This window comes from Magnolia sinica, chromosome 1, assembly GCF_029962835.1.
Source record: "Magnolia sinica isolate HGM2019 chromosome 1, MsV1, whole genome shotgun sequence".
NCBI lineage: Eukaryota > Viridiplantae > Streptophyta > Magnoliopsida > Magnoliales > Magnoliaceae > Magnolia > Magnolia sinica.
In genome coordinates this window covers 30,169,228-30,313,406 of record NC_080573.1, presented here as the reverse complement: position 1 = coordinate 30,313,406, position 144,179 = coordinate 30,169,228, and the positions used below count along the sequence as shown (strand labels likewise).

Sequence of the window (144,179 nt, the reverse complement as noted above, 5' to 3'; positions counted from 1 at the left end):
TTTGTTCACTTCATCTGGGCCTGTATGACCTAATTAAACATATTGGATTTCAAATAAACAGTACAATGGGCTTTAGGAGGATTTTAATGGTAGATATCCAATCACTATTGTTTTCTTGTGGTGTGGTCCACCTGAGATTTATTCCCTCTCATTTTTGAAATCAAGCCCTAAAATGATCTGTAAAAATGGATGAACCGAATGGATGAAAGACATACATCATGGAGGGGCCCACAGAGAACCGACCATCAGCCTAGACGTCCATTCACAGGACTCTTACCTATTGAATGTGGACCACAACTTACTTTCTTCTTCTAGTGTCCGTTTATCATCATCTGACTGGATGATTAAGACCATCCGATCAGTGCATCCTTGATCCATTGACCCCCTATGATACGGGCCCACCTGATGAACTGTCCTGATCAAGTTCAACTTGCGCCACGTGTATGTTTTTAGATCATGGTCAGAATTTCATGCGTGGTGAAGGATCCCTTTACTAAGGAAGCGTATAGGTGCGCCCCGGCCCCAACCATGACGGTCCCAGGAAGTTTTTAATGGAAAGGTGTTCAATCACCGGGCACGGGTTGTGTCCTACCCCGCCTATCTCCAACTGGGAACGGGCAGGATATTTGAGTGGCCAACATGATGTATGTGTCTTATCCACACCGTCCATCCATGTTTTTTCGTATCATTTTAGGGTAGATCCTAAAAAATGAGACAGATCCAAGGCTCAAGTGGACCACACCACAGGAAGCAACGGAGATTATCACCGTTGAAACTTTAATAAGGCACACCATGATGTTTATTTGCCATCCAACGTATTCATAGTGTTAGATAGACATGAATGAAGAGAAAATACAAATATCAGCTCTATCCATATCTTCCGTGGCCCCCGAGAAGTTTTCAATGGTAAGAGTTTAATTGCCTATGTGTAGTCCACTTGAGCCTTGGATCTATGCTAATGCCCTAAAATGATAGGAAAAAAATGGATAGGTGGTGTGGATAAGACCCACACATCACAGTGGCCACTCAAAGCTCCTATCCATTCACAGCTGGAGACGAGCGGGGTAGGATGCAATCCGCGTCCTCAATCACATGGCCCACCTGAGAATTGGATGTGATTCATTGTTGGGTCATCTAGCAAAAAGGATGAACGGCATGGATGTTGAATACATACAGCAAAGTGGCCCCACGGTGAGGCCACACCTAATCCCCCATCCTTTATTAAAGGAGTTGTGGGCCCCACCTAACTACTACTTGTCTGCCTTATAAAAAAAAGTAATATGCATGATTGCTACTTCATTAACGTGGGTCACATGGAGTACAACGAAAAGAAAATGGCCCAAGCACTCACCTTTGTTGGGACTCTTATAAAATGGTAGAAATCCAATAACACTATCTTTTTCAGCAAAAAGTGTATGTACAATTAGACATTGGACATTGAAGATGGGAAATGTTCCAGTGCTCTCCAAGGCCTATAAATTATAATGCTCCTATTTGCATTATCTTTTCTCCCCTCTTGGATAGTCCATTTGAATGATCTGAACTGTCCATTAAGTCCAGGGCACATTTCATGGACTACCTTGCAAAACTCGCGCTGATGTTCTATGACTATAGATTTTGAATACCATGGATGGTATGTTTACAATTTCTCAACAAAAGTCATTTTTTAAGAATCATAAGCGATACATGACAGACCTGTAAAAGATAGATTGAATGAAGTATTGATGGGACCTATTTTCGTGTAAATGTCCTTGACCATCCATGTTTAAAACCATCCATCAAATGGTTCATATATGTCATAATGGCATGATGTTTGCATGGTAGCCCATCATATGTTCGTTGAACCTAATGAACGGTCTAGATCAATGGATTGGACTGGTTAAGTGTCCTAATTCAACTAGGAGCACTAGAAGTTATATGCTCTAAAATCTGTATTGAATGTTTCCCCAAGGGGATTGCTAGTACATGTGGTAAGCATGTGGTGATCAGGACCGTCGTTCTGATGGTCCACCATTTGGATAGGCCATGTCCCACAAGCCAATGGGGCTGGACTACGTTGGCCATCGGGTCTTGGCCCATCAAAAAATGGTCAGGGAGAAGCAAGTTGATGATAAGAGGAGTCTAATTAGTGTTACTTTTGACTTGCTTGCCATTAGCTTTAGCTTGTAGCCCTTTGGAGCTCAAGCTTGGTGGTTGAGCTTCATTGCATCATATCCCACTACATCCAAAAAGACCTACTTTCTATGACGATGACAAATTCCGTACCAGGAAATTTCTCATATTAAACCGTAACGAGGTAAACTTAGGAGCTACCTGTTTAGGTCTATTCGGCTATGGAGGCGGAAAACATTGCCGACCCAAAGCTATGGGGGTCCATTTGAAGTATGCGTCTTGTCCCGTCCATATGTTCCGCCAGCTCATTTTAGATTATAGGTCAACAAATGAGGTTAGCCCAAAGCCCAGGTGCGCCACATGCCACGTAGTAAACAGTGAGATTAAACACTTACGGTTGAAAACTTCTTGTGGGCTACAGAAGTTTTGAACGAAGTTGATGTTGTGTTTTTTAAATTAAATTATTTTATTTTGAAAACTTATGAAAGAGAATTTAGAAAAAATATTGTAGCTTTTGGTAATTATTAGTGAACATTTATTTGTGAATGGTGATACTTCTTGGTAAATTAAGCATCCTTTGAATTCAAAATTGTTACGAAAAGATTTCAGTAATGGTAGAGGGATGGCATTATTGAAAAAATACAATAGAAGAAGATGTCTTTATATGGAAAGAATCTTAAAGCATCTCTTATGACTCTATATAAACTCATTTTTGAGTCAATCTGACAATAACAATTCCAATAATCTCCTTTCTATCTTTTTCTTCTTCTTCTCTATTTTTGGTTTTGAATATTTAAAAAAAAAGTTATAGTTTTCATGCGCTAAATTGCAAACAGTTTTTCATGCTTAAAATTGCAAATAATTTTTAGGGTTTAAATTAAAACAAAATAAAGTCAGGGGTGTATGCTGTAAAAGTGTGTTCGTGGTACAGTTTTTTAGTTTTCCAAGCCAAAGCCCACATTTTTCCGGTCTTGGAGAAAAGGCATATTGTATCCTAAATGTAGATTTGATGTAACCCTCTTGTAAATTAGTTTAATCATCAGTAGGGTGCAAATATTGCCTTAAATATAGCGACATCGTAACGCGCCTTAAGCTTTTTTTTAAGTGATTAATTTTTCTATCTTTCCGTCTCAACCCTAACAATTTTAAGGCGATATTATATGGGTAATATTGACTTTATTCAAATTACACCGTTTTGACGGCTCAATTTTTCTTCGATGGTAATCAAGAGTGCATTTCTTTCTCACATCACTCAAGTTGGATCATATGCTCACTCAAGATCCACATTCACCACCATTTAGCAATGATACGACGAAACAAATTCAAAAGTGACAAGATTGGGAGCATAACGAAGCGACATACAGAGATTATATTTTCAACGCTCTTAATAATTCGTTGTATGATGTTTACCGCCAAAAGAAAACCGCTAAAGATTTGTGGTAGACCTTGGTCACCAAATACACATCAGAAGATGAATGAAACAAAAAATTCATTATAAGTCAGTTTTTAGAATTCAAAATATTGGATGAAAAACCTGTCCTTGATCAAGTATATAAGTTACAGGTCATCATCTAACAGATTATTATCGATGACAGTAATCTCGACAAATCCTTCCAAGTATCCATTATTATAGTTAAACTTCCACCTAAATGGAAGGATACTAGAAAATCTTTGAAATAGAAAAAAAAAAAAAAACAAAATGTCCTTAGAAAATCTCCTAATTTTTCTTCGAATAGAAGAAGAAGCTGGAATCCATGACAAAAAGGGAGAACAATAAGAGGCCCTAAATAATGCTAATATAGTTGAGAATAGTGTGAATCGGGAATCAGAGAAGCTACCTTTCAAGAAAGATGATTGACTCAAACTTAATAATTAGAGGTTCAAAAAAGACACATCCAAGAAGGGTCCATGCTTCTTTTACAAAATTCTCGGCCACTTTAAGAAAGACTACCGAAAATACAACCTAGTTTTGTATGGTAACTACTTGGTGATGGTGTTATAACAATATGGTATGTGTGATCTATCTGATCTATCCAGAATCTAGCGAACCTGTTTACAAAGGGACATACAAGGGATGTTGTCAGTAGAACATTAAGAAGAATGAGACTTAAGCTAATTTGACAGATACCAAATGAGAGAAACCAAACCTAAGTTAATAGGTTCAATGGGCAAAGTACCTCGTAGGAAGTGTCTGAAGCAACACTGTACGTTTTCTATCTATCTCATTCTTGGATGTATATATAGTGCTGGGTACCTGTAATGATTAAAAGGAGTATGAGCCTCTGCTCTTAATGAGTCCTTTCAAGGGTGCTATTGTTAAAGGAGCATTCATAAGGACTCGCCTATATGAGTATTGAAAGTGTGGCTGCTTCCTGATATTCGAGAGTTTTGTTTACTTTCTTGAACTCATGAATCTAAGACAGAGCATAAGGCCGTTAATACGTTATAATTTTAGAACACATGAAAATTGAAATATATGTTTGTGTGACATGTCTAGTTGTATCATATAGAATAGTTTCAAGACTATAGTTGTTATGGGTAAAAATAAACCGACCAAGGAGAAGAGGTCAGCTCGGACATCCGTGCTCGTCGCGTTGTCCGCTAGTGTCGAGCATGACCAAGGAGCTCATTAATGACAAGAAATGGTATTCTATTATACTTTATTGTACGACGCTGAGCTCAAGACCGAGCTCATCCATGGCCCCGGCACCGTACGATAAAATGAAGAGGATGGTCATCCCCGATTTTGTCCGTATTCTACTAAGGAAGGGAGCTTGGTCTCAGTGCCTCGATACGACGTCCAAGGGTAGGTCGGTGATCTGCTCAACGATAAGGAAAAACTCAACCATGACTTACTAGAGAATCCAGGTCGGCAAACTTCCCATTGGGGTGGTTATGTAGGCTTCCTCGGATGCTCGACCTCGACCTATTACTTCACGTTCTTTCTGATTTTGACCTCTTAATATCTTATCAAAAAGATCTATCCGAGATGTTTGCCCAATATCTCGGAAGATAATCGCGACACGCTCGGGATACGATTCCTTCTACAATACGCACTTACTAAATATGGAGATTGTCATCTATGCTACCACCTATTTCAACTATAAATAAGAGCATCTCTATTGGTGAAAGGTATGCACAAATCTCACCTAAAAACCCTATGTTTTAGTAGACCTATCTTGCCTGTTTAACTTTGGCATCGGAGGGTCCCCTATAGCAGCCAAAGTCTCTATCTCTATTTTCTCTTGCAGGCACCAAGTGGTCTAAGGAGGACGTCCAGATTTCTGCATAAAAAATAGTCACTAGGGATTTTGATACAATTTTGATTTGTTTACACCGAGTGAAATTCAAGTTTATAAGACGCCTTCTCTTATACACATATTTTCCTTGCACACCCTGACCTTTTTATTTTGAAAAATAGTAGGGGATTGTTGGGTTTCTTCAACATAAAAAAAAAGATTTTTTTTTTATAAAATACTTATAAAAGAGAATTTAGAAAAATGGTTGTGGCTTTTAGTGATTATTGGTGACCATTCATTTGTGAATGGTAGTGTCTCTTGGTAAATGGAGCATCATTTGAATTTGAAATGGTGATGAAAATATGCCATTAATAATGGAGGGTGCCATTATTGAAAAGACACCATGGAAGAAGATGTCTTTCCATGAAAGGATCTTAAAACATCTCTTGTGACTCTATATAAACCCATCTTTGGGTCAATTCGAAAATAACAATTCCAACATTCTCATCTCCATCTTCTTCTTCTCTATTTTCAGTTCTGAATGTTTTTTGAAAAGTTGAAATTTTCAGGTGTTAAATTGCTAATAGTTTTTCAGGCAGTAAATTGCAAACAACTTTCAGGGATTAAACTATAACAACACAGAATCAAGGGTATATGCTGTAAAAGTGTATTTGGGGTGCGGTTTTTTTTTTTGTTTTTCAAGCCAAAGCCCACATTTCTTCGGTCTTGGAGAAGAGTCTTATTGTATCTTGAATGCGAATTTGCTGTAATCCTTTTACAAATTGGCTTAATCACCAATAGGGTGCGAATATCACCTTAAAATTAGAGACATCGTAACATAGTTTTTTTTTATCTTTTTGCCTCAACCGCGACAGCTGATATCTTAGTTTTACCTTTATTCATGTTTATATGACCTTATGAACATATTGGATGAGAAATAAACACCACTGATGGGCCCTGTGAAGGTTTTAGGTTTCAATGGTAGACCTTAGTGGGACCACTATTTCCTTTGTCATGGTCCACTTGAGCTTTGGATTGGCCTCATTTTTTTTTTGGCTCATACTCTAAAATAAGTTAGGAAAATGGATATACAGACTGAATAAGATACATACATCATGGTGGCACCTACAGATTTTACTCTTTAATCAAGCACGCTGAACTCACAACATGCACACAAAAATCATGGAGGTGAAATTTGTTAAAGTCCCTTGATATATATTGATACACCATTGTTAATGGCTTTAGTTTTTAGAGCAAGTGGTTGTTCGGCATGATATTAGAGGAAAGAAGGTGCTTCTCTAATATATTCTCCTACGAGGGTTGTTTATATTGTGAATGTCCCTTCACCCCCTTGCCTAGTATGTTCCCATGCGGACAACTCGAACTTTTAGGGTAAGTGGTTGTTTGATAAAATTACTCCGTTTTTATTTCGATTCAGCCATTATTAAACTTTTACATTTATTTCGGTGTATTTACTAAAAATCAAACACCCCCTTACTGATTTCTTAAAAATTGTGAAATTAGCCTTGGTGTGGGGCCATCAGCTTTGGACGCTAAGTAGTGAGGTGACTACTGTACAATGCTATGTGTTGAGATTTTGGTTTAAAAAATAAATATGTTTTGAAAATTCATTTCCTACCAAAACTAATTTGAAAAAACAAAAGAAAAAGTTATTTTTTGTTTAGTCCCACATCAGATAGAGTGGGAGAAAAGTTTTGATTTATAAGTCTTTGACTGTACAATATTCTTAGTGTAGAGTATTGAACCATTGATGACCAACTAGCAATAGTCCATACTTTAGATAGCAATAGTCCATACTTTAGATGCTACATAAACTAGACCCTTCGGGTCTAGAATCATCTAAGTCCAAAAAAATTCAATTTGATCTAATCTCTCTAAACTATTTTCTCTTTTAAAATTACTCAGAATTATCTGAGTGACTCAAACTTTATTTGAGTCAATAAGTTGGATCACTCAACAAATTTGCTAGAGATCTAAACTGCGTTAATCGAGTCCCTGTGTAGGTCTATTCGTGATTGCTACACACAGGTCCTTAAAAAAAGGCATGTCTTATCTTGAAAACAATTCACATGGGTTTCAATAGGAGAAGGGGGTGAATTAAGCTTTAAGAACAACATATTGCATACGTGATTGGTGATAATTTTATTTTTATTTTATCTTTCGGTTTCCAATATTATTTGTATTTTCCAACACTCTATGGGCCCCACCATAATGTATGTGTTTTATCTATGGTGTCAATATCTTTTTTCATATCACTTTAGGGCATTATCCAAAAAAATGAGGCAAATCCAAATCTCAAGTGAAGCACACCACAAGAAAAAAGTGGTGATTGACTGCATGCTCACCATTAAAAACTTCCTAAGGCACCCTGAAATGCTTCTTTGCTGTCGAACCTGTTGATTAGGTCACATAAACATGGATGAAGGGAAAACACAATTATCAACTTCATCCAAAACTTTTAGGCCCCTAAAAAGTTTTTAATGGTTGGCATTCAATTACCACTATTTCCTATGCCGTGGTCCACATGAGATTTTGTTCTGCCTCATTTTTGGACTCGTACCCTAAAATGATATGGAAAAATGGATGGGCAAAGTAGAAAAAATACATACATAATGATCGGCCCATAGAACACCCTCCACTAGCTACTGACTACCGATTGTGTAGTAGACTATGCTTTGATCTACTCAAGGTCAGGCCTAATATTGTAGTCCTTTAGCCCCGGTGTGGCTCATGCCTAAGCCTCATTGTCTTAACACTTTTTAACTCAAATCCACTCATCTAGTCTAGATTTGATTCTGGACCATAGTCTTAAAATTCATACTGACTCACTTGTCCAATTTAACCGTTTTTAAACTAAAAAAAAATAAAAATGAAAGTGATGGTTGGGGATTCAAATTCATGATCTCAAGCATAAGTGGCAACAATGTCTATCAAACAGCCAAGCAACACCACTATTATTAAGTTTGCTCATTTTATGCTCATAATTATCTAGGTATATTATATTAGGGCTCATTTGGATGCCCCTAAAATCTTTAATTTGTAAATGGATTGAAGATAATTATGTTGCATGAGGCTCTTTGGACTCCATTATATCTTTTATATGTAATAGTAAACATGGTAAAAAGCCATGTTTCATATTATAGATAGTCTTTTTAGCTAAGAAGACATTATACATAATAAAACACTATAGTTGATACATACTCAATATGTGGGGCCTACCATGATTTATATGGTGTATCCAATTTATCCATAATAACTGCATCTAGGGGTCACTGTGATGGGTGGAGAACATTCAATTTGTCTAGTGTGTGCATTTACTCTCCTAGGCTTTTAAAAAATAAAAATAAATAATCACATCACTTCTTTGCATAGTTTGTAGATTTTGGTGGAATTTTTTGTCCTCTATGGTGTGAATAACTACTGTATGCATTATGGGCCAATTTAATCCACGGGATTAAATGGTATGGAACTGCATTATATAGGATTAACACCATTATTCCACAATGACTACATGCCAAGAAATATCATGGTATTTTGACCATCCAATTCTCATGTTTGGGATCAGATTCTTCCTCAGGGGCAAAAACACTGGATTAAGTAAAACTCCTATTTGGTGGACTATGAAATTGTAATTATCGGACTAGATTCAAAACTGATGTCGGTCACTCGTAGAATCCACTGGATGCATATTGAATGTCACATGTAAAGGATGCATATTGATGGACGACATAGATAAAACACATGCCTTAATGTGGGGCCCACTGATTAGTTGATTTCAAAATCCACTGGAAGTTTCGCATGGAACCAAATGCAATTCCATTCTACCTAACCCCATTCCTTCCCATGGTCACCAAACATAGGATGGAATTTGCACTTAACTAAATGCAATTCCATCCCACTTAGTCCCTCTTAGGCCCACTTATCAAACATGCCCTATAAGTACTTCACAAGTTAGTCAGACACATAATATGTTTATCTTAGACAGATTATCACTAAAAAGCTAAACAAAACAACATGCAAATAAATTACATTCGAGACTCTTTTTAGGTATAAAATGTTTACAACTTAAAACTTTTCAGGCATCCAAACAACCCCTTACTGAAATATTACTCCTAATTTAATTGTTATGGGTAAAAATGGATTGACCAAGACAACCGGAATGAGTGAGAACAAAAAGTACAAGGGAGGTCGGATAAGAGCATGGCCTCGACAACTGAGCGTGACCTCCACTAGCATCTCGAGTACCAGCCCCTAGCGGTTGCTTCGACTCTGGTTAATGTCCTACTATCAAGACCGACAAACAACTATAAGTATCGACCCGACCTACCTCGAAGAAAGGCTCCGACCACAATTGACAGTTCTGCCTGGTCTATAAGACCTCGGCTAATCCGACTTGGATGTCGGCCTCAACCACCTATTGCGATATCCTTGGAAGCCGATGACCGAAAAATCTTCTATGAATATGGAGAGGATCAATCCCCCGAGATCTTCGTCGAGATCCTCACCGTGGATAACACATTGGGGTCTGAAGAAGATCTCTTCTATGATACGCAACTGAATGACAAATTCATTGCCATATACGTAACTAGCACCAAACGATCATATACGTTACTAGCACCAAGCCTAGTTGTAAGACAAGTCACATCAGACTCATCCAGGTCTTAAAACCAAGCTTTAAGGCCATCAAAGGGTCTACACAGCCCATTTACATTTTTGGATAAGATAATCTGAGATTGTCCTATAGCTAGTCCATCTCCGGGTATAAGCAAACTCATACTCGGGCCCATGCTGGTCCCCAAATGGATAAAAGCGGGGTTAAATCTAAGCTAAGCCACCACCTTACTTTTTTGGGCTAAGAAATTTGACCCAATCCCACTCGAGCCTGGACCCAGGAATCCAGTGGACCAACCCTGCCCAACAATAGCCTTACAAATATTAGGTCATGATCAAATACCGTTGTGAGGATTGATGCCCCACCATATAATGTAAGACCCGCATCCTAGCCCGTAATGTTCCATAGGCCTCCGTGGTCCTCCCGGTCAAATTCTGGCGACCTGCGATCTGTTATCGGCGTTAGTGCACGATCCTGAGTCGTGTCTCATATTCCAGAGTCGGCTCAACCCAAGACTTGTACCCTTGCGAACCCGCCGTCGCCGCGGTTCCGACGCCGCGTCTCACTTGCCGAGGCGATACCCGTGCCAGGACATGTGGGCCCGTTTTTAGTTTGAGAAAAATACCGCACATTGCAATTCTGAGAGAATATCTACAAAACGTCACATCAATCAATCAAATCAAGTGCAAGCAACCATCCCTAAGTACAACCACCTCTCTCATAAAGTTAATTCTCTCCTTACACAAGTACACCTATCACCTTTCACCCATCACTCCCGATCACACCCATCTCCCTCTCTCTCTTACATCCCATTCTCTCTCTCTCCCTCATTTCTTCATTTTTCAAGCAAACCATGAGACTCCAACGTCCAAGTCTCCACATGAGAAGCCATATGTGGCCCACTTCCCACCTCCTATCTCCACCATCCTAAGACATCTTGACCATTGAAATCGTCCCCTTGGAGCTCTAGATCATGTTGGCGGTGGAAGGAAGAGTCCATGATCAAAGGTGGGTGCTTCTCTCTCTCTCTCCCTCTCTCCTTCATTTTGTGGCCCATTCAGTGAGTGTAGGTGGTGTCCAAACCGTCCATTAAATGGACCCCACCAAACCACTTTGCTACCCCTATTAGAGGGTCTGAATGATGGGAAAACACGCATATCGAGTTGACCCAATCAAGTGAGCCACGTCCATGTGGGACCCACCTTGATAAAACGTATTCACCGTCCGTCCAGCATCCCTGGACGCTGGACGTGGACCAGTGAAGTATGCATAGATAGTGGAGTGTATAAAGCACGCCTGGACATGCTCTGTGAAAAGCAAAAAAATAAAATAAAATATTGGTTTGATCCCAAACTTTGGGTGGGCCGCTTATGCAGGCCCCACCTTGATGTATAAATTCAATCCACTCCATCCATCCTATTTCTCAAATTATTTTAGGCGTTGAGCCAAAAAATGAAGCCAATCCGACTATCTGGCAGGTCATAGCATAGAAATAGTGTTGTTACCATTGAAATCTACCCTAATGTTTCTATACACCGAAACATGCTCAATATTGGGCTTGTTGGATCTGTTATGGGCTGTAAAATCAAATGGCTAGGGTGGATTTTGCTGAAGTAGGCCCCACGTGTGAAAAACCTCAGATAAACCAAAATTTTTAAAAAAAATAGGCAGCAGCGGCTGCTGTTGCCACTGACGCCAGGGACACAGCAGCATCTTGCGCTGTGGCCACATGAATGGGTAGGGACCATTGGGTCCCAGCCGTGGGCCCCACCATGATGTGTACCACACATCGACATAGTGCATTTTGATGGGGCCCCTTAGGGCTGTGATCCCCCCAAAAATCAGCCCTATACTCAGCTCAGGTGGCTCACACGGCATGGAACAGTGGGACTGAGCGTCTGCCATTGAGACCCTATGTGGCTCCAAGAAATTTTGGATCATTGTGAAATTTGTTCTTCCTTTTCATCTAGGTCCGTGTGACCTTATCAATAGATTAGATGGGAAATAAACATTATGGTGGGCCCCACGTGGGACCCACCTCTTTGAAGAGGACTGGCTGGCGGACGGCAGCTATACAGCTACTGTATTGACGTCCCCAAGTTTTGTGGGTCTATAACCCACCCTGGTGTATGATCCACTTGGTCCGGCGGTGGGACCCACATGATTTATGTATGGTATCCTCACTGTCCAATCTAACAAAGGATGGTGGGACACCACCTGATATATGTATTTTACCCCAGCCGTCCATCAACTGGACGTGGGACACCACGTGATGTACAGTGGGGCTCACCTTAGTGTGTATGTTTTATCTTAGCCGACTATTACGTGGATTCCATGATATAGTGTTGTATCCACCATCCATCTGTATGGACCACACATGATGTGATATATAAGGCCCATTGATGAGGCCCCACCCTTGATGTCTGTGTTATATCCAAATCGTCCATCCAGACGGTGTGTATGCACACTATCCATTTAATTGGTGGGCCACGTGTGTGGACCCTACCATGATGCATGTGTTGCATCCAAGCCGTCCAACCATTTTGAAAGTGCATTTTAGGGCTTGAGACTAAGAATGAGTCAGATCTAAGGTTCAAGTGGACCCCACTATTGAAAATAGTGGAGACAGTGACATCCACCGTTCAAACTTCTTAGGAGCCACATTAGCTTCCAATTAAGCTTACATTTTTCTTTCACTTCATCTAGCTCTATGTTAACTTATGAATTGGTTGGATCTCAAACACATCACGGCGGGCCACTCTGTGATATGATCATCCATTAAGGCCCACCTTGATGTATTTTTATGGCCCATTCGTTAGGCCCACTTTGACGTATTTTGTGGCCTATGTGCTGCTGCCCACTTTCATAAACTTGTGGCGCATCTGTGAGGTCCACCTTGATGTATTTTTATGGCCCATTTGTCAGGCCCACTTTGACGTATTTTGTGGCCTATCTGATGCGGCCCACTTTAATATACTTGTGGCTCATCTGTGAGGCCCACCTTGATATATTTGTAGCCCATCTATGAAGCCCATTAGTGTGGCCATTGATGCAGCTCACTTGATGTGTATGAGGCCCATTAGTGTAGCCCATTGATGCAGCTCACCTGATGTGTATGAGGCCCATTAGTGTGGCCCATTGATGCGGCTCACTTGATGTGTATAAGGCCCATTAGTGTGGCCCATTGATGCAGCCCACGTAATGTGTATGAGGCCCATGTGCAGGGCCCACCTGTGATGTATATTAGGCCTATGTGTAGGGCCCACCTATTATGTATTTGAAGCCCATGGGTTGTGACCGTTGTGATGTATTCGAGGCCCATATACAAGGCGTGATGTGATGTGTTTATGGCCCATATGATGAGGCCCATTGAGATGTATTTCCAGCCCATTCGACTAGGCTCATTGATTCGGCCCATTTGATTCGGTCCATTTGATTACGCCCGATATGATATATATATTGGCCCATGAGTGAGGCCTAATATAATGCGTATATGCCCCATAAGCGAGGCCCATGATGATGTATGTTAAGTCCTTGTATGTGGCCATGGGCCCATTATACGTATAGCTCTATGTGGACCACTCGTTGGGAGCAATGTTGGTTAAAGGTCCACATTAATGGGTAATGATGGTTAAACGTTCATATTGTGACCTTCCTATAGGTCGATCACCTAGGCCAATTCTGATTTGTCGAGGCCGCGTATTGAGGCCGATTCTGATTATCATGGCCATTTGTCGATTAGCAATTGAGGCCAATTATCTTGACCGATTGCAGATTCTGATTTGTCGTGGCCGATAGCCGATTAGCGATCGAGGCCGATTACCGTGACTGATTGCTGATCCTGATTGTCGTGGACGTTCACCGATTACCAATCGTGGGCAATTATTGTGATCGATTGCCGATTCTGATTGTCGTGGCCAATTGCCAATTTGTGATTGTAGCCGATTATCGTGACCGATTGCTGATCCTGATTGTCGTGGCCGATTGCCGATTACTAATCGTGGCCAATTATCGTGACCGATTACCGATTTTGATTGTCGTGGCCGATTGCCGATTAGCGATCGTGGCTGATTAACGGGACCGATTGCCGATTCCGATTGGCGTAGCCGATTATCGATCGAGGCTTTTGAGTGAGGCACATGGCATTGTATATTTGGTCCTTATGTGAGGCTATGGGTCCACTATGTGTTAGGCTCTAGGCCCATGGCGTTGTATATTTGGCCCTTGTGTGGGGCCATGGGTCCACTATATGTTAGGCTCTATGTGGGTCATTCCTTGGGGGCAATGTTGGTTAAATGTCCACATTGTCGAGGTCGATTATCGATGCCGGTTATTGATACCAATTATGAGTATGTGACGACATAACATCATGATACATGCCCATACGCATCATCTGCATGTTTGTTATGAGATGTGATTGACTATTGCATATATCATTAGGCAGGTTGTTATGAGACTCCCTGATAGGTGGAGGTTATCTCACATGAGTGCACGGTATGCACAGGATTGATGCATGACTGGATTGTATGACTCATGCATCTTGCATTATGATTACTGTACGCCCTAGCGACATCAGGGCCGTAGCCTCTATAGGCATATCGTGGATGACCAGACGGGACACCGAAAATTTGTTCTAGCATCGGGCTGCCATAGATGGCCCTTGGTAAAATCTCTAAACCCTCTTGGTACTAGATGATGCCTCAACGTCGAGACCAAGTGGATACATGAGCGCCCGAGTACCGAATACCAGGAGGCTATGTCTCCCACTGTGTCGTGGTCGGTTGGGAGGGGGTGTGGTCTTACCCACTCGAGGGTAGGGGGTATTACTAGGCTTAGTTTGACTAGCTCGTGAATGGGTTCGCTATCGACATACCGGATAGGTATTGACAGACTATTGGCCAGGCGGATAGTAAGGTTTCTTACGCTCACTTGGATTATACTGCTAGGAGAGGGGCAATGCCATTTGGAGTGTACTAAACCCCGGTGATGATCCCAGAGATGATCAGTACTGATATGTGGACTTACTGAGCAGGAGTTACATATTCATTCATTCATTCATTCACTATCCACTCGGGTTGGTGGTACGTAATTATTTGTTATGTGTACCTTTGCAATGGCCAGGATTTCGATTGGGGCGCGCAACTAACCTAAGATCAGGAGTTTACTACATTGAGTCTGACTATCCAAATTTAGGTATGCGACTGATTTGGATAGAAGTCCCTTGTGATGGACACTATAGCCTACGATACTACGTACTATCATCTCGACTTCACACTCCAGCATGGTCATTCCATTCGCACAACATATTGTATTACATTTGTGGCATATGACATTTTGAGTTATTGTGTTTCTGCATTTATATGGTCTAGATACGGTTGACGGTATTCGTGAACTCATCAGGAATTGTATATTGCATTGCATCTTCAGCATATGATATTTAGCCCTTTATGACTCCTCATTTGCATAGTTGTTCTATATTGCGTATTTTGATATTGATTGACTCATGGACTTGTCAGCATTCCCGCTTACTTTGTTATCGTATGATTTATGATCTTGTCAATATTTCTACTTACTCTGATAATTCATGATCTTGTCAGTATTTCTACTTATTCCAATATTATACGATTTATGGATTACCAGTATTTTCGGTATTGTATGATTTTGGCATTGTATTGAACACTTGGCACTTACCTTGTGCACATACTTACACCACCCTCTAAGCTTCTATAAACTTATGCATAATAGATGCATGCAGATGATGTTAGGTTGCAGCAGTGTTGAGCTTGGAGTGTGCAACGGTCTTTTGAAGCTTGATTCTCGATTTATGTATTTCCCTTTCAGCATTGTACTCAAATGAATATATGATGATGATATTGCCTTTGTGAATTGGGTAATCTTGTGGTTACGCTTATTACGAGTTAAATGTACAAAAAAAATCCTCCTTGTAGGATCTCAGGATTGGAATATGGCGTATGTACGCTAGGAGCCGAGAATGGGGTACTATGGAGGCCGTCGGCACCGGATTCGGCGATCGGAATTCCTGTGAATCCGATTTTTGAGTTTGGGGCGTGACACATGTGGCCCACCTCAACTTTGTATGAAGCTGATATTTATGTTATCTCTTCATCTGGGCTTGTCTAGACGGACGGGCAGCAATCCTGTCCATTGGACAATCCAGCAAGGTAGGCTTAATGCATGGACGGTATGGATCAAGTCGGGTCGAGTGCAACGGGTATCCATGGGCTGAAATCACAACTCAAAACCTACGTGCACCTATCAGAATTGCAGCCTCTTCATCAACTACATGACATCACATATCTGAAACATCAAATCGGGGGTTTTGGATCGAGTCGAGTCAGTACCAAGTTGGAATTCAGGTTCAATTGAGTTACTGAATGACCCAGACTCGACTCGGTTTGAGTTCGGATTGGATGAAGTTTACTCGATTGGGATCGACTCACCCACTCGGTTCGGGTTGAGCCAGGTCTAAACGAGTGGGACGTGACGAGTATGCCGAGTTGAGTCGTTCTGTGCCCAGCTCTAAACACACATGAGCTTGCCTATCGTGCATGCGGCCGGAATATGGCATCGCCGGAACTGTCCGGGTCACTTTTTTTTTTTGTTAGCTAGTCGGCCACTTAGGATGTTGTACAACCCAAAATCTTGACCGTTCGATTAGTGGTTATAAGCTTACTATCATTCACTTGATTTGAAGAGATTATGATACTTGATTTTTAGTAGCCATTTAATTTCCTTATGCGTCCTGAGACACCGGCATAAAAGTCCGACAAGCAAATCATCAATCTGATGGACGGCCTGAATTTTGGGTTGAGTGGTGCCACCACTTGGAAGGCTTGGATTGGGATTGTGTACGCCACGTTATAAATTTGCAGGCCATACCCAAAAACGAAATGACTTAATGACCCCGTTGATACAAGTGGGTCCAAGGATACGTGATCGAGACCGTTGAGCTAATGTACTACAAGATGTTTGGTGGATGCTCGTAGCCGTCCAATATCTGCCCCCTTTTCATTGTCTTCTATATATACATTCCTAGGCTGCTGATCACAGGGTTGGAATTGGCATCCCCAATCAACAACGGGCCCATCATTTCAACGGTTTCGATCGCCCAAACATGGCCTCACACGCACATACTGGCGCATCAGGAATCTGTTCACGTTCAATGAATCAAGACCTCATGATCTGTGGATGCTACTTTCCAAGATGTAGTGTCCCAACTTTACATAGTGGTAAGATGACGGATCAACCAACAAAAAGGGCCACAGGGTTCTTGTTTTGCTTACGATACACGGAACTTGTACTCTCTCTCTTCTTTTCTTTTAGAAAGTAAAGTTAATTGAAGCAAATCCAGACCAAGTACATTTCATTTTCGGGCAGACCAAAATACAAGCGATTACGCTTTTCTCTTCGATTGATCCAATTGATCAGGTGGCCCGGCACGGAAGAGACTGTTTGGGACCCACAGAGATGTCCGTGAAAAATCCATTCCGTCCATCTGTTTTGAAAGACCACCAAAAGAGATGATTCTAAAAATCAGGCAGATTCAGAACTCATGTGGGCCATACCACACCAAACAGTGGGGAATGAACGCCTGGGGTGACAGAAGTTTTGTATCAGGATGATATTTGTTCCTACAGTTTTTCTGAATGACAATAACCCTATAAACGGTTTGGATGGCATATAAAGATCATGATCAGCTCCAAAAAGGTTTTAACAGTGGATGTTTTTGTTCCCACTGTTTGGTTGGTGTGGCCCACCTTTTTTAAGAATCCTATCTTATTATGGTCTTTAAGTCGCTGTGGTTCCACACAACCCCGGGAACAGTTATATCTCTGTGCCGAGGTCACGGACAATCCACTTCCGGAGGCGGATGGTCTGTGATCAGGCACAGGAAGTTAATGTAGTTGGAATATGTGCGGGGCTCAAAGAGATAACCGTGACAAATTCACTCCGTCCATCAGTTTTTCAACAGTAAGATAGTAGAAGAATTTAAAAATCAGGTCGATCGAAAACTCATGTGGGCCACACTACATGAAAAAGTAAGAACACCAAAGTCAACCTTTGAAACCATCCATGAGCTGGCCATGATGTTTTTATGCTATCCAAACCGTTCATATGGTTATTACCACTCACATAAAATGTAGGCACAAATATCATTCTGAATCCTGATACAAAACTTCCATGCCCCCACAAAGCTTCTAATGGTGGTCATTCACTCCCTTCTTTTCCTATGGTGTGGCCCATATGAGTATTTGATTTTCCTGATTTTTAGAATCCTCTATATTATGGTCTTGCAAAACTTATGGACAGAGTGGATTTGTCACAGGCATCTCTGTGGGCCCCAGTCAGCTTTCGACTACAGGAACTCTTCCTGTGCTCCAGACAGCGTACCGCAACATGAGCTTCACGCACTGCAGCGACCTTTTTTCCACCAACGTGTCGAGTGTCTGGAAAATCCAATCCGTTAAAAATGTAGCTAATGTCAAGAAGATTGCCTTCGGTGAAAATCAAATTGTTTTAATCATCAGGTGAGCCAGGCCACTAAAATCAGTGGATGACAACGATCTGACAAAACACACAAGATTAACTTAAGGGTGGAGATGGGTCAAGATGACTGGACCGAATTCATCTACAACAAGCGATAGCCAGCTCGAGGAATAACTCAAATGGGCCACACCATTAGAAACAATGTAAATTAATGGCTAAAACATCTAAGTGGAGTGGGTGTGGCCCATAGTTTAAAAACTCGATAAGTTGAGTCGAAGAATGGGATGAGTCTTTATTTGACACGACTCAGTATTTAACAATTACAGTAAATATTATTTATAAATATTTGAAAAGTAATATATCTATAACAAATAAAAATAATGTAAGTAAATGCAACTGACAATTTAAATAGTTCCTTGTTGTGGAAGCGGATTGGCTGGTGTACCGCACACCGAACCATACAGCTGCCGTAGGTATGTGTCGTGGGAAGACGAGAAATCGGATTGCCAGTACGCTTTTATCGTGCTGAGTAAACTCAGTGGGACCACTGTTAATGTGGTTTATCCACACCGTCCATCCATTTTTACTGATAATTTAAGTAGTTGATACCAAAATTGAAGTGAATCCAAAGCTCAAGTGGACCATTACACACGAAACAGTGTGGAATAATGATTTCCACCGTTGAAACCTTCCTAGGGTCCAAATTAATTTTTATTTGTCATCAAACCTGTTCATAAGATCACAAAGACATGGATGAAGAGAAACCACAAACATCAGCTTGATCCAAAACTTCTTTGGCCTCCAAAAAATTTTCAATGGTAGAGGTCCAATCAAACTGTTTCCTGTAGTGTGGTTCACTTGAGATTTTAATTTGCATCATCTTTGGAATCTATTACTAAAATTATCTGTTAACATGGATTAACGGAGTGGATAAAATAAATAAATAACATTGGACCCCACACAGTTTACTCAGTACGCTAAGGGCGTGCTTGGGCGCGTGAGTTAGGGCGGATTACATGGGATGGAATTACATCCATCCATGCATTTATGACACATAAGGGATTGTCGGGAGATTGTGGTGTAAATCTGTATCCCATGCGCCGCTGGGACACTGTTTGGGTTTTGTGGGATTGCAACCGTCCCATGGGATTTCGAAGTAGCTATTGTTTGGATACCCGATGGGATTAAACTGGATATTGGATACGGACGCCTCTCCAACTTACTTTACCCACTGTACGGCGATATGCGTGTGAGACCAACGGTGAGAGAGGTGTTCAATCCGTACCGTCCATCCATTTTAGTAAATACAAATACGTGTTCAACCAAAAGTTGTAGCAGATGTAACATGGTTCAAAAGTCATGGCAATTCGCTAAGCGGTTGGGCCATGTATTCACGAGAAAAGTGTGTGGTCCACATAATGAGCGGACCAGCTAGAGTTTTGAGCCAGGCAGGGCATGTTCATGTCAGCCCCACCTGATGAATGTCCTCGATCGGTCTCACACGATCATGAGAGTTTACATAAACATCTCACACTAATTCATCATGCGTGTCTGCGTGTGTCGGAGTGCCTAACGTGTGCATGTATGTCTACGTGGGTAGATGTAAAGAGTGACTGGTATGAATGTTAGTTATGCGTCATTTCAAAAAGAGATTTCATAGAAGAACCGGTTGGACCACAAGTCTCTGGCGTATAAAGGTCTGGCATGCTCTTGTTATAATATACATTCATTCCTAGCCATTTCACTTCACTCGGGGCCCTAGTTCAGGGAATGAGATTATACATGGAGAGATAGACGTAAATTTAATGTCTGCCCCACTGTCACCGCTAATTTGATATACAACATATTAATCAAGCCCAGAGTCATAGATTCACAGAAATCAACTACAGGAAGATAAAAACCTGTGTATGTGGCCCATCTAAATAGTTGTAACCACCAACACTCATTTGAGTTGGTTTCCTGTGACGTGGTCCACTTCAAAATCTGACATTTTCATAGATTGGTCTCATACCATGAAACCATCAAAATTTAAAATAAAAAATAAAAAAAATCATGGCATGGATAGAAGCTATACATCATGGTCGAGTCTACCACACCGACCAGCAGCCATTGCCTACATTGGGTGGATCACTGCCTTGGAAATACCGGTTAACATGTGTCCAAAAACACCGAATATACTGCATTCATTATAGAGACGCTACCACTGAAAGTCATAAGCCACAGTCAACGATTTAGATACATGCAACAAACACAAAACCTCACAATAAACATCACCCACATATCTTCGGTTCTTCTGTCATGTTCCTCCAATCTCCTTTACATGACGACCACAATGTCTATGTAATGTGATAGATCGGAAAGATGGAGGCACCTTATGGATCGTGAACCAGAGACATGTATGATGAAATCCTATCTCATTTTCATGCACCTTATAATCATCTGTAAGAAAAAAAGATTGATGTACACATGTACCTGATATAAATCTACCGGTCCATTCGCTAAAACTCACAAATGCCGAGAGAATCAAGACCTTGACTGGGATGCAGGCTTGCCTGGTTGTATGTTGCATGACCTTACTGTGGAAGGATGTAGAATCAAGGCAATCAATCCCAAATTGTTTACTCAATTAAATTGCGCACAAATTATGAATACATAGATATTTGGTAGAAATCATGTCAAACCTGAGGACGATAATATATGGTTTAACATTAAAATTATCCTATATTGACCTAGTAAACTGCTTCATATGTTTCTACCAGATTATGTGTACTACCTATTAAAGACGGGATATGTTAGTATGTGATGATTTGTATTGAGAGAAGGAAAAAATTAAACATACCAATTTAACACACGATCCTCCATTGATCCAGTAGTCATTCTCATGCAATTGATCGACTCATATATCTACAAATGCGTGCACATATTATATATACTTATAATATAATCGATTGGATTTCGGAACATCATACCTGGTCCTTGGAAAATTGTCTTCTCACAACTGGTCCAATCACGAAGAGATAGACACCATCCAAACACGCGTCCGCCCGTCTTCTCTGGGATTAGCGGATCCCATCCACCCTAAGGGTACTGAGTTAGTACACAGTCCACTTTCGGAAGACGAGCACTGACGCTCCTCGAGCTCCGAGTTCTGCAAATGGTTCAAAGGAGATCAAGGTTACATGGTCACACAGTGATATATTTATCATATCTATACCATTCATCTATTTTTAGAGATCATTTTAGATAATTATCCAAAAAATGAATCATATCCAAAGATCATCTGGACCACACCACAAATAGCAGAGGAGATAATGCTTTTCACTGTTAAAAAATTCATAGGGCACACCGTGATGTTTATTTTACATCCAATCTGTTCATAAGGTCACAGAGACCTTAGTGACGAGGAAAAACAAATTTCATATTGATCCAAAACTTCTATGACCTTGAAAAGGGTTTCAATGGTAGATGTTCAATCCCCATTGCTTTTTGTAGTGTGGTCCACTTGATATTTATATTTGTCTTATTTTTCATCTCAAACCTTGAGACGAGCTCGCCAAATGAATGGACAAATTGGATATAACACATGCATCGTGATCAAACCTATATAGCTGGTATATTGACGTAAGCAAGTTCTGTGGATCTGATCAAGAGATATGTGTTATATCCAAATCGTCCATCCATTTGGCGAGCTCGTTGTAAGGCTTGAGACAAAAAATAAGATAGATCTAACGATCAAGTGGACCACATTGCAAAAATCAATAGAAAATTGAATGTCTACTATTGAAAATCTTTTGGGGGTCACATAAGTTTTGGATCAATGTGAAATTTTCTTTTCCTCTTCTTTCATGTCTTTTAGACCTTATGAACGGATGAACAGATTGGATGCAAAATAAATATTATGGTGAGCCCTATGAATGTTTTAACGTGAAAACCGTTATAACCGCTGCTATTTGTGGTGTGGTCCAGTTGAAATTTGGATACGATGCATTTTATTTTGCTCATGCTCTAAATAGATATCGAAAAATTCATGAACGGCATGAATATAATAAATACATCATTTTGAAGGCCATGTAACTTTGATATCATGAACCGTTCCTACAACTCGGAGGAGCGTCAGCGCTCGTCTTCACATTACACGTACTCACTTGTTTGATCGGCTGGTGTACCACACACGCTACACGAGCGCTGACACTCCTCAAGCTCCGAGTTATATGAACGGTTCAAAGGAGATCAAAGTTACATGGCTCCACAATGATGTATTTACTATATCCACACCGTTCATATATTCTTTGAGATCATTTTAGAGTACTGTCCAAAAATATGAATCAAATCTAATGATTTTTACCGTTAAAAATTTCTTAGGGCCCACCGTAATGTTTATTTTCCATCCAATCTGTTCACAAGGTCACAAAGACCTAGATGAAGAGGAAAAACAAATTTCATATTGATCCAAAACTTATGGGAACCCCAACAGGGTTTCGATGGCAGATGTTCAATTCCCCACTTCTTTTTTCAGTCTGCTTCACTCGAACGTTATATCTTTTTTATTTTTCGTTTTAAGCCTTACGACTAGCTCATAAAATGGATGGACGGTTTGGATATAACACATACCTCATGATGGGCCTGCAGAACTTGCTGATGTCAATATATCAGCATATAGCTGGTGTGTGGTGCACCAGCCAATCCCTTCCGAAATAAACCGGCCATGGTGGGCCCACAGAGCTTTATTACTTCACCATGTTGTGTCAAACAAGTGTTGTGGAGGATTCGGATCCAGGATGACCTGATGTGCTAACCTGACCTGACATTAAATGGGTCTGGACCAGCATTTGAGTTCATTATAGTTGATCTAGGTTAAGAAAAACCAACCTGGGCCCTTGCTGTATGGGCCGATCTGGAACATCTCAAAATCAACCTCCCCCACTCCAATGGCCAGATTTGTACCAATCTTAAATGGACCTTACTTGATATCGGTCGCCCAGGTGAGCTGTGCGCGCTCACAAATGTAAAGTGCTCATATATATGGTTAAGTCTCTCGGGTCGGGTGGATCCCCCCTGATGGGTCAGCTCATGTTAGGCCCATGACCCAAAAATCAGCCACGTACATGATTCAGGTGTGCTACAACAAGGGAAACAATTAGTAGGGGATGCACAATCTTTATATATATATATATATATATATATATATATATATATATATATATATATATATATATATATATATATATACACACACACACACACACACACTATTGCCACCGTGATGTGCATACACAATCTACTCTGACCAACAAATGAGTCATCTACTGTTAAGGTGTAACACCCAAAAATCAAGCTAGTTGGTGATTCAGGAGGGCCACACCAAAGGAAATAATTGGGAGAGAGATATACATCATTGATTTTTTACGAGGCTCACCATGATGATTATGTGAAGTCCACGTGAACCATTTGATGTCATACAAAAATTTTAGCCATAGGACAAAAAACAGGTACATCCATCATTCAGGTGGGCCACACTAAGAAAAATAGTTTTGAAGGTGGGCAATGTCTTGTCTACTATTTTCAATCATTCAGTCGACTTGAATTTTGAGCTCATGGATTAAAACTGGATAATATATTTAATGGTAGGAATTGTAGACAGCCCACCCAAGGCTATCAGGTTTATGAAATTGGATGGTCTTGATAGATGGAGAAACCAAAACCTTGATTCAAATCCTAAACCTACACCTTAAACCTAAATCTTTAACCAAATCCTAAAACAAATCCTAGGACTTCCAAAACTTGGTTCAAACAGAAATTGGATTGTGTACTGAGTAACTCAGCACGCTCTTATCACACTGAGTAAACTCAATTGGGCCCACCTTGAATGTATGTGGTCTATCCACACCGTCCATCCATTTTTTCATCTAATTTAAGGGGTTGAGCCCAAAATTGAAGCATATCCAAACATCAAGTAGATCACACCACAGGAAACAGTGCGGATAATGATTTCCTTTCTAGGCACCACGATGATGTTTATTTGTCATCCAACCTTTTCATAAGATCATACAGACATGGATGAAAGGAAAACAAAAATATAAGCTTGATCCAAAACATCTGTGGCCCCCAAAAAATTTTCAACGGCAGACGTTCAATTTAACTATTTCTTGTGGTGTGGTCCATTTGAACATTATATATGCTTCATTTTTTGGTTCAAGTTCTAAATTTATCCGGTAAAATGGATGGACGGAGCGGATACAATACATAAATCATGGTAGACCTCATAGAGTTTACTCAATATGCTAAGTTTAGTGAGTTACTATGCAATCCGCCTCTGTTTGAACAAAGTTAATCCCAAGTCAACTCATTGAGTTATTCCGACTTAACTTACTAACCCAAAGCCCAACCAACTCACCTAGTCAACCCAAGCCTTAGCGAAGCCTAAAGTCCAAGCCCATAAGCCCAATAGAAATTCATAGCTCAGCCTACAGATGAACATTGCGGTAAAAAGAGGTCCTCGGCACCTGTAGGAGCTCCCCTGCCAAAACAGGAGGAAAGTTGTGCCTTGAGCGGTGGTTTCACCACCGCGTGCCACATGGCAATGCATAATTATCTCATTGTCCCTTGTTTGAACCCAAAATCACATTTTTATCGGGCCATCTAACCATCCAGATCGTGCCACATGGCGATATGGAATCTCAGCTATTCCCCCTTGATTAAACCCTATACTTGTCAGGAATTATTGGAAAATCGGATTGGGAGGCTATATAAATATTCCATTCTTTTCCCATTTCAACAGCAACAATCATCCAAAAAGCCTATAGCTTCTAAAGCCTTAGTCATTCCATCCCTCCACCAAGAAGAGGGAAAGTAAGGAAGAGAGCCTATTCTTAGCCCAATCATAATCCTAGCCTCTCAAGCTAACCAAATCCATTCTAATCCTTGCGACAATTCCGTCCATCCAATCATCCAAATTCTAAGAAGTTTCGTTCAATCCTAACAATAGCATTGTGCAACATATACCCTCTTCTCTACTCTCTTGCTTAGCATAATCATCAACTTTGTATTACTTTGTCGATTATTGTATATGTTTTGTGGCTTGCCGAAATAAATGGATCTTGCCCATCAGAAACCCTAGTCAAATAGTTGTTTAATGCATATGTTTTGTGGCTTGCTAATATAATTGAATCATGTACATCAGAAACCCGTCTGATAGTTGTTACATCATAAGTATTACACCACATATATATCCTCATACCCAATTGGTACAAATGTATATATACTTTGTGGTTTGCCAACATAATTGGATCTGCTCATGTGTAGTTGAATTTTGTGAAGTGGAGACCATACATTCGTATGGGCAGAGTCGATGCTTAACACCTTTCATCGCTATAACCAGAGTCTTTACCTTGAGTCTCTCAACGTAAATCAAAGATTCATTCTAGGGTGAAGTCTCTTTGGATCCTTTCCACCCTAACATTTGTATAGGGTTTAGGCAACTCTAGAGATGGAGAAACTAGCTAATCCCCCTCAAATACTTAAACCCCTAAGCCCTTGAGAGAGGCACTAGTGCAAGCCGCGAGTTGATTCTGTTCGGAATCCAGCATCTACGGGAATATATTTCAGAAAATTAAAAAAAAAAAACAAACATCAATTTGGGGCCACTGTCTGCCTATCCTCTTCTACCTAAGGCATTTACACCAGGTAAAGTGTAGTCCAGCTAGTGTAGCCCCAACAGTATTTTTGAAAACCTCTCCAATTTGAAAACCGGTCCAATCATCAGGTGTGTAACCAATTTTATACGTAGGGCTACAAAATCAGCCTAATCAGTGATGCAAGTGGGTCATACCAAAGGAAACAATCGTGAGAAAGATGTGCACGGTTTATTTTTTACGAGGCCCATTGTGATGATTATGTCAAATAACGCAAAATATTTAATAGTCCATAAGACCACAAGTGCACAACTCACCCCAACGATACTAAGTACCTGTGCTAAAGACCTTCAAAAGCCTGGTCAAAACATGATTTACATGCCCTTATAATGAAGAATTCAAGATGACTGATTACCTACAGGGATGGTGTAGTAACTTGTCACGTAGGCCTAAATTTTTTTGCGAACGTGCCACTTGTGTAGGACATCAGTGCCATGCAAATGGTAGGCCCCACCATGACGAAGATCTCTGATCTTAAAGTCATGCTGATCCACTCATTAAATGGACCACACATATATGTTGAGCCAACCCATTTGATGAGGCCTGATTTTTATGCCAGGCGATCTTCACTGTGGGAATTAGTATTTGGTTAGATTATTGTTGTTTTCCACGTCATCGTAACAAAAACAGTATTGTGACTGGAGTAATGACATTCATGCTTATTGTAGAGAGAGAAGGAGAGAGAGAGATCTATAAAGCATCCAAAGACTGGAATATTTTACCTTAAGATTGTCAATGCAAATTTTCCATCAAAAGATGTAGATATAACTCGGTATCTTTGGGTACCGGTGGATATCAAAATTCCAATGAGTGCTAGCCGGCAACTCACATAATATCCGTATGAAATCAAAACACAAAAACGAGCTTTGTGACATTAATATGGGATGCTCTGTTTTTTTTTTTTTTTTTTTCCAATTTTTGTTAAAGGTAACGGAACTTTATTAAGAAACCCCACCAAATCAAAAGTTAGGCTGGAGAAAGATAATTACTGGCCAAAAAAAGATAAAAGATGAGAGGCGTTTGCTGAAGATATTAGAAAAGGCTATAAACAAGGTTTCATTAAAAAATAAAAAATAGTAGGTCCTCCTACCAGTGAAGAATTATCAAACCCAAAGACTTTCCTACCCCTGCAGTAACTGTGTTCCAACAAATCAAATCGATCTATTGTCTTTTGCACAAGCACGAAAAAAGCAACGGTCATTTGGACACCAGGACATTGCAATTACACCTGGTGGACACAATAAAGGCAGTCATTGATGAAATGTTAATAATCAGCTAGTCTAGAACTAAACTACAAACAATGGTAGACACGTTCTTATAATCATAGTATAGTATGAAAGACATGTAATATCAGTAATGCTCAGTTAATTTCATATAGTACTCGGTCAATTTTATTTACTATTTGGTCAATTTAATGAAATGCTCATGAATTTCAAGAAGTGGCCGATCAATTTCAAGAAGCACTGAGTCAAATTCATGAAGTGCTCAGTCAAATTCATGAAGTGCTCGGTTAATTTCATTAATTGCTTAGTCAATTTCATGAAGTGCTCGGTTAATTTTTAAAAGTAGATTCCACGGTGGCACCATGGTCCCTATGGTGCCACCGTTCACAGGACAGAGTGCCACGATGGCACCATGTACACGACGGTGCCACCATAGACAAGATAGAGAACCACGGTGGCACTGTGGATAAGGTGCGACCGTGGCAATGTTTTGAGAAAAATCCCACAGCGGGCACCGCAGTGTCCACGGTGTCACCGTGGACAAGATAGAGAGCCACAGTGGCAAGTTATACGAAAATCCCACGATGCCAACGTGGCCAAGACAAAGTGTCATGGTGCCATCGTGGCATTTTTTGTGGAAATCCCAATTGTTGAACTATAAAGATATATTTCTGATAGCACATTGTTAAAATATATGAAAGGAATAAAAGAAAGGGTAGCATAGACCATTCTTCATTCTGTTTGCCTTTTTGTACACAATGCTTGGATACGTGGAAATTATAAGAGGCATTTTATTTCCAGCCACAAACCAGGGAGTCATTGATGTAAGCATCTAAACCAAAAGACTGTCACAAATGATTTTCCATCATATAAACATATAAATCCTAGGTATCAAGAGGTTTTGAGCAACCTAGTGCCTTCACAAATTCATCTTGTTACAATTAAACAAAAGTGGTTTAGGGGAAAAAAAATCTATGTAACAGCATGGCCTTTCTTTAGACGTAACCATGGATCCATCATGGTCTTGATCGACTTCAAAATGTACCTCTTTCCTAATTGTTTTCTTGGGCAGTTCATGTATTGATTGAGACTGTGATTGGAGAAGAAAAGTAGTATGGAGGTATAAGAAGATTGACAACATCTTTCAACTGCTAAACTATATGGTCCCAAACCATGGACTTTATGAAATTGACCATGTACTTCATTAAATTCACCGAGTATTTCATGAAATTCATTGAGTACTTCATGAAATTGACCGAGTACTTCTTGAAATTCACTGAGTACTTCATGATTTTGACCAAGTACTTCTTGAAATTCACCAAGTACTTTGTGAAATTGGCCCAACACTTCTTGAAATTGACTGAGTACTTCGAGAAAATTGACCGAGTAGGTCATGAAATTGATCAAGTACTTTGTGAAATTCACTGAGTACTTCATGACAATAACCGAGCACTTCTTCATATTGACTGAGTACTTCGTGAAATTCACCGAGTACTTCATGAAATTGACCGAGCACTTCTTGAAATTAACCAAGTGCTTTGTAAAATTGACCGAGTAATTCATGAAATTGACCGAGTATTTTGTGAAATTCACCAAAAGTACTTGATGAAATTCACCGAATACTTCATGAAATTGATCGAGCACTTCTTGAAATTGATCGAGTACTTCGTGAAATTCACCAAGTACGTTGTGAAATTGACCTAGTACTTCATCAAATTCACTCGGTACTTCTTGAAAAAAATCAAGTACTTCATGAAATTGACCAAGTACTTCGTGAAATTGACCAAGAACTTCTTGTAATGCGTGACTTCAAGAAAGAGGGAATTCAATCTTCAAGGTCAGTATCCCCATTAAATCTTTCAAAGTCTCAATTGTAGTAGTAAATACGTAATTTTCAACTCATTTTACAGACGTTTTTGAATTAAATCATTCATTATCATATTATTTTAAAACATAAAATACATTACAAAATAGATCATTCAGACACAAAATAAATTACAAAGCACATTATTCCTTGGGTATTGTAAACTTGCACCTCCTACGATTATGCTCTATTTGTTTGCATCTTTCGTACTTTACTGTTTTCTGTTCCTCTTCATGTGAAAGAATTCTTATCTTTTTCGGTCTTCCAGTTGACCTTTTTTGTCATGTGGGTTTAATTCTCGCACAATACTCCTTGAATCGGGTGATATTTTTCATTAACTATTGTCACATACTAGGTACATCCATCAGTTTTCCCCAACTCATTTTATAGTATGGGCCCAAAGAAAGAGAGATGAAGCAAATCCAAATCTCAGGTTGACGCACAACAGAAAATAGTTGGATTGGGGCACCCACAGTGGGGTTGCCTTGTGAGGCCCACCATGACGTGTGTGTTATATTCACACTGTTTATCCATGTTTCAGCCATTGTAGGGCTGTGGGCCCCATTGTGAGGCAGACCCAAGTCTTGAGTGGATCACACCATGGAGATAGTAATGACTGAACGCCATCCAAGGGCTCATTGTAATGTTCATTTGCCATCCTTTCTATAGTCACCTAGCCATGGGTTAAGGTTCCACAGGTGTGGTGTGTGGACCTCACCATGGTGTTGGTTTAACATCCCACATGTTTAGAGGGAAAGGACAAATATTGAGTTAATCCCAAACCGTTGGGTCCCCCTTGATGATGGTGCCTTCCATCATACCTCATAGGGTCATCCCCAACCTTGGGGTCCACCTTGTCATACGTGTGTTATCCAGGTTGGCCATGGGCCACCATGATGTTTGTGCATGTTCTAGTCATCCATTGGGACCATCTTAATTTTGGGCTTGATCCAAACCGTCCATGCTTTCGACCCACTTAGATGTAAATAGTACATAGTTTGTATCCATGCTATCCAGGTATGGACCCAACATGATGATTGTGTCTTATCTTATCGGTGGCTCGCCTGCTGCATGTTTTAGCTTGGCAATCTGACTGCTGCGTGGCCCACCTATGTACATGTGTTTGCCCCATGTGAATCAGATCTAAGCTTAGTGAGAATTAGAGTTGATTCCATCAAAACCATGCCCATGAGACAAAGTAAATAATATAATTAAACGAATACATAATCAATCTGAAAGATGTATGAAATTTAGGAAGGATTCCATCATCCAACCATATCCAAGGGATAATGGTGAACAACATGGCTTCTTAACTTCACAATCAAAATAATGAAAAGGAAATACTCAAAGCCATCCAGATCTATTGTAACTTCAGTCACAACAAACCATTAAAAACTGAAAGCATTCCTATTAATCAAATTATAATCAAATTAGTTCATAACATAAATCAAAGCCGTAGAGTCATTCGCATCACGCCACAAGCTTCACCTCATAGCCCTAGCTAAGAGGTTTAGCCTGACATGATTGGGCTAGATCTCTCAAAAATCATTAGAAAAATAGTAAAAAAAACAAGTAAAATTTTAAAATTCTTTCTCTCTCTCTCTCTCTCTCTCTATACGTCCAAGGCTTGAATCATTATCTCTCTCTCTTCTCTCCTTTTATAAGGACTTGGAGTCGGTTGGAGAGAGTCGCTGGAGGCGTGCGTAGCTCTTATGCACCGTGTACAACAAAAACCGCAGAGTTGCTTACGTTTGGAGTGACTTTCGGGGAAGGATTCATACACTCCGCTCATTTTGCCTCCATATAAAGGTTAAATACCCCCTTTTCCACCTTTTGGACGGACGGTGCCGATTTCCAATCACCTTCAAGACAGGGACCCACAGAGATCCGCAATCACCAACACTCGAACATAGTGCGAATCGCGCAAATAGTGTGCGGGATTTTGCGGTGTGGATGCATTTCTATCCCTGTTGATATAGATGGTGGAAAGGGCCTCGTCTGGTTGGTTTTTCATCCTGATCAAGATGGATGGACCGGATCATCTTGCAAGATCTTGTGAGTGGCCCACAAGGGTTGTCCGCAAGCTCTATTTGCCCAACAGAGCCTGCGCATCTCTCTGTGCATAACCCGTGGGGCCCACACTCCCTGATGTTTGAGAAATCCACGTTGTCCATCAGCTTAGTCTCAAAAAACCATTCTGAGATGGTCGGTTTTGTTATCAGACTACAGAATTTTCTTTCATGCCGCCCGTTAGACGCGGTGAACGATTGGGACACATCCTGGCCGGTTTAGGTGGAGTCCGAGCAAGTCCTTGTCGGCGGCATCTTCCACTCCCACTGGGACGGTCCAAATCATCTTGTTAGATGATCGTGGTGGCCCACATCGATCGTCAGCAAGTTCGTGTACAGGGAGACCCGATCTAAGTTACAGTGCATAGCTGGCATGTGCACACTTGTGCACTTGCACGTACTTCAGTGAAGTCCCTTGGGGTCCGTGTGAGAAGTCCGCTCCGTCCAGTCCTTTTCTCATCTCATTTAAGTGGTTGAGACTTGAATCGAAATATATCTAAGTGTCAGGTGGGCCTCGAATCGATGATTTATGGGTTGATCTGACCGTTGGACCACTTCCACAAGGATTCGGGGGTTAAAATTTGATGTGTACAGTTCATTTATGGTTCTCAAGCCAAATATAGAGTTTCAGGATGAACGGATGGTGGAAACCCTGTGATCTTGCATTCTGGATGCTTTTAAGGCCCGTGTAATGTGAATGACCTGATTGTTCATTTACCATCCTTTCTATAGTCACCCAGCTGTGGGTAGGGTCCCACACGTGTGGTGTACGGACCTCACCATGGTGTTGGTTTACCATCCCATCTATTTAGAGGGAAAGCACAAATATTGGGCAAATCCCAAACCGTTGGGTCCCCATTGATGATGGTGCTTTCCACCATACCTTGTAGGGTCATTCTGAACCTTAGGGTCCACCTTGTCATATGTGTGTTATCCAGGTTAGCCATGGGCCGCCATGATGTTTGTGCATGTTCTAGTTGTCCATTGGGACCATCTTGATTTTGGGCTTGATCCAAACCGTCCACGCTTTGGACCCACTTAGATGTACATAGTACATAGTTTGTATCCATGCTATCCAGGTATGGACCTAACATGATGATTGTGTCTTATCTTGCCAGGTGGCTCGCTTGCTGCGTGTTTTAGCTTGGCCATTTGACTATTGTGTGGCCCACCTAGATACATGTGCCTGCCCCATGTGAGTCAGATCCAAGCTTAGTGGACCATACCCAACAACAACCATTAAGTATCTATCATTGAAACCTTTCCGTAGGCCCTTGGTAATGTTTAAATTGCCAACTAGCCTGTTAGAACGACCCACTTTGATGTTGAGCTGGCTACCCAACCCGTTTAAAAGGTCACATATTGCATGAAAAAAGGTTGAGGAAGTCCACTTGTTGTACATAGATTCACCCTATTAACTCACCCTGTGAACTCACCTTGTTGTATACCCACTTGGCTCACCCTATGAGGTGTGTCCTACCCTTGTACCCAGTTGCTAGGACCACGGTGTCATGTATATATCATTCACACCATCCACTTACCTTTTGGGGACAAGTGTGAGGTTCATCCTTGACGTTAGTATGATGCCTAGGCCATTCACTATGTGGAGCCTATCCTGATGTATGGGTTGGATTTGTCGTCCTTCTGTGGACCCCATCATGCTGTCCATCTACCTCGAGACTACCCTATCATTCATGTCTCACCATCCGGGTCGTCTTGGAGTCCATCCGATGGTATGTGTCTTCTATCCATGTCAACCATCTTATGGAGCAATCGGGCCATAGGGTCTAGCATGATTGTGTCAAACTCGAAAACCGGCTCACAAAATTTCCGATTGTCGAATCCGACCGACAGCCTCCGTAGTACCCTTTTCTCGGCTCCCTGAGACCCATATACTAGTTTCCGATCCTGGGATCCTACAAAGAGGATTTCAACATGAAATTATTTCATAAAAAACATAACCATAAGCATAACCTACGAACAATAACAAGGAGAACTCCATCACAAAATTCACTATGATAAAAAAATTTAAGTACAATGCACATAAAGGGAAATACAAGGTAATGATAATAATAACGAAAGCTCCAATGTCTGCATGCTCCTGCTCCTACTCTCTCCAAGCGTCACTTGCACACATCAATCATGTATAAGCATAGAAAGCTTAGAGGATAGTGTAAGTGTGTGCAATATAAGCATGCTCATAGTGCAATATCAGAGTAATGCAAAATATGTTGGCAAATCCATGAATGTTATCATCAGTACCAAGGCTATGCGATACAAGTCATGAATGTTATCATCCATATCAAGGCCATGCAATGCAAGACGTGAATGATGTCGGCCATACCAAGGCCATGCGATGCAAAATGCAACTCAAGCATACCAATCCTCATCCAAATCCGCATATTAATGCAACTCATCACTAGAGCATCAAATATCGATATAGTTCTTATTCTGGATAACCAGGATCTAGTACACTCTACGCCATCTTGCGCCCCTATCCAAGTGCACAACCGGGTAAGTAGAAGAGACCTCATTATCCGCATGCCAATATTGGGCCCGGCTCAACGGTAGTGAACCCACTCACGAGTTGGTAAGACTCAACCTAGAAATTGCCCCCTCACTTAGGCGGGTAAAGTCACACCCCCTCTAACCGACCATGACACAATGGGAGACACGACCAACTAGTATACGGCCCTCATGCACTCATATATCCACTCAGTGTCGATGCTGGAGCATCCTCCTAGTACCAAAAAGGTTCCGTGACTTTCACCTAAGGACATCTTATGTGCCCACAGTACTAGAACCAAGTATTTTCGGTATCCAATTCGGCTATCCACGATGTGCCTGTGGAATCCATGGCCCTGATGTCGCTAGGGTGTACAGTAACTATATCACATAATGCAAGATGCATGAGTCATACAATCCATTCATGCATCAATCCTGTGCGTACCGTGCACTCATGAGGGATAACTTCGCCTATCAGGGAGTCCCATAAATAACTTGTTAGAAGGCATATGCAACAGGGAGTCCCATAAACAACTTATTAGAAGGCATATGCAATGGTCAACCTCATCTCATCACAAGCATGTAGATGATGTGTATAGGCATGTAGAAGTACATAAAAGGACAGCAGATCTAATCCACAACATAAGGATTGGTCCTCAACAGTGGATATACCAAACTTGACATCACAAATCCTACCATCTATGGTAATGATATACTCTCCTCATATTAAGGTTGGGCCTAGGTGGTGTACCTATATTCCTAAGGATCCGGAACGGGCTTCCTTCATCATGCTATCATATGGCCTGCTAGATGCCTTAGGGGGCCCAAATAAGTCCTAGATGGACTCTAAGATTAAAAAGAAATAATCCTACAAACAACCAATGGGGGCCTAACATTATGGGTTAACCCAATATGAACAGATAGGTCATGCAAACATCAATGAGGCCCAATGATTAGGGTCAACCCACTTAGAAAAGGATGAGAATGGGCCTAGCAAGGCCTAAGAGAAGGTCACAATTTCGGCATTTAACCATCATTGCCCATCAATGTGGACATTTAACCAACATTGCTCCCAAGGAGTAACCCACATAGAGCCAAACATATAGTGGGCCCATGGCCTCACACAAGGGCCTCATATACATCACGATGGGCCTCACTCATGGGCCACATATGCATCACATTGGGCCTTACTCATGGGCCACACATACATCACATCGGGCCTCACACATGGGCCACATATACATCACATTGAGCCTCGTCATATGGGCCACAAATACATCACATTGGGCCTCACTCATGGGCCACATATGCATCACATTGGGCCTTACTCATGGGCCACACATACATCACATCGGGCCTCACACATGGGCCACATATACATCACATCAGGACTCATTATATGGGCCATAAATACATCACATTGGGGTGGGCCATACACATTCAAAATGGGCCTCACCAGATGGATAGCTAGGATCAAACACGTACATCACATGAGGGCCACGTGAATGGACGGTGTGAATATACAACACATCAAAAGGTGGGCCCCACCTGTCCAGAAATCAGATGGGCGGCGTGGCTGGATATAAAACACATGTCACGAGGGGTCCACACGTCCCGGGGATGGATGGTGTTGATAAAACAGATCCATCATGTGGGTCCCATAAATGGACGACTAGATGAAACAATACATCAAGCTGTTAATAAGGATCTGGAAAAACTGATGGACATTGGACGGTGCGGATATAGAATACATACATCAATGTGGGCTGTAACCCACTGGGCAATGGCACGTGCAATCCTCACGTTCCTTATGTGGGGTGGGTCCCACCCGTTCAGAATCCAAATGATGGACGACGTGGATAACAAATACATCACACGCCCTAACGGGCCCCATCATGCACGATGTGATGTGTGTACAACATATCATCAAGGTAGGGGCCCATACAACCCAAAATGGATGGGATGCGGCAGCAGCGCTGCCTGCTTGTTGTTGTTTTTCTTTTTTTGAAAATGGAGCGAGGGAAGGGACGGTTGGGACATAACTCATACCTCATGATTCAGACCCCACAAAACTTGTTGATGTCAATGCAATAACTATGGTATTTTTGGTTAGATCTAGATAATGTGGTTTTCAATGGTACATACCGCTATTTCCATATGGTGATGGTCCACCGTCAGAAAATGGGCGGTGTTGATAAAACAGCTTTCATTTTTGGCTCAAGCGCCTAAACATGAGCTGCAGAATGGAATGGACGGCATGGATGGAACAGCCCCATACATCATAGGTGGAGGTCCTACCATCTAAATAGCTAATTTTTTTGTTACGGCTTTGTTAGATAAACACACTACATGCATCACGGTGCCAACCCACCGTCCAACAATCTGGATAACGGAGATAAAACACATGCGTCCGAGGTGGGGTCCACGCTCGGACTGTCCTACCAGTTTGGATACACAATTGGTATTCGTTTTCCCTTGGTCAGATGGTCACTGGATGTCCCATGCACGTGGCACACTTAGACGGTTATGGACCACCTGATATTTATATTTTCCTTCCATCCGGGCCGCTAATGGGCTGGATGGCATAGATCCAACACACATCCATTCATCTGATGTGTCCCACATGAAATATGTGATCAAGGTGGGCCATACTCACCCCTTCATCATGTGGTCATCACGCCATTCAAACCAAATTGGATTCACAAGAGGGATCTCGATCGAAAGAGAACCTCCGTAGTACCCCATTCTCGGCTTGCAGCGCCCATAGCAGGTTCCGGTCCTAGGATCCAAGGAGGATTTCTCAACGTACATTGTATGCTTCGTAACGAAGTCCCATAACCACATGTGGTACCCATATCACAAAAGCAACATTTAATAGTCGATCACATATGAATGATATGGCATATCCTGATAAATGAGCAAAATCAAGACTCCAAAATAAAATCAAAGCCTTCTCTTTTGATGGAGGTTGATGGGGTTTTGCTGGTGGATGGTGTAGATGAGAGATGAGAGGGTGGGCCAAACTTGTGGGTGCTTTGGGAAAGTGCTTGGGAAGGCTTGGACGTGTGGGTGAAAGTTGCTTGGGAGGTTTTGCGTAAGATAAGTGCCAGAGCACACAAATGGACAACTTCATAATCATACAATATGAGATGCATAAATAATAGGGATGGATGGAGTGGTGGGTGTAAGAAAAAGTGATTGACAAGTCCATAAGTCATACAATGTCGAGTTATGCAATACAAATTCAGCTATGTAAAATGAGGTATGGTCATAAAGAGTTTGAAATATTTAGATATCGAGGGATGCAATGGCAATATGAGGTGGAGAGAGAGTTGACTTTGGGGATAGAGTGTGAAGTCGAGATGATGGTACGTAGTATCACAGGATATGGGGTCCACCATAAGGGACTTCTATCCAAACCAGTCCCATACTTAAATTTGATAGTTAGAAGGCAGAATCAATGTGGTAAACTCCTTATAACGTCTCGAAAAATCCGACAAAGACCCAAGTACCACCTCGAGCACCCGGGACTAAATCCTTTAGAAATTAGAAGAAATTAACTAAGTGTTAAACTAGATTATCTATGAAATTAGCTTGAACCACTTTAAATATGATCTGTAAAATTCAAAACGTGTAGAATCTTTAACGCTACATTACCCTGAAATCTAGGATCAATCTCTAAACCCGGCTGGTCTCGGGAGCACACCGAAACTTCGTATCAGATACGAGTCGAGGGTTGCCGAAATTCGACCGAAAGGACCGTGGAAGCCAACAGTATGGATTAGGACACGGGTTTTACAGGTGGTGCACAATTAATTGATATGTGTACCTTCGCAATGGCTAAGATTTCGTTTGGGGCGCGCGATCAACTTGAGATCAGGAGTTTACCATATTAAGTTTGACTATCTAAATTAGGTATGAGACTGGTTTGGATAGAAGTCCCTTGTGATGGACCCTATAGCTTGCGATACTGCGTACTATCATCTCGACTTCACACTCCTACATGGTCATTTCATTCGCACCAAATATTGCATTGCATTCTCGGCATATGATATTTGGTTCTTCATGTCTTCGCATTGCATAATCGATCTGCATTGCATACTTCAACATTGTATGATTTATGGACCTGCATTGTATACTTAGAACTTACCTTGTGCACACACTTACACAACCCTCTAAGCTTTCTATAAGCTTATGCACGATAAATGTGTGCAGGTGCCGTTAGGTCGCAGCGGTGTTGAGCTTGAAGCATGCAGCTATCTTCTGGAGCTTTGATTATTGATATATATATTTCTCTTTCAGCACTGTATTCAACTGTTTATATTAGTGGATATATAATAATGATGTTGCTTTTGTGATTTGAGTAAACTTGTGGTTATGCTTATTATGAAATAAATGTACGTTGAAAATCCTCCTTGTAGGATCCCAAGATCGAAATCTAGTATATGGGCACCGGGAGTCGAGAATGGGGTACTACGGAGGTTGTCGACACCGGATTCGGCGATCGAAAATTTTGTGAGCCTGGTTTTCGAGTTTGGGGCGTGACAACAAGATATGTAATTTTGGTCGTAGATTCGATGGGTCATATCTCACTAATGAAGCGCTGGATTAACACACGGTTTTCGCCTTGGCGACTGCAGCAATAATGCAGTTCACATGACAAAGGTATCAAGGTCATCCAGAAAAAATCACTCGGGAGGGGTTGCTGAGTGTACTAGGGTACAGCGCATGGTCAATCAATAGTGTGGGTTGTGACACGTCATGTGATAAAGGACTGGGATCTTACAGGTTGGGCCCATCCTAGAGTTGCATCAGCAAGTGGATGGTTGGCGACATTGGCAATATATGCACTAATTGGATGGTGGAGACGGCACATGGTTTATGTTAGAATGCAATGTGCATATAATACCACTTATATAGTACCGTATCAAGTCCTCCGTGGACGCTACTTTCTTGTAAGATGGATTGTAGTAATCCCAGTAACTGGAAGATTTGTGGGGCCAAGTGGGCCACACCATAGGAAGAGGAAATGGAGCTTCCTATGTCCACAGTGATGTTTATATGCCATCCATCCCATTGATAATGTCACATTCCTACCACGATGAAGCCAAATACAAATATCAGCCTGATCTGAAACATCTTGGACCCAAGAAGGTTTCAATAATATGGGCATCCAGTCACCATTGTTTCTTGTGGTGTGACCCACTTTAATTTTTTAGAACATGACAAGTTTTGCTTCAGAAAAGTGGCTCGATAGTCAAGAAAAGCCCACCATGGGATCTCATGATCATGGCCCACTCGTCGGATTGGTTTTATGTTTTAAGTTTTGTTTATTGTTATTATTTAGAACATCGTGAACGCTTTAGATTTTCTTGTTTGGTTTTTATTTTAGTTTACTTCATACCAAGTACACATGGTGCGAGTTTTTGGTATAGGGTTCTCCTATAAATAGGCACCCCTTGTAGTTCTTTTCATTCATTTAAGTTGTGAAGCCTAATTGGGTGCGAAGCCCTCCCTTCATCGAAGGGTTAACTAAAGCCACATGTATCCCAATTCACCCCAACCATCGATTTTGAATCAATTAGCGCAGATCCAGAATCTAACCCTCAAGTGGCACCACGCACAAACCGAACATCGGATCGAGTTAAGATTTGGGAGTTTTGGAGTCCATCCTAGCCAACCAGGCCAAGGTGGCCTTTTTCTGAATAATGGGCCCCACACAGCGTGATCACACACACCGTTTGGGCCATGTCCACGCGTGCACTTCTCTGGTTGACTCCGTTTATATGCCATCCATCCCATTGATAATGTCACATTCTTGTTCAGTCCATAATTTTTATTGATCCAGCTAGGCCTGCATAGATTCCCCTTAATTGAATGTTTGGACTTTGATGTGGGATATGTAATTTGTGTTATTGTTTCTGAACTAACGTGATCTTAACAAATATCAGCCTGATCTGAAACATCTTGGACCCAAGAAGGTTTCAATAATATGGGCATCCAGTCACCATTGTTTCTTGTGGTGTGACCCACTTTAATTTTTTAGAACACATCCTAACATGGACCAGCGCAATCGATGGACGGAATGGATATAGCACAGACATCATGGTGGGTCCTATGGAGCTTAGGCTTATAGGGAATTATGGTAGTGGACACAAGCGATGGTGTGTGATGTGTCGGGCACTGTAGCATTCACCGTGATGATATCTTAGTTATCCATATGTTTTTCTAGTTCATTTTATGGCATGAATTTAATAATGTAGCAATTCTAAAGTTCTAGTGTACCACACCACAGAAAACTGTGGTCATTGAACACTCACCATTAAAAACTTCTTAAGGGCCACAAATGTTTTGGATCAAGCTGATTTTTTGTTTTCCCTTCACTCTAGTGTGACCTCATTAGTAAGTTGGATGGAAAATAAACATTATGGTGGGCTCAAGATGTTTTTAATGGTGGGCGTTAAGTGACCATTGTTTCCTTCGGCATGCTCCACCTATATGATTCCTATGGTTTAAACTAAGATGGATGACTATAATCTGGTTCTTACAACTGTTGAATGGATGGGATCCACCGTGGATGGAAATCCCCAATTTCTTTTTTTCGTTGAAGATTATAGTCATTTGATCGTTTGGATGTATTTACAATGACTGTCAATAATTACTTTACTCTTTGCTTATAGTCCACTGTTAAAGGTTGCATATATTCGATCATAGAAGATTTCTGTGAATTACCCAATCTAAGGTATGACCCATCAGGCTAATGATTTCGATCACTTGATCATTTTCCCAGTTGTATGGAATTTTTTGTGCCAGTAGGCTGTAACAAATTTTAACTATGCTACTGAGGCGGACCATAGGATAATACTTCCTCGTGAGAAGAGTTTTAGGCGACATTCCCCCATGCATCTCGTGGCAACCAGACATTCTGTTTACTGACCCCACGATTCCGTCGCATGTAGAAAGAGTATAGAAATAAAATAAGAGTACGTTTTGATTGGAGAAACAAAGTTACTGGATATTTCAAAAAAACCACTTGAAGTAATGAATGTTATTCGAATTTTGAGATGGCATGTTCATGATCCAAATCATTTATACGATGGGCCTATCACTTGACATGGAGACTAAAAAAACTTCCCACATTGGACTACTTGGACTCATTTATTGTTGACCAATTTTCTTGTTTATCATGGACTACTTCAATCAGGATAGAAACTCCCAATGTTGAAGTTTTTTTGAGTCTGCCCCCAATCAATGGTTTAGATCACCGAAACATGGCTCAACATCCAAATTTATTGAGAAGAAATGACCGTAAAGTGAATTTCATACATAGGTTGTAAGGATCAAGTGCCACAATTGACATTCACTCCATCCGTTGGTTGTCCCAACATAAGTTGTAAAGTGAATTTCATACATAAGTTGCAAGGATCAAGACCACATGATTGGAATGTGCACCATTGAAACCTTGCTGGATGGCTTTTGATATTTGTGATTTTCCCTTATTCAGGCGGAACTCATCTTATGAATGTGTTTGATGATGGTGGGTCCAAGGAGTCTTGGATGGTAGGTGTCTCATATCCACACACGCATGGTTTAGTGTTATAGGAATCCCATGTGACACATGACCTAATAAAAAAGGTTCATTTATGAAACATGACCTAATAATAGTAATAATAACAAACATTGTTTATGATTGTTAGATGTGTGTACAATAAAAAGAAGACATTCCTTTAGGAAAATTCAGGTCCATACCCTTTGGTTATGTATTGTGGCCCACTTGAGTTTTGTATCTACCTAAATTTTTGAATCTACCTAATTTATTAATTTTTTCTGATCTACCTAATTTTTTGAATCTACCTAAATTTTTTGAAGCGAATTGCATCCGACCTAGCAAGGCCTGACCAGATCTGTGTGGGGGCGTACCATGATGTATTTGTTTATCCATATTGCCATCCATTTTCCCAGATTATGTTAAGGTAGGGGCCCAAAAAAGAGGCAGATCCAATGCTCTTATGGACCACACCAGAGATGACTCTTGCATTTAATGCAACCCAAACTTACTAATTAGTGTGTTCAACTAGATCGTTGGATTGCCTTAGTTTTGGGCACATACCTTAACATGATCTTTTAAAAAAGTATGGACCAGTGGGCCCCACACAGATATGGACGGACGCACTCTGCTTCCCTAAATTTTCACCTAGCTACCTAACTTGATCGCAATAATATCATGGTGGCTGCACATGACCTCCGTAGCATGGCTCCCTACAACCAATGTAAATTCACATCCAATACCATCTTATTTGATTTTATTTTTATTTTTTTCATTAAATTTAAACCATTTGGTATTTTACCTTTGACCATCAATTTGATGTGCATGATTTGGACGGCTAGGATTGCTTGATGCATATGATTTTAGTGATATGCTCCATCCTCAATGTTCACTGTCATTGGTATGATTTAAAAAAACAACAGTCGTGCATCACAGGAGTCAGATCAAACCAATTTCCTTTAACTAGCGTCCATAGCTCACCTGTAAGAATTAGAAAATATGGAAATGATATTCTATATAAACCAAACCAACCCCTCAAACAAGAACACATTCTCTTCTTCTCCCCTTCAAAGTAAAAGATCGAAAACTTTAGCAGTTATTTTCCAGTCTCACAACCCAAACAGAAGATGGAGAAATCTGCAAATCAAGAACACATTCAAAAGGCCTTTGGTTGGGCAGCCAGGGATAACTCAGGAATCCTCTCACCCTTCAAATTCTCTAGAAGGTATTCAAAAAGGCCTTTCAGTGTATATAGTTATTCATTATTAGTTAATCAAGATATTCCTGACTTTCAGTGTATATAGTTATTCATTATTAGTTAATCAAGATATTCTTTCTTTAGATGCATCTATTGAAATGTTTTGGTTGTATTATAGAAATGAGTTGATGTTTCCAGGGCCAATGGGGAGGATGATGTCACCATAAAGATACTCTACTGTGGAATCTGCCACACGGATCTTCACAACGTTAAGAATGATTTCGGGATTTCTTCGTACCCGCTCATCCCCGGGTACATTTATCTTATAATACCCATAGTTTTTACCTTATGAGTAGGCCCTACTATGTATGAGGCCCGGATTCAAAAGCACTCCTCATTGGAAGATTTTAACCATCTGATTGGTGGATGTCACGTGGACAGTTAAGAGAAAAATGGCTAGAAATCCAAAGTCATTTTGTCAAGATCATTTTATCAGGAAAAGGTCCAACCAACAATTTTTATGCATTTGTTTGTTGAGGCCCAAAACGGATTGCTTTCATGAGGATTAGACTTATCTATATGAGGCGTTGGGATCTAAGTTTTGCCCATGATGAATGATCTTGATCAAACAGGCGGTAGGATTCACCCAGACACACATTCAATTTCCAAACAAGGTTTTAAGACTCGGTGTGACTCATCCCACTTGAATTGGACTCAGTCAAACACAATCCAATTCGACACCAGACGATTCCCCACCAAATGGTCCTAGCCCCAACTCATCTGCGTACCCAATGAGTCATACGAGTCTTATAACCATGCATCCAAATAACCCAAGTGTACTTCATATTGAAAAGAAGAGAAATATCCTAACTCTTGTTTGATCTCTCACCGTAGGCACGAGATTGTGGGAATTTTGACCCAGGTGGGCCACAACGTAACAAAGTTCAAAATTGGAGACAAGGTGGGTGTAGGGTGCTTGATCGACTCATGCCGTGCATGCAATCTGTGCGACCAGGATCTTGAGAACTATTGCCGAAAAGTGATACCTACCTATGGTGGTACTTACCATGATGGGACGGCCACATACGGTGGATACTCTAATATGGTTGTCGTCAATGAGCACTTCGTGGTCCACTTGCCCGACAACCTACCCCTAGATGGCACAGCACCACTACTATGTTGTGGGATTACGGTGTATAGCCCGATGAAGTATTTTGAACTTTGCAAGCCTGGCATGAGTTTGGGTGTGGTTGGGCTTGGTGGGCTGGGCCATGTCGCGGTGAAGTTTGCAAAGGCTTTTGGAATGAAGGTCACGGTGATAAGCACATCCCCAAACAAAGAGAAGGAAGCGATCGAGCAACTTGGTGCTGACTCATTTTTGGTTAGCAATGACTCTGAGAAAATGAAGGTTAGATCCATTTTTATTTTGGTTAAGGAGAATAATGATTTTCTTGAATCAACCATCTTCTTGGTAAAGAGGAATGAAATCCTATGTGGAGTGGCGACAAAAAGGCATGACCACAAGAAGATATTGGTTAGGTAGGGGCCCACCATATTCTAGGTTGGAAGTATCAAGGATTGACCACTGGACTAAGTCAGGCACTCATTGTCTGAGTCAACTCAGACCTGGTTCAGCAACATGGGTCCACATTTAAAATATTTTGGGCTCAAGCAAGTCACGCCTCAACTACGCTGATTCATGACTAAACTCAGGACTAAATGAGTCGTACAAGCTTCTGAGTCTTCAATCCATTTGATAATCACCTGATCATGATCCAAGGGTTGTATTTCCAATAATCGGTTATTATTTTTTCCATTTTTTGTTGTTTCGGAAATGGTTACGATTCGGCCCACCTTTCATGGGATGGTTCCCCTTAATCGTCCCTATCGGGTTATCCCAGTGGTAGCTCTAGCTTGGCCAGTTATAGCCAATGGTATGCATTAAACAAAGCTTAACCAGATGGTTCGGATCATCTAATTGCCTATCTTATGGACAGTTTCGATCACCAGAAGGTAGGCCTTAGATGTAAAGTTTGCTGGGACAAGTTAGAGTAATAAAAAATGGTGGATTGCCACTATTGCTAATGTTATTTTTCTGTTTGTTGTTGTGTTGTAGGCGGCCATGGAAACTTTGGATGGTATCATTGATACAGCCCCTAGCCCTCACTCACTGCAGCCATTGATTAATCTACTGAAGCCCAATGGAAAGTTAGTTGTGGTGGGGGTCAACATGAAGCCATTCGAGCTTCCCATAATTCCTTTAATCATGGGTGAGTAATCATCATTATTGGGAATGAAATTTTAGGATCCAATGGTTTGGATTGCCAACTATGGATCACATGTAATTTGGCTAGGGAAAAAAAGGATTAGCAGTCCAGATCACTAAATGATGGGTAAAAAAGATCGCGTTTGTAGGAAGTGTCGGACCCACATTGAAAGCTAGCGTTTCGGCCTTGGACTACATGGACCCATGTATTATAAAACCCAATGGACCATCTGGCCCACCTCGAACACAATGCAACAAATAACTATGCTTTCTACCAAAATTTAGGCTCACTATATTTAAGGAGCATCCAAACGTGCTATTAATTAATTGTAATTTGATCTTAATAGGGAGGAAGATCGTGGCCGGAAGTGGAATTGGAGGTATGAAAGAAACACAAGAAATGTTAGATTACGCTGGCAAGCACAACATAACGGCTGATGTTGAGGTAATCTCCATGGATTATGTAAACACAGCCATGGAGCGGCTCGCGAGAGGAGACGTGAGATACCGATTTGTCATTGACGTTGCAAACACATTGAATGTTGCCCCATAATCTCTTGAGCTCGGCATTGATGTGGCCACCGCACTTCTTTGGCCATTGATTTGTGTTGTGTGTCCCATGATGTATGGTTATTGTGCAAGAAGCTCTTCTTTGTTAACGTGTATGATCGCTGAAATATGGAGTTTGGTATTTTTATTTTTATTTTTAAAATAAAAATTGAAATGGGGATCAAGTGGGCCACCTTGAAGATGGACCGTTATACAAAAATTCGCATCAATGGTTCTCATTAATAGCTTCATATATACAGTTAATATAATAAAGACAACACGATTGCTTTTGAACCTCACATCTAGCTTCGCATGCATGCATAAGATCTGATCCATTTAGTGCGTGGCTCTTAACAACAACATTTGTTGTAAAACGTGGGCTGGTCCACTTATCATGTGTGCCACACGTGTATGTTGAATATGTGCCACTGCCACTGTCAATATTCTAAGTCTTCTTTCCTCATGTGATCATGGCCCACCTAATTAATGTATTGAACTTATTTATTGGCTAGAGTTCATGATTAGTCCTACCTATGGATTTGTTATTGCCCTGGAATTCTTTAATTAAATATTTAGGATCATTTTCTATGTCCAATTTTAGGCCATGGCCATCCACGTTAGGCACTATGATGAATCATTTCAATCATTGTTCCAATTGGACGGTCAAGATTGGGCTAGGCCACTGATTTCATGTCTATCCAATGGCTCTTTGTGAAGCGTCCAGATGGAAAATAATCCTACCATAGTAGAAGTACACTGTGGATGAATCTAATAATCACCATCCAAATAAGAATTGACATGGATGAGAAGTAGGTCTCAATCCAACCACCTTAAAGTTGGATCAAGTGGGACTCACTTTTCATTGTAGCCCGATTTGACCAAATTCCAATGGTTAAGGGGTCCTAAAAAGAATTTCAGGGAAAATAAATTTGTCCAATATACACGTAGGAGATTCTCCAATCTCCACGGTTGAAACACCAATAGAAAAAGTTTGTTATAGCTAGATAAGTCTTATCCTAATCTGATCAAGATTGAGTAATGAGTGAGCACCACTTGATCCAACCCCTAAAATGTCGAAAGAGCCTAGGGTCCATCCATCTCAATCTGATCAAATTCGTTACTCATAGCATGTATCTATCACTCATAAGGCGGGGCCCAAAATGAACATGTCCTAGCCCATTGACTCATCTGTAGGATATGCCATGCATGTCAAATATGTATTATTTTTAATTTACTTTTTATAATTATCAAGTTCTCTCTCATAATTATAAGTTTTAACTCAAATGATGAGTGGGCTAATCTAATTTATTTAGCCAAGGAAACTGACCTGATGAGTGGAATGGATCTCGAACATATGGGGCCATAAAGCCCAACATAAATTATGAAATGGACTTGCCTACAACCAACTTGTTTTTTTTTGCAATTTTTATATCGATACCAACCTTCCTAATGTGCGTGATGTTAGAATTTTAAAAACGCAACAAAATTAATAAATAAATAAATCAGATCTAATAACTTTGTTTTCGGGATCATCGTGTAGATATTATCAGGTTTTTAAACATATAAAATTGAAACTCTAAAATAAAACCACTTCTTTGATCAATGCCACTAAGTTAAATGATTATTGATGTCGATCCTCCAGAATTAGGTCTTTTCATAATCTATCTTACATGGAGGAGAAGGATGAGAGCCTACGAGTGCATTGATTACAGCAGGTCTGAGGAGATGCGTGAGGCTATCCAGGGTGGAGCCCACACATTGAGACGTGGATATGTTAAGGGGGGATGCTCACTCCTATATGTGTGCGTGTGCATGCATATATATGGAAAAGGCATTTTGAGATCAAGATTTGTGGCCCCATTGTGATGTCTGTCAGGCATCCACCCCAACAAGTGCAACCTTCCACGGTGGCCCATGGGCCTTAAAATCTGGCTAATCCTTGACTAGGTGGGTCCCACCACAAACAATATTTGAGAGTTGACACCCACCCATTGAAACCTTCCAGATCTTCAACTCATCCATTGTATATGTCCCACTGGGATGAGGGGTCTCACTAAATTTCAGGCCATTCCAAAACTGAAGTGGGCCTCATTTAATGTTGTTAAATGGTTTATGTATAATCTCACATGGTTTTATATGGTGTGTGGCCTGCATATTTTTAGATACAGTTTAATTTTAAGACTCGTAACCCAGATGGGACCCACTAAACGGACAATGTGGATGTCTGGTACGCATTACTAGAACATCACGGTGGGGCCCATAGAGCTTAACCTCATAATACTTTTTCCATGTGTGTGTACATGTACGTTTGTATTTTATTATTACTTTATTATTATTTTATATTATTATTATTATTATTATTATTATTATTATTTTGTTGCATGTGTGTGTACATAGACACATACATACACATATGTAAATATATTTCTATTTTTTTTGTGATTATTTATTCATAAATCCTTTATATTTTATTACCGAGGGAGGTCATGTGTGTATGCACACGTATACATACACACGTATATATATTTCTTTTTTTTTATTATGACTATTTATTCATGAATCCATTATAATTTAGTATGATCTTAACATTTTTATGCTCATAATTAATTATTGTTAATGCAAATGATAGACTGTTGGGCTACCATTTCGATTCTAAACAACGGTAGGATAGCAACCTAATAATCTAACATTTGCCATCTAGTTATTGAAAGGTTAGGATGTCACATTGGAGAGATTTTAAGGCTTAAATTTATATGTTGTACTTTTATTACATTTCTATTTACAATCTACCTAATCTATTTATAATATACCTATTCTAATTTTAGATAATGCAAGGATAGCAACCTAATAATCTAGTATTTGTAATCTGCCTATTGAAAGGTTAGGATGGTTCGATTGGAATGATTTTTAGGCTTGATCCATATATTGTACTTTTATTAGCTTTCTCGATCGTTGGAAATTGAGAGGCCGATATGTTGATTGTAGGAATCTTTGTAGCTCGACCAGGAAAGATTGTAGCTGGTCAAGAGTGTTCTTCTTCCAATGCTTCTGTTTTGTCTAAAGGAACCATCATGTGTTCATTGGTCAAAGGATTGTATTTGATCGGTTGGTTTTGTGGATGGAGTAGGCCAAATGAAAGATAAGGTTGTTTGTGTAACCGATTTAACAACACCCCGATCTTGATCAAGTGCGAATGATGAAGTTATATATTGTAAAAGGAGACTAAAGGATTCCACATGCTAGTATATGATTACCTCCTTTTGATTTAACCTTCTGTCTGATATTCTGATCGACGAATGTTGCTTATTGTCTCTTCCGAGTTAGACACTTCAAGTCTTTCTGCAGAATGCTGAGCAGCATTGACTAAAGTTTCTGGAATAAATATTTCAGATTGAGAAGATGCTGCAAAGACTAGTTTTTCAGATCCTAAGAGTTCTCTAGTTACTGTGAAAAAGAAGGAATAGAGTAAGACAGAAGGATTGCAAAATAGGTATATAGGAAAAGAAAAAATATAGAAACAACATCCACTTAAACCTGATTGAACGACAACTAGAGGTGGGCATAATGGACCCGATCCGGTGGATCCGACCCAATCCTACCCGATTCGAACAAAACCGACGGCTTGGATCGGGTAGGTTCGAGTAGGATCAAGCAAATCCGACCGTTAATCGGATCGGATTCGGGTCAATAGCAAATCCAACTGGACCGATCCAAAATCTGATCTGTTTGGAACTGATCTGATCAGAATCGAATAGAACCGGGTGTAGTTAGTAACATGTAATTATAAATTTACCACTTACCTATATATATATATATATATATATATATATATATATATATATATATATATATATATATATATATATATATATATATATCTTCTACCATTAATCAGGTGTGTTTGTTTTTTCAAGCAGTGGTGAACTCACTGTGAAATCTGTCATTATGATGGTTTCCTCATTTGATAAATCGGCTAGGGCGGCGTTAGCGTGCAGAGGCAATTGGGAAATAAAGCCTCGTTAGAGAGATTTCAGTGGAAATCTCCGGCGATTCGGCGGATTCCCAGATCTGTCATTGATATGCTTATAGTAATCTCCATGTGTAGGTGTATATAACATGCGTACTCCACCAATGATATGCTTATACTATAGTTTTGGATGATCAAAAACATCGATTTCTCTGGTGTTATCCATGATGGAACACGGTAAAAAATTTATGCTAAATGGATGAATTTTACCACTACTATTTCTAGAGAAATCGGAATGCTGAAAGGAAACTTTTGGGGCATATTTGATTTTCCAAAGCTTTGGTAAATACATTTGAAATGGGTAATAATTACTTCACTGTGTAATTACATTGTTGTTATCAATGCTGGATTTGACACTTACTTGTTCAAGCTTTACAACCGATGACATTGTGAAATATATGTGGGGCCCATCGTTATGTCTGTGTCTTATCCACACCGTCCATCTGTTGTAATTGAATTTAAGGCTTGACAAAAAAAATGAGGCTGATATAAAGCTCTAGTGGACCACACCACAAGATTTATGGAATTGAAACCGTTAAAAACACATCAGTGTCACTGTTTCTTTTAGTGTGGGTCACTTGAGTGCTGAATAAGGCTCATTTTTTGGCCCATCTCTCAAAATGTTACGCTAAAACTGATGGATGGCGCAGATATATCATATATATCATGGTGGGGTCCAAAAATTTAAACCAGTCGTTTTAACTCGGTTTTCCATACAGAAATGCAATTGCATTTCCAGGATTAGTATGTTAGTTTTTGTATCGCCATCCACAATAGTACCCATAGGATGGATGGTACAGGTTATCCAATTATCTTTGCATGGCCCATGGAACAAAAGGCTATGGTGATCCTGAGCAGAGTAGCAACACATGAAACACGATCACATTAGAAAGGTACGTCTCTCTCTCGTATACACCGAAAATTGAAACCGAGATCTTTTTAGCTGTGTATTCACGGCAATCGAAAGAAAGACTCGCATTTTCAGTATGTCTCGGTGTATCATCTTCTTTTCCCTTTGCTGGTGCAGGTGGAAAAGCAATGCCCCTGAAACAACCCAAGGCAGAAAAGAAAGACTATGACGAGGTATTATACCTTTTTATTATTATTATTATAAATCTCTATGAATTGTATGGTATTTGAATATAGGATCGGCCTATCGGCTCACCAAATCCAGTACAATTGTATGGTATTTCCGACATGATGGATGGTACAAATCGATGTTTTAGACTCACTAAATCCAGTACAATGATTTGCACCTTAAGACTGCGAATGTAAGCTGGACCAAATGATCATTTGAACCACAACTGATCCGGACCTAGCCAAATCCGATTCGACTCGGGTTTCCTGACCAATCGGACTCGGATCGGTTCAACCCAACATGGTTAGGATCGGATCGAGTCAGATGACCCAGACTCGGTCCCGGATCGGACCGAGTTCGGGTCAGGCCATTCAAAACTCGGACCGAGTCGAGTTAGACCCAATCCGATTTGACTCGGTACGATGCCCAGCTCTAACGACAACGATAGTAAATCAGTTAGTCGTTGTGAGATTTTATTAGGGTCGATGACTAAAGGCAGAGCTCGATTAAAACAAGGAAAAGTAGGAAAATTAGGATGATATGGCTTGAGATATCGATCAAAATGAAAATCATTAGGATTGTTTAATCTTTCATTTTCACTTTATCATTTATTAAAAGCTATATTGAACTGAGCATCTTTGTGTCTTTTATATGCTTCTTCCATCTCCTAAGAAAATTTCGAAGGTAGAATGCCTGACTAGAATTTGATTTTTTAAAGTCTGCAATAGCTTTGGCTGAAGGAGAGATGCCTGGAGCAGATCGACCAAAAATAGCAGGAAGTATAGAACGAGGACCTGAGAGAGGCCCGAGCTCAGAAATCCTCAACATAGTTGGAATTATAGGTGTTAGGATTGAACCAATTTTTGGAACAACCTCAGTTGGACCTACGACTGTGGTCTTCTGACGCTTTAGTTTAGGTTGAGATGGCTTGACCATTTTTATTAATGTGAAAGAAGGTTCCACTGTCTTTATTGGCATTATGGATGAGACGGTTGATGTGACTGAAGTCGTCTTCTTTGATCGTGTCTTCCTCTGGACAGGATACACAACCGAATAAGGTGCATTTGATTTTTCGGTGCCTTCTTTAGATGAAGGAGAAACGTGGCCGATGATCAATTCATAGGATGAACATATCAAAGTCCCAGAATAGTTTTTTCATTAGGAGTGGAATGACTCTATCTATTGAGGATGGTTGTAAAAGAGAGGAAGCATGAAAGAAGAGCTGACAGAATCATACCCTTTGTATTGAGTCTAAAAGGTGATCATGACCGAATCATGTGTGGCCTATGTGATTGGATGCTCTATTGGCTAGAAACCCTTAGAGTTACTTTACCTAACTTAGTTTAACTAGTAAATTAGGTTAAGTTTAGCATTGTTTGTTTTTATAGGTAAATATTATTAATTGGTCCTAATCATACCCCCCCCCCCCCAAGGACTTAGCCTGCATTCTATAGCTCTGCCATACTTCAGCATTAAACACATAGTGACACTAAAAACCGTAATTTCAATTGGTATCAGAGTGGGTAGCTCCTGAAAATCTTAACCCGGAGTTGCTCCTAGGAGCTTACGAATGTTGTCTAACCAAGAGGGTCTTGCTGTCACACGACCACCCTACTTTGACGGGTCCAACTACACCTATTGGAAGGCTGAGATGAGGATATTCTTAATGTCCTTGAACCGTTCAATTTGGGATATTGTCAAAGAAGGATGAACGATTCCCATGAAAGATGTCGTGGTTGATGGTAGAACCGTGAGTGCTTCCAAACATAAATCCAAATGGTATGCCACTGAGAGAGTTGGGTATACGTATAATGCCAAAGCTCTCAATGCTATTTACTACGTGGTATCTTCTAACGAATTTAGACGCACATGCACATATACACATGGGATATACTTGAAATCACCCACAAAGGTACTAACATAGTAAAAAGATCGGAGCTTCAGCTCTTAGCGACCCATTTTGAAAACATTAGGATGTTAGAGACTAAAACCTTCATGAAATTCTAGTCAAAATTGAATGATATTTGTAATTCCACATGGGGTTTAGGAGAGAGTATTCTGAAAGGACATATTTATAAAAAAATTCATAGATCTTTGCCGGATAGGTTATCTACCAAGATAACTTCAATAGAAGAGTATAGGAATATAGATGAGATGAAGGTAGAAGTACTAATAGGTTCCCTACAAACATTTAAACTACACTTTAACCCCCCCTGTCACACCTCGAACTTGGAAACCGGGCTCATAGAGTTCCCGATCGCCGAATCCGGCGCTGACAGCCTCCGTAGTACCCCATTTTCGACTCTCAGCGCTTATACGTCAGATTTTGATCCTCGGGTCCTACAAGGAGGATTTGTAAGTGAAATTTTTTTTAGTTTTTATTTTTTACATAACCACGAGTGTACCCAATTCATAATGGCAACATCATCATCATATATCCACTAATAATAAATCGTTGATTACAATATTGAAAGGCAATACATGTATATAACAGAATCTCCACAAAGCTCGACCACACGCTACTGCTCTTGCTCAGCTACGACTGGTCAAGCGTCGCCTGCATGCATCTATCATGTATAAGCTTATGGAAAGCTTAGAGGGTGGTGTAAGTGTGTGCGCAAGATAAATGGCAAGCACACAGATATCAAAGTAAGCGAAGATACTAGCAAGTCTGTAGAAATATTACAACAATATCCAGGATATGCAATGCAAATACATAATAAGCCAATGCCATGAACTAAGAAAGTAATGTAGATCATATGATATTAGAGTATGTGATGCGGATGACCAAGCTGCAGTGTGTAAACGGGAGGATAGCGCGTAATATCGCAAGTGATGGGGGTCCATCACAAAGGACTTTTATCCAAATCAGTCCCATACCTAAATTTGGATAGCTAGACTCAATGTGGTAAACTTCTAATCTCAGGTTAGTCGCGCGCCCAACCGAAATCCTGGTTATTACAAAGACACATAATGATTTAGTTACGCATCACCGCCTCGAGTGTATGGTGAATGAATGAATAAATTGATCAAGAGCTAAGTAGGCAACCCCTACTAGCAAGCTCGCATGTGACCGCCACAGTATCCAATGTGGGACAAGGTTTTGCCTCACTGTATGCACAGTAGCCTACCAATCATTGGTAGCTCGTCCAAACCCTTAGGCCCCACCCACATCAGCGTCCGCCCACGTGTACCCACCCACATGTGTAACAGTGACGAGTCATCACAATATCTAAAACCGTACATCTCTGGGATCACTACCGAGGTCTAGTACACTACCTACTGATGTCGCTCTCTAAGCCGCACAACCTAACGAGCGTAAGAGACCTCACTACTCGCCTGTGGACAGCCAATCACCAACAAGGCTTAACGGTAGCGGACCCATTTACGAGCTAGTCAAACTCAGTCTAGCTATGCCCCCTCACTCAGGCAGGTAAGGCTACACCCCCTCCCAACCGACCACGCTACAGTGGGAGACACGGCCTAATAGTAAAGGCATTCGGGCGCTCATGTTTTTCACTCAGTCTCGGCGTTGGGGTGTCTCCTAATACCATGGAGGTTTAAGGGCTTTCACCTAAAGACATCTTAAGTGCCCTAAATGCTCAAACAACATTTTCGATATCCCAACTGGCCATCCACGACATGCCTATGGAGGCCATGGCCCTAATGTTGCTAGGGCGTACGGTGTTCATATCACAAAATGCTGAGGTATATGCGTCATATCGTCCGTCATGCAATAATTCGTCCAATGGCATGTGCTACGATACTCCTCATAACACGCATACATATAATGCGTATGGCATGAAACATGAAGCTATGCATGATTATTGAACTTAACAATGATCGATCACACAATCACAAGGGGCCTCTCACTTCACAATGGGCCTCATCTAGTCACAATAGGCCTCACACAATCACATCAAGTCTCGTGCCATAGGCCTCATACAAACACAATGGGCCTCATTCAAACACAATGGGCCCCATATAATCGCAATGAGCCTCAGATAAACACTATAGGCCTCACATAGTCATGATGGGCCTCCTACAATCACAATAGACCTCACACATCATATCGGGCCTCTCTCAAGGGCCATAAACATGATCTCACACAAGGGCCATAAACATATCATGTTGGGTCTCACACAAGGGCCATAAACATATCATGTTGGACCTTGCTCAAGGGCCTCATATGCAACACATTTAGGCCACATCCCATGGGCTTCATACAGGGTTCTCATGAAACAGCCCATGGCTCACACAAAAGATGGAAAAAATAAATAAATAGGCATTATCCACAATATTTTACACACCATGTTGGGCTCTAAGTAACGGCCGAAGGCCTAAATACAACAAATGGGCTTCATGAGGGGCAGCCCATGGCCCAAAAACATCATGGTCATGGGGAACATCCTGCTCATGCATTATGTTGAATTTTATGGGCAACCTACATGCCCCAATTAAATAGCCAAGGTGTAACCAACATCCACCAATGTGCGCTTTTCAATTCAGCCGAAAACTAGGCAAGTTGGGTGGGCGGCAAAGATTCAGTCACTTATATCATATTGGGCCCTCATGGGGCGGTCCATAAAATCCAACAAAATAGATGGGCAGCATGTGCAACACATACATCATGATAGGCCCTCATGGGGCAGCCCGTGGCCAGGGAACTGATAAATAATGTGCTTCCAATACACACAACAAGGCGGGCCTCACAATTGTACAATGGGTGGCCAATCATACAACAAATGGGGCCCCTGCACATCATAAATGGCCTCACCAAAGGTGGCCGGCATGAATATGGTACATTCAACATGGTATGACCCAATTGGAATATGGAATCTAACTCATAATGGGATCCACGGCCCATACACAACTGGTAAACAGATGGATAGCATGTACATACTTCTTATTTATCTGGCGGGCCTCACTAGGTGGCCCACTACTCCCAAATGGATCAGTAGAATGGATATAACATATTCGTCATAGTGGGCCTCATAAGGCAACCCGTGGCCCAAGAAAAAAAATGGGCAGCATGCATATACACATAACTCATGGTGGGCCTTATAAGACCATGGGGCCCACGACCCTAAGGACAAAAGAACAGTGTGTGCGACACACATACATCACGATGGGCCTGCATAAGGCAGCCCATGATTGGGCACATATGTAGGGTGGGCCTCTCAAAACAGTGGGGCCCACGGCCCTAAATATGGATGAATGGTCTACATTTATCACGTACATCATAGTGGGCTTTATAGGTCAGTCCATCGTCCAGTACATATTATGCTTACAACAAGGTAGGCTCGATGACTGGACGTCCAGCCCATCTGGGCCTACTAGACGTCCAGCAATCTAGACACCTAACTGGGCCCATATATAAGGCGGACCTATCATGGCAATGGGGGCCCACGCCCTTAGAGGTCAAAAACAATGGTTGGATATTGAGTATATAATCATATTCATCATGGTGGGCCCTGGGACTTAAAATCAAGTCAATCTGTGGCTTGTGTGGGCTACACCATGCACAACAGTTGAGAGGTTTACCCTCCATTGAAGCATTCATAATTATTTGTTGGGCCCACCAAGCCATGGTTCACAAATCCAGCCCATCAATTATGTGTGTCCCACTAGGTTAAGGGGTTAGACCAAGTTTTAGGTGCATCCAAATCTCAAATGGACCCCAGAAAGTGCTTTTATATGATTTAGCACGTCTTTAGATGATTTTTTATGGTGTGGGCCACCTGAGTTCCATGTACGGCCAATTTTTGGAGTGTCCGAATTTCTAAAGGGGACCCATCAAATACACGGTGTGGATATTTGACATACATCATGCTGGGGTCTGCTGCTAGGTCCCACGGACCCAGCCATCCCAAGCAGCTGGACGCTGCTTGCTGCAGCGTCCTCTGGTCGTGGAAGCAGCAGCGTCCGGCACCTATTATTTATTTTTATTTTTATTTTTTTCCATGGTTTTTAATAGGTGGGGCCCACATCAGACCGATCCACTCCGCCAGTTAGGTTTCAGGGCTCGGGACAAGTTCAATGATTACAATATTGGATATTTTTGAAGTATAAAAAATCACGGAGGGCCCTGACAGTTTATCACTACGGAAATGATCTTTTAATGGTGTGGCCTATCAGAGATTTTGATTAGCTCCATTTTTCGGTTCAACGCCTAAAATAAGCTGAGAAATAGGATGGACGGTGTGGATCAGACAAATACATCAAGGTGGGGTCCATGTGAGTGGCCCACCAGAATTCTTTTGGATCAAGCTGATACTTGTGTTTTCCTTTCATGCGGTCCAGCAGGTGGACGGTTCAACTGTTGCTGTGGTGCAGCCCACGAGAGCGTTGGATCTAGTCCGTTGCATATGGACGGTGTGGGTACAATACATTCCTCAAGGTGGGGTCCACGTCAGTGTGGCCCACCATGTTTGAAACAAAGCTGGTATTTGCGTTTTTCCTTGTCCAGACAGTCAGCAGGTGGACGGTACTGCTGCTGCTACTGTGCAGTCCGCAGGACGCGGATTTCCTGCAGAAGCCTTTCGCAGGAGGTTCCTGCGCTGGAAACCTGGACGGGGCCCAACGTGATGTTTTTGAGAAATCCACCCCGACCATCCGTTTTCCAGGATATTTTTAGGATAACAAGCCAAAAATTAGCCGTAAATAATACTCAAGTGGACCTAAAATGTGAGTATTGAACGTACACAGTTGAAATATTTATGGGCCACAGAAGTTTTGAATCAGGCTAATATTTGTGTTTTCAGTTCATCCAAGTAGGAATGATGTTATTAACGGTATGGATGTCATGTAAACATCACTTTCTACCCCAGAAAGTTTTCAACGGTAGGAATTTTCCTACCCACCTTTTACTCTAGTGCGCCCCACTTGAGTCTTGGATCCTTCTAATTTTTGGTCTCAAGTCCTAAAATGAGCTCAGAAAACGGATGTACGGGGTGGATTTCTTTAAAATATCACATTGGGCCCCGCCCTGTTTTCCAGCGCAGGAATTTCCTGCGAAAGGCTTTCGCAGGAAATCCGCATCCCAGTCCGCAACATGCTGAATCTGGGCCGTGCAGATGGACGGCTGAGGATATAGGACACATACATCAAGGTAGGGGCCCACCCCCACACGTGCAGCACATGTGGGTTGGTCCCACCATCAGGAAAAAGGGGACGGACAGCATGGGTATAACGCATACCACATGATCAGCCCCAGAACTTGTTGTCGTTAAAACAGCGGCACTTTGCTGCGTGGGATCCACTGTCCCAATCTGACAGACAGTGTGGATATACATTACATCAAGGTGGGCCCCACCGCCTGAAATGGATGGACGGAGAGGCTAGATCACATACATCACAGTGGGTCCCACTGTCCAGGGGTCTGGACGGTGTGGAGGGTACATGTAGGCAGGGTGGACTCCACCGTCCATAGCTGGACGGTAGATGAGATGGATGAAACGCATACTTATGGTGAGTCCACACGTGTGGACAGAACACATTCATCTGGTGGATCCCACCATCCATGGCTAGACGGTGTGGACTGCAACGCACACAGCAAGGTAGGCCCCACGGACCAAACAGATATTTGTGTTTCTATCTTCCAGGCTTGCTGGACATCCTCAGACAGACGGCCTGGATGATCTCATGGTGCATGGTGGGGTCCACGCAGGTGGGCCACCGGCTTGAACGCAAGTTGTTATTTGTATTTTTTTAAAAAAAAATTTTTACTTCGTTGGGCCGGTCCAAGCAGGCCACTGGTCGGCGTCAGCAATGGGGCCTGCTCCCTCGGCGGTGTGGATGTACATCAAGGTGGGGTCCACACGTCAGTGGGCCGACCCACCTTAAATATCAAGCTGATATTTGCATTTTTCTCATCCGTCCAGGCCTGACCAAAGCAGGCAGCCAGGAAAAACTGCTGGACGGCCAGCAAGATTGGGCCGACTGGACAATCCCACATGATGGACGGTCAGGATATAATGCGTGCATCATCAGTGGGCCACACGCCATCACAAAAAAAAAAGAGAGAGAAAAAAAAGAGAGAGAGAGAGAAAGAAGTACCACCTTTCTTTCTTCTTTCTCCTTAGTGCTCCAAAGTTCCAATGAGGCTCCTTCAATGGTGGAGATGGGCTTCTAATGGCTGGTTTGAAGGAGATCTAAGGTGAATGTGGCTGGAAATGGGAGGGGCTGAGAGAGAGAGAGAGAGAGAGAGAGAGAGAGAGAGGATGGGTTGTAAGAGAGTAATAATGATTTGTAAGAGCATAGGGAAGAGAACCTCATAATGACTTGTAAGAGAGAGTTGACTAAAGCTCTCGTGGGAAATGGTACAGCTAGGGTGGGTCCAACTAGGAAAACGTGTGCACCCCTCAAAATGGGCCCTGCATCAATCAAGGGCTCAAATATTGCAAACGATACATCTTTTGATCTACTCGTCGGATCAGCGTACGAGATGTGGCGTTGGAACCGCAGCGACAATGCGGTCGCAATGACATAGGTCTTGAGCCAAGCTGTATCGGAATTACAGGATGTGGCTTAGAGTCACGCACAAACACTGTCTACGCGTCGTAGGTCACCGGAATTTGACTGGGAGAACCGCGCCCCCCCCCCTCTCAGGATAAGAAATTTACCATCCTCAAATCATTATATAGGCATTCACACAAGTAAAAGAAACTAAATCAGAAAGTGATAGTGATAATGTGGATGAAGAGAAATTAGCTAATATACTTAAGAAATATATTCTTCAAATTTACTAGAGGGAAGAGTTGTGACAAGAAGGACAAGAAGGTGGATAAACATAAAAAAAAATCCACCAAACAATCAAAAAAGGTCCAATGTTACAACTGTGGAGATTATGGACATGTTGCCCTGAATTGCCCTTACAAAACAAAATTCAAAGACAAGGCAATGTCTGCAACATGGGATGACACGAAAGAGCCTGAATCCATTCAAAGTAACTCTTCTAGTGAGGATGACTCGAGCCACATGCATACATTATCAACTCATGTCTCACCATCCCTCCCTAGAAATGTGGGGGAGACCATAATTCCACAAGGAGGTGACCCAAGTAGGTCACTTCGGGCTGAAATGATGAATCTGAGGATTAAGCCTCTTACATGTGCCCTATTGTTGAATTTGAGGATTTCAACCTCATACTTGAACATATAGTTAAATTAGAGAATTTCAACCTCATTTTGTACCTATTGTAAAATTTGAGGATTTAGCCTCATTTATCTTGATAATCTAGGCTTTAATTTTGTTATGTTGGATATCACATGTTTAGAGCTTAGGTTATCTTAGGTCATTCCTATTTTCATAAGTATATCCTTTGAATGGCCATTTTTAGCATGCTCCATGTATTTTAAAGTTATGTATCCCTAACCCTTGTTAGTTTAGGCCTTATAATTATAAATCTTGACCTATAGAGTTAGTTCACATGTGATTTTATTGGCATATCTTGTTTGAACTAACCCTTTGTCAAATACTAACAAAAGGGGGGGGGAGATCAAATCTATGCATTCTCTTGTGTAGGGAATGTTTGTTGTGTTGCAGGTTTGATTAGGGAAGCAATTCAGGGGCAGCATTGATGCATTACATGTCTTAGTGTTTCAAGCTGTAAATTTTTATATCTGACATGTAATTTTTATTTTGTTGTTTTGGTATGTCGTTGGTATGGATCATGACATTATCTTAGGTTAAGTTTTTGTCATATAATTGACGAAGGGGGAGATTGTTAGTGCACTCATTTTTGCACCCTATTTTGTTAATCATGTGAGACATTGTGTCCGTAGTTGGTTGAGCTTTTGGAAAGTGAAGACCGAAGACACAAGCAAAGTAGAAACATCTAGGAGCATGTAAGGTAAAAGAAATGCTTTAGTAACCTAATTGTAAAACCCGTACTTTTTAGTATTCGATCGGGTGTTACCATTATAATTTAAATGAGCATAATTGTGTGAAGGTTCACACCTAGCCTATGTGGGTCACCATCATCAGTAATTCACCATTTGCCTACTTTAACCATCAATCCTTTGGTACGGATCATCACGCCCATCATTCATCAGGCGACAATCACTAAAATATGTATATTCCACACCCAATTGTCACTTAAATATATAACTAAACCATCTGATCAACTGCAAAAATCTAACTCAAACTAGACTAGGAAAACCCTACTGGTGATAATCAAGCCTTGAAGCTGTCGATATAAGGGATCACTTAACATTACCATTTAAGACCTAAATTCCGTGCAATAAGTACCCTTTAATGAATGTTAATCAAATGAGCAGCATGGAATGTGTGACATAGATCGTTAGGTCCACCTATTGTTAGGCTCACATTACCCCATGATTCTTTAAGAATTGGGATTGGTCACATTTGATAGCAATCCAACCAATAAATCATCTAATATTTTCATTTGGATGTACAAATCTTTGTTATATGGCCCATCTGGCCCACCTCGAACGCAGTGCAACAAATAACCATGCATTCTACCAAAATTTAGGCTCACTATATTTATAGAACATCCAAATGTGCCATTAACTAACTGTAATTTGATCTTAATAGGGAAGAAGATCATGGCCGGAAGTGAAATAGGAGGTATGAAAGAAACGCAAGAAATGTTAGATTACGCTGGCAAGCACAACATAACGGCTGATGTTGAGGTAACCTCCATGGATTATGTAAACACAGCCATGGAGTGGCTCGCAAGAGGAGATGTGAGATACCGATTCGTCATTGAAGTTGCAAACACATTGAATGTTGCCCCATAATCTCTTGAGCTCGGCATCGTTGTGGCCACCACACTTCCTTGGCCGTTGATTTGTGTTGTGTGTCCCATGATGTGTGGTTATTGTGCAAGAAGTTCTTCTTTGTTAACGCGTGTGATCACTGAAATATGGAGGATGGTGTTTTAAAAAATAATAATAAATAAATAAAATTGAAAGGGCGATCAAGTGGGCCACCTTGAAGATAGACCGTTATACAAAGATTCCCATCAATGGTTCTCATTAATAGCTTCAAGTATACAGTTAATATAATAAAGAGAACACCATTGCTTTTGAACCTCACGTATAGCTTTGCATGCATGCATAAGATCTGATCCATTTAGTGCGTGGCTCTTAACAACAACATTTGTTGTAAAACCTGGGCTGGTCTACTTATCATGTGTGCCACACATGTATGTTGAATATGTGCCACCGCCACTGTCAATATTCTATGTCTTCTTTCCTCATGTGATTGTGGCCCACCTAATTAATGTATTGAACTTATTTATTGACAAGAGTTCATGACTAGTCCTACCTATGGATTTGTTATTGCCCTGGAATTCTTTAATCAAATATTTAGGATCATTTTCTCAGTCCAATTTTAGGACATGGCCAGCCACGTTACGCACTATGATGAATCATTTCAATCATTGTTCCAATTGGACGGTCAAGATTGGGCCAGGCCACATGTCTATCCAATGGCTCTTTGTGAAGCGTCCAAATGGAAAATAATCCTACCATAGTAGAAGTACACTGTGGATGAATCTAATAATCACCATCCAAATAAGAATTGACATGGATGAGAAGTAGGTCTCAATCCAACCACCTTAAAGTTGGATCAAGTGCGACTCACTTTTCATTGTAGCCCGATTTGACCAAATTCCAATGGTTAATGTGTGGTAAAAAAAATTTCAGGGAAAATAAATTTGTCCAATATATACATAGGAGATTCCCCAATCTCCACTGTTGAAACACCCATAGAAAAAGTTTGTTATAGATAAGTCTTATCCTTATCTGATCAAAAACGAGAAATGAATGAGCACCACTTGATCCAACCCCTAAAATGTCGAAAGAGCCCAGGGTCCATCCATCTCAATCTGATCAAATTCCTTACTCATAGCATGTATCTACCACTCATAAGGCGGGGCACAAAATGAACATGCCCTAGCCCATTGATTCATATGTAGGATATGTCGTGCATGTCAAATATGTATTATTTTTAATTTATTTTTTTTATATAATTATCAAGTTCTCTCACATAATTATAAGTTTTAACTCAAATGTTGAGTGGGCTAACCTAATTTATTTAGCCAAGGAAACTGACCTGATGAGTGGACTGGATCTCGAACATATGGGCCATAAAGCCCAACATAAATTATGAAATGGACTTGCCTGCAACCTACTTGTTTTTTACAATTTTTATATAGATGCTAACCTTCCTAATGTGCGTAATGTTAGAATTTTAAAAACGCAACAAAATTTTTAAAAATAAATAAATAAATAAATCAGATCTAATAATTTTGTTTTCAGGATCATCGTGTAGATATTATCAAGTTTTTAAACATATAAAATTGAAACTTACAATAAAACCACTTCTTTAATCAATGCCACTAAGCTGAATGATTAGTGATGTCAATCCTCTAGAATCAGGTCTTTTCATAATTTATCCTCCAAAATCTCTCCCGCATGAGAAATTGTTGCAGCTGAGAAAACTAAGACCGCCTTTAGGACAGGAAGTGTGGCAGAAAAAGGTGGGCCCCATGGAGGTTGGTGGGCTCATCCAGTCCGTTCAGAAGGGTCAGATCAGTGGATAATTCCATAGATGGAAAGTCACCATGAGATGCTGACTCATCTTCCTCGTTTGGCAAGAAAAACCCATCATCACAGGGTGGGCCTTACTCATTGATCAGACACATCCGTTGGACGGATCATACGATCAGAAAATCATCTATATTAATATATCATGGCCATGCAAGCCAGATCTTGAGCTATTGTATGTAAGCTCTCTCGAGTTGAGCAAATGCTCGTAACTAATCCCTCTAAGATGCATGAGTCATACAATTCAGTCATGCATCCGTCCTATGCATACTGTGCACTTATGTGAGATGATCTCCACCTATCAGGGAGTCTCATAGCAACCTGTCCAAAGACATATGCAATGGTCAATCACATCTCATAACAAACATGCAGATGATATGTATGGGCATGTATCATGATGCTATGCTGTCACATACTCATAATCGGTATCAATAACCAGCATCAATAATCGGCCTTGACAATGTAGACGTTTAACCAACATTGCCCCCAAGGGATGGCCCACATAGGGTCTAACATATAGTGGACCCATGGCCTCACACAAGGGTCAAATATACAACACCATGGGCCTCACTCATGAGCTTAATACATATCACGATGAGCCTCTCTCATGGGCCTAATATACATCACAATGAGCTTCATCGCCTAGCCCTCAAATACATCACAATGGGCCTTATCACATAGGCCTCATATACATCGCATTGGGCCTTAAACATGGGCCGAATACGTATCACAATGGGCCTCAAATACGGGCCACATATACATCACATTGGGCCTCAAACACAGGCCAATACATATCACAATGGGCCTCAAATACGGGCCACATATACATCTCATTGGGCCTCGACAATTGGCCTCGACAATCAGAATCGGCAATTGGTTAGAACAATTGGAATCGATCAATAATCGGCCTCGATGATCGGAATCGGCAATCTGCCACAACAATTAGAATTGATCGATAATCGGAATCGACAATTGGCCACAACAATTGGAATCGATCAATAATCAGCCTCGATGATCGGAATCAACAATCGGCCACAACAATTGGAATCGGCAATCGGTCACGATAATCAATCTTGATTGCTAATTGGCAATCGGTCACGACAATCAGAATCGATCAATAATCGGCCTCGATAATTGGAATAAAAAATTGGCTATGACAATCGGAATCGGTAATCGGTCACGATAATCAGCCTTGATTACTAATCGACAATCAGCCACGATAATCAAAATCGATCAATAATCGGCTTCGATAATTGGAATCGAAAATTGGTCATGACAATCGGAATCGGCAATCGGTCACGATAATCAGCCTCGATAATTGGCTTCGATGAGAATAGGCCTAACAAGGCCCAAGGGAAGGTCACAATGTGGACATTCAACCATCATTGTCCATTAATGTGGACATTTAACCAACATTGCTCCCAAGGAGTGGCCCACATAGAGCCAAACGTATCGTAGGCCCATGGCCTCACACAAGGACCTACTATACATCACTATGGGCCTCACTCATGGGCCACATATACATTATAATGAGCCTCATACTTAGGTCTTAAATACAACACAATGGGCCGCATCCATGGGCCTAATACCATGGGCTTCAAATACACAACAAGTGGGCCTCATGTGTGGGTCATAAATACATCAAGGTGAGCATCATGGATGGGCCATAAACACATCAAAGGTGGGCCTCATGGATGGGCCATAATCACATCAAAGGTGGGCCTCATGTGGACTTGATCACACCAAAAATCATTTCACTAGTCGCAGGTATAACACGTGTATCATTGTACACTTTCATTCTATGGGGCACATGGCCACAAATGATGATCAGCACTGTCTAACACTAGACGTGCAAACCAGCACCATCCAAACATTGTCCAAGTAAATCAGCACCATCCAAAACGATGTTCAGCACCGTCCAGTGCAACTTGGACGGTGTGGATGAAATAAATACATCATGGTGTGGTCCACAGCACCAACCAAAGATGGTCTAGCAAATCAGCATCGTCCAAGCATTGGACGGTGCAGATAAGGCACATACAACAGGTGGATCTCACCGTCCAGGTGAATGGACGGTGAGATAGAACATATACATTAGATATGCCCCACAACTGCTGGCAATGTGGATGCACATGTGGGGTCCACAGCTGCTGGTAGTATGGACAAGACATACATCACGGTGGAGTCCTCAAAACCTGCTGACATTACAGCTACATGGGGTTGGCCCACCATCCATCTGACAGATAGTCTGGATAGTAAACAGATAGACGGTGCGGATGGGATTTATACATTAGGTGAGTCCCACGTGGATGGGCCACCACAGATGAACGGCGTTGATGAAACACTTACATCAAGGTGCTCCAGCAGCACCGTCCTTTGTTCGACGGTGTGGGAGCAACCCATACAACAGATAGGTGGGCTCTACCGATGGAGGGTACATGTAAAACACATGCACCATGGATGGGCCCCACCGTCCCACGTGCTAGATAGTGGTAAGCTCCACCAGAGATTTGAATCGACTTCAATTCTAAATGTAAGATTCACGCGTACATCCAGGTGGCCACGTACGGCCTGGATAGGATATAAGGGTCAAGTGGGTCCACACATGTGGGAGCCACCGGTTATATACATATAATATATGTATATTCCATTACATAATATTATTTATTATTATAAGATTTATATATATTTATAAATATTTTTAAACATCCAGGCTCTGGACGTAGTGTAGCATCAAGGTAAAGGGGGGTCCACGTGCTGGATGCAGCATGGCCATAAGGTGGGCCCCATGGCTGATGGCCAGCGTGGGTAAAACACATACATCACGCGGCCACATGGCCTAGACGGTGTGGATTTCGCACGAAAAATCATGGTGGGTCCCATGCCACATATCATCACCATATCAACAAAAGAAAAGTAGAGAGAGAGAGAGAGAGAGAAACAGAGAGAGACAATCGTGAGAGTGCGTCGAACCAACTCTGAAATACGGGATACGATTTAGGGTCACGCGCAAACACTGATAACAGATCATGGGTTGTTGGAATTCGACCGGGAGGACCGCAGAAGCCTACAGAACGGTACGGGTTAGGATACGGGTCTCACACCATTCGAACGACTTGGGCATGAATGGAATTGGATGACAAACCCTTTCCTTTGTGGTAATTTGGTTTTATATGATATGCCCGCATCTCAGAACTGAGTGATCATACTCGGTGTTTAGGTGACAACTTATACTGGGTTGATCCTCATACATTTGGGTGTCATGTCATATTATTGGAATCGTTTATTTATGATATAAATAGGTGACACATAAATTTAGATCAAGAGACACTAGTGAGGAGCCGATACGTGCTGCAAAAAGTCACGTGATCCAAATAAGGACCAGTGATATGATGTTGGTATCCTCGCTTCGCCAATATGCTGGATGAATGGAATTTAATAATTACTTGGCTAACATATGCATCAATCGCATTGCATTAGATAGGTTGTTACAATTTGGCGTTAAAGTCGCGTGATGAGGGAGTGTTGGCATTTGCAAAATAAGCGTTGAAGTTGTTTATGAGGAATTGTTGGATTGTGAGGTGCACTAATCATTTCATAATTTCATTCATACATTTAACAAGAGTATTTAGGAAATGTTTGATGTCTTGTTTATCATTAATTGCGTTGATTGAGTCGATAACATATGTAACTTAGAACTAATAGAACCACTGAGTTAGCTACTCACTCATACTTGGGATAGTGTTTTAAAACACCAGTCAGGCAATATTATTGATGCAGGTACTAGCAAGACCTCAAATAAGTAGGCATAGATCAGCTTGTGCCACCATTGTTATTTTTCGGAGGATATGGCGAAAACTGAAAACTTTACATTTTAATCATCTTGGGTATGTATATTATGGCTTATATAATCCTCGTTTGGGCGAATGACACTTTTAATTGTACCATGATCTTTAGCCCTATATTCATTGATTTTCGTTATCTCTATCTCGCATTTGATCTGCTAATTTGAATTGCGTTACTCTGACTGCTCGTGTGTGAAATAAATTTAAATTTAAATGAGGTCACACGTGCATTTTTTATTTGGTTAACACCTAGGAACTCGAGATCAGAGTCTATGTACTCGGGTGCCGAGTTTCGGGGCGTTACACGTGGGGTGCTGCATCACATGGACGGTCAATTATGTCATGAGAGATTAGTTCTTAGAAAGTTCTCACCAAAACTCGAGAGAACTAGTGCACAAATGAGCATTCCTCTCACTAGTTCTCACTAGAAGTGATAACTTTTCGAGAACTCCCATGATATGAGCCCAAAATTTGAACAATCCATAAGATGTAGAACCCCATGAAACCCTCAAGGCCTAACTTTTACCCTAATCCAAAACTTTGGTGGGCCATGGCCCAAGGAGAAGTAAATCAAAGGAGGAAACTGTTTCCTTTTGTCATGGCCCATCAAAGTTTTGGATCAAGGTAGCAGTTGGGCTCTAGGTGTTTCATGGTGTGCTGCATCACATGGACAGTTCAGATATTGTGCTCATGTCATGAGAGATGAGTTCTCATAAACTTCTCGCTAGAACTCGTGAGAAGTGGTGTGCAAGTGAGCATTCCTGTACACTAGTTCTCACGAGAACTTTTTGGGAACTCATCTCTCATGATATGAGCCCAAAATCTGAATGATCCACATGATGCACTACCCCATGAAATCCTTAGTGCCCAACTTTTGCTCTGATCCAAAACTTTGGTGGACCATGGCAAAAGAAAGACAAATCAAGGGAGGAAATTTTTTCCTTTTGCCATGGCCCATTAAAGTTTTGGATCAAGGTAAAACTTGGGCTATAGGGATTTCCTCTCTCTCTCTCTCTCTCTCTCTCTCTCTCTCTCTCTCTCTCTCTCTCTATATATATATATATATATAGGGGAGCCCCTATGCCCATGAACTACCTCCCTTTTCTAGGTTGACGTCACCAAGTTACATAGGGCCCACCATGATGTATTTGTTATATTCAAACTGTCCATCCATTTGTAGAGTTCATTTTAGAGCATGAGCCAATGAAAGTTCAAGTGGAACACACATAAGATGGTAGTGTGGATTGAAGGCCTACCATTGAAATCTTCTCGGGCGATGGAAGTCTTGGATCAAACTGATATTTGCTTTTTCCCTTAATCAAGGTCGGTGTGACCTTTTGAACAAGTTGGATTGCAAATGAACACCATGGCCTTAGGAAGGTTTCAATGATGGGATTCATTATCCCCTGTTTTATGTGGTATGGTCCACTTGAGCCTTGGATCTACCAAATTTTTGGGGTCATGCCCTAAACTAATATTGCCAAATGGAGAAACGGTTTGGATATAACACACATCATGGTGGGTCCATAGAACTTGATGACGTTAACACATCGCACCCACCAAAGTCTAGAGTGGATGCAGATTTCCTGTGAAAGCCTTTGGCAAGAAGTTCCTACTATCGAAACTTAGGTGGGGCCACTGTACCTCGTCCATCCATTTTTTGAAATCAATTTTGTACATTAGGTAAAAAATGAGCCGGATCTAATACTCTAGTGTGCCAAAAACATGAGGATTGAACGTCCACAGTTGAAATATTCGTGGGACCACAGAAGTTTTGAATTAGTCTAATATTTGTATTTTCAGTTCATCCCAATAGGAATGACGTTACAAATGGTATGGATGTCATGTAAACATCACTATCAACCCCAGGGTTGTTTCAACGGTAGGAATTTTCCTACCCACCTTTTCCTTTAGTGTGGACAACTTGAGTCTTAAGAAATTGACAACCGTAGAACCAACCTTTTACCCATCGTCTTTTTTTAAATGCTCTCAAACTTTACTTTCCCAAACCAAACCATTCTGTACTGACATACTATTTGCAGACAAAAATACCCTTGTAGTAATGTGGCACAATGAAATCTATGGCTACGGATTATAACCGTAGCTACTGGAAAAAGAAATTTCCCAGCATGCATGAAATTCAACTAGGGAAAACTATAGCTACGGGTTATGACCGTAGCTATATGCAGGCAAATATGAATTTCAACTACGCTCAAGGCTGGTTGAATTTCATGTTTGCCTACATCTGCAGTTATAGTTCGTTGCCTTAGGTTTGCCTCTTTAAATTTCATGCTTGCCATGTTTAATTTCATGTACAGTGCTAAAATTCATGTTTCTTATAGCTACGGTTATTATTCGTAGCCATCGGTTTCACAGTACCACATTTATGCAAGGGTATTTTCATATGCAAATAGTATGTCCATACAGAATGGTTTAGTTTGGGAAAGTAAAGTTTGGGAGCGCATAGGAAAGACAGTGGGTAAAAAGTGGAGTTCACAGTCGTCAATTTCTCCTTTGAGTCTTGGATACTGTCACTATTGGTCTTAAGTCCACGGATGTAGGGTGGATTTCTTAAAAACATCACAGTGGGCCCCATCTAGTGTTGGAGGTATCCGTGTTTCCTCCATCCACAAGGAGGTCCATGGTATGAACGGTTTGGATCATCGAAACACGTCTCTGATCTTGTGTCAGCATGCCTATGATGGTAGAGGAATAGCTGTTTTCCATGTCCACGTCAACCATCTGTATTTTCAGCTCATTTAAGGAATTTATCCCCAAACTAGAAGTAGATCCAAGTCTTCGGTGAACCATACCACTGGCAAAAATGGTGAATGACCATTAAAAGCTTTTTGTAGACCATAAAAGTTTTAAATAACCTAATATTTGTATTTTCCATTCATCCAGTTTTGGTTGACCTAATCAAGGGGCTGGATGGCAAATAAACATTAGGATCTTCGTACAGTGGGCCTTGGGAAGTTTTTAATGGTGAGCCTTCAATCATCACTGTTTCTTGTGGTGTGGTCCACCTGAGATTTGGATATGCTTAATTTTTGGAACTATTTCATAAAACAGGCTGGAAAAACGGATGGACAGAGTGGATATACAACATATCATCAAAGTGGGCCCTACAGTAAGGGGAACACCCACTGAGCTGTTAACCTGGTGACATCTAATACGTCCCCCACCAATGATGAGGGAGGAACAGAAATGTAATTCAACCACAAATAGATACAAGGCATTAACTGATAACCACAGCACAAGAGAAATGAAAGATTAAATGATATAGGATCTATTAAACAATATAAACAAAGTCCGACGGAAGATTGATGGGCCCTATTGATCCAACGGCATCCATTCCAATTCTACATCGACCTCTCCAGACTCCACGTTCTGTAGCTTGAGAGACACCTCCTGTTTCACCTTCCCGTCGATGATGTTGATGGTGCTGTCCCGGACGAGCGCATTGTCCGCTGATTTCAGCCATTTGCCAATCTGCATGTTCCCATACATGTCCACATCCTCGAATGCCGTGGCTGCTGCCACCAATGGCTGGATGTCAATTTCAGCTTCTCCCATGATGTCATCAGCCGAAAACGTGTCATGATCAAACACTTGCTGCTCCACATTGGAAATTCAGAATTAAAACATCTGACAGCACAAATTATTCTAGCAGATAATGCGACATGTTCAAACACATGAAACTGAAAAGTTTTACTGCATGACATTTTTTCTAAGACATCGTCCCTCATGATCAAGCACTGGCGGACCAGTATGGCACAGGTGTGCAGGAGGTCAGCCCTTCATCTGGTCAGCCTTACCCTGGCCCAAAAATCTGGACGGTCAGCTCATCAGGGGGGTTACATGCATACAAACAGAACGGATGGTTAAAACATTTAACCAACGACTCACATTCAATGGACACGTGTAACCCACCTGATGAATGGCACAGATCTCACACTTGTGCTACTCTCAAAATTTCTGTCAAGTGTGTCCCTGGTCATTGACGGGAAGCATCCTTCACATTTCAAAATGTAGCTGAATTTCCCGATGCATCAAAATGGGAGTACTGCCTAATGTTATGGTCCTTACAAATGGGGCTCTTGGTAGTCAATTCAGACCACTGATCTGATGCACCACACTATTGTTGGAAGATCCTAGCCATCCAATCTTTGGCCTTCTTCGAACATTGCTCTATGATGTTCTTAACCGTCTCTTCTAGGCCACTGATCTACAACTTAGGATTTCCCAACCTGGGAGATTTTCAGAGCATCTTCCACACACATAAGGGCCCATAAAACCAATGCTCTGGATCACTGAACCATGTGCCCACTTTCAGGGATGGTAAATCACAACACTATTTGAGGCCTGATGCATTAGGACCCCGTAATTTCTCATCTCATGCAGAACAAACTGTAAACAATGAGAAATGCAGATCATGATCAGAAAAAAGAGGCTTTTAGACTAATTGGAGGAAATAAAGACGTGTGGGCTCACCAGTTTCAGGGCCCCATAGTTCTGTGGTACTGACAGCATAAGCTCCTCATTCCAGACGGGATTTAAATTGCTGTTGATAACCGTAGTTTGCACCTTCTACAAGTAACAAGAAAAGGAGAGAAGAATATCATGCCATTGAAGAACGGTTCCAGACACCCCACCCCATCTTCAAGTGCCATGAAATTGACAACTGACGGTCTACAGTCACCGTGCACATCATTCCTCAGATGAGTTAGTCACCCTAATTTGTAGGAGCTCTGAACTGACAATCTCATGAACATCACAAACGAGTGATGTATTTGTGTTTGGTGCTTGAAAATGGTGCACCTAGGACTGGAGTGCCTCCGAGGAGAATGATATCCTTCAAAGTGAGTAGAAACATCATTTTTCTCGTATAATCACATCCATATATGTGGATGGTTTAGTAGTAGCCGTAAGTCTCCCAGACCTATAATTCTCATGGTTTTGATACAGCCCCATTGTCTGTGCTGCAGCTAGGATACAAGTGAGGCTCCATACTGTACATGTGTCTTGTACCTCAAATCTGAACTGGCAGAATAGTGGGACCCACTGTATATGGATTATAGTCCAACTTAAAAAGTTATAACTGATCCATTGGTGGACATCCAATGGAAAGTAAAATTGGAAGTAATAAACAGCCCAAATTCAATAAACTAATGTCCATTAATCAGATAACAGGATCATCTAGTGATTCTGAATATGACCATACGGCCGATCCCTAGGGATTTGGGGTGCACGCCATCTGTATGGAAGGGAGCCGCACCTATCCTAACTACAGACAATCGAATGCAGTCTATCAATATCTCATAGCATCCAATTGGCTTCTCGAATAGGTGGCCTAGACAATTACAAAGAGGTGATATCACTTCACTTGGCCAGAAAAGGTGTTACCACTACTTTTCAGGTGGTCCCATGGCTTCCAACAATGGAAGCAAATTATAGTTCTAATTCAAAAACATGACTAACCTGTTGTCCAATATTGACAATCACATAAGGATCACTGCTTCGCATGTCTCTAATAGCTAAATTGGTGCCTTTTATCACTTTAACTTTCAGCAACCCGATGAATTCCACCATTCCTACCTGCAACCATTCCGGATCACACATTGTTAATAGGATTGTCAGAGTAAAAATCCCACGCCAGAAGAACCCTTCTTCTGTTCATAATGCTACAATGAAATGTGAAGCCTTCTTGTAGGAGAAGGAATTGGAGTCCTACTCTCCTCACATGTGCCTTTGGTGTGCAAGATCCTGTTTGTTCATCAGCTGGCTTCACCATGTATGTGCTGTGGCCAAAAAGATGGCCTGGCCAACCATCAGGTGGCTGCACCAGTGTGAAAGGGTTGAACGGTTGCAACACTTGACCAATGGTCCACATTTGACATAATGCACCAGTTGAGTGGGCCTGCCTGATTTTCTGGTCATCACACACCGTGAACACACATCTACACTGGCACACAAGGAATCATAACAGAAAGCAACACGCCCAAGTACCAAATCGTTATGCCTTGTTCCACTTGGTCCAAACATATACATGTTTTGACCCAACTAAGAACCATGAACAGTGAAACAAGCCAACTAGGTTTTGGCTGAGTTTTGATTCAATGCTTGCAAGTGTGGTCAGAATAGGATTCGAGATCCCACTCTTGCAAATGAGGCAATACATGGCCCTGCTCATAGTCAAACAAAAAGTTTGCTGAGGCACAGGATCCCTTGCATGTGGGGCTTGTGGTTCAGTGATCCAAACTGTGAATCTGTTGGGACCCACCATGGCTGTTGGATGCCCCAGAAATACTTGACTGAACAATGTCAACCCTTTGGCATATAGTGCCCACAAATAGATCAATGCCAGAAGAAATTCAGCAACCATGCACATCCAATTGACACAAGGACAAATATTGAAGGGTTAGAATTTTTCAGTCTGAGAGATTTACAGGGTATGCCCTATTAAAAAAATTTTGAGGCCCATGAGATGTATGGTTCAGATCACCGAACCATGTGCCCATATATATTTAATTATTATGTGCATTCAAAAATGTCAACAAATTATACATTTGCTGATGAGCATGACCCTCAAATGGTGTTCGGATAGTTTGTGCTGCCAGTGAGAAACTATTTTGAATGATGAAAGCATCAATGATGTGACACATCAAAGGCTCTCTTATTACCTCCATCCATTACAAAAGCTAAAGATTAGGAGAATGCGAATATTTACCGTCTTCTTTGACATGACACGGAAACTATCCATATTCTTTCCAGAATCACTAGAATTGAGAGAGCTCATGGCAGAAGCAAATGAGGCAATTCGCAAGCTTGGTTTCAAGAATTCTTGCAACTCATACTTGGACCTATAGAACAACATGTGCAATATATGTGAGTGGTGACAAGAGGAGTCATACCATCATATCACCTATTAATGAAATGTGAACTTCAGCAAAAAAATACTCCACCTAATGAAATTCATGCGTTCCTCGTGACTCGAGTTTGGACCAGGCTTTGAAAATCCTTTAGGTAGATAAGCCTCGTAGATTGCATTTGCAGAAATATTTCCACCAACCTCACTCATGAAGTCAATTTCATCATCAGACCAATCATCTAATGTCACGGACAAGACCTGGATGGTAAAGATATAAGAAGCAATTTTAATAATTAAAATTGTATATTGTGATCATCAGAATCTAAGCCTTATCCCAATCGGTGTTCAAAGTATCGATATCGCTACAAGTTTCGTTGGCTGGGGATATGAAAACACTATCGATATCACCAAAAATATCGCTGATAACCGGAAATGTGGGAAAACATGGGGAAAATAGTAAAATTTTCAGTGAAACTTCAGGAGATGCTAAAATACACATATTTGCATATTTAGGAATAAAAATTTACAAAAAGAATGTATACATAATAAGTTTCCATTTAATGGAGACTTTAAAGCATGTGTCATCATAAGAAACGGTCCAACCATCCCATCCATCCCATCTAAGTATCCAATCATCCATCCAAAAATCCATCGGTATTGCAGAACATTGACAACTCACGATATTTTGCCAGGAAATTATCAACAACTGAACAGGAAATGAAAGATTGTGATCTTGATATCGCGGATGTTGTGATAACGATAATATTGAGATATTATCAATATTAGCAATGAAAAATTGAAACCTACATGCAACAATGTGCTCATAAAAAATTTGAAATAGATTTTTTTAATAAACAAACTTTCTATGATATCTCTACGTTGACAATATTATTGAAATATCGTTCATACACTTGTGATACAAGCATCACGGCGTTACCTAGAATTTACACGGTTGAAAATATGAGGGGTACATTGGCAATATTGATATATTGACGAATTTACACAATTGAAAATATTAGCGATATTGATACATGTGTGATACTTAGTATATTGCTGATGCCTGGAATTTCTAATATTACTGGTGTTATCAGTATTGCTACTAGTGTTATTGGTATCGCCAAGCTAGAGATAACGATAATATCAGAGATATTTCGAGAATATCAGAGATAATTTTAACAATGATCCCAATTAACTGGGGTCAGCTAGATGAATCCAATTCCATCATTCCACTTTATTACTGTTATAGGTTCCTAAAAGTATAAACAATCTCAACTCTTATGTTGCTGGCTACGACCTTCCAATCTGGTATTTTTGAGGTCTTGGTCTATCTATAATGGGGTTAATCAGATCATCAATATGGATCAGCAAGCCTTGGGGCCTGCTCATCCATACTCCTCGAGGAGACCATTCCATGCATGTCGTTAGTTTAGAGAGAGAGAGAGAGAGAGAGAGAGAGAGAGAGAGAGAGAGAGAGCAAAAAGAAGTTTGCATGTTTAGAAAACAGAAATTGTTATTCTTTTTTTTTTCTTTTAACAACCTCCTGTAGCAGGATTGGAAATTATTCAGGGCACAAATTGTGCAGGGATAGTGGATTTGTCCCAACCATCCAAAGTCAGCAGGCAGGGATCCCAAATTTTGAAAGGGAATTTGAAATACATCAGACACTTGCCTATCATCTTTGGACTGTTGTTGATAGGTTAGCACTGATTCTCACCATACAATATGAACCTAACTCAGGTCCATTCCATAAAAGTTCATATGTGAAAGAAAAGGTAAAGCACAAATGGATGATGGTGATTCTGACAAAGTAATTCCTCAGCAACATTAATAATGCAAAAACTCATGCAGATACCTTTGAAATATGAGTACCCAGACTTCTGTGCACACCACAACATTTTAAGCATATGAAGACTCCTATATTTGCTGATCTGTAAAGGCATCAGTAAAACAATGCTCAATATCACAAAATTAAATTCTAGCACAATGTCACATCATCAAAATGCACATGACAAAAGAAACCACTAACACCTAAACATAAGAATCCAGATTAATCTAAGGGGAAAAAACCGTGTTTTCTAATTACTGTGAATCAAGCCACGGATATAATCTTTCCAAGCTAGAACAAATATTCCTGCAAAAGATATCCGCAAGATGAAAGTTGTGCAATGTGGAGCAGGTAGGCCAAACCTCAGCAAATGCAAAGATCGCTGAATGGCAGGATTCAGTGCACATCGAGCCCATAGTTTGGTGATCAAACCACTGATGGACCCCACTATGGATTGCAGATGTCCCAAAAGTGTCGCAGATTGAAAGATCTTAACCCTTCAATCATGGCCTATAATAACGAAGGTTAGGAATGCTACAAACATACATACATAATATTGGGCAGTCAAGGATCCTCGTGTTCATAGAATGTGTAGCTGAAATGAGGATGTTGAGATGGATAAGAGCCAAGACAAGGAAGGAAAGTACTAAAAATTACCACATTTGAGGGAACTTTAGGAGTAGCCCCAATGGGTAAAATAAGATAAGCGAAAGTATACTTAGATGGTTTGGACATGTCACAGGTGCATTGAAGACAGAACTGCACCGGCTAGTAGTGAGTAGGTTCAAGTTGAAGGCTATGAAAGGGAGCATGAAGGGCCCAATAGGACATGGGTGGAGGTAGTAAGAAAAGATTTGGTGACCCATAATTTGAGGATATGATCCTAGATAAAATGGAATGGTGAAACAGAATTTGTGCAGCTGATAACAATTAGTTGCGATGAGGCTTAGATGATGAAGATGATGATCTTGACATGTACCGAATAGTCCATGTTCGAAAGAAGAACAACTAAAGATCCAAGAATTAGGATCTTCAATTTGGGACATTTTTTGGCATCCATCACCCATGTCGTGGCCCAAAGATCAATAGTCTGGATAATAAAACAACAGGCTCCACTACTGAATGGGAGTCTTAGCAGACTGTAAAATTGATGAGGCTCTGAACCATGGTTTAAAATACTGGTTTCAGGTTGCTACTTATCCTGTTCAGAAACCGGTACGACTCATCCAAAACTGAGCGAGTTGTCTAGTCGATAGACAAAATTAATAAAAGGAATTTAAAATTTCATAAGAATTAAAAAAAAAAAAATGGAAAAATAAATACACGAGTATATTAGAGAATATGGAAAACAATCTATGCTTGCAAAAGAAGAATGGATGGTTATAAAAGAAAACTATCCACTCTCAATGAAATATGTATACCCTTCTAATGATTAGCCTGGTCGATTTCTTATTTGAACCCTGTTCGTGGCATGCCCCATTGGGTCCATGGTGCAACCTGGTTATCGAGTTAATAAGATCTTGATACCTACATTGCAAACAAATAGATAAAAAAGTACACCCAAAAGAACAATGGAGTAGAGAGGGAGATAACTTTATTGATATCAACCTTCTTCTCTCACAAAAACTCACACTTCGAAAATTTAGAATGACTAACACCTACACTACCACCCTCTTTTATATACCCTAAATGAATATTAATTAAAATCCCCCCAACTAATAGATTTAACCAATCTAATCTACCTAAGATGGTAAAAGCCTAATAATAGTAAAAGCAACGAAGAAGTAATCCTAATTATATTTCTAAATCAGCCCCATATCTTCAATCACATCCCCCTCTTATATTCACTCACATCTTTAAATCAGCCCCAATATCTCCCAAAAATAGTAAATTGCAATCCTTGATGTAAGCCCCCAAATCTATATATAAACAGTCCAAGATCAACACATGTTGGACCCTACAGTGGGTGATGGGCCTATGTCTTGCTAGGCCCTACATTGCAATCCCATGTCGTGGCAAACATGAAAGATGCAGACTATTTATCTACTCAGCTTTATTTGGTGAGGAAATTATTAATTTTTTATTAGATTGGGCATAGGTGTGTCAACTTTGGAGACATGGCAATAACAACTTTCGTCTCATATTCTACAAAAGATAAAAATTTGGATAATATGGGCAAATATGACAAGTTGCCAATTTTCAGAAATTTGTAATTTGTGTTTACCAAATAAGTTTTTGTGAAAAAAGGTGCTTATTTTGAGATATCAGGACATTTTTCAGACAAATTACTAAACAGATTTTTCAGTACTCGCTAAGTACAAAAATTCAGCACTTTTAAGTAATTTTCAGACCTTATTTTCAGTCTACCAAACAGCACGTAAGAGTCAAAACTTGATTCAGTTAGCTTTAAATAGAATGCCTGACAAACAACATTCTTAGCAAAGCATGGCCCATTAAACATGTCAAAACAAAAATAAAAATTAAAAATAAATAAATAAATAGAAAGAAGAACATATGGGGTTTCCCATCCTATTTTTCCAGCATTCTTTACTTTTTCGACCAAAAAACAATGACTGTTAAGGACCATATCAGCTCATATCGTATCTGGCAGTGGGCCAGGTGACACTGATAACAGTATTTCAAACCTTGATGGATGGTCACCTGATCTCTTCAATGATAGGAGATCTTGTCCCCCTCCTATAATTCCTTCATCACACCTTTTTTTTAACGATATGTTTAAGAATCCAAAGAAACATAATAAACGTGTATCTTAATTTTTCAAGATTCTCCTAGATGTTGAATATCATGTTCTCATTGCCATTAACAAAGTTCAGATAATAAGGTTAATCATACAAGAAATACTAAAGCTATACGGTCAAAAGTGTAGAAAGAAAACATTAAGCAATAGAAACAAAGCGTCTCGATAGTCTATACAACTGATAAATTAATTCATCCTGCAAAAACTGCATCAAGTGCATATAAAGTTTTAGAGACAACGCCAATCTGCTACTCCCAGTGTAGTTGCAGTGGCTGGAATGCATAAGTTTCGAAACTGGGACTTGGAAGCACTCAACTTTTAAAATATTAGTACTTACGCCCACTTAGGATCTGGAGCACCACAATCAGCACAAGTGCGATTATCACTTTTAAGCAAAAGCTCTTTCAGTTTCCTTAAATTCCCTGCAGAAAAATATAACGCACTTATTAGAAAGGAAAACATCCTATACGGTGATATCTAAGTACCATCACAGCTTATCAAGGTATTCAAAATCAGTTACGTAATGGCCGTAACAGCCGTTATGTAACGGTAAAGGTCATAACTGTTACGCATCACGAGGTCGAAATGTCCGTAATGGCCGTTACAGAAAAACAGGCCGTAACGGTCCAGTAACAGTTTTTTTCAAAAACTAAAAAACGGCCGTAAGGGCCAATACGGGGGCTGTTACAGCCCGTATCATAACGGTAACAGTGGTGGCCGTTACGGCCACCGTTACCGTTTTGGAACACCTTGCAGCTTATAGAGTCATGAAAAAAGGGTAATATACTAGTACAATACAAGATGTATAAATAAATACAAGTTCAGTGGCATGAAAATGTTTCTGTTCTTCATAATTCTTTTTCGTTAATTTTCTTTTCTGATTTTATAATATGCATAAGGGTTGAGATCTTGGGCTTCACAATGCTAGACTGAAAAAGTACATATTGACTCACTTCATTTATGCATTTACTACTGAAAAACAAACAGCTACACATAGCCTTACTGACAAGGTTAGAAAGCTGCCAAAAGATAGCCAGAGAACAAAAGGAGTAATCTTTTGCAGGAAAAATTAGTAGTAGTAACATCACATAATGCATAAGAAAAGAATACAACTGAACTCCGGCAATTCCTAATGGAAGTTCTTAGACCTGTAATCACACAGAATCAAACAAAGTCTGGTGACACTCTAACATCATTTATTGCTGAACAAAAACCCAACAATTCATGAACACCATTAGTCATCTAGCACGCATGGCTCTAACCCCAACATGGAATTACAGACACAAACAATAATTTAGGGTTTCTAATGCAGTCCTGGAGTGGACCCCATGATCTACCAAATCAATGAAGAGGACCCCACAAACTGTCTGATCACCCAGTGGGCCTATACAGCCATGTGGTCAGATTATTCCATATATACAGAGTTTTTTGCAGAGAAAAAGACAACAACAGTCTATAAGTACCCTTGTCTCTGTCATTTATTTACCAGGCCACTTTTGTGTACTAGACAATATCCAAATAACAGAAAATCAGTCCCATTCAAAAGCATATTGAGTTAGCTTCCAAACAAGTCCAAGATCGTGCAATTCTAACATAATGAGTTATAACCAGCTTATGGACAAGATATAAGGTTGAGACAGGATAACTTTAGTCATTGTTATATTATTTTATTTTATTAGAATAGGAAGGGGTGGCACACTTCCCCGGCTCTCAGTCACCATCGCATTTACAGTGTCAACCAACCAAATTATCTATTCCATATTCAAAAGATTTTCCTTGCCGAAGAGAGTCTACATAAAAAGTTAACTCTTTTAATGTTTGGAAAATTGAACACCAAACACACCAGTGGGTGGCAAATTCTATGTTGATAATAAGGATCTGAATACCTGGGGAAGGCCTCCCATATTCGTATTGTTGGTTACTCATCCCTTTATCTACGAGCCACAATCATCCAACAATTTCTATCACCACCTGTACTCTGAAACCACCACAAATATGACTGGGAAACAATATAAGGAATAAGATAAAATAAATTTAACTTTAAAAATAAAATAAAATAAAATAAAATAAAAGATGAAATAAATTTATAGAGCTTTAAGCAAATAGGCATCAGCCGTCATAACTATCTGCACTTTTTAGTTCATGTTTGGATACGTGGAGTCCAAGGAAAAGAAAGGAACAAAAATATCTAACGATGATTTACCAAGTATTATTGAAACACAGATTCCATTTTTGGAGTTCTTGTTTGAATATAGAAGTGGAAATATCATATTCCTCTCACAAACATCACCTAGCTTCTTGTGCCAAGAACTTTTCAAAAAGTGTAATGATTGTTTAGTGGAGTCATCCTTTTCTATGCTTATCCAAACAACAAAAATCATCGCATCAAAGGAAAACCCTTTTCCTTTTTCCATTGTTTGGCATGGAATCCCTAGTATCCAAACATGGCCTTAAGAGAAAATGAAGGAAAGAGGGACAGTGAAAAGACAGTCACATAAATATCAACTGAAGAGCAATAACCGCCTATACAGATGCAAATCAAATCAATTTCAGAGAATTAAATTTCGAAAAAAGAACAATTGGATGTAATCAACTAATGGCAAAATTGAAGGTCATAAATTTAACAAGAAAACCTTTCAAAAAAATAATAAATAAATTTAACAAGAAAACAACGAGCTTTATCAATGAATGGGGAATGGTGGTTGGAGTCATCTAAACACTTTCTAAAAGAAATAACGAGACAAGAAAACATAGGGGAAACATAATCACTCCACATATACAGATAAAAGAATCCAAACTGAATCAAATTCAGATAATTCACATCTGAATTCATCCAATACAAATTAAAACAGCCCCCAGCTCCTAATCAGAAGCTTCATCATCATCACCATCATCATCTAAGCCTTCTCCCAACTAATTGGGGTCGGCTACCTGAATCCTTTTCTGCCATATTGGAATGTCATGTTGTTCAGATTCATATTGGAAGTTGTGGCATTAGTTTGACGTTGGCTGCCAACCTGACGCAACCCTTCTTTATTTGGGCTTGGGACCAGCAATGGGAGCACAAAACCCACAAGTGCGATGTAATATACCATTAGATAGGTTGATTTACAATCAAACGCTATCTAATAGTCTATTCCATAGGTAGATTATAATGAACAAGTTTCCTAATAGGCTCTAACTAGAAATTTAAAAAATCAATCGCAACTTTAAAAGAAAATAACTGCATAGCATGTACCATCACATCAACATCAACATGAAGTAGTTAAAAAATAAAAAATAAAAATGTTGAAGCCCAAACAAAAAAGAAAAGAAGCCCAAAATATACAATCCTCGGTCAACAAAATGACGTCTTAAGTTAACGTAAGTTAATCACCAATGACTACAGGTGGGCCTTGGCTTTCCATCATCCGAACCGTTCAACTGGAAGTCCCCATCAAGATTGAGCCACTCAAACATCTCCTTCTGTAAATCTTTTGCACAAAGTCAATTTCTTTTCCTTCCACTGTATGTTGGACCATGGGCTAAACCATCATGTCCAGCACACCCAATCAGATGATCAAGATCACCAATGACTGAAACTTTCTAGTGTGGCCCGTTGCTAAAGGACCCCACCAGATGAACTGTCTCAATCAGCAAAACATGAACTGCATCAGCAGAAACCATGGGCAAGCAGAAAACACCAATTTATCCGACCAAACATCAGAAATACCTCAAAAAACCAAGCTAGCTCATATTTACCTTTTACCTTCAGACCACACTAGCCTGACTATGCGTTGTCCTGCAGGACGTGCCTACAACTAACTGAGCATTGTAAGAACTCTATAAGGTGGGCCTTATTGATCAAAGGTCTAGATTGTCCTGATAGTTGGACTGTGTGATTGGGTAAACCAGTGGACCCCACTTCAGTGTGATTCACGCAGAGTATTTATGTGTGGATGCGTAAGTGATTGGAGTGCTATAGCTTGATACATAGAGCTATTTGAGTTTAACTGGGATAAGACAGTGTGGAGACATGGGAGAGAGTTGTGATGGGTTTCAAACTCTCCTCCCCACATAATCTATATAAGGTAGCTAGGTCCTTGATCCTACACCATCGTAGAAAGATAAATCACATCTACTATTCTTCAACCGGGTGTGAAGGAGAGGAAGATCCTAGCATTATTTTTTTTGGTATTCTGCTTCTTCGTCTATGGTGTCTCAGTTAGGTAAGCCATCTAAACCCTAGATCTCTATGTCCTGTGCACAGCAACATCTCTGGGATTTCCACATTAAGCTATAACAACAAGCATCACATGAGGAAGAACATGCATGATGTGTCTTGCCTCATGTTAACCTTGAAAACCAAAACTTGGGTCAGTGCAAAACTCAGGTAGGCCACACCATAAAGAAGAGTTGGGACAGGACACCCACTATAAGTTGTGTACGAGGCCCACTGTGGTTTATAAACGCCATCCAATCCAATACATCCGTATGGCTCTGCTCACCAAGTTAAAGGAACTCTCAACAACCCACCCTATTCCAAAAATCAGGTGGACCACACCACATGAATTTAGAGATTTTAAGCAGATTTTACACTGTTTTTCTGTGGTGAGGCCCCCCTGAATCTTGAATCAGTGTGATATTCACGATCAAAAGCTGACATGTCTCCGCACACCTGAATGACGGCATGGATCTCATCCACATAAAGTCGCCCATCCATTTCAAAGAATAGTCACACCGCCGGTGTGATTGCGTGCAGTTACGGAAGCATTTACGTTACCTTTCTCGTTTCTTACTAGTAGGGGTGTAAATATCATTACTGGATGGGTGGGTATATCAAAAAATAGGGAGTGTGTATTAAAAAAGGAGGTGTAAATATCATTTCCCAATATGGAAATTAGTGGAATTAAGTCCAGAAATTCCATTTCTAAGAACGAAAATTTGCAAGAACTAAGCTTTCAGAAACAATCATTTGAATATCATTACAAACCCTAGAACAAAAAAATCAAATGGAAAATAGAAAAATCGAAGCAAGAGAATACAAAGAGAAGGAGATTAACTAAAGAAAGACTAAGATCAGATCGGATGTTAAAATTACCTCCGAGATTATGGAAAGTTTGAAAGAAATCTCAGCTCCTGAGAGAGATGAAAGAGGAAGAACTTCGGCCCTTTAAATAGATTTTGAAAACGGAAGGGAATATGTCGTTTTCAGTTCTTCTCGAGAGCAGCTATCGTGAAGGTATACGCCTTTTCGTCTGTTTCCATCTGTCACACGTGCTTTCTGGATGTCGGAAAAGGTGCGCAGTACGCAATGGGCGCATTGGAAGGACCGGCATCGACTACGCGGCCTGTTTTACGCTGCGCGACCGCGGAGTGCGAGCGCGACTCGACTGCGAACTCCGCAACCAGCGATGTGAGTGAAACCCTGACCATAGGGGCCCACCTCGATGTATTCATGGTATATCCATGCCGTTTGTCTGTTTTTACAGCTTATTTTAGATTATAGTCTCAAAAATTAAGTAATATAAAATTTCCGGTGGACCACACCCCAGGAAACAGTGGTTACTGAACATTAAAAACTTTTTGTGGTCCACGACCGTTTTGGATCAAGCTGATTTTATATATATATATATATATATATATATATATATATATATATATATATACACTTTCATCCGTATTTTGTAACCTTATCAACAGATTGGATGGTCAATAAATATTATGATATAAGCTATGTAGTTTTTAATGGTAGGTGTTCAATGACCATGGTATCCTGTGGTGTGGTCTATCTGAAATATGAATCTATTTTATTTTTCAAACCATATTTTAAAATAAGCTGAAAAAACATATGGACGGTGAGGATATACAATGAATAGTTAGAGGTGGGCCTCACAGGATATAAGGTGACGTACGTTTTATATCCACACCGTCCATTCACTTTGAGAGATCAAGTGGACCACACTATGTAAAGTAGTGGGGATAGTAATACCTACCATTGAACCCTCCTTATGTCTGTAATGATGTTTATTTACCATCAAATCTGTTAATATCGTCACAGATACGTTGACGAAGGGAAAACACAGATATCAGCTTCATCCATAATTTTTATAGTTTTGAGAAGTTTTCAACGGTAGCTGCTCACTTCCCACTTCTTTCTTCAGGGTGGTCTACTAAAGCTTTGGATCTGCCCAATTTTTTATTCATTTCTTAAAATAATTTTGCAAAATGGATGGATAGTGTGATATAATATATGTTTTACGGTGGGGATTATAAAACTTTGATGTGCCAATACACCACCAGTAAATATATTTCCATCGAGGAGAAAAACGGGCGTGGATTCGGTACTAACTCCACTGGACAGTTGGGGAACGGGTACCGCCCCCACCAGACATAACTAGAGATTGACGGTCCTATCGGGGCTACGTGGGCAACGATGTATGTATTTTATACATCAGTCATCTGTTTAAAAAATATATATTTTTTAAGTGATGAGCCTAACATAAGGCAAGTTGGTAGGGATTGAATTTCCATAGCTTCAAACCTGCTGAAGGCTACGAAAATTTTCCATAAGCTGATATTTATGTTTTCCCTTCAGGACTTGGCTAATAAACATAACGAGGGCCTTAGGAAGATTTCAGCACGGTTCATTTTCACCTCGGCCTTCTTTTTAGGCTCATGCGTGCATTAAAATTTTTTTTTTTAAATGGATGAACGGCTTGGATGGAACACCTATATTATGGCGAGCCCCACAGGTGCTGTGAAAGAACTCTGTCCCAAACTAGGTCCTGAGGGGATACAGTCCAAGCTAGGTCCTAACTAGATAGATGGTTCTATTAGGGGCGGCCCACTGTGATGTGTGTGTTTTATTTATGTTGCGTATTCATTTTGACAAATTAGCATAGGTCATGAGTTTTAAAAAAAATGAGGCATATCAAATGCTAGTAGACCACATGATAGGAAATAGTGGGATGGAAAATAAACATGCCCTAGGGAGGTTTCAACAATGGGGGTAGTTGTCACCATTGCTTCATGTGATGGGGTCCACTGGAGCCCGCAACATGCCTCTTTTATGGGTTCATGTCTTAAAATGATGTCTAAAGAGATGCACCGCATGGATAAACTACATATATCACAGTGGGACACATGGACCTTGTGATAGGACTACCAGGCTCTACTAGGTACTGGTGGGGTAGTACCCAATCTGCCTCCCAAAACATTCAGGTTGTGGAGCCCACCAAATGTATTTGTCAAATCAACTCTACAGCAGTTGAGAGTCCTTACTTTTTGTCGCTATTGCATGCTGATGTACATTCGATATTCACATTGTACATTCATCCATTTTGCCAGCCCGGCATAAGCCCGATCATAGACATGTACCAAGCTTAAGTGACCAAACCATTGAAAATAGCAATGATGATGATGCCCACCATTAAAACCTTCCTAGGGCCCCCACTGTGTGTTTATGTGCCATCCAACCTGTTCTTAAGGTCACTGTCATCTGGATGAACAGGAAACATAAATAACATATTGTCTCCAAAAAGATTTTAATGGTAAGCATTGAATTTTTGTTGTTCATAGTTTTGTGGTATGGTCTACTTGAGCTTTGAATCTACCTAATGTTTGGTATTGTATACCAAAATGAGCTGGCAAAATGGATAAATGATTTGCTCCTAACACATACCTTATAGCAGGCCCAACATAACTGGGTGTCATGTGAATCCAGTACAGCCAGGCGCCGCATGTAATCCGCGACCCTTTTTCTCCTAAAATGACATTTACAGCAGCAACCTGAGGTATGGGAAACGAGATAGACTCTACAAATCCCACTATGATGTACATATTTTCTCCACGTTGTCTATTCATTTTGCCAATCATTTTAAAATATACTTTTAAAATGAGATATAGCTAAAGCTCAAGTGGACCACATGGGAATAACATTTAAACTGTTAGCAATCAATTTCCATTATTTTATGTAGTGTGGTCCACTTGATCCCTAAATCTAGCTTAATTTTAGGCCCATGTGCTAAAATGATATGTACTAATAAATAGATGAAATGAATACAATACAGATATCATGGCGGGCCCACCAGCTTTGGCTTCAAATTATCACGAAATCTGCAGGGGCATCTCTACACTTTCAAAATACATGCAGTGGAAAAAATAAAAATAAAAAAGTAAAATTGTTCCTACAACCTCTTAAGTTCCCACGGTGTGGCCCAACTTATTTTTGTATCAGGTTGAATTTTGCATCTTCTATTTAGCCTAGTGATCTACACCTGATTAACGGGTGTGATGAACGACATTCACCATGTTGGCCCAAACAGAAACCGAGGGTTGGCATCCCATCACCATTGTTACCTTGGTTTGACCCACCTAAGTTGTGAATCTGGCTGGTTTTTGTCCCCAGACACTATCACAGAGGATAAATGTTCTGATGGACGGACTAGATTTTTACTCATAACATGGTGGCCCCCACGGAGCTTGGACGTTCTAGGAGCTGCGCAAAACAGGCGTTGTTTACGATTCCGGTCCCGTTGTGAGAAGAGGCTGCTTCGGAGCTGGGATTTTGGACTTTAGCATAGGATATAGGTGACTTTCAAAGCGAGAAATGCTTCGGTACTCTATCAGACTGGTGGATGATACTCGGGCAGAAGGTAATGAAAAATTGCACACCTGGTTCAAATTAAACTGTCCAAATTATGGGTATCAGTTTAGATGTATCATGACCAAAATATTAACCTTCTCTGTTTATTTAAATATTAGATTGCTGGACATTTTTGGACTGTTGAAAATGAAAAAAAATAAAATCCAATGGTCTTAGTTTGAAGATTAAGTGTATGTGAATCACAGGTCTAAAATTTTTGGCCAATCTGATATTTAGATTATAGCTTAGAGACAGTGGGTCCCACAAATTAGTCGGTTTGATTTGAGTTATATGACGTGTACCATTTATACGTGCATGCGTATCAAGCGTCATACGCAGCCACAGTATCAAATAGCACGGCCCAATAAAATCCGGAACGGATTGGCTACTCACCCTGACATCAGCCAATGGCTGATGGTAGGTGCTATGTGGGCCTCACCATGATGTATCTGTTTCATCCATTCCATCCATATATTTTTACAGATCATTTTACAGTATGAGTCCAAAAATGAGATATATTCAAATCTCAATTGTACCACATTACAGGAAACAGTGTTGAATGAGGGTCAACCATTAAAAACATTGAGGGCCATAAAAGTTTTGGATCAAGCTGATATTCATTTTTTATCTTCATATAGTCCTGTATGACCTAATCAACAGATTGGATGTCAAATAAACAGTATAGTGGGCCTTAGGAGGATTTTAATGGTTGATATCCAATCACTATTGTTTTCATGTGGTGTGATCCACCTGGGATTTATATCCCTCTAATTTTTTGGATCAATCAATAAAATGATTTGTAAAAATGGATGAACGGAATGGATGAAACACATACATCATGGTGGGGCCCACAGAGCACCGACCATCAGCCACGGAGATGGTGTCAGGGGGAGTAGCCAATCCGTTTCCAATAAAATCGCCCAAACGGTGGGATCTAATGTAGATGGATCATGCTACTTTTTTGGTGTCGGCCAATCCATCGGATAATTACTTCAGTTGTAAATGCATGCGGACGTGGATTTAGTGGACACGCGGAACCCACGAGCACAACGACGTGGCAAAATCTGATTGGCCAGTAGCCATAAGAGATAAGGCCACGGCCCGGTATCTGCCCACCTAACAGCTTTAAAACAGGACTGGATGGCCTACTGACGCTGCCAGAACAGTCGGTGCTCGGTGGACCCCACCATGATGTATGTGTTTTATCTATTCCCTACATTCTTTTTTTTTTGTATCATTTTATGACACGAGCTCAAAAATGAAGTTTTTAACGGTGTTTGATCGATCACCACTGCTTCCTTTAGTGTGGTCCACCTGACACTTGGGTCTGCCTCATTTTTGGGCTGATATACTAAAATAATTTAAAAAACTGGATGGACGGTGTGGATAAAACACATATATCATAGTGGGCCCCACAACACCGTCATATAATCACTTCACTAGTGGCCGTGTCAGTAGGCCATCATAATGCTTATCCTTTCAAACACCCTTTTGCTGATGCATCTCTGAGAATCGCATGTAGCCCACCAAATCCTGCCATTCCTTATATCAGATTGGGGACTGACCACGGTATCGATATCTTGGGGTTTCATCATACGGCTGGCTGTAAGAGAGGGAGCGGATTAGGTAAAACCCGGATCCACCGAGTTGGGTGCGACCCTGACTGTAAGGTGCCTGGATTAGGTACTACGCCCACCAGAACCTAACCGAGAAAGAGACCGACGGTCCTGTGAGAACTCTGTGGGCCCACCATCATGTATATGTTTTATCCACCTTGTCCATACGGCATGACCCCGTAGGGAAGGCAGATCAAAGGTTCAAGTTAACCACCCTATAAGAAATAATGGAGATTAAACTACTACCATTGAAAATTTTTTATGCCAACTGATATTTATTATCTATTTATAAAGTCACATAATACATATACAACCAGATCCATAGCTCAACTGGCAGACTGAGTGGAGATACCTCGTTTCAACACTTGAGGTCTTGGCATGGATCCCTGGTGGGGGTGGCTAACATGGAGTGTGTGTACTTAGATGAAGGAAATCACAAATGCCAGCTTGATCCAAAACTTCTTTAGGCCTTAATAATTTTTCAAGATTAGGCTTTTAATCCCCTCTACTCTACTTTCTATGGTTCACTTGAGCCTGCGATCTACTTTTGTTTTTAGGCTTATACCTAAAAATAATCTACCAAAATGGATAAAAGGCGTGGATACAGTATATATACAACACGGTGGAACCTGCAGAGCGACTGATAGAACTGTCCGCCTCTTGCTAGGCCCTGGCAGGGGTATTACCCAATCCGCGTCCCTTTATAGAAGGGCAGTTTTTAGTGTGTCTTCATTACCGATCCTTATTTTAACTGTACACAAGGAACAACTAACTTCACGTGAACTATGTAAGATTGTGCATTGGATACAGTAACGCCCGACTGACTTCAAAAGTCATGTGATAGAATTTTTTATGGAAAAAGAATCCCACATCCAAATCTAATTTTCTTAAATGAGAGTGGATTAGGTGAGGCTCTCACATGGCCCCACCTTGATGTATGCTTTATATATCTATCTACCTGTTCATTTCCTAACTCATTTTAGGCGAGAACCCAAAAATGAAGCAAATCCAAATCTAAGTGGACCACACTATAAGAAATAATAATGATTGGAATTTAAAACTTTCTAAGACCCACCATAATTCTTATTTACCATCCAACTTGTGACAAGGTCACACATAACCTGAAGGAAAAAAAAAAAACAAAGAAACAAACATGAGCTTGATCCAAAACTTTCATGGCCCACAAGATGTTTTAATGGTCAACCATCACTATTTCCTCTGGGGTGGTCCGCCTGAGATTTTGATCTACTTCTTTTTTAGGAACAGGCCCTAAAATAATCTAATAAAATAGATTAACGGAATATATAATACATGCATCAAGGTAGGCCCCATAGTCAGGGCCACACTATGTTGGGTGAGGCCGGCCCACACTTAATCCACTCCCGATTTAGGTGATCGGGTAAATAGAACATTTTCGCTTGAGTGTTTAATGATTCATTTTACGTTAGCGGATTTTGGACGCGGCTTTGAATGCAACTAATTAGATGGTTAGGATCATTCCATCAACTTAATTTTTGGGCTCCAACCAAAATGGGGCCAAGAACTTGGATGGTCTAGATCAGCATGCACGTTTGCCAGGGAAGCTATTATCCTATGGAGGACTTACAAGGTCCTGATGGACCATTTCCAATGTACCCATTTTCTATAAGTGTGATTAACCCATGTAATCTAGGCTGTTGATATGATGGGCTCACTGTAGATGTTGCATTTGGCCTTTCTAAGTTAGCTAATTTATCAAATTTATTATTTACTATTTTATTTAAAATATTATTAATTAGGTAAATTATAAAAAATACCGTTGAATAATTGGATAAATTGTAACGTACATATTTTACAAATTGAGTGATGTGGGGCAATGAGCGTATCAAATTGATTTTCCTTGGACAGGATAATAGGATAAATGGATATCCATTGTCAGCTCTGTTCACGGCATGCCTGAGAGCTTAAAGTGACATTGTCCCATGCATGGTAAATGTGAGGTAATTGAAACGGTGGAGTGGCATATGTGGTACAAGAAGCACATTTATGCACTTGACACGTAGGAACAAAGGGGTACATGAAATCGAACCAAGTCGAGTTCGGCACAACTCGGCTCGGCTTTGTCATTGAGCTTGACTGGCCAGCTCGGCTCAGTTCAGTCAGCAGCTCGGGCTAGTTCAAGCCGAGTTTGAGCCAAGATCGAGTCAAGTTCGCTTGTGCGACATTTTCACAAACAGATGGAGTGCACGTTCAATTTCTCGAGGTTGTGTAAAACAGAAGCAGCAGTTTTCATGTATTTTATCAAACAGTTAGTAGGCAACATCAAAATCAAGATACAAGGGTATCTGTTTCATATTCATACCTTTCTCACCACTAGCCAACACTTCGTTGAGTCATTTCATCAAACACATGGTGCGCAACATCAATATCAAAATAACAGAGTCACCGAATTAGTTCGATTCGAGTTGGGGTTTGATTCGAGTCAAGTCGAGCTTGGGCAAGCTCGAACTCAGTTTGAAATTTTTCGAGCTCAAAAAATCAGCTCGACTCGGCTTGAACTCAGTTTCAAATCGAGTCAAATTGAGCTTTTTCGTGTTGAGTCGAGCGAGCTAATCTAGCTAACTCGGTTTGTGTAAAGCTCTACTTAGGAACTTGAAGTTGAATGGCACATTGGAATTATGGCACGTGTGGTATATTTGGAGTGATTCAAGACAGACAATGGCACATGTCAAGTGCTTTGCACATGCAAGGGCTGTTTGATTTTTCTAATTACCTACAAATGTAAATGAGTAAATATTATCTTTCACAATTGTTTGTTTGTTTGTTTTTTTTTTTTTTTTTTTTTTTGAAATTGTTGCCATAAATTTTGTGAAAATTTTAGTTGAATTTGTTGTATTTGTACAAGTACAAAAATGCAAGGCTCATTATGATGAATATGTTATATACATGTTGTCCATTCGTTCCACAAGCTCATTTTAAGGCATGTGTTAAAAAATGAGGCAAATCTACTACTTAAATGGATCACACCACATGAAATAATGGTCATAACAAACCTTAACCGTTGAAAGTTAATGCCTTTAGCTTCGTATGAGGTCATTCCTATGCTTGCCTGATTACAGTTGTTGTAAGCGAATTCGGCGAAATGTAAATTGTCATCCCAACTTCCTTCGAAATCGAGGGCATAAGCGCATAACAGATCTTCCAATATAAGGTTCACACGTTCGTTATGCCCATTGGATTACGGATGATATGATGTATTGTAATCTGTAGTTGTTCTCATACCTTCCTGTAAGCTAGTTCAGAATCACAAAGTGAAATGAGGATCACAATCTGACACCATAGAACTAGGGATGCCATGGAGTCTTAACACTTCCTTAACATACAACTTAGCAAGCTCATTGATTGTTTGCATCAAAGTGCATAGGTTTGCAAGTAATATCTCGTGAATACAGGGTCAATCCCAAAGGGAGATGAATTGCGATAAAGAGAAAATCAATTGCAAAACAAACTAAGTAATAAAAACTAAACTAATGATTTGATTTTAAGAGTTTTGAATGGATGTAATTCAACTAAATTAAGACAATACTCAAGCTTCAAAGTTCCACACATAGGTTCATGTTCTAAAATCATGATGACTTGGATAACACAACTAGGATCCGAGCACTATGGTCGGCCTAATCAGAAAATAAAACAATTTAAACATTTTAAATAAATGATATAAAAGATTACAAAATCATGGATTTGTATCATTGATATATATTCTCAAGCGCCAGTGATTTTAAGAATTCAATATCCATGAGATAATGAATATCAAAGAAATGTAGCAGGTCGAGAATCTCTCCTATCTTGAAAATCTAATTGATCCAAGGTAAGCCTATTCATCAATGTAGATCTCATATGATGGAAATATATGAATCTCACATGAGAATAAAAAACTAAACCTAAACAATCGATAACATGCATTCACCATTCTTCTCATCATTAAAATAATCAATCATCATAACTATGAAAACATTAAACCAATGTGTTTCCCTTCTAGCTTGGGCTAGAGGAAGCTTAAAAAACATAATTAAATTACAAAATAGAAAAATAACTGGAAAGAAATAAATGCAAATAGAAAAGATCTAAAAGAAAAAAAAAACAATTTATAAAACTTTAATAAAATTGAAAACTCTCTAAAGACCCTAAATCTTACTCTTAAATGCTTTGAATGATGCTTAGGAATGCCCTAGGAAGCCTTATTTGTAAGTAAAGAACTTCAACTTTCGCACCGAGTTGAAAAACTCTAGAAACCGCCTCAAATTTACGCAGTTTGCTAAAATAGACTTCACTCTACGCAGTTTTTCAACATAGACTTCACTCTGTGCAATTTCATAAAATTACTCAAAGTTTCACAATATACTTTTTCAGGATGGTTTCAGGATTCCTTTTCTTTACTTCATTCCTCACTTGGTTTTCTTGGATCTTTGACATGTGAATTTTTCAATCTTGGTCTCCTAAGATCCATCCCTTACCATGGTGATTCTTGAGCATCAAATCCATGCTTTTAACACCCTTTTCAATCCAAACTCTTAAATTCACTTTGCAACACACACATGAGTAAAATAGAACATTAAGCTGATTCATGTTTATAAAACCAAGATATAAATGGAAAAAATTATGCAATATTTGAGTTTCAACACTCATATATCAAGTAGTTGATACAAATAGGAAGGAAATGCACTGACTTTGTCAGTCAATCGACAATCACCCATATCGCATCATGCTTTTTCTGAGTTTGGGGGAGACCAACTATAAAATCTATAGAAATACGAACCCACTTCCACTCAGGTATTTTCAACGGCTGCAACAAACTTGATGGATTTTGATGGTCTGACTTCACCTGTTGGCAGATAAAACATTGAGAAACATAATATATGATCTCCCTCTTCATATTCGACCACCAAATAATTTCTTCACATCTTAGTACATCTTTGTGCTTACCGGGTGAATATTAAACTTAGTTCGATGTGCTTCTTTCAAAATCTTATTCTTCAATTTCGGAACATTAGGTACATAGAGACATTCTTAGTATCGAATTCCTTTATCTATCATATTACTCCATTCATCTGATCCATAAAAATCGATTTCACCTTAATATTTCATATCTCAACCTTCTACTTCTGAAAATTTAATTTGACATCAAATTCTCTTATGGAATTCAACATCTCCCATTCACGAACAAACAAATTAGTTATAGTCTTATACTTATATTCTTTTTTACTTAGAGCATCTGCTACTAATTTTGCTTTATCTAAATGATAAAGTAATTCAAAATTATAGTCCTTTAAAAATTATGTTCATCTCTTCTGCCGCATATTCAAGTCCTTCTGTGAAACTAAATACTGAAGACTCTTGTGATCTATAAAAAGTTTGAACCGTTCGCCATATAGATAATGTCGCCAAAATTTTAATGCGAATATAATTACAACTAATTCCAGGTCATAAGTTTGGTAATTATGCTCATGGGGCTTAAGTTGCCTTGATGCATACGCAATGACCTTACCTAACTGTATCAATATACAACCTAAACCTTTTGTTGATACATCTGTATATACTTCAAACATCAGTCCGTCTTCTCAGTCTATTTAAATGGTATTCCCTTCTGAGTCAGACTCGTCATGATCCGAAAATCTTTGAAAAATCTTTAATGAATCTTCTATAATACCCCACTAGTCCAAAAAAACTTCTAACTTCTGAGACATTTATGAGTCGTTCTTATTTTACCACAGCTTCAATCTTTACTGGATATACTGCAATTCCTTTTTCTAAGATAATATGGCCTAGGAAATTGACACTTTCCTTCCAAAATTTGCATTTAGAGAATTTCATATACAATTGATTATCTTTCTATAATGATGCCCTCAAATGCAGCTCATGTTGTTTATTAGTCTTGCAGTAAATCAAGATATCATCGATGAACACAATGATAAAGTTATCCAGATAAGGCTGGAATATTTTATTCATCAAGTCCATGAATACTACTGAGGCATTGGTTAGTCTGAAGGGCATAACCAGAAATTCATAGAGTCCATGGCGCATTCGAAAGGTTGTTTTATAGATGTCTTCCTCCTTAATTCGCAACTAATGGTATCCAAATTTTAAGTCAATCTTGGAGGAATAACAAGCTCCCTTTAGCTTATCAAACAAATCATCAATGCGTGATAAGTGATACTTATTTTTAATCATCACCTTATTCAATCGGGAATAATCAATACATAAATATCGAGTACCATCCTTTTTCTTTACGAAGAGTATCGGCGCACCCCACAATGACATGCTCAGTTGTATGAATCCCCGAGCCTTTAGTCTTCTAGTTATTCCTTCAATCCCGTCATTTCGACAAGCATCATTCAATATGGAGACATAAATATCGGTGTTGATCCTGATAAAAAATAAATACCGAAATCTACTTCTCGGCGAGGTGGTAAACCCAGTATATTTTGGAGGACTTCAAGATATTCCTTCACTACTGGAATTTGGTCCACAGATAATTCTGGTGGCTCTCCATTCATTAACAGCATAACATGCTCCATCTTTTCATTCATCTACTTCCCTTGAATTGTAAATGGCTCTTTTCCTGACACAAAAAAAAAAAAAAAAAATAACCGTCTTTTCATAACAGTCTAACTTAGAATGATTATGGGTAAGCCAATACATACCAAAAATAATATCAAATCCCGACATGTCCATGACAACCGAGTTAGCTATCATTGAAATCCCTCATAATATGATATGAATAAACTTACGAATCTTATCTAAAGCAACTGACTTTCTTATAGGAGATTACAAGATTCTCTGATTTTAACCCTAATGGAGTTATCACGGATGACGCAAGAAAAGATAATGTAGCTCTAAAATCAAACAATATAGAAATTGAAATGTCATTCATATCAATTGTACCTTCCACGATATTGCGGTTATCTTCGGACTTATATGCCAACGCGATAGTTTGATGAACAGACTAAACATGTTCTCTTGACGACTGCATTTTGGTTTGTTGATTTTCCTAATTTTAATATGTAAGAAGCTGAGGCTTAGAGACCTAGAATGTAATGCATGGGACGCTTAACCTGACCTTTGGGTAGGTACTAGAAGTTGCAGTTTAGAAGGTATTTTCTAAAGAGGTATCACTCCTATGTCTTTAAGTTTAGTCCTGCACACCTAAGCTTTATGTTCATATATTTCCACAATATGAACAATTTTCAAAAAAATGTTGCTTTTGATTTTCTAATGGTATTGCCTGAACTTGCGTCTCTTGTCTCTTCTCCTAAGGTTGTTGTTGATTTGGACGGTTCTGCCTTAGCTTCCTACCTTTGACTTCAGAAAACATTTACAATCCCTCTTGATTCGAAAGACTTTATTTACGATCTCAGAGTACTTCTGAATATCCGTACAACAAAATCTTGTTTGGATATTCTGTCGAACACCTTCTTTAAATCTTGTTATTTTATAATATTCGTCTAGTCTTGTGACATATCTTGATAACTCAACAAACTTGGCCTCATATTGAGTCATGGTTATTGCTCATTGTTGTAGGTTTGTGAAATATGTCATCTTTTGGTTTCCATAAGCATTGGAAAAATGTTTCTTGTGAAATTTATTTTGGAATTATTTTCTAGTCTACAAATGTCCAATTGGCACCATCCTCTTGGCTGCTCTCCACCATGCATCTGCTTCGCCCTACATGAATGTCACGAGTTGGACCTTCTAGTTACCAGGATAGTCTATATCTTTTAAAGTCTTCTAGACTTGTTTTAGCCAATCTTATACAATCGATGGATCAGAAGCTTGTTTAAAAATTGGCAGATGGAGTTTGATAAATTTTTCAAGCATATCTACTTCTTAAGGTTGTTTTGTTCTATATGGCGAAGAATTCCAATGATTCTGAGGTGCATGACTCAAATTTGTCAACAAATCCCACTAAGCCGCAAATTGTTCATATTGTTGTTTCATCATGGATGCCATCTGAGTCACCAACCCAAAGGCTGCATCTCGACACTGAATATTAGGTCCATTGAAGTTAGCATGCAATGTAGTTAGAGATAACAGTAAATGAGTGATCGGTCATGCACCACCCGTATTAACTGGATGAGGAGGTAGTGGAGGAACTTGCCCTACATCGCCCACTTCATCCTCATTTACCATATTATCATCCTGCTCTTCAGGAGCTATCCCTGATTCTTCAAGAATAGTCAAATTTTCTACAGGAGTCTCAGAGAGAGGTGCACTCGCAGAGAGCAACAAATTTCTGATACTACGAGTCTTCTTTGGGGTTATTTAATCCTATGAGAAGGAAAATTAATTTAGTAAACGGATAAAATTTTAAAAATTATATTTTTATACATAGAGTACTCATTTTACTGAATCACTATTTTAGGGTAAGAAGATTTTTTTGGAGAATTTTTCCGATTGGGCTGACACGGAGTAAATCTGAACAGATTTTTTTCTTTTTATTTACTATGTGTTGATCCAATCGTTGTTTCACAACTTCAATAAACTCAAATTTCTCTAAATATTTTTTACAAGTCTATTTATAATTTTAATGGGTCTCTATAAAATTTTAATCCATTTTGATAATTACAAAAATTCTTAAACTTCTTGTAGTCCAGCCCTTTTAGAAACGACTATAACTCGACCTGTCTATACTAATTCACTAAATTAGTATATAAACTACCATGTTTAAAAATTTTACTTATTTTTTTCTTAAAACTATACCGGCTCAATTACTATCTGAATTTTGAATCGCCTGAATCAGAGTTGTATTTTAATAGTTATGAATTTTTTTTAAGTTGAGTGAGTTTTGTTGTCAATTGTTATCCAGCTGGATGTTGTGACTTAATTTCCTTAAAATTTAACTAAGTATAGATTCAAGTTTTGAAATTATGTATACTCTAAGTAAATTTAGTCTTCACATTAAAATCATCAATTAGGGATCCTAGGTTGGGTTTCTAAGTTTGACACATCATAACAATCAATGATCTTGTGTATTGCAAATCTCAACATGACCAATGAAAATTTTCAAATTCGGACTGACAGACACATTGTCATTTATGAAATTTTAACCTTCAAAACGGAAGTCAGAATAACTTGAAGTTTGGAACGTAGCTCACTGACCATCTGGTGGGTTGTTACAAAAATTTTCAGATCAAAATCATTACATTTACTTGCGTTTTTATCGCTGCTAAGGGGAAAAAATTCTGTTGTCTAGCAGTCATTTTTATCATTTACACATACTATTTGAATTTTTATAATTTCTCAACAACTTAGATTATTATAAATTTTAATGTGGGTTATCCAAAGGTATGTACGTGACGCCTAGAAAAAAATTCAGAAAATTTTAGTAGTAATTTAATCAAGTTTGATCAAGGAGACTAAACTAGTCTATATTTTCAGCCTACAATGTGAAAATTTGTCAGAAAATTAAAAACATATTCCTCGGACCTCTTTACTACCTAAAGTTTGGGGAAAAAGTTGTTTTAGACCTTAAAAAGAAGTTCTAATGAGTTTGTTATTTAATTTCTCATTTTTTAAACCAAACAATGGAGGCCTAAATTTGGGTCTCTAATTTTAAAGAACCTACCAATTATTCTCCAACTATAACCCACATGTTATTTAATTAGGAACTTTGCTCTGATACCAAACTGTTATGACCCGAATTTCGATTACTTGGAGTATAGTTCGGACCCGAGATCCACGTCATGACTTGTACACTAAGTGTACTTAAATTATTTGACATGCTTACACAAAATTCGCCTAGCTAATAGTACCACCATAGATATAAGTTTCATTCATACTTAACCATATCTCATGAATAAGAAATCGAGCATCATTTTCAATCATCAGTTGTTAACATAACTAGAGACCCTCCCATTCGGGGTCTTATACAATAAAATAAATTTTGACCAACAAACTTGAAAGAAAGAAATAATAATCCAAGAACATCAAATGCATTTGAAATAATAATCATGGCTGGTCTAAAGAAGCAATATCTTCCTCTATTAAGTAGGGTAACATGTCACTTTCGTCCTTTTCTATCTTGATCACGTATTTCTATTCTTGAGCCACTGGCTTACCCTCAATCATATATGTATGGTTTACATTAATACAGGGTAAGTTGGCCAAGCCTAGTGAGATGTCCTGACATGGTTCTTCATATCAAATTAGAATAGAATAGCAACAATTATATACAATATAAGTTCATAAAGAAAATGCAAATGTTATGCAATGTGTGAATGCATGAATACATCAAGTGTAAATCCGTCCACTTGCTTGAATTGAAAACCCGTTAACCCACATCTGCCCCTTAGTATACTTCTACCATTTGGTAGGCATAGGCAAGGCCCACATCTACTCCTTAAGTAGGCTTCTACTAGTATATATAGTGGGCTTCTGATAATGATTCTACCAGGTATACCATCCACGGAGGTCTCCTAAGAATTCAACATGTATCGTGCATGCAAATGATGGATGCACAAGCATTTAAGTAGTCATGAATGATATATCATATAATCATTTTCATTCTCAATTTTGAATCATTGTAGTTTTTATACTAACTGGACAACAATCAATTTATAGTTAGATCCATTCAACAAATTAGATCACTAGTTGCAATTATATAAAAATCATATCATAAGTTCACCAACACATTAAATCATATCATTCACTATACTAGCATATTAAACAAATCACATCATTAATAATACAATAATTAAAATTATATATTCAACCAAATCCAATAAGAAATCATGATAACAATGTTAAAACATGTATACAATACATAATCAATGAATCTAATTTAACTTAATGGAGGGGAAACACATCGGAATTACTCAACTTTATGCGCTAAAGATAATTCTATAATCCAATGGTTTGATTTGAATTAGAAATTTCTAAAATAACGTAAATGAAAATTATTTTCTAATCTCACTATTTCACATGGTGGGGTTCACCTTTAATCGATCTAAATCCATTTAAATAATAAGATAACTCATTTAAATGAATTCATAAATTATGAACAATATTACAAAATTAAGGTATTGTTAGAATTAACCCTATGGAATTTCTACAGATTCTGGCCGTTTTCAGTAACAGTTCTGGAAGTTGTTTTTTTTCTAAAAGTTCGAGCGGCATTCTATAAGATTCTGAAATTTTATGTTAGAACCCATGACTTTACGAAAAATTCTGTTTTAGCCCTAAAATTTCAAATTTTTACGCATTTTATGATGATTTATACGAAATTTTGAGATTTATCTACTTTAATAATTTAAAGTTTGAATCACATTTAATAGATGAATCAAGGGCACTCATTGATCGTCACTTGATCAATTTCAAAGGAAAACCGATGATCATCTTGATCCGACCATCCATACATTAATTTATTAAAATTTTTAATGTTCACATTGATTGGTCAATGCAGCCCACTAGATGTTTAAATCGATAATTAAATTTGGATGTCATCATCATCTAATGTCTGAATTTTGATGGTCAGTCCAAATTGAGTTAAATCTCAACCATCGAATGGCTTCACATAATAAATCAACATATGATTCATTGTTTACCATTTCCTCAAATCGATGCAGACCATCCAATGGTCTGATTGGTATGGAATTTAGGATTTTAATTAATTTTTTCTCTAAGAATCTGATGAATGACAAGAATTTAATCACACGTTTCAAATTAGGTCATATAATTCTCTGTATCCAGTTGTATTGTGTGCAGAGAATTACTCTTCCGATATTAATTCAATTTCCTTAAATTAATGAAGAACCTTATTAAATATATGATCGGTACAGTCGATTGAGGTGTCGAATAGGCTTGATTCTTGAAATCATTACATAATTGAGTTTTAGAAAAACTATGAACCGTACAGATTATATCGATCGTTGTCCATCATGAAAAAATCTCATATTCTGCACATCAGCCCTAAAGTCATGTGCATCAGTGTACCTTTCCATATGAATGAGTTAGACATACACAATGAATGCTTGGTTGATCCAATCCGTCTAATATGTAGATCAATACTGAATTAAACTACTACAGGAATAAAATAAATAAAATATTATTATATTAACTTGAATAGGCGAATTCCAAAAAATTCTCTTCCACTTTCTCTCTCATTGTTTTCTACGATTTTCTTTCTTTGGTTCTTTGAGTTTTAGTAGGACTCTCGCTCTCATACACTCCCTCTTTAAGAGAGGGTTTGTTGGGAGACGATGAGATACAAGAGAGAGAGAGTCGGGATAAGGAGAGATAAGAGGAGAGATGAGATGAGATCGACGGATCTCTCTCTCTCTCTCACTTAAATTTAAAAAAAATATATTATTTTATTTTATTTAACAAAAAATCAGGCGTTACAAATATAATGTATACATTATGGTGGGCCTCACAGTTTTTGCCCCCCAAAATTATTTCATCTATATAATGACTATTTAAAATATAGTAATCAAACCGCGGTAGCGTAAAAGAGACGATGAATGGTGGTACATGTGCAAATTGGTATATATGAGGTGAAAGAAAAGATGGATAGTGTCACATGTGGCCCATTAGCACATTTGGCATGGTGGCTCATATAGGGCATAATTGAAGATGGACAACGACTCATTTAGCACATGGACACATGTGGCACATGTGAATAGATTGAAGATTGATAGTGACACATTTGAAGTAACCTACTGAGAAATACATTTTCCTCTCATAGTAGAAAAATGCCTTTCTTTAGAAATGGTGAAAAAGTAAATTTGTTTATTTTTCAATAAAAATATAAGTTGAAAAATGATATTTCTTGCAAAATTTTTTGACCAATAAAAAGTGTGTTTTATGGAAAAAAATGTTTCCTTTCCTTCCCGCAAAATCAAGCAGACCCTTGAAGTTGTAACATTGACAAACTGTCGGGCGCACGCAGGCATGGTGACATTCAACCCATCAAACTGATGCATCTCAACATTTTTATTAGAATAACCAAAACCAAAGCCTCAAGTGGGCCACACCATAATAGTACACCACCTAATTAAATATCTGAGTTTGCGAGTGGCCCATTTTGATCATTAGATCGTTGTGATTTTCATTTTCATCTAATCATCATGTTGGAGTACATCTGTTGGACAGGTGGGCTGTCAAAATAGACCTCGTGACCATTAGTGCTAATCCATTCAAATACTGTCAATCTTTGGATATTCAAAATTTTTGTAAATGCTGTGAAAGCTCTGAACATCTCTAGAAAGATCTTCCATTTTGGAAGGATTGTGAGAGACAACCTTTCCGAACATATCGTATCTGGATTTGTGATAGGGTCTTTGCCTCGGTAGGTCTTTTATAGATGTATTGGGTATGTTGCCTCATTCACATGTCACACAAATCGCGACCACATGTCATTTGACGGTTCGCTTCTCTAAAAGCATGCATATGATTATGTACCACTACATTAGTAACAGAAGATGTATCACCAAAGACGATATAGTGAAAAATATCTTCGAATGTGAGTATGATTTTGTTAATATTAAACTTGTAATGTCGATACATGGCAATCTACTATTGGTCCACCTTGGTGCGCCAAAAATGGGTGTTAAGACATTGGACATCTCTCTTTAGAAAGGATAGGAAAGTATTTCGGTAACATGCCAGTGGATATAGGATTGGTCAAAACTGGTGAGCTGATGTAATTATTGTGTTTTTATAATAAAAATAAATTTTAAAGATAAAAAATTATTTTTAATAAGTAAATAAATATATTAATTATAAAAACTTTCCATAAAAAGAGTATATATAGCCAGCTGGTAAGAGAATGGGTTTTTGCTTTTGCAACCAGGGTTCAAATCTCCTCTACACCCACAGTGTGGGTTGTAGGGCTACTTGGGCACTTTAGTAGGCGCACTTAGTATGTACGCTTGGAGCCAAAAGAGCCTTAGTCTTTTTGGCACTACTTCAAACCTTTTTGAGTGGCTATAATTTTATATTGTCATTGGAAAATGTTCATGTACTTTCATGGAGGAAAATTGCTTGCTGTGAATAGGTATGAATGTCTTGAAGAGGCACATGAGCATCTCTTCAATAAGAACTCGATGACCATTCAATAGCTATAAATTTTATATACTATAATTTAGAAGATATACTCTTTTATTGTGCAGTACTCTCGAATCTAACCTCTTGCTATGTTTTTTCTAAACATTTTAAAGGCATATCGATGTCAAAACTAGATATCAGTTCAACACTTAAATATATAATTTTTTTTGTTGAAATTCATATTGAAATTTCATTGTGTCATTGTAACATCTTGGATTTTCGTTATTTTGAATTTATAAAAAATCTTGGAAAATATTCGATATAATTGGCCTACATTATCACTTACCGACCCTTGACGCTTGAGGTAAGCCTATACATGGGTGGTACTATTAAGGGTTGAATATTGCATATTAGACCCCAGTTATTACCTGCTTTTACGAACATGATACTGTTTAACGGCCTATTTTAATCATGTTTATATTGCAAGGTGGATTCAGGAGTCTGGACTGAAAAAGGGTACTAAAAGCATAGATTTAACGCTCTAAAATTACCAAGGAAAGGGACGGACTCCAAGGGACCGAGATCAAAGAATTTACACACATGAGCTTCGAGAAAATCAAGTATTCCAAGCTAAAGAGGCCTGAAATTCATCCAGAATGCAAGATCACAGGGTTCCCACCATCCGTTCGGCTCAAAACTTTATACATGGCCTGATGACTATAAATTAACCATACACGTCAAATTTCAGCCCTCTGATCCCTGTAAAAGTGGCTTAACGGATAGATTAGCCCATAAACCATTGATTTTGGGCCACCTGATATTCGGATATGCTTCAAACTTGGGTTCGACACATTAAATGAGATGAGAAAATGGATGGACGGATAGGATTTCTCGAAAAATCAATGTGGAACCCACTTTGCGTGAGTGGGAGTGCACACCGGCTACCGAGCCAACCGTTTGACCGCAAATTTCTACCCGCAACAGAGTCCTCCTCTGTTTACAATAGACGAACGAGATGTCTGTCTGAGATCATAATGTGGGCCACCACGATCATCCAAAAGTATGATCTGGACCGTCCAGTGGGAGCAGAAGACGCCCCCAACCAGAACCTGCCCGAACTCCGCCGAAAACCGATCAGGATGTGTCTCCGACCATCCACTATGTCTAACGGATGGCAAGAAAGAAAAATCCATTGGGCGACACTGAACTTAATCTGAAAACCATCCATCGCCACGAAATTTCGAGACGCATCCAATGGATGGAGTGGATTTCTCAGACACCGAAGGGTGTGGACCCCACCAATAGCACAACGCAAGACGTGCAGGCCCTGTTTACATATGTGACCTGCGGTCGATCCAGGTGGGCCACCATCGTTGATTAGATGGTTGATCCATGCCATCCATATTATAGCTCATCTGAAAACGTACCACGGGACATTGTCTTTTTAAAGGAAAAGAAGGAAGATGAACCAGCAACTTTGGTCCAGATGTGTACGCGGCTATGCTTCAGAAAGGAAGTTTCCACACCGACTTGGCTGTCTCCTGTGTAGGTTCTTCACTGCCTATTGCTGCAGAAAGTCTCTTCCTTACGCACTCCAAGCCGATCGACTCTCGGCTACCTATAAGAAGGAGAGAGAAAGAAGTGATGGGGGATGGAATCCACGGCTGGACGTCAGTTAGAGAGAAAGAGAGAGAAGTTTTTGAATTTTAGTTATTTTTTTCTTTACTGTTTTTATGATTTTTAAGAGATCTAGTCCTATCAGGTTGGGCTAAACCTCTTAGCTAGGGCTAAGAGGTGAAGCTTTTGGTGTGATGGGAAGGCTTTTATAATTTTGATTCATGTTATGGATCACCTTAAGATAGTTGGATTAATAGGAATGCTTTTAGTTTTTAATGGTTTGTTGTGACTGAAATTGCAATAGATTTACGATGGCTTTAAGTATTTCCTTTTCTTTTTATGATTATGACGTTAGGAAGCCCTGTTGTTCACCATCGTCTCCTAGGCATGGTTGGGTGACGGTACCCTTCCTAACCTTCATACATCTTATAATTGGTTGTTAATTAGTTTAATTCTGTTGTTTGCTTTGTCTCCTAGGCATCGTTTGGTGATGAAATCCATTCTAATTCATATACTTTTCATCTATTGAAAACTATATCAAAGAAAGTTCAGTTTGATACTCATGGTTACACCCTTCAACTGGATGAAGATGAGACTTTAAGTCCAGTTGAGTTCTTGAATCAAGCATAAGATTTCCCTAATCTCTACAAGTGGATCCTCTGAATTCTTAGTTTCCTACCTCTAAATTCTTTAAGTTTTAGATTAATATTTCACCATTATTCCCTCAAATTCATTCGATTTAGATTTCATCTTAGTCTAGTTCTAGTTCTATTTACTTTCAGATTACGTACAGGTTCCAGTCCCTTGGCATTCAACCTTGGTCTCACTGAGTTTATTACTACATCACAACCCTATACTTGGGGAGTGAATAGGTGCTAGTAAAAAATCTCAAAAATCCGATTAATAAACCGTAGGAAGCCAATGAATCTACCCGATCACTTAAACATCGGGCTTAACCTTATGATTTGTTCACATAAGGACCAAACCTAGCCGACCTATCACTGACTAATTAAGACAACTACAACTAAAGAAAGACCTACCCAAAGTCGAGACAATTAAGGGGTTAGTTCTTAATTAATATACCAAACTGACCCACTTATCCTTTTAGCCTAAGAACCAATGGCTTATGATGATTATAATCGAATCATCATGTCTACTAGTTGCAAATAGACTGCACTAGGAACTTAGCTAATCCAAACCCTAATCATTACGCACAAGAAATCTCGCTACCCAATTCATTCCAAAAATGTCTTAATTATCTAAATAAGCTCTAAACCGCTCGTTAGTGGCTCACTAAACCCGAGACTATAGAAATATGTTCTTCTTAGTAAGCTTGACGTCCATCGCGAGACATCGAGCCAAGGTCCTGTCTCGAATTGCTCAACTTAAACCCGTAAATCAAGTGCATGAGATGTGTAAATGCCTTGGTTGAAAACCTAGGTCTTAAGTGAAACTAGCTCATTTGTTCTTTCAGAAAGTCGTAACTTTCAAATTGTCGATTCGTTGCCAAAGTCGAGGTACCGATTAAAGACATTTTCCCTCACATATCCGTATAGCCACGACCCCAATTGATCATTGGTGACTGTCGATCTAGGTTAGGGCTATTTCGATTGATCGACATGTCCGATCTTCGGATGGTTGTGTTCAAACATAGATCGTCTAATGGGACACTTATCACATGACTTAAATTGACTAGTACACCTCCCAGTGGGTCCCATTGGTTGGAAACAACTCCCCATAAGGATAATATAATGAAAACATTGGCATTAGGGCTATTTGCACCACATGTGGCACTATAAATACCCATTTTTTACTCTCCTTCTCCCCATATGAATTTTCCCTAGTAAAGGAGAGAAAGAGAGGAGGAGGAGAAGAGGAGGAGAGGGAGAAATGGCAGAGCCCAGAGTCGGATCTGAAAAGGCCAAGCTATATGTCCTAGAGGGGGGGTGAATAGGACAATGCCAAATAAAAACTTATAACAGCTGAATAATAAAGAAAATGATAGCCAAATTAAATAACAATGCAGGAAAGAAAAACAACCTCAAAATTCAAATCTTGAGAGGTTGATACAAACGTTATTCTAAGGACAACCTTACACCAAAAACAGAGTTTATGGTAGGACAACCTTATTTCTAGAAAGGTCTTTGTATCAAGTCTCAAATCGAAGAGGAATACAAAAATAAATATAAACTGAATTGAAATAACCTGTAATTAAAGATGTATTGTTCTAGGGACAGCCATACACCATAAAAATGGCAGGGCAACCTTGCTGGAACAACTTTCAAATGAAATTGAAAATCAAGCTTATAAAGGAATAGCAGAAAGTAAATTCTAAGCTATTACAACATTCTCACAAAGCTTGAAATAATTACAACATTCACCACCATACATACATCCCACAAAAAGAATAAAAAATTAGAAGAATAAAACAATCAACCACAACACAAGGGATTATAGTGGTTCGCCTGTGTGTTCACCAACTGTTAAACAACAGCCACACAAAATGCTACTCCACTCCTAATATCCTCACACAGGGGATATTAGCATTCACTAAAAATAGGTTTTCCCAGGTTCACCCAAAACCCTTACAATTGTGTATTTGTATGTGGGCTTACACAATTAAAAAACCCCACTTCTGAGTTTTCCTGGCTTTCCTCAGATAACCAAAATAACAAGATTTTTCTGGCAAATCTTGAAAGAAACCAAAATAATAGAAAGGAATTTACAATATGTAAAATACGAAAATCTCCTTCGTTGTACCGGTAGAACCAAATCAAAGTAGATGATTGAATGTCCAAGTTCAATGTCCAGTACTCGATTACAATGGTTCTAGTTCTAATAGATTTTAAATTAAACCAAATAGGGCTTGCCTTAATTGATTTTGATTCCAAAGAAAGGGAATAATAATTCCTCTTTATCAAATCAGATTGGAATATAAGAAATAAAATCAATTAAATAAAGCTAAGGAAAGAGAATATTAAATAAGCACACTTAGCTTAGATGGAGCACAGAATTATCTCTCAGAAGTTCGACGAAGATTGGCTTGAATACTTTAATTAAATCGATAATTTCTTCTGAGATTCGTGCACTATTTATAGGTGAGAAGATCGGGTCTTCGACTGGTCTAGAGTGCTCTTCGACTAGTCGAAGCAACAACAGATATTTGAAAAATCCGGCGGGATGTGCTCTGACCGTTCTACGAATGGTCGTAGGTCACCTACGACTAGTCGTAGGTTTCCTTCGACTGGTCGTAGGTCCTGTAAACCATCGCTGGACTTCGAGTCGAAGGTTGTACGACTGGTCGAAGATCAATCGACACTGTTCCTACGACTGGTCGAACGAATTCCAGGACTAGTCGAAGGCTAACAGATTTTATCCGGAATTTGTAACAAACTTACGACTGGTCGAGGAATTTCTTAGACTGGTCGAAGCAAGTCTAGGACTAGTCGAAGAAGGCCTAGGACTAGTCGAAGAACAGACCAATCACATGAAAAATAACATTCGACTTATGTATCCGAAATGACCTACTTCTAAGGTCAACCTATGGTCAAACAAACCTCAATCATGAAGTATGGACATTGAAGCATTAGGAACAAGTGACCTTGAAGTATCAGTCTTGAAGTCTTGATGTAGTTGAACTCTTCATGTAACTCAATCTTGAAAGTGGCTTGAGTTTCAGCTTGAGTCTTGAGTTCAGCTTGAGTCTTGTCTTGTGAGCAGTTCTTTCATTCCAGAGTCTTGTCTTGTGAGCAGTTCTTTCATTCAAGATCTTGAGTCTTGTACTTGAGAGCTTTGCTTGTTGTGAGCTTAGCTTGTTTATGAATGTTGATCCTTGAGAGAGCTTCACTTATGCAAGTTATATATAACAGAGTATAATAGTGATTTTGGCACTACAAATTTGACAACAAAGAGGGATAGAAACTATAGCACTTACAGGATCACGTCGTCCGATTCCCATGCTTACCAGATTTTAAAAGATGTCTCATCTATTCCCGGTTTCACATCTTCTAGGGATGAAATCCAAAGATTTTGGGTCAAATTCTTCCCCCCTTCCTAGGAAAGAGGTTCTTTAGTTATCATTCTATATCTTTCTTTCGTTTCTTGTATTTTGAGTCATTAGTGTTAGAAACCCTCTTTCATTTTCATTAATTTTCGCAAACTCTAATGTTAGGGTTGAGTATGTTAGGGTTTTGAGCCACAATTATCGATTGGAGCGGTCCATACTCTTATGAGAGCTGCAATTGGACTCGACTCCATTAGGATTTCAGTTGTTCACCAATTTCGAGTCTCGATTCATCAAACCAAGTTGAAGGATCATTCCAATCAAGTTAGTTAACCCATAATACGTTGTTTAATGTTTAATTAAGTTTAATCCATATAATTAATGATAGTCCTATACTTTAATTTAGGTTTAGAGTGCTTTACCCAAATTCCCGACGCTAGGGCCGCATCCGAGTCGAGGATTTCAATTCTAAAGTGAAGATCTACCCTCAAGCCTTTACTTGACATTTTAATATAACTAAATATATTTTTTTCTATTTGGTTGATAACATATTCGATGAAATACTTGAACGACATGAAACACTTAATATTAAGATTCTTTGATGTTAAATGCTTAGAAATGTTAATGTGATTAAATTGTATTTTTGTGGTGGATCGAGCTCCGTAAATTATTTAAATGTGCGGATAGCCCGCTTTAGGGTGGTTATCCCAGGCTTATACATCCAACCGGAGTCGTACACGGACGATCGGCAGTAGTCGGAGCTACACGAGATGCTTTGCACCCAATGTTAGTTTACTCAGGGTCCTCTTTAGTCAATCGCATCAGTCTAATACAAGCTTGATCATTCTTGTGCTTGGTGATTGCATAACATTCAATAGAATCTGGGACACCACCATTACCATTGAATTAGTCTACTCATGGCTATTAGTGCATTACGATCCCCAAAGACTCATGAGCCGAGCATGGTGGTATGAGACACCGTGTTCGAGTTGTCGACCTAAACCGGGGTGACGAGACTCCCCATAGTAACCATTGAGCACTGATAAAGGTGATAGAATGTTGTTCGAACAACCCCCATCAAATTACCTGGCCGATGGTTCCATGCTAAAGTACCGTTTGAATGACCGGGCATGAATGGAATTGGGTGACGAGCCGTTTCCTTTATATTAAATTAGCTTTGAGTGACAAGCCTGCACCTTTGAATTGATGGTTTATACTCGATTTTGGATGATGACTCGTACCTTGTTGATGCCTTAATTTGGATCAAGGGGCACTGGTGAGGAGCCGCTACGTGCCGCAACGAGTCACCTGATTCGGATAATGACTCGTGATATAATGGCGGTATCCTGTCTTTGCCAACCTGCTGTATGAACTGAAAATAATAATCACTTGGATAATCATGTATACCCTAAGATATGTTTCAATTTGCCGTTGGAGTCGCTTGTGAGAGAGTATTGACATTTGCGAAAAAGGCATGGGAGTCATTTATGAGGGAGTGTTGGATTGTAAGGAGTACGCATCATTTTATTGTAACATTAATATATTTACTAAATAGATTAGAAAACTGTTTGTTTGTTATGCCATCATTACTTGTGTTTGGTTGTGTTGATAATATATGCAATTTAGTAGTTGTGCGTTAAAGATAATATGCTTGAGTGTATTACATGTATGAATATGTATTTGTTGTAAACCTGTTAATTACTAAAATGCCCCAAGTAAGAATCTTGAGGATATTGCTTCACTATGTTGGCGTTTGACACCTCCTATTTGACATATGCAGATAACTCAGAAATAGAACCAGTTGGTGATGCACTCGGAGCGCCTAGTAGATTTCTAGCTTCTTCCCGCTTAGTAGTTACTCTTCTATTCTTATTACAATTATTGTGATTTGCATAATTCTCACATGGGTGAACACTACTTTTAGAACTATAACTTCTGGGCGTTAGCCTTATATTATTGGATCTTGATATCTTTACCTCGCTTGGGTTCCACTAAGTTGAAATGCGTGACTCTGGTTATTTGTGTGTGAAATGAATGTGAATCTAAATCAAGACACACGTGCATTTTATTAAGTTAACACCTGAGAACTTGGGACGGAGTCTATACACTCAGGTGCCAATTTTTAGAGCGTTACAAGTTAGTATCAGAGCGGAGTATTGAGATAACCAGGACCTAATGAATGATGACTATACAAACCACAATAACTAGAGTTGAGACATTTATGATTAGAGGTTTGGTCCTGTTGGGGATCTCCTTGATTTTAGGAGTACCCGTTAGTATAGAAAATCTAATAAATTAGAGACAATGAATTTTAGGACCAACTTCCCGGTTTGCTATGATTCTGAATTTAAACTTAGAAATGATGAATAATAGGATTAAATCCTTGATTTTGTAATTTTTTCGAACTTTAAATTAGAAATCAGAAACTTAGGACCACCCTGGTTAGTTTTGTCGTGTAGTTAGTGTTTAAGTATGTGTGATTCTGACTTGGAATGAATAAAATTCGGTAAACCCTTTTTTGGGAGTAAAATTTAGCGTAGGGATTCAAAATCTTCGTAAGATAAGTGATCCGGGCTCAATTGAAACCCGACCAACAGGTACAAAGTTAAACTCTTACAAAAAAAAAAGAGAAAAGAAAATGAACAGTAAGACTTGGTGTCATCAAATAACAGTTAAAAAATTTCCTTTTTAAAAAAGAAAGAAGAAAAAAAGAGAGGGTTTGAAATCCTGAGTGAGAGCTTGGATTACATTTAAAATGCTTCCAAGAGTTACATGTGTGATATGTGTGTCACTAAACTATTAAACCATTGGGCACATGACCCACTAATGATATCCTAAAACAACTAGATTATTAATTGCATCACTATAATTACTTTAATATAATGATCAACATCGTCCAAACATTGTCCATGTAAATCAATGGTAAAAAAATTCGTTTATTAGTCATTCGGACATGATCTTGTGCTTGTGGCCCATCTGATACTTGGAATCTCATCATTTTCGAGCAATGTATATATTTTAATAGGCTTATTACAACCATTATGTCAAGCATTACATACGTTCACTAATTAGAGATATTAAAGTTGATTTAATAATTAAATTCAAACCCTTATAAATATACTATGCATAACTACTTTTGGATTAAAGTTGATTCCAAATCTATGATGTCAAACACAATAGGAGGATTTCAAATCCATGGGGTTCCAAATCCACGCTCTCAAACGGGCCCTTAAGAGAATAAGAGACCTAAGAAACAAAGAAAAGGATGGGCGATGATGTTTCGGGGTGCGAACCGCAGTGCCACCGCCGATTTCTAATGGAGAGCGACATTGTGACGTGGGGATGGGTATGATGAGGTCGATCACCATCTTCCTTAAGGGGATAACTACTCTGAATCTACGAAGTTCTCTGGACTCCTTATAGAGATACCTCAAATCCATAGGGGAAAATAAGAAAATAGAAATAAATTCTAAAAAATTTGAAATTTCATTGGTAGATAATAAAAATGAATTTACAATCCTTTAAATAGTGATACCAAACCTTGTAAGAAGTTTCAGAATCAAACTCCAACTCAAACTCCCTAAAATTCGTAACTTAATATAAATAGTAAATTTTCTATTTATAGTAAGTGTCCTATCTGGCTTAACCACTTTATTCTTCTAATTTTTCTAAGAACTTTTCATGTTGGACATAACTCCTAAAGCTCAAACGATGAAGAGTTATAATCAAACTAAAACTTACTATAAATTGTAAAAACGGAAATAAAATGGATTTTCGACGGTCGACCGGATGGAATCTCGCGAAATAACCGAGTTAGTTGGCTGAAGTTTCTCTTACCCTAAAATCGTATATGCTACATTGAGTAACTCATTCTGAGTTGCAAGATATGCCTGTTGAATAAAGAAAGAAAGAAATAAAGAGAGAGGGGAAATATATATATATATATATATATATATATATATATATATATATATATATAGATATATATATATATATATATATATAGATATATATATATATATATATATATATATATATATATATATATTAGAGAAAAAGGTTTGAAATTTTTTTCTTGTATAAATAATAATAATAATCAAATCCGGCAGCACCACCATTGAAATCTGCCAGGTGGCGGCGATGCCACCGCCAGAGCAATGGCACCCAACCGGAGTGGCGGCTCCATCGCCAGAAAATTTTGAAAATTTTCTATTTTTCGTTCAAACTTTAAGATTTCATATCTCCTTCAATATAACTCCGATTGGGCTGATTTAAAAGCCAAATTGAAGCTTGATGAGTTTACTTTTATATAAAAATAAATAAAAAAATAAAATAAAAATTAGAATATAGTTAATTTTAAGATGTTTTGACAATTGTCTAAAATTTATTAATTTCAGATAACTATTACTTATAGAATTTTAATATGTTTTCTACAACTCCAAATGAAATAAAATTTTGTGGGATAAGTTTAAGGTTAATGATAAACTATCATAAAAATTTTAAAAATAATTCAATGACTAAAAGTACAAGATATGTTACAGGAAATAGAGACGTTTTGCAATCTTACAAAAAATCAACGGTTTTGGACAACTGGTACTTTCAAAATTTTTATAATTTATCTGGAACTTCAAATGATACAAAATTTTATAAAATTAAAGTAATCTTAATTATATATTATTAAAAAAATTATAAAAATAATTTAGAAAATAAAAAGTGACAAAGATTACAAACAATAGACAGGTTAGAACCAAAAATTTCTGCAACTTCAAGTTGCCGATGGACCGGATGCATCTTTTTTTATATTTGAGTTTTAGAACTTTGTGGATTTTTAGAAACTACTTCTAATCATGCCAGGAATCGTCCCACATGATTAAATTAGATTTTTTTTAGTGTATTTTCTATTTCAAGTATTTTCTAGTATGGTTGAACTACAACTTTTGAGTAGGGCTGAGTTTAATTGTTTAAGACTCTATAAGTTCGCATTCGAGGCGGACTTCACTAAAATATTATGAGTTCCTTATTCTCTTATGGATTCAAGGTTCATACCACATTGAAGAGACGATGTTCTTCCTCTTTCTTTTCCGCGCCCTTCTTAGCATTGTTAGCCCTCCAAATCTTTGAAATATCTTACAACTTTCAATTTTTCATTCCCTCTTGAAATTAACAAAATCGAACCATGATTTGCTCATGACCCATACCTATAAGATCGAAATGGAAATATACAAATAAAATTTTAGGCCATTGTAAACCTTTTTAGGATGATCATTGACCATAAGCACAGTGAGAGATTTTTTATCACTAAGTTGTACATGAATTAAAACGAGAATAATATTTGACCGAGACCTGAAGGACAACCTTATAAACATGAGGCTTGAACCTCCTAACGAATTATAATACTCCTTAAATACTCAAGATGATTGAATTACAGAATTACAGAATTATACAATTGCTATGCATTCGCGGCTTGACCCAATCTTCAATCCTAGGCGACTATCAATGGACTCACTGCTTTGATCGAGCAGAAGATCAGAATCTACCAGGACTAGGAAGGGATACAATGAGCTTTCTGTCCTAGTCAGGTAGAAGATTGACGTATCGGATTTGAGCCTACCACAACTATTTTTCCTCATTAGCCCGATCGTGAAGAGCATAATATACTACCCTTAAGTAAACTTTGTCGTCAAACACTTAATGCGATAATAATAATTTTGACGTATGTTCTTAAACCTCAAAGGTGAAAACTTTTAAGGGGAGTAGACTGTAATAAGTCAAGCTCATATAAATAGTATACGTCCTAACATGTATATAAATGTGAAATCAACAGAAACTTATGTGTATGAAATTAACATATCTTTACATATTGACATTAGGCAACTTTAGGGATGATATTGTTTTTAAGAAGGGTAGATTGTAACGTCCTGGATTTTCGTTATTTTGAATTTACAAAAATTCCTGAAAATTTTTGATATAATTAGCCTACATTATCACTTACTGACCCTTGACGCTCGAGGTGAGCCTATACGTGGGTAGTACTAGTAAAGAACTGCACAAATCTGATTAATCAACCGTAGGAAGCTAATGAATCCACTCGATCACTTAAACATCGAACTTATCCTCATGATTTGTTCACATAGGGCCCAAACCTAGTTAACCTATCACTGACTAATTAAGACAACCACAACTAAATAAATACTTATCCAAAGTCGAGACCATTAGGGGTCAGATCTTAATTAATAAACCAAACTGACCCACTTATCCTTTTAGCCTAAAAACCAATGACTTATGATGATTATAACCGAATCGTCATTTCTGTTAGTTGCGAATAGGTCACACTAAGAACTTACCTAATTCAAACCCTAATCATTATGCAAAAGAAATTTCGCAACCCAATTCATTCCAGAAATGTCTTAATTATCTAAACAACTCTAGACCGCTCGTTAGTGGCCCAATAAACCCGAAGCTATAGAAAGACGTTCTTCTTAGTAGGCTTGACGTCCATCTAGGGACATCGATTTGAGGTCACGTATTAAATTACTCAACTTGGACCCGCAAACCAAGTGCATGAGATGTATGAATGCCTTAGGTGAAAACCTAGAACTTAACTGAAACTAACTCATTTGTTCTTTCACAAAATTGTAACTTTTGGACTGTCGATTTGTGTCCAAAGTCGAGGTACCGATTAAAGACATTTCCCCACACATATCCGTATAGCCATGACCTCGATTGATCATTAGTGACCGACGATTTAGGTTAGGGCTTTTTCGGTTGATTGACATTTTCGATCATTGGATGGTTATGTCTAAACATAGATCGCCTAGTGGGACACTTATCCCATGGCTTAGATTAACTTATACACCTCCCAGTGGGTCCCATTGGTTGGAAATAACTCCCCATAAGGCTAATATAATGAAAACATAAGCCTTGTGACCATTCACACCACATGTGGCACTATAAATACCCATTTATTTCACTCCCCCTCTCCCCATACGAATTTTCCCTAGTAAAGGAAAAAAAAGAGAGAAAGAGAGGAGGAGAAGAAGAGGAGGGGAGGGAGAAATGGTGGAGCCCAGTGTCGGATCACATCGTCTGATCCCCATGCTCAACGAATTTTGAAAGATCTATCATCTATGCCCTATTTCATGTCTTTCACGGATGAAATCTAAATATTTTGGGTCAAATTCTTTACCCCTTTCTAGGTAAGAGGTTCCTTAGTTATCATTCTTCCTCTTTATTTCGTTTCTTATATTTGTGAGCCATTAGTGTTAGAAATCTCCTTTCATTTCTATTAACTTTCGCAAACCCTAATGTTAGGGTTGAGTATGTTAGGATTTTGAGCCACAATTATCGATTGGAGCAGTCTATACTCTTGTGGGAGCCGTAATTGCACTTGACTCCATTAGGATTTCGGTTGTTCACCGATTTCAGGTCCCGATTCGTCGAACCGATTTGAAGGATCATTCCAATCGAGTTAGTTAACTCATAATGCGTTATTTAATGTTTAATTAAGATTAAATCCATATAATTAACAATAGTCCTATACTTCGATGTTAAATGCTTAGAAATACTAATGTGATTGAATTGTATTACTGTGGTGGATTGAGCTTCGCAAATTATTTAAATGTGCGGATAACCCCCTTTAGGATAGCTATCCTAGGCTTATACGGCCGACCAGAGTCAAACACGGATGATCGGCAGTAGTTGAAACTACACGGGATGTTTTGTACCTAATGCCGATTTGCCCGAGGTCCTCCGTAGTCGATCACATCAGTCTAATGTAAGCTTGATCATTCTTTTGCTTGGTGGTTGTATAACATTCAATAGAATCTGAGATACCATCGTTACCATTCAATTAGTCTACTCATAACCATTAGTGCGTTACAATCCCCAAAGACTCATGAGCCGAGCATGGTGGTATGACATACCATATTCGAGTTGTCAGCCTATACTGGGGTAACGAGACTCCCCATATTAATCAAATAACTATATTCTTTGACGAGAGTATATTTTAAGCATAACAATCATGGTCATGCGGCATTGACACATGGCGATTTTTGATTGGCTATGTTATGACACTGAAAATGGGTGTAAACAGGGAAAGCGGATTGACCACACCACTAACCTTGCTAGTGTGTCGACATCACCAAGTTACATGGATCCCATCATGAGGTGTGTGTTATATCTAAACCCTTTGTCCATTTGGTGAGCTCGTTGTAAGGCTTGAGCTAAAAACTTAGAAATATTCAAAGATTAAGCGGACTACACTGCAAAAGGTAGTGGGGGATTGAACGTCCACCCTCAAAATCCTTTGGGAGTCACAAGAGTTTTGGATAAATATGATATTTGTTTTATCTCTGCATCTAGTTTTTTATGACCTCATGAATGAATTGGATGGAAAGTAAATGTTATGGTGAGCCCTAGGAATGTCTTAATAGTAAAAATTATCGTCCTCACTGCTATTGATGGTGTGATCCATTTGAGCTTTGGATATAACTCATTTTTGAACTCATACTCTAAAATGATATTGCCAAATGAATGAATGGTGTGGATATAATAAATAGATCATTGTGGGGGCATGTAACTTTTATCTCATTTAAACCGTTCATGCAACTCGGAGCTCAAGAAGTGTCAGCCCTCATCTTGGCACGACACATGCCCACACCAGGGAGGTGCCGGTGGTGTGTGGTAGACTAGCCAATCCATAGGCAGGGATCTAGCTTGTTTTTATTTTTTTTAAACCTCATGGCATGTCATGGTGGATGGAACCTAAATAGAATGGATTTTATGTATAAAGCAGGGAGATCGCCACTTGGTTATATTACGATCCATCTACACCAAGCGTTGCGGAGTACTGCACCCCACACTAGCCTGTGCCCAAGGAATGACTCTGACATGCGCACATACTTTTATACTAAAATTTATCTAATGAATGGCTAAGATCCAGCACCGCTGACACTATTCTATTTTGAGGGCCATTTTCAAATTGTAAATTACAAATACACATTAAATACCCTTTGCATTGCTCTACTGCATGGCCGAGATTGTACATGCGGGGGCCATGTTTGGTTTATCCAGCTCATTGATACCATATCTATGGCCATGGATGATGGACAATGCTCAAAAAATCTTAAACCTTTTTCTATTGAACATGGATTGTAAGGTCCATATCTTCTTAACCACGTATTTGACCAACTACGGCGGATAAGACTTAAGCAATTGAAAGGATATTTTTTGGACACGTGCTTTGATGACAGGGATGTACTATAAGTGGCTAGGGGAGTAGATTGGCGCACCATGTTGTATGGTCCCACCAATCTATTTGGACGATACCATCTGACACTTCACTTAATGCAGCACTGCCGACAATGTCTACAATGATGTTGACAAATATAACGCAGGAAAGTTGGATTTCTCTATCTGTGGCAAGGTCAAGATCCAGCCGTCCGTGAACTTGGCGAGGTCTGTTTAAGTGCTTAACTGAAAAATAAGACGAATCCAAAAATCAAGTGGACCACACTGTTAAATGCAGGGGGGATTTATCGCAATGGGATATTGAACCAAACCCTTTTGGGTGTCGCATGAATTTTGGAATATCAATATGTTATTTGTTCTTCCTGTACAGGTCTGTATGACCTTGTGAATAGATTAGAAAATCTTGTACAGGTCTGTATGACCTTGTGAATAGATTGGATGAAAAATAAATATTATGGTGGGCCTTATGAATGTTTAACGGTGAGAATCATTGTCCCAGTACTATTTGTAGTGTGGTCCACTTGAGCATTTGAAATGACTCATTTTTGGGAGAAAGATTTCAAATGATCTCTCCAAATGTATGGACAATGTGGATATGATAAATACATCATTGTGGGTTCATCTAACTTTAATCTCCTTTGAACTGTTCTTACAACTTGGAGATCGAAGAGCGGCAGCACTCGTCTTCGCACTGATACGTACCCACACCTACTAGGTTGGTGGTGTGTGGTCCACCAGCCAATCCGCTTCTAGGGAGGTCCTTTGGCCTCCATATGTAGATAAGTCCGGTGAAACTCAGCCTTGGCCTCCATATGTAGATAAGATAGGCAGATGAAAAGGAAGAAAACCAACCGATCATTCAATAGCTATCTTTCCCTCTCTTCTTCTCTTGGTTGCAGTCATTATTCTTCTAATCTTGGCTACTTCCAATGGAGGTCGAAGAAGGAATAAACCCAACCAACCTCCATCTCCATCCAAGCTTCTGATCAGTACTGGCAACCTTCATCAGCTAAGTGGGCCTAGTTCCCTTCCACACTATTCTCTATGGTCACTTTCCGAGAAACATGGCCCGCTAATAATGCTCCTCCACATGGGGAACATTCCAACTCTGGTGGTTTCATCAGTAGAGATGGCTGAAGAGATCTAGAAAACCCATGATCTTGTTTTCACATGCCGACCTTTGCCTTGTCCATACGCAGCCAGGCAGCTTCAAGGACATCGTGAAATAATATTGCCCTGCCTAAAGTTTTAGGTGAAATTGGAATCAATGTTTTAATACTTTGTGCAATTGAAAATATTATTTCCGCAATTTTTTATTATAAAGAATTAGTTTAGTCTTATTCACTCCCCAGGACATCGATAGCTCATCTTTCAGATCTCCTTTGAATGGTACGTTTATACAACTAGAAGGTCGAGGAGTGCCAGTGTTGTCTTTACATGACACATACTCATGCCAATGAAGTCGGTGATGTGCGGTAGACTAGCCAATCCTCTTCCATAAACAAGGATCTAGCTTCTTTTTTCTTTTCTTTTTTTAAACCTTAGGGCCTATCATGGAGGATGTAACTAGGGGTGTACACGAACCGAGCCAACTCGATCAACTCGCTCGACTCGACCTGAAAAAAGCTCGACTCAGCTCAGTTCAAAGCTGAGTTTGATCCGAGTCGAGCCATTTTTTACAGCTCGAAAATGAGTTCGAGTTGGCCCCAGCTTGACTTAACTCAGATCGATATATGGCTCGACTCGGATTTACTCTGTTATATGGTGTGTGTGTGTGTGCGCACGCGCGCGTGCATGTGTGTATAAATCCTAAATCTACTCCCTTTATCTTTTCTTTAAAAATACACCCGCTTGGCCCTATCTCCCTTCTCGTCAGTCGTCCCTGCTCCCTCTCTCCTGACCCTATCTCCCTGCTCGCTTCCTATCTCCCTGCTCGTCCTAGACTCCCGCCCGACCGCCCCACTCATCTCTCTAGTCTCTCTCTTTCTCGTCTCCGGCCGCCCCTCTCAGCACTCTAGTCTCTCTCTTTGCTCGTCTAGTCGTCTCATCGCCCCAACAACAGCGAGCCAATAACTTTGTGTCTCTGCCTCTCTCTACTCGTCTCACCACCCAACCAACAGAGGCCCTCCACCTCTCTCTGCTCGTCCCGTTGCCACCTTCGGACCAGCAGAGGCCCTCTGCTCGACCAATGACTCGCTTGCTTGCCCTCTGTTCGCTGGTAAGCACTCAAATCGAACCTCATTTTTATATACTATATATATTATATTACATATAATTATATAAACATGTGGATGGATGGATCAGGATGAATAGATGGATGGATGAAAATTGTGATGGATGGATGGGTTGATAAATGGATGATTGGTTGCCTGGTTATATGTTTGGATGGATAGGAGGGATTTATGGATAGATGGATGATTAGTTGGGTTGGATGGTTGAATCATGTATAATAATTAATAAATATATCATAATATATTAATATTATTATATATGCAATTAATGTTAGATTAGTAAGTAATCATATGACTTAGGGCATGTTTGGACAGTGGTATTAAGTTCTTGTAAATGGGATTGCATTACTAATCCCATTTTGAAATTCAAAATGGCATGTAACTTTTACAATTCTGTCCACCTTAATCCCACCTAATGCAGCTGGCCAAACAGGCCCCTACCTTAATGTTATTGTTAGTTATTAATTGTTATTGGTAATTGTCAATTTGTTAACATCATTTCTTTAATTGTTAATTGTTATTGTTAATTGTTTTAGTGTTATAAAATTCTCTATCTTAACGTGTGTGGACTATCTTGATGTGTGTGGACTATTAATGGTTTTGGTATTGAATTTGGTATGCTTAATTTATATTTTGTCGCTTCATTTATATGATTTCCTAAAGGCCCAATTTGGAACTCGTCTGAACCTGCTCTACCGTAAGATATTATGATGCATGATGATTCCCAACAGGTTAAGTTGCAGGTTGTTATACAAAGTTGACTGGATATCTTTAATTTTTATAAATGTTGTTAATAGTTAGTTCGATGATGACAACGTGGATGATATTCAACTCCACAAATCAACTGTCATAATTATCCTTTCAACCTACTCTTTTGTTTGCATAAATATTAAATGTTTTATTGTTGTAGTTGTAGTATAGGAAAATCAGTTGCCCATTTGAGAATTTCTATGTTGCCAGATATAGATTCAGTGTATTTTTGGATGCATAAAAATTCTCGAATTGTCCCTTTTTTGACAGTTTAATGTTGGATAGATAATAATGTTTTCATTTATTCTAATTTAAATGCACATGCTTATTTCGGTTCGTCTCTCCTAATTCTTTATGGATATATTTCTTGCATTTATATCCTCATTAAATATCCACACTTTGTTTGGATAGTTGACATGTGAATCAAATACAAGATTAATATATTCTAGAAAGATAATGAGAGATGCTGTCGAAATTTTGGCGTGACATTTAAATTGAATAATGAAAGCATTACAATTTATTCAACATTGAAAGAGTGACTGATTTAAACACTTAGAAAATTGTTGAAATTTTAAAGAACATTTATACACACATGACACACCACTTAGGAAATTCTTAAAATGTTAGAGAAAATTATTTCATATCTTTATATTCAATTATTTAGTGATGGCTAGTGAGGATGAAGTCCCAACTACCCTTAGTGCCGGTGTGTCACCACATCACCTCTTATTATTGAAGGAAAGGGGTCTTCAGCTGCAAGTAAAGGGAAAAAATGGTTAGTTGTCTGGGATGATTTTGAAGTAGTAGTTAATAATATCGCTAAGATCAAATGTCTACATTGCAAAGCTCAGTACAGCAAAAATATAGGGGGGTTGACTCCTCATTTAAATAGATATAGGCAGAGTTGTGTAAGGAGACTTAGAATTCCACCTTCAGGCTAACAATGGCTATCGTTTACAAAGTCTAAAGGAGATACTTCTGAAGATAAATTTACCACTCATAATTTGAAAAAGAGAAGCTGAATGAGTGTTATGTAAGGCTTATAATCGTTGATGAGCAACCATTTAAAATGATAGAGATTAAAGTGTTAATGTGATACAATAAATTCCTTAATCCTCAGGTTGAGAAGGTCTCCCATGTTACTGTAAAGAGGGAGTATATGAAGATGTATGCGAATGAGAAAATGAAGTTGAAAACAGTTCTGGCATTAGTTTCAAGGATAAGTTTGACTTCTGATATGTGGACGGCATAAAATCGAAGAAAGGGATATGCTTTATTGACTGTACACTATGTTGATGAAAGTTGAAAACTTTGCAAGAGAATATTAAACTTTCGCCACCTTCCACCTCCTCATTCTAGTTTGATTATTTCAGCTTGCATTTACAACCGTCTACGAGATTGAGGCATTGAAAATAAAGTCTCGTTATTAACTTTAGATAATGCTTGAACAAATGATAATGTAATATCATTATTATGTAACCAGTTCAAGGCAACTGACAATTTATTTTTTGGGGGAAAAATATTTCAAGTTCGGTGTTATGGACATATTCTGAACCTAATGGTACAAGAAAGGTTGAAATCAAATTGACCAAATTATAGAGAATATGAGGGAGAGTATAAAGTACATAAGGGGTTCACCTTTAAGATTGACTATATGGAATGACATAGTCCAACGTTTGAATATAAAGTCTCCAAAAATGTTGAAGCTAGATGTATGCACATGTTAGAATTCGACTTTTGAGATGTTGGATTCGGCTGTGGATTTGGAACTCGCATTTCTAGAATATGCAGCGCGTGATAGAACGTATGCTTGATTGTCCACTAAAGAAGATTAGAGTAAAGTAAAAGAAGTTTATAAGTTTTTAAAAGTTTTTTATAATTGTACGAAAATATTTTTTGGCAATAATTTTCCTATAGCAAATATGCTTCTTCCAGCTATGTGGAAGATTAAGGAAGCCCTAAGGAAATGTGTTAATAAAGATCCATTTTTTCTACAACTTATGACAGGTGGTATGCAAATGAAGTTCAATAAGTACTGAGATAAATACCATTTGTTAATGTCTTTATCTGTTGTTCTTGATCCTCTGTGTAAGATGAGATATGTTAAGTATATCTTTATGAAAATTTATTCTAATGAAAAGGAGTAACTGAAGCCTTGAAGGTTCGTGATGCAATCGAAACATTGTACAATACGTACACAACCACACAATCCACACCAATTGTGAATGAAGTTAGATCGCATGCTACTACAAGCTCTGACACTATGCTCGACGATGATTACATATCTTTCTTAACAAAAGAAAATACAAACACTGAAGTGAAAGAATCAAAGTTAGACTTGTATCTCAAAGAGTCGGTTATAATGCGGCAGGATTCAAACTTCGATGTTTTAAAGTTGTGAAAAATGAGAGTTAGTGAAGGAAAATACCTTATACTATTGGTGGTGGCACGAGATATTTTGTCAATTCTTATTTCAACGGTGGCATCAGAATCTACTTTTAACACAGGGAGTAGGGTTGTGGGCAAAATTTAAAGTTCCCTTTCACCAAATACAGTGGAAGCATTAATTTCTACACAAGATTAGTTGTGTCTGATTTGGGGAGGTTCTGATATTGATGAGAAAGAGAAAAAGAAGGAGAATGTGTTTCAAGCTGCAGCATATAAAACAACAGAAACATGAATAGAGTTAGGTTAACATTTCTTGTTAATTTACTGGAACTTGAAAATGATGTAATGGGTACTATTTTATTTTTATTTTTATGTTATGTTGATGGATTCTATATGCATTGTCATGTCCCAAACTCAGAAACTGGGCTCAAAAAATTTCCGATCGCCCAATCCGGTGTCAACGGCCTTCATAGTACCCCATTCTTGGCTTCCACCGCCCATACACCAGATTCTGATCCTGAGATCCTACAAGGAGGATTTTCAACGTACATTTGTTTCATAACAAGCATAACCACAAGTTTACCCAAATCACAAAGGCAACATCATCATCATATATCCATTAATATAAAAAAGTTGAATACAGTGCCAAAAGGAAAATACATATATCGAAAATCAAAGGCTTCAAAAGACAGCTGCATGCTCCAAGCTCAATGCTGCCGTCACCTACACGCATCTATCATGCATAAGCTTACATAAAGCTTTAAGGGATGTGTAAGAGGGGGATAGTTACTTATACTTGACTTGATTTAATTGATTGATTGATTGATTAATGAGGTAGTTTATAGAGATTCTCTTGAAATTCGTACGGGCGGCGTTTTTTTAACAAATACGTGAACCCACAACTCCTGGCCTAGGTATCACATCAGCACGCGAGACGCGGTATTAGAACCGTGGCGACAGCAATATCGCAAGGGTACAAGTCTCATGTCGAGTCGACTCAGATTGACAGGACGCGACTCAGGGTCGCACGCAAATGCTATCTACGCGTTACGAGTCGCTGGAATTCTACCGTGAGGACCGCGGGAGTCTACGAAACGGTACGGTCTAGGACATGAGCTTGACAGCTATCCCCTCCCAATAAAAATTTTGTCCTCAAAATTTAAACCATAACACAATCAATGCAAAGCTCACCAAGGAAGGAAAACCTATCACTATAGATATAATCAGAACACTCCATACCAACATAATCAAACATTTAAGAGATAGGGATAACGCCTATGAATCTCAGCTTCTTGCTCTTAAGAGGCTTCATCAGCATTATGATGACCCCACTAATCCACGGATCCTGGTCAGAAACGATCGAGACTAGAATACTATGCAGCCTCACAATCTTAATGGTAGGGAGCTATGTCAGAAAGTTTCTAAGTTGATCGAACTAGGGGATCTTAATGTAACTATCAGCAGATATGTGATATTATCCTCAGGTATTCTTCCCAAGTTATGATCTGATACTAACTTCTGTCACGCTCCAAACTCGGAAACCGGGCTCACAAAATTACCGATCGCCGAATTCGATGCCGACAGCCTCTGTAATACCCCATTCTCCACTTCCAACGCCCATACGCCAGATTCCGATCCTGAGATCCTATAAGGAGGATTTTCAACGTACATTTGTTTCATAACAAGCATAACCACAAGTTTACCCAAATCACAAAGGCAACATCATCATCACATATCCACTAATGTCAAAAAGTTGAATATAATGCCGAAAGGGATATACATATATCAAAAATCGAAGGCTCCAGAAGACAGCTGCACGCTCCAAGCTTAAAACTGCTGCCACCTGCATGCATCTATCGTGCATAAGCTTACGGAAAGCTTAGAGGGTGGTGTAAGAGAGGGATGATTATTTGTACTTAACTTGATTTGATTGATTGATTGATTGATGGGATAGGTTGTAGAGATTCGTTCGAAATTCGCACACGCGACGTTTTCCTCAAAAAATACGTGAGCTCACAACTCCTCGTCTGGGTATCGCATCGGCATGCAAGACGCGGCGTTAGAACCGCGGTGATGGCGTGGTCGCAAGGGTACAAGTCTAGGATCAAGTCGACTTAGATTGGCAGGATGTGACTCAGGGTCGCATGCAAATGCTATCTATACGTCGTGGGTTGCCAGAATTCGACCGGGAGGACCGTAGGAGTTTATGGAACGGTATGGTCTAGGACACGGGCCTGACACGTACAATGCATTAATGGATTTTTTTATCCATAAATTACTTTTATTTTATGTCATATTTCATTATTGCTAAAATACTAATTATTCCAACACAATATGTAGACATGTCTTCAAGTGAACCATCGATCGGCGTTTGAGACTATGGTTCCTTAGTTCATTATCCAAAGTCTAAAAAGTTAAAGATTTTGTGTCATTTGTGTGAAGTAAAGTTTGTTAACAAAACTAATCAGGTCAGGCTACACTTATCCTGTCGGGGTGAGATGCAAAACTGTGTTCTAAAGCCCCAAAGGAAGTCCAACTTCTTTTCCAAGCACTTATTAATTCAAACAAAAAACCTTCCACTCCCTCATCCAAACTTTCTAAGGTAGAGGATGAAGCTAAATTATTAGCATTGGAAGAAGAACAATTTCAACTCGCATTAAAGTGTAGTATTGAAGAGGCTTTTACACATCAGCAATGTCATCCAAGACAATATGATGTCAAAGTAAGTTTTAGCTGCATAGCTAAAAAGAATAAGAATAAGAATTCATCTAAGTTTCTCTCCAATCTTGGTGCGTTTTATAAGACGTTGGGAACTACGTATAAATCTTCTCACAAAGAAATATTGAAAAATCTAATTCAAAGTATATAAGAGGGCGATAAAAAGCTATCTCCACCTTCTGATTGGGGAGAGGTGAACGAGTACATATATGAAGATTTGGATAGCAGCTCGAGCTCGGCAGACGAATCTCTTCTACGGTAGTGTCTTTAGTTTGTATTTGATATTTTATTTTATGCTTTATTGTATTATTAAAAGTATGTAGTAAAATTATAATTTTAACTCGATACTTTCGACTTCCTAGTTTCAAGCTTCGACATTGTATATTAGTATAAACTCGAACTCAAATTCAAAAACTTAAAAATTTGAAGACTAAACAAAAAAATTAAACTCAAATTCGAACTCGGCTCGAAAGCTCGAGCTTGAACTTGGCTTGACAGCTCGAAAGCTCGAATCTGGCTCGAACTCAGCTCAAACTGGTCTAATTGCTGACCGAGCTAGGTGTGCCTGGTGATCGAGTCGAGCTGAGATGAGGCCAGCTTGACTCGGTTCGGCTTGATGTACAACCCTAGACGTAACCTCATAAACAGAGAATTTTACGTATAAAGCATGGTGGACCCATTACTGGTTATATCTAGATCTAACTACAACAAGTGTAGCAGAGTATTGTACCCTACACTAACCTATGTATGCCCAACGAATGACTTCGATGTGCACACATGTAGTACTCTTATACTAAAATCTATTTAATGAATGGCCAAGATTTAGCATGGCTGACACTATTCTATTTCGAGGGCCATTTTTCAAATTTTAAATTACAAGTACACATTAAATTCCCTTTGCGTTGCTCTACTACATAGGCCCAGCGCATGCCTCGTAAAAAAATTCATGGAAAACTACCTACACCGAGCTTGTACATACGGGACCCATGTTTGGTTTATCCAGCCCATTGATATGATATCAAAGGAGGGACGATGCCCAAAAAATAACTCAAATTGGAATATCTTAGCATCGAATCTTTGGCCTTTTTCTATGAACATGGATTGTGGTCCATATCTTCTTATCCACGTATTTGTCAACTACCAAAGATAAGAGCTGAGTAATTGAAAATATATTTTTGGACACGTCCTTTGATGATAGGGACATATGATTAATGGCTAGGGTAAGCTGATTGGGGGCGCGGATTAGATACTGACAAGGTCAGTAGCCAAATCCTACTGAAGTGACGTCACCAAGCTATGGACCCCACCATGATGCATGTGTTGTATCCATACCGTCCAACCATTTGTAGAGATCGTTTTATGGTATAAGAAAAATAATGATATAGATCTAAAGTTCAAGTGGACCCCACCATAGGAAACAATAGGGATAGTGACATCCACCATTCAAAACTTCTTAGGGGCCACAGAAGTTTCCGATCAAGCTGATATTTATTTTTTCACTTCATCTATCTCTATGTTAACTTATGAATAAGTTGGATCTCAAAAACACATTATGGTGGGCCTTATAAATGTTTCAACTGTGGGTGTGACTGCTCCCATGGTTTTTTGTGATGGGTCCACATGAACTTTATATCTATATCATTCTTTTTCTCATGTCATAAAACGATATCTACAAATGGTTGGATGGTATGGATGCAAATGCATCATGGTGGGGTCCACGGATCTTGATGAGGTCACTTCAGTAGCAATTTGGCTATTGACTTTCTCAGTATCCAATCCGCATCCGCCGATTGGCACACCACCTAAGTAGCAGGTATGTTGACATCATATGAGTCTCATAATGAGGTATGAGTTATATATATTATGAGAAAATTCATATTTATTCCTACTTATCATCACAAATTGCATTTAATGCCTCATTAATTGCTGATAATGTTAGTGATGATGTGGGCAAATCACGATGCACAAAAGTAAGATTTCCTTAGTTGAGGCAAGCAAAGGACCAGATTTTCGTCCACTTGGCTCTCCATAAGTGTTGAGTGTTGAGGGTTAAATATTGCATATTAGACCCCATTTATTACCTAATTTTACGAACATCATACGGTTTAATGGCTTATTTTAATCACGTTTGTGTTGCAAAGTGTATTTAGGAGCCGAGATTGAAAAAGGCCACTAAAAGCATTAATTTAATGCTCTAAAATCACCAAGATAGGGAACGGACCCCAAGGGACCAAGATTAAAGGATTTACAAGCCAAAGAGCCGAGAAAATCACGCCACTCACATTAAATAGACCTGAAAACCGTCCAAAATACAAGATCACAGGGTTTCCACCATCCGTTTGGCTCGATACTTCATATATGGCCTGAGGACCATAAATTAACCATACACGTCAATTTTCAGCCATTGGATCCCTGTGGAAGTGGCCCAATGGACAGATCAGCTCGTAAAATCCTGATTTGGGGCCCGCCTGACATTTGGATATGCTTCAAATTTAGTTCCAACCCCTTAAATGATGTAAAAAAATCGATGGACAGTGTGGATTTATCACATCATTACCGTGGGCCCTCCACCAATGCGAGTGTGCACGTTCGCTGTGCACGGAATAAACAAAAGTCAGTCAGCGTGCTGATCGACGTTTCTTCCAAAACCATGCATCTGCAAGGAGTGGACGGTGAATGTATAGTGGGCCCACCCTATCAGTCCGTTGAAGAATCTGGACCGTCCATTGCATCCAGATGGGGGGCACAACCATCACTTAGGTGGCCGTTTGGCCTCATGCACGTGTATGCACGTGGATCGTAAAAAAATGTAAGATTAACGGTGACTTGGTTTTATATAGTGGACCATACCAAAACTCAACAAAAACCACTCCTTATCGACTAGTTTTTCGTCAGGAATCCAATGAATGGGTTGGATTTCTCAGAAAACATTAATATGGGCCCACCGAACACGTCAGCGTATCTTGGATTCAAAATTACTTTGTCCGTCCATTTTTCTGTAGTGGGGACCATCCATCATGAATTTCCATGATCCAGACCGTCGAACATGTCCAGTGGGTGACCATGACACTAGCCAAGAAGCCAGAATCGACGGATGGGTGGATCACACGTCCCAAATCACTCCCAAACGTGGTTGTTCCAAGCTTTCGCTGCATAATTCCATACGAACCGCCCTTGCTGCGTAAAACCCTTCCACCATCCTGGCTTCTTTATAAAAGGAGAGAAAAGAGAGAGTTAAGGCATTTGGGGGCAGCCGTGGAGGCGTGAACGTGAAGAAGAACGAGAGAGAACGTGGGCCGGCTCCATCATAAAGAGTTTTTCTTCCTTTGCCTCTTTATTTTTTAAAGATTTTTAGCTTAATCATTCTATGGTATGCTAAACCTCTTAGATAGTGCTAAGAGGTGAAGCTTGTAGTGTAATGGGATTGGTTCTACGGCTTTGATTCAAGTTACTTGAACTCTCTTTGATTATAGTTTGATTAATAGGAATACTTTCAGTTTTTAATGGTTTGTTGTGACTTAAATTACAATGGATATACGATGACTTTGAGCATGTCCTTAGCATTATAGGGATTATGAATTTGGGAATCCTGTTGTTCACCATCGTCTCCTGGGCATGGTTGGATGATAGAACCCTTCCTAACATTCATATATCTCTCAGATTGGTTGTGGATTGGTTAAATTCTGTTGTTTGCTTTGTCTCGTGGGCATGATTTTGTGATGGAATCAATTCTAATTCTCATACCTATATTCTATTGAAAACTATATCAAAGGAAGTTCAGATTGGTTTTTAATGATATATCTTCCAACTGGATGAAGATGGGACTCTAAATCTAGTTGTGTTCGTGAATCAAGCGTAGATCTCCCTAATCTCTACAAGTGGATCCTCTGAATCCCTAGTTTCCTACTTTTGAATTTACAAGTTTTAGATTAATATTTCACAATTATTCCCTCATATTCACCTAATTTAGATTTCATCTTATTCTAGTTCTAGTTCTAGTTCTGGTTACTTTTAGAATAAGTACAAGGTTTAGTCCCTGTAGATTCGACCTCAGTCTCATCGAGAGTATTACTACATCACAACCCTATACTTGGGGTGTGAACATTAAGCCGCAATATAAGACACAACAAGTCTTGAGCGGCTAAATAAGACGACCAAAAATCAAGTAGACTAAATTGTAAAAAGGTAGGGGATTGAACGCCTACCATTAAAACCTTTAGTCTCACAAAAATTTTAAATCGATATGATAATTTAGTTTTTTTTTTAATTTTTTAATTTCTATTCATTTTGGTCAAGGTGACTTTATGAATAGATTAGATGGAAAATAAACGTGATTGTGAGCCTATGAATGTTTTAGAGTTGAGAATCATTGTCCCAGTGCTATTTATGGTGTTGTCCACTTGAGCCTTTGAAATGACTCATTTTTGGAAGAAAGATCGAAAATGATCTCATAAAATGGATGAACATTGTAACTTTGATCTCCTTCTAACTGTTTGTACAACTTGAAGCTCTAGGAGCGTCAGCGCTAGTCTTCCCACATTGCATACCCACACCAGCTATGTTGGTGGTGTGTGGTCCACTAGCCAATCCGCTTCCGGGTAGGTCCCCAGTGAAATTTAGCCTCAGCCTCCATTATATAGATAAGATAGGAAGGTAGATGAAAAGGAAGAATACCAATCAATCATTTAATGGCTATCTTTCGCTCTCTTCTCTTCTTGGTTGTAGCCATTTTTCTTCTTATCTTGGCTACTTTCAACGGGGGTAGAAGAAGGAATAAATCCAACCAACCACCTTCTCCATCCAAGCTTCCGATCATTGGCAACCTCCACCAGCTAGGTGGGTCTAGTTCCCTTCCACACTATTCTCTAAGGTCGCTTTCTGAGAAACATGGCCCGCTAATGCTCCTCCACATGGGGAACATTCCAACTCTCATAGTTTCATCAGCAGAGATGGCTGAAGAGTATCTTTTAAACACATGATCTTATTTTCGCAAGCTGGCCGGCTTGGCCTTATTCGAACGCAGCCAAGCAGCTTCTCGACGGTTGCAATGACTTGGCCTTTTCACCCTATGGGGAGTACTGGAGGCAAGTTAGGAAAATCTGCGTTATTGAGCTTTTGAGTGGTAAGAGAGTGCAGCCATTCACTTTTATTAGGGAAGAAGTTGGTAATATGATCAAGGATATTAAAGATTCTTATTCGATCTTGGCCATTAATCTAATCAACATGTTCACTTTCGGGAAGAAGTACACGGGAGGAGAGAATGGGGAGATTAGATTCTCGGATCTCGCCATGGAATTGCTAGTTCTTTTGGGATCTTTCGGTGCAGGTGATTATTTTCCATCATTTGGATGGATGGATGTCCTCAGTGGCTTAGATGCTAGATTAAAGAGAATTTCTCAAGGCATGGATGATTTTCTTGATCAATTGATTGAGGACCATCTCAATTGTGGGAATGTCAACAATGATGGAAATGACGATGAGCACAGATAACCTTGTGGATGTATTGGTCCACCTTTAAAAGGATGCCAATGCCAACATCCATCTCATGAAAGATAACCTTAAAGCCATCATCTTGGCTCTCTCTCTCTCTCTCTCTCTCTCTCTCTCTCTCTCTCTCTCTCTCTCTCAACACAGATCATGGTATTCAATACGAGTAAAAGCGGCTGTAACATGGGCTGTGAGGGACATTTAAAAAACAATATTGGCCCGTCACGGTCCATTCAAGGCCATTTCTAATGCAACTAGCCATTACAGTTCTATAATACATGATGGTCTGGTCTCACTGTTACCATTATGCAACGGCCATTGGGTAACCATTTCTGGATACCATGGCACAGACACACATGTAGGTTTTTACACTCAAACACCTACTGGTCAAACACCTACTGGTCGATGACTGGGTGGAATTGTGGAGTGAACCTTTCCATGACTTACACACATGGTGAATATTATGAAATCTAGGTCTGCCTACAAGCTGTCAATAGGTTGGGTTCCTGTTGGAGGTGGGCTGGATCCACTACCAAAAAATTGGCCAATGCCGACGGTCGTGTAGTGCTTTCCTCAACGGCTTTTAGCCGTCGGTGAATCATAACAAGCCACCTCTACCATCCCTCATTATTACACCTTGGCTGCGGGTGCATTAAAAAGTGGTTTATGAGGCCCACCCCAATGTGTATTTTATCTAAGTTATCCATCCATTTTGACAGCTCAATGTAAGACATGAGCCAAAAAATAAGGCAGATCGAAGGCCCATGTGGACCACACCATAGGAAACAATAGAGATTATTCGTCTACTATTGATACGTGATGTGTTCCACTCGTAGCTTCTATCCACCTCCTTTTTGGTTTCATGTTCAAAAATGAACCGTAGAAATGAATGGACAAAGTTGAAGAACAACATACATCATGGTGGGCCCCATGAGCTCCTGACTGGACCGTCAGTCTCTTGCTCGTAGAGACCGCGGTGCGAACCCCATTCGTTGGTGTACACACACCAGCAGCCCATCCGTGTTGACGTCACCTACTTCTGTGGGTCCCATCATCAGGTATGAGTTATATCCAAACTGTCCGTCCACTTAGTAATTTGGTCGTAATGATTGAGCAGAAAAATAAGACCGATCAAAAAATATATCCTTCTCCTATTTTTTCCCTTCATCTGGCCGGCATGACCTAATTAACAGATTAGATGTCAAATAAACCGTACAATGGGTCTTAGGAGGATTTTAATGGTGGATATCCAATTACTATTGTTTTCCTGTGGTGTGTGGTCCACTTGACATTTATATCCCTCTCATTTTTTTTGGATCTAACCCTAAATTGATATGCAAAAATAGATGAATGGAATGGATGAAACACATACATCATGGTGGGGTCCACAGAGCACCGACCACCACCACTCACCACCGAGATGGTGGCAGGGGGAGTAGTGAATCCATTTCCCTCTATGGAGCCCAACTTGATGTACGGGTTTTATCCACTCCGTTCATCCATTTTATTAGAACACTTTAGGATATGGGTCTAAAAATTAGGCAAGTCCAATGCTCAAGTGGACCACAACATAGGTTTATCCACTCCGTTCATCCATTTTATTAGAACACTTTAGGATATGAGTCTAAAAATTAGGCAAGTCCAATGCTCAAGTGGACCACAACATAGGAAGCATTAGAAATAATAAAACTCACCGTTGAAAACTTCCTAGAGCGACTGTAATATTTATTTGCCACCAAACCTATTTATAAGGTTATATAGACTTGTATGAAGATAAAACACAAACATCAGCTTGATCCAAAACTTTTGCCACTCACAAGAAGTATTTAATGGTGGGAGTTCAATCCCAATTGTGTAGTACACTTGATCCTAGGACGTACATCATTTTCCAATTCTTATCCTAAAATGATCTGGAAGAATGCATGGACCCATACATCACAGTGGGCCCCACAAAGCCCTAGGTGGACAGATTATCCTCCTGGCGGGGGAAGGGGGGGAAGGACGCAATCCGCTTCCTAAACAAATAGAACAGCTCTCTTATTGGGAAGGTAAATAATAATTTTATTACAATATAGACCGGCAAAGACTCCAAGAAAAGAAATAAAACAATGGACAAATGGCAACAACACACGTCCTAATAAAGAAGAGGCTTCAGAGGGCTAACCTAGTTCTCTCTCAATATAGAGCAGAGAAAACCCTCTCTCCCTCTAACATGGCAGTACAATTTAATTATTTAAAGTGAAAAGTGATATTTTGGAACTAGATGAAGAGGAAATTTCTTGTGGACAACAATTCCCATAGCTTCACTCATGTCTATATCATCCTTTTTTGCGCCACCAGGCAAGTCCCAATCAAACCAATATAGAAGGTTGGCAAGAGCAAGTTCCACAGTGAGGATGCCAAATGACATTCCAGGGCAAATCCTCCTCCCAGCCCCAAATGGTATTAATTGAAAATCCTGACCTTTGAAATGAATTGGGTTGTTAGAAAATCTCTCAGGAAGAAACTCATCAGCATTTTCCCATGATTTGGGGTCCCTTCCAATGGCCCATGCATTGATCAAGACCCTTGTTTTTGCAGTGATATGATAGCCTTGTAGTGTCGTGCTTCTTGTGGATTCATGTGGAACTAACAAGGGTAATGGAGGGTGTAATCTTAGTGTCTCCTTGATTATGGATTTCAAGTAGTCCATCTGAGCAATGTCGTCCTCTTCCACCTTTGCTTTTCTTCCTACCACTCTTCTTACTTCTGCTTGAGCTTTTTCCATCACATGTGGATTCTTTGTGAGCTCCGCCATGGCCCATTCCAAGGTGACCGATGAGGTGTCGGTTCCTCCAACGAACATGTCCTAAGAAGAAAATAAAAACAAACAGGAAAGAAAAAAAGCATGTAAGTGATAAAGTAGATCAATCATCCATTAAAAACAAGTTGAGAGCACAAAAATGGAGCAAGTACACATGTACATGGTTTGCCGACCACTTGGGTTGACTCAGCCTAGTCAGCCAGGCCAAGTGGTCTCAGCCTAGGCCATTCATCATCCTGGCCTCTGGATTGGGAAAACCAAGTTTACGAGAATGAGCATGTGACTCGAGTTTGATTTCTCGAGTCCAAGCTTGACTTAGTTGACTCGGCCGAGTCAAACAAGGTGGCACAAGTCTACCTAAGGGGTTGTTTGGATGCTTGTGATTTTTTTTAGTTGTAAATGTTAGAAATTATACAGATTAATGTATTTCTGTATAATGTGGAAACCGAAAAGTGCAAAATAATCAGAAATCAGGACAGGCTGAAGCACGTCTGAAACGCTGTCCTTAAAGCGTTATTTGCCCCTACTCAAGTGAATTGAGTATGCTGGTAGGTTAGAGGCAAATAGCTTCTAGGATACGATGAGCCTGGTGTGGGTCTGCGTTCAGCAAATATGAAGGCCCACCAAATGGAATTCAATTACACACTTTCTGGCAATATTACAGTATAAAGGAAAAAATCCCAAAAGAAGAAAAAAATAAGAGAAAAACTTCTGCACAGGTCAATTCAAATCTTCAGCTATTGGTTCAGTTGAACTGTTCTAGACCACACCGCTGGTCTGTTCTTCAAGCTAAGGTTTAAGCCTTACTTTGTTGCTGGAAACACTAGAATATATGAGTGGAGAGGGGCTGACTGTCTCAGTTCGTATGGATTTGCTAGAGTGAGTTGAGATGGTTTGGAAACCCATCCAGGTCCTTCTTTTATAGGCTATGGTGGCTAGGGGGTTATGGTCCAGAGACTTAAATTCCATTAAGTCATTTCTGACTGTTGAAAAACTAGCCGTTTTATGGCCGTTTTCTTACTGTTATGCATAGACCATTAAGCTACTGCATGCTGACTGTTGTGAGACAACAGCTAGCCGTTTTCTAGCTGTTGGGCAAGCCATGCAGCAATTACAGCTGGACCCTGCACTAATGGCTCAGCTGTTAAAGTTTCTACTGCAACAGCTCTTTTCAGTCCCTCTATTTATACTGAGAGATTTCTCTCCTAGTCCTTTAGTCTCTCTGCTAACCAGCCACCTGCCATAGCCACTTAGTCGCACCGCAACTCGCACACGTCTCGCTCCGGTTCGCTTAAGGTCGCGAAGGAGCGACCCTCTGCGACACGATGCGGACGTGCGAAGTGCGCCACTAGTGCCTCTACAACCACACTGCCTCACATGCCCATGCCCATGCCCTCGCACCGAGCCCGAGCCCGAGCCCGTGCCCATAACCGAGTCCGAGTCCGAGTCCGAGACCGAGACCGAGCCTGTGCCCAAGCCCGTGCCCGTGACCAAGTCCGAGTCCGAGTCCGAGTTCGAGACTAAGACCGAGCCCGTGCCCGTGCCCGAGCCCGAGCGCGAGTGTTCCAGTGCTACGCACTGGAACACGCAAGGTCCATAGTCCACGGACTAGATAGGTAAATATTATAATACTCCACATCTTTCATATAAACCACATATTTTTCTCTTCTCTTTTCCATGTGGGACTATTCCCAAAAAACCCGCAGAAAAGTGTTTTTTCAAAACAACTTTTTATGTTATATATTATTTTATTATTAAAATATTTTTTATTAAAAATCAATATTTTTGCAACAGTAAACACATTATATTTGAAAAGAGTTTTAGGTGCAATCAATTTACATACTATTTTATTTGGGTTTTAAGTGGTAATCTATTTACAGGTAAAGAGATTGTGTTTGGCTAGCTTGTAAAATATTTACAATGAATAAAGTAGGTATTTATACTAAAGAGCTTGGGCAGTGAACCTTCCAAAATCTGCAAATCACATAAGAAAGACTTGATTTTTTTCTTAGAGCTCTAGGAGAGCATTAAAGCATGCACATACTAAACGGATTGGATTTCTTCCCTCCATCATAGTGGGCCCCGAATACAATATAGAAGTTTTTAATGGTAGACATCTCATCTTTCCCTATGTGGTCCATTTGATAATGGACGAGTTGTTTTTTTAAAGCCACGGGATAGCATCAATGGAAGTACATGATGGATAGATTGGATGTACCATACACATTACGATGGACCCCACATATCATGATTGTATATGAACCATGTATTCTAATATGTATAATGCAATTGAGCAATCTCAACAGTTGGATTGATTCCTACGGACCAATAGTTTTTTTTTTTTTTTTTGATTAGCTTGTTAGTACACACCCATGTCAGAAAACACACTCCATGTTAGCCACCCCCACTAGGGAGCGATGCCAAGACCTCAAGTGTTGAAACGAGCTATCTCCACTCAGTCTGCCAGTGGAGCTATGGATCTGGGTGTGGATCAATAGTTATGTAGCCAATGGTTGATCAACCAATCATATAACCAACAAAATTTTAAATTGAACCCATGCTCAAGTGAGGCCCAACAAATAAATGGCTAAGATCAGGGACTAACCTTTGAAAAAAAAAAAAAAAAAACACTAAAACCCAGCCTAAATTGTACACTTGCGCCGGTGTAACACCTCTAAAGACTAAAAACAACAAAAGCAATATCAGTTTTACTATAAATGGCTCACATTGATTCATTTATAATAGAAATTAATTTAAAACAATTCAATCTTCCAATGAAATTGGAGATTTGTGCAATGAAATTGAAGATTTCATAACACAAATACGATTTGATAGTCACAAAGGAATGGACGAAGATAATAAAAGAAACTTTTTTTTTTTTTCCTTTTTCCTTTTTCACCTCGTTAATGGCAAAATTAGGGCTAGCAGAGCTCCTTGAAGTGCTAGATCTCTATGTGAAAACAGGTTCGGTTCTCAGGATCCATTGTATGGGAGCTAAATTAGGTCAAAGACGCCCTGCCAATGCCACTCAAGAAGAAAAGGCAAATCCTAATTTTTTCACCGGTGACAGAAAGGGAGAGGGAGAGAGAGAGAGAGGTTTGTTTTCTTCTTCTTTTGCTTTGGGTTCGTGTGGCAATTGGAAGATGATTTGCAACTCTCTCCCTCCTCTGAACTTTTTCAAAAATCATAGCCGTTGATTTACAATCAAATATATTCATCTAAACAGCCTGTGTAATCTAATTACCTATAAACAGATTCCTACTTAATGACTTTACAGGCATCCAAGCAACCCCTAATTAATGATAAGAAGAAGTCCTGTTTATCTTTTGTCTGTTTTTCTTTTTGCCTCGCTTTCCTTCTTTTTTTTTTTTTTTTTTGTCCCACCAATATATATGCACAGGTTTATAGCACACGTGTCCAAGATATGTCGGCCACATCATTTTGATCTTCTAAGCAGAGCTGTTTGACTCATCCGGTGGATCATAGTTGGCAAAACATATGACTAGCCGTCCATTGTTTTTGTCATTTTAGCCCACAGGAGGAGTTAAAAGGACGTGATTAAAAGGACGCGATTTACAACAAGGAAAGGAGGTCATATTTGAGGAATTCCATGTAGCGTTGGGGGCCTCTGTTTTGAGTGCAATGTGCATGTGGTTCATTGGTTGCAATGTTTGCCATGAGTTGTATGGATGAAATAAAATTACAGGTTGTATACTCCATGTCTAAATAAAAAATAATGCTGCCTATCTTGCATGCTAATATCACGGGAACCCAACCTGTTGACAGCATGTAGGGCTGGCCTAGATTTCATAATATTCAACATTTGTGCGAATCATGGAAAGGTGAACTCCACAATTCCATTTAGTCATCCATCAGTAGGTGTTTGTGTGCACAAACGTCTGTGCCATGGTATCCAAAAACGGTTACCTAGTGGCCGTTGCATAATGGTAACAGTGGGACCATTATGTGTTACAGAGCTGTAATGGCCGTTGCATTAGAAATGGCCTTGAATGGACTGTTACGGGGCTATTATAGTTTTTTAAATGTCCCATGTTACGGCCACTTTTACCCGTATTGAAAACCATGATCTGTGTTGAGAGAGAGAGAGAGAGAGAGAGAGAGAGAACCAAGATGATGGCTTTTAAGTTATCTTTGGTGAGATGGACGTCGGCATTGGTATCCTTTTGAAGGTGGAGTAATACATCCACAAGGTCGTTATGCTCATCGTCGTTTCCATCCTTGTTGGCATTCGTGCGAATGAGATGGTCGTCAATCACTTGATCAAGAAAATCATCCATGCCTTTAGAAACTCTCTTCAATCTCGCATCCAAGCCGCTCAGAACATCAATCCATCCGAATGATGGAAAATAATCTCCTACGCAAAAAGATCCCAAAAGAACTTCCAATTCCCTGGCTAGATCCATGAATCTATTCTCCCCATTCTCTCCTCCAATATACTTCTTCCCAAAAGCAACTCTTGAGATTATGCCGCTAGATAGGTAGAGAAACATATCGGTCAGATTAACGGCAAAGACCGAACTTGAACCTTTAATCTCCTTGATCATACTCCCAACTTCTTCTTCCATAATAAACGCGAATGACTGGACTCTCTTACCACTCAAAAGCTCGACGACACAGATTTTCCTTACTTGCCTCCAGTACTCCCCATAGGGTGAAAAGGCCAAGTCGGTGCCGCCGTAAATAAGCTCCCTGGCTGCGTTCGGACAAGGCAAAGGCCGGCTTGCAAAAACAAGATCATGGGTTTTCAAGATCTCTTCAGCCATCTCTGCTGATGAAACTACGAGAGTTGGAATGTTCCCCATGTGGAGAAGCATTAGCGGGCCGTGTTTGTTCGAGAGCGACTGTAGTGAACGGTGCAGAAGGGAACTAGGCCCACCTAGCTGGTGAAGGTTGCCAATGATCGGAAGCTTGGATGGAGAAGGAGGTTGGTTAGACTTATTCCTTCTTCGACCTCCATTGGAAGTAGCCAAGATTAGAAGAACAATGGCTACAACCAAGAGGAGAAGAGATGGAAAAATAGCCATTGAATGATTGATTGATTTTCTTCCTTTTCGTTACCTACCTATCTTATCCATATATGGAGGCTGAGGCTGAGTTTCGCTGGGACCTTCCCGGAAGCGGATTGGCTGCTGCACCACACACCACCAACATAGCTGGTGTGGGTACGTACGCTGACGCTCCTTGAGCTCCAAGTTGTACCAACAGTTCAAACGAGATGAAAGTTACATGGCCCCACAATGATTTATTTATCATATCCACACCGTTCATCCATTTGGAGAGATCATTTCAGATCTTTCAGCCTAAAATGAGTGATTTCGAAGGCCCAATTGGACCACACCACAAATAGTACTGGAAAAATGATTCTCACCATTAAAACATTCATAAGCCCACCGTAACATTTATTTTCCATCCACATATTCACGAGGTTACACAAATCAGGAAAAACAAATATCCTATTGATCCAGATTTCATGTGACACCCAAAAGGGTTTCAGTGGTAGGCAGGGGCTCTGTACCATTCCGTTTTACTTTGTGGTCCACTTGATTTTTGGATCCGTCGGTTCAACACTCACAAAGAGCCCGCCAAACGGACGACGGTTTGGGAATTTGAGTCTTGACCTTGTCACAAGTAGAAAAGTGAGAAATTTACAACTGTGGACCCACCTTTTATCCACTGGATATTCTTGAAGCAATACAAACTTAACTTCCGAACTTAGACCTCCTCATACGGACGACAAATCCCAGGATGAAAATACCTCTCCTTTTCACGGAAACGGATTGGCTACTCCCCCGCCACCCACCAATGGTGGATCGTCGGTGGTCTGTGCGCCACACCATGATGTATGCTTTTCATCCATGCTGTCCATATATTTTTTCAGATCATTTTAAGTATGAGACCAAAAATGAGGTATATCCAAATCTCAAATGTACCACATTATAGGAAACAGTGTTGAATGAGCGTCAACCATTAGAAACTCAGGTGTGGCCCACTGTGATGTTTGTGAGAAATCCTTCCCGCCTAAGTTCATTCATAGGGTCACAAAGACCTGGATGAAGAGGAAAAACAAATTTCATAATGATCCAAAAATTCCTTAACCTCAATGGTAGACGTTCAATTCCCCACTGCCTCTTACAGTGTGGTCCACTTGATAGTTAGATCTGTCTTATTTTTCGTATCAAGCCTTAATATGAGCTCGCCAAATAGATGGACAGTTTGGATATAACACAGACCTCATGATGGGACCCACAAAAGCAAGACAAAAAAAAAACCCACAGCAGTGCCGCGGCAGTCTAACAAATTTTTTTTTTTCCACGGGGAGAACTTTTTCCCCCTTACATTTTTCTCTAATACCTAGTCACGTAAATATGTATATATAAGTATATAAAAATATTTTTCTATCTTTTAATTCATTTCTTTGTCTATTTATTTAATAAGCATATCTCCTAAACTAGAATGATTTACTTAACGTACCACATATGATTTTGGGGTAGGAGAAGCTAATTTAGCCAACCAACGTAGTTATTTTTCAAGATTCCATCGAGTCAATGGTCAAAAATCCATTTCATTCACTTCGTGGTCAATTTCAATTACTTTGCAATCAAACATGAAATTGTGCGGGGCAAATTAGAAATTCAGTGGGGCAAACATGAAATTGAGCGGGGCAAACTAGAAATTTAGCGGGGCAAACATGAAATTGAGTGAGACAAACTAGAAATTCAGCGGGGCAAACATGAATTTTAGCGGGGCAAACATGAAATTGAGTGGGGCAAACTAGAAAATCAGTGGGGCAAACATGAAATTGAGCGGGGCAAACTAGAAAATCAGCGGGGTAAATATGAAATTGAGCGAGGCAAACTAGAAATTCAACGGGGCAAACATTAAATTGAGGGGAGCAAACTATAAATTTAGTGGGGTAAACATGAGGTCTGTGTTAGGGACCGAATGCATTTTATATAGGAGAGTGGCTATGGAAGAGAGTTCACCCATTGTAGAATTCTTTCACTTACTTACGTATTCTCAATCTCTCACGTACAAAGAGAGAAGTCATTCTTCAATATAATTCTATCTTGAGTTGTCTATAGTACTTCATGCCTATAAAACCGTATATACCCAATGTGATTAATTTAAACCAATCATTGCATTACCAGATGAAAACATGGCATACATGGCAAATGATTCCAACATTCTCTAACTTGAGATAATCATGATATTCTTCAATATGCAATGTATTATATGGTAAATCATTAACGATCGAGATTCTACTAGATATTTTAATGGATCCTATAAAGTATCCTGAATTATTTGGTCGATTGGAACTATCGACACTAGACCACGGCAATCATCACCTCATTTATTAAAGTGAGACTAGGCGTGATCACAATGTCGGCATTTCCAATGACATAAATACCGAAAACATTAGTATAAAACATGAAAATCTCATGCTAGGTATAACTGGCATGCACACTTCTAAGTGGTCCAATCATCTCTATCAAGAGATGCCTTAGCTTCAATCATAGCCATTCATAACTGTTCATTTCACCTTATGCATGCATAATGAGTATATCTTAATAAACAAAAATGGAAACTTGAATCAGCGATTAAATCTTAATTTACTGAAATGTGTATGCCAACTTAATATTTGTACTTGCACTGAACATGAGCATCCTACGATACAATTATCAGATAGGGTTTACAAACAATATTTGATGATTACAGATCATCTTTCTTTAAAAGAACCTTAGTGTATGCTCATTTGTACTGCATTACCGATTCGAAGACCCATGAGAAAAATCCTATCTTTTTCTTTCTTCAAAAAACCTTTCAAACCCTCCTTTTTTTTTTTTGGGGGTTAGCTTGTTAGTACAATCCACTGTCAATGTACACTCCGCTATTAGCCACCTCGACTAGGGAATCGATACCAAGACCTCAATGTTGAAACGAGGTATCTTCACTTAGTCTACCACTTGAGATATGGTCTAGGGTGTAATCCTTTCAAACCCTTAAGCATGACTAGCAGTAACCCTAATATTGATTCCACCAGTATATATAATCAAAACTAGAAATAGAAATAAATTGCATAAAAACACTCAAAACTGTGTAACCTATTTATCCATCGAGTCAACCGGTCGAAACGCTTTGATCGACCGGGTCAACATGTTAACTAAAGTTTTCGAGATGTCGAAAACTCCAAAAATTGTCTAAATTTTTTTGTCAAAAATTTAAATTTCTTTGATAACCTTCAACCTTCATGTTTGCCCCGCTGAATTTCATTTCTGCCCTGCTCAATTTTCGGTTTGCCCCGCTGAATTTCTAGTTTGCCCTGCTCAATTTCATGTTTGCCCCGCTGAATTTCTAGTTTGCCCCGCTGAATTTCATGTTTGCCCCACTGAATTTCTAGTTTGCCCCGCTCAAATTCATTAATGCCCCGCTGAATTTCATGTTTGCCCCGCTCAATTTCATGTTTGCCCCACTCAATTTCATGTTTGCCCCGTTCAAACTAGAAATTGAGCGGGGCAAACTAGAAATTGAGTGTGTGGGATCTAATTGTAATGTCACAGCTTTCAAGGTAACTTGAAAGAAGCATAACTGTGGTTTGAATGCTGGTTCCTCAGCATTACTTCTAGGAAATGTCATTATCTTGCGAATGTTTACAATTCAATTCATCTGTGCATTGATATAATGAGTCCTATGCATTTGAAGGTCTGATGACATTTGGAAAATCCGTTGCTGAAATATTGTTTTCTAATGACACCTTGTGTATTCAAGAACTTTAAACTCTCTAATGGTGAGTATTGTGTACTTTAGATAGCTCCTCTCATTGAAGAACCAAATTACTTACAGTAATTATTGATGCTTAGTGTAGACACAATGCAGAACAAAATGCTACTAAGATGCTTGAGGAGGTTGGAAGGTACGGATAAATATCAACCACATTTTGATGCTTGTCTTTTTTGATACATCATATATTGAGCCATTTCAATCAAAATGTCAGGATTCTCAAAGATAGAGTAATCTATGTTCTGGTATGTGTCTTATTCTTTAATCGTTGGAGCTTAAGAACTGTTCTTCCTAGAAATAGTTCGTGTCACGCCCCAAACCCAGAAATCGGATTCACAGGAATCTCAATCGCCGGATCCGGTGCCGACAGCCTCCGTAGTACACCATTGTCGGCTCTCAGCGCCCATATGCCAGGTTCCAATCCTGGGATCTTACAAGGAGGATTTTTCAACGTACATTTATCTCATAAGAAGCATAACCACAAGTTTACCCAAATCACAAAGGCAACATCATCATCACATATCTACTAATATAAACATTTGAATACAATACTGAAAGGGAAATACATATGTTAAAATTAAAGCTCCAGAAGTCAGTTACATGCTCCAAGCTCCACGCTGCTGCAACTTAACATCATCTGCATGCATCTATCGTGCATAAGCTTATAGAAAGCTTAGAGGGTGGTGTAAGTGTATGCACAAGGTAAGTGCCAAGTATTCAATACAATGCCATAATCATACAATATTGAAAATACTGGTAAGATCATGAATCATACGATATCAGAGTACGTAATACAGATCAGCTATACAAGAGAGGAGTCATGAAGAGCTAAATATCAGATGTTGAGGATGCAATGCAATATATAATTTCTGATGAGTTCACGAATGCCGTCAGCCGTATCTAGACCATATACATGCAGAAATACAGTAACTCAAAATGTCATATGCCGCAGATGTAATGCAATATGCGGTGCGAATGGAATGACTATGCTGGAGTGTGAAGTCAGGATGATGGTACGTAGTATCGCAAGCTTTGGGCTCCATCACAAGGGACTTCTATCCAAACTAGTCCGATACCTAATTTAGATAGTCAGACTCAATGTGATAAACTCCTGATCTCAAGTTAGTCGCGTGCCTCAACCGAAATCTTAGTCATTGTGAAGGTACACGTAACAAATAGTTGCGCACCACCTGCCCGAGTGGATAGTGAATGAATGAATGAGTATGCAACTCTTGCTTCACAAATCAGTATTATATATCTCTGGGATCATCACCAGGGTCTAGTACTCTCTACATGCAAATCGCCGCCTATTGACGCACGACCATGCAAGTGGAAGAGACCTCACTATCCGCCTAGCCTGTAGTCAGCCAATATCTACCCGGCACGTCGATAGTGGACCCATTCACAAGTTGGTCAAACTTAGCCTAGCTATGCCCCCTACTCTCGGGCGGGTAAGGCTTCACCCCCTCCTAATCGACCAAGACACAATGG

General features: G+C 39.5%; 4 protein-coding genes across 7 annotated transcripts; 2 read left to right on the top strand and 2 right to left on the bottom strand.

Moving 5' to 3' along the window:
* Window positions 1-42,428: 42,428 nt before the first annotated feature.
* Window positions 42,429-45,551, top strand: LOC131243977 (probable mannitol dehydrogenase). The gene is made up of 5 exons (XM_058243640.1): window positions 42,429-42,615; window positions 42,787-42,900; window positions 43,483-43,996; window positions 44,705-44,858; window positions 45,202-45,551. The coding sequence occupies exons 1-5, from the start codon at window positions 42,518-42,520 to the stop codon at window positions 45,405-45,407; spliced, it is 1,086 nt and encodes a 361-aa protein (XP_058099623.1). The 5' UTR covers window positions 42,429-42,517; the 3' UTR covers window positions 45,408-45,551.
* A 24,615-nt stretch (window positions 45,552-70,166) lies between these two features.
* LOC131243950 (ADP-ribosylation factor GTPase-activating protein AGD12-like) lies at window positions 70,167-83,659 on the bottom strand. 4 transcript variants are annotated; one of them, XM_058243611.1, is made up of 9 exons: window positions 83,463-83,653; window positions 80,269-80,381; window positions 78,720-78,804; window positions 75,652-75,727; window positions 73,894-74,057; window positions 73,659-73,791; window positions 72,410-72,526; window positions 71,423-71,518; window positions 70,167-70,543 (listed from the first exon to the last, which is right to left on the bottom strand). In XM_058243611.1, exons 2-9 carry the CDS (start codon window positions 80,306-80,308, stop codon window positions 70,262-70,264), a joined length of 993 nt encoding a protein of 330 aa, XP_058099594.1. In that variant the 5' UTR covers window positions 80,309-80,381; window positions 83,463-83,653; the 3' UTR covers window positions 70,167-70,261. The 4 variants fall into 4 exon arrangements, with proteins under 4 accessions (XP_058099594.1, XP_058099600.1, XP_058099614.1 ...); XM_058243617.1 differs by having other exon boundaries at window positions 80,269-80,360; XM_058243631.1 differs by lacking the exon at window positions 72,410-72,526 and having other exon boundaries at window positions 83,463-83,659.
* Window positions 83,564-131,089, top strand: LOC131245336 (cytochrome P450 71A1-like). The gene is made up of 2 exons (XM_058244725.1): window positions 83,564-83,661; window positions 130,594-131,089. Exons 1-2 carry the CDS (start codon window positions 83,564-83,566, stop codon window positions 131,087-131,089), a joined length of 594 nt encoding a protein of 197 aa, XP_058100708.1.
* Window positions 131,090-133,331: 2,242 nt separating this feature from the next.
* On the bottom strand, window positions 133,332-138,934 carry LOC131239434 (cytochrome P450 71A1-like; the record flags this gene model as incomplete). Its single annotated transcript, XM_058237165.1, has 2 exons — window positions 138,017-138,934; window positions 133,332-133,934 (listed from the first exon to the last, which is right to left on the bottom strand). Coding segments are annotated over exons 1-2 (1,521 nt in total), but the record flags the coding sequence as incomplete, so codon positions are not given.
* Window positions 138,935-144,179: the final 5,245 nt, after the last annotated feature.

Excerpts from the sequence above, each read along its gene's own strand:
- LOC131243977 (XM_058243640.1), top strand. The coding sequence starts at position 42,518 with ATGGAGAAATCTGCAAATCAAGAACACATTCAAAAGGCCTTTGGTTGG. Across the intron at positions 42,616-42,786 it reads CCCTTCAAATTCTCTAGAAG|GGCCAATGGGGAGGATGATG; the intron begins GTATTCAAAAAG and ends TGATGTTTCCAG. Across the intron at positions 44,859-45,201 it reads CATAATTCCTTTAATCATGG|GGAGGAAGATCGTGGCCGGA; the intron begins GTGAGTAATCAT and ends TGATCTTAATAG.
- LOC131243950 (XM_058243611.1), bottom strand. The coding sequence starts at position 80,308 with ATGAGTAACCAACAATACGAATATGGGAGGCCTTCCCCAG. Across the intron at positions 74,058-75,651 it reads TGGGTACTCATATTTCAAAG|GTCTTGTCCGTGACATTAGA; the intron begins GTATCTGCATGA and ends TTTACCATCCAG. Across the intron at positions 70,544-71,422 it reads ACTATGGGGCCCTGAAACTG|CAAGTGTTTGATCATGACAC; the intron begins GTGAGCCCACAC and ends AATGTGGAGCAG.
- LOC131245336 (XM_058244725.1), top strand. The coding sequence starts at position 83,564 with ATGTCGTTTTCAGTTCTTCTCGAGAGCAGCTATCGTGAAGGTATACGC. Across the intron at positions 83,662-130,593 it reads CTTTCTGGATGTCGGAAAAG|CTGGCCGGCTTGGCCTTATT; the intron begins GTGCGCAGTACG and ends TATTTTCGCAAG.